The 144,179-nt window shown below is 33.7% G+C and overlaps 10 protein-coding genes and 2 long non-coding RNA genes across 15 annotated transcripts; 8 read left to right on the top strand and 4 right to left on the bottom strand.

Annotated features, from left to right (window-relative positions):
- The first annotated feature begins 4,664 nt into the window (after positions 1 to 4,664).
- Positions 4,665 to 19,491, top strand: LOC120335861 (uncharacterized). The gene is made up of 18 exons (XM_039403480.2): positions 4,665 to 4,795; positions 6,780 to 6,925; positions 7,545 to 7,690; positions 7,924 to 8,025; positions 8,821 to 8,946; positions 9,322 to 9,475; positions 9,815 to 9,978; positions 10,281 to 10,383; positions 10,658 to 10,808; positions 11,595 to 11,684; positions 11,957 to 12,064; positions 13,330 to 13,475; positions 13,864 to 13,968; positions 14,380 to 14,523; positions 14,644 to 14,756; positions 15,930 to 16,064; positions 16,483 to 16,608; positions 17,064 to 19,491. Exons 2-17 carry the CDS (start codon positions 6,829 to 6,831, stop codon positions 16,600 to 16,602), a joined length of 2,004 nt encoding a protein of 667 aa, XP_039259414.2. The 5' UTR covers positions 4,665 to 4,795; positions 6,780 to 6,828; the 3' UTR covers positions 16,603 to 16,608; positions 17,064 to 19,491.
- Positions 19,492 to 23,379: 3,888 nt separating this feature from the next.
- Positions 23,380 to 29,527, bottom strand: LOC120335873 (uncharacterized). The gene is made up of 10 exons (XM_039403493.2): positions 29,369 to 29,527; positions 29,111 to 29,233; positions 27,981 to 28,103; positions 26,998 to 27,108; positions 26,807 to 26,929; positions 25,899 to 26,021; positions 25,589 to 25,717; positions 24,692 to 24,847; positions 24,231 to 24,454; positions 23,380 to 23,773 (listed from the first exon to the last, which is right to left on the bottom strand). The coding sequence occupies exons 1-10, from the start codon at positions 29,499 to 29,501 to the stop codon at positions 23,576 to 23,578; spliced, it is 1,443 nt and encodes a 480-aa protein (XP_039259427.2). The 5' UTR covers positions 29,502 to 29,527; the 3' UTR covers positions 23,380 to 23,575.
- A 10,067-nt stretch (positions 29,528 to 39,594) lies between these two features.
- LOC120335937 (uncharacterized) lies at positions 39,595 to 40,975 on the top strand. Its single transcript, XM_039403565.2, has 4 exons — positions 39,595 to 39,761; positions 39,936 to 40,011; positions 40,348 to 40,468; positions 40,563 to 40,975. Exons 1-4 carry the CDS (start codon positions 39,646 to 39,648, stop codon positions 40,673 to 40,675), a joined length of 426 nt encoding a protein of 141 aa, XP_039259499.2. The 5' UTR covers positions 39,595 to 39,645; the 3' UTR covers positions 40,676 to 40,975.
- Positions 40,976 to 46,526: 5,551 nt separating this feature from the next.
- Positions 46,527 to 48,157, top strand: LOC120335939 (uncharacterized). The gene is made up of 4 exons (XM_039403566.2): positions 46,527 to 46,890; positions 47,074 to 47,149; positions 47,497 to 47,617; positions 47,714 to 48,157. Exons 1-4 carry the CDS (start codon positions 46,775 to 46,777, stop codon positions 47,824 to 47,826), a joined length of 426 nt encoding a protein of 141 aa, XP_039259500.2. The 5' UTR covers positions 46,527 to 46,774; the 3' UTR covers positions 47,827 to 48,157.
- A 2,272-nt stretch (positions 48,158 to 50,429) lies between these two features.
- LOC120335940 (uncharacterized) lies at positions 50,430 to 53,066 on the top strand. The gene is made up of 3 exons (XR_013474424.1): positions 50,430 to 50,478; positions 50,773 to 50,869; positions 51,646 to 53,066. It is a non-coding gene; the product is annotated as an uncharacterized LOC120335940 (long non-coding RNA).
- Positions 53,067 to 56,002: 2,936 nt separating this feature from the next.
- LOC120335950 (uncharacterized) lies at positions 56,003 to 57,521 on the top strand. The gene is made up of 4 exons (XR_005568738.2): positions 56,003 to 56,287; positions 56,569 to 56,708; positions 56,992 to 57,061; positions 57,429 to 57,521. It is a non-coding gene; the product is annotated as an uncharacterized LOC120335950 (long non-coding RNA).
- A 3,372-nt stretch (positions 57,522 to 60,893) lies between these two features.
- On the top strand, positions 60,894 to 65,167 carry LOC120335884 (intelectin-1-like). Its single transcript, XM_039403505.2, has 8 exons — positions 60,894 to 61,043; positions 61,204 to 61,307; positions 61,690 to 61,759; positions 61,973 to 62,005; positions 62,479 to 62,597; positions 63,430 to 63,734; positions 64,019 to 64,241; positions 64,705 to 65,167. The coding sequence occupies exons 1-8, from the start codon at positions 60,968 to 60,970 to the stop codon at positions 64,936 to 64,938; spliced, it is 1,164 nt and encodes a 387-aa protein (XP_039259439.2). The 5' UTR covers positions 60,894 to 60,967; the 3' UTR covers positions 64,939 to 65,167.
- Positions 65,168 to 68,130: 2,963 nt separating this feature from the next.
- On the top strand, positions 68,131 to 72,141 carry LOC120335883 (intelectin-1a-like). The gene is made up of 8 exons (XM_039403504.2): positions 68,131 to 68,279; positions 68,440 to 68,543; positions 68,888 to 68,957; positions 69,191 to 69,223; positions 70,166 to 70,284; positions 70,492 to 70,796; positions 71,149 to 71,371; positions 71,793 to 72,141. The coding sequence occupies exons 1-8, from the start codon at positions 68,204 to 68,206 to the stop codon at positions 72,021 to 72,023; spliced, it is 1,161 nt and encodes a 386-aa protein (XP_039259438.2). The 5' UTR covers positions 68,131 to 68,203; the 3' UTR covers positions 72,024 to 72,141.
- A 2,072-nt stretch (positions 72,142 to 74,213) lies between these two features.
- LOC120335885 (intelectin-1-like) lies at positions 74,214 to 78,285 on the bottom strand. The gene is made up of 8 exons (XM_078120015.1): positions 78,182 to 78,285; positions 77,216 to 77,304; positions 76,565 to 76,634; positions 76,460 to 76,492; positions 75,945 to 76,060; positions 75,476 to 75,762; positions 74,916 to 75,138; positions 74,214 to 74,768 (listed from the first exon to the last, which is right to left on the bottom strand). Exons 1-8 carry the CDS (start codon positions 78,261 to 78,263, stop codon positions 74,541 to 74,543), a joined length of 1,128 nt encoding a protein of 375 aa, XP_077976141.1. The 5' UTR covers positions 78,264 to 78,285; the 3' UTR covers positions 74,214 to 74,540.
- Positions 78,286 to 84,495: 6,210 nt separating this feature from the next.
- LOC120335919 (uncharacterized) lies at positions 84,496 to 89,839 on the bottom strand. 3 transcript variants are annotated; one of them, XM_078109787.1, is made up of 7 exons: positions 89,301 to 89,839; positions 88,361 to 88,459; positions 87,806 to 87,891; positions 87,629 to 87,731; positions 87,432 to 87,542; positions 86,475 to 86,567; positions 84,496 to 85,663 (listed from the first exon to the last, which is right to left on the bottom strand). In XM_078109787.1, exons 1-7 carry the CDS (start codon positions 89,392 to 89,394, stop codon positions 85,572 to 85,574), a joined length of 678 nt encoding a protein of 225 aa, XP_077965913.1. In that variant the 5' UTR covers positions 89,395 to 89,839; the 3' UTR covers positions 84,496 to 85,571. The 3 variants fall into 3 exon arrangements, with proteins under 3 accessions (XP_077965913.1, XP_077965912.1, XP_039259476.2); XM_078109786.1 differs by having other exon boundaries at positions 84,496 to 85,666; positions 89,301 to 89,824; XM_039403542.2 differs by lacking the exon at positions 87,629 to 87,731 and having other exon boundaries at positions 84,496 to 85,666; positions 87,802 to 87,891; positions 89,301 to 89,808.
- A 3,016-nt stretch (positions 89,840 to 92,855) lies between these two features.
- LOC120335874 (ammonium transporter Rh type B-A-like) lies at positions 92,856 to 110,085 on the bottom strand. Of its 2 annotated transcripts, none has more exons than XM_078109688.1 (10): positions 109,932 to 110,085; positions 98,762 to 98,919; positions 97,719 to 97,911; positions 95,903 to 96,053; positions 95,278 to 95,422; positions 95,010 to 95,173; positions 94,737 to 94,874; positions 94,313 to 94,446; positions 94,012 to 94,201; positions 92,856 to 93,722 (listed from the first exon to the last, which is right to left on the bottom strand). In XM_078109688.1, the coding sequence occupies exons 1-10, from the start codon at positions 109,967 to 109,969 to the stop codon at positions 93,615 to 93,617; spliced, it is 1,419 nt and encodes a 472-aa protein (XP_077965814.1). In that variant the 5' UTR covers positions 109,970 to 110,085; the 3' UTR covers positions 92,856 to 93,614. The 2 variants fall into 2 exon arrangements, with proteins under 2 accessions (XP_077965814.1, XP_077965815.1); XM_078109689.1 differs by lacking the exon at positions 109,932 to 110,085 and adding an exon at positions 101,195 to 101,452.
- A 499-nt stretch (positions 110,086 to 110,584) lies between these two features.
- Positions 110,585 to 116,819, top strand: LOC120335876 (ammonium transporter Rh type A-like). The gene is made up of 9 exons (XM_039403497.2): positions 110,585 to 110,797; positions 111,434 to 111,614; positions 112,052 to 112,202; positions 112,877 to 113,021; positions 113,097 to 113,266; positions 113,913 to 114,050; positions 115,110 to 115,246; positions 115,444 to 115,633; positions 115,820 to 116,819. The coding sequence occupies exons 1-9, from the start codon at positions 110,641 to 110,643 to the stop codon at positions 115,910 to 115,912; spliced, it is 1,362 nt and encodes a 453-aa protein (XP_039259431.2). The 5' UTR covers positions 110,585 to 110,640; the 3' UTR covers positions 115,913 to 116,819.
- The last annotated feature ends 27,360 nt before the right edge of the window (positions 116,820 to 144,179 follow it).

Raw genomic sequence — 144,179 nt, 5'->3', positions numbered from 1 at the left:
ATCCTAGTTAAAAAAAATCGTGAATTATTGTGAATTTTAAGGTTAGGTTTAGTATGTCAATTGAAACCAAAAATAGCGAAGAAAAAGGTTTTATATACCTCTAAATTCAATTCTACCATATCTATCATATTTCGACTTGTTCGCCTATTTAAATAACTCTAAATTATTTTAAGTTATGTAAATTTTTACTTACACTTCATAGTTCATAGAATGGTAAAACGACTCTTTCCGACTTTTTCGATTGTTTTTCGATATTGGGAATACTGTTTGAATTCCTGTAAATCTGCTATAATTTTGCTGGTAATAAATATACTAATTTTGTTCCATTTGTGAAATTTGTTGTAAGCATTTAAGGATTTTGTTAATAGTATATCTAAAGGGGACTTTTGAAGATGCTTTCAATTGTGTATAGACTAGGGATGAGTCAGTGTTAAGAAGAACTGTTTACTTTTATCTTTTTTGCCGATTTACTATACACTAGGCTTCTTTTCATTGCATAATAGTGCGTCAGAAAGCCAAGAAGCACGCTAAGTGTTAGGCGTTGCGCGCTTGTATACTTGACCAGTGTCTTTGTACGCGTGCGATCGAATGGTAAATTATCGAAATTTTTGGTTTGTATAATGGCGGAAAAATAGAAAATTTTCAATATTCGGTCACAATTCTCTGTCCATCGGATCACAGTTGCTTTTAATTTTTGATTTTTGACTAACTGTGTTTACGGTTAGTATGTATAATAGAGAAATTTTGCAGAGCATTAACATTAGTGTGCTAATTATCTTGCATGAGTTAGATAAGTGTTAGCTCTTTCTAATTTAAAAAACTCCAGGTATATGTTCAGTAGAGTAGAATCTATAGCTAAACTATACCAAGTGAAAAAATCGAAGTAATCTACGAAGAAACCAGATAATTCTTAATTATTTTCTTTTGCAAAATATGCTGATTAAGCACTTATTCTATTATTATCAATCATAGCGACCGCGGAATTCAACTTTTTCATGGTTCGTCGAAGTCGTTGTTCCAGTTCTCTAATTTAACAAACGATGCAAGAAGAGATCTGTTTACGAAGTTTGTTTGTTTTTTTCCACTGTTTGCAAAATAGAAAATTTAGTTTGATATAGTAAATTCATGGTGAATTGTTTAAAAATCTAAATTTTGCTTTGTTGACTTGTAGAGATCTTATCGTCTTGCACAAGTCGTTCACCTAATCAGACACAACTTGTTAAATTGTAACTGGAATATGCGACTTTCTGTTCATCCTGGTGCTTAAAAAACACTTGTAACATTGTTCAATAATCATCTGTTCGTTCCTTGTGGTATGCGACAAACCGTGGTCACAATCGGTCTATACAGTAAAAACTTTATCAAAATGCTAGAAGAAATCAGTTTAATGTTAGTGAAAAATCAACATAAACTCTTGGCAATTGGACATATTGGAACGACTATATTTTTGTGGTCGCTTAACCGCTTGCTAACGAAATTAAATGCAAGTATCACATACAGAAGTACTGGATTTGAACTAATGATGCATGCATACTGCTGGGTGTAAACAGAACTTCTTTTTTGTCACATATATGTCAGCTTTTTGACCCGTATTATTTTGACTCGTAACATTACTTTCAACTCTACATTTTTTGTTCTCGGGTAACTTTATTAAGGTCGGGTCGTTCGTTCCCTCGCAGGAAGCCTACTTAAACAGAGCTTTGTTTAAATAGAGGGCATGGGGAAGCCGTACATAAAAATAGGATTGTTTATATTAAAAAAATAATAACTATTTATTCTGCAATATTATATTATTTAAAAAAAAAATTGAGATTTTTGAGACCAATTCTCGTGAAACAGAAAGTATCCAAATTTGCATAACTGTAGGACAATTATGACGTAACGTCCGTTGATTCGGCACAAAAACGTCAATGCTCTTTTTAACGTACTATCAAATATTGAGCAACCCGAAAGGTTTGTTCGATCAAAAATAACATGTGTTCAAAAAACACAGCTTAAGGTCACATACTCAATAAGAATATGCAGTTTTTCTTATTTTGAGAATTCGAGAAAATTCATTTTTCCTGAGTAATTTCTAAACAGAAACATTTAGTTTTAATCCTAACCCTGTCTGACACATTCGGCAAAATTTCAACTTTATTTTTTGTAAATATAAGGGGATGAAATTCGAATTAATTATATAGAATAAATTATGACAGTAGACAATAAATTTGTGCGATTCTGGTAAATTTTATTACCCGACCGCTTGGCTCATCCTCACATATGCGTGGTTTCTAGACATGATATTTGGCATGCTTTTACAAAATAAAATTTAGTTGCCTTTCTCGTGGAAACCTATGATATGCAACATCTTTATAATCCGATATTAAGAATAAAACAGTAGACATACCACTGAAGTTATAATCAAGAGTCCAGATCTTACTAAATTTGGATAAATATCGGTTTTCGTGTACATGGTTGATTCGAGAATATTTTGCGTAGTTCATGTTTAAAGAGCACTACTCTAATTTTAACAGTAAATTGTGTGTTAGTTTTACAAGAATGTTCAAGCAATTTTGCTTTATCATGCTCGTATAAGTTTTAAAACCTTTTATCCTGCCGGAACAAACAAGCACAAAGGTATGTAAACAGATGGGTAGGTCAGGGATTTCCGTGATCTCAACGAACTCGTGATTTTGACAAAAAGGTGGTTTTAGGGATTTCATTACGTGCGCAAGTACTAGCAATTTAGCAGCACAACAAAAAAGATAAACTTTGTTAGTTAAAACAAATTACCGTATTTCTGATTTATTCCGATTTACATTCCCAAACGGTTGGATAACAATTGGGCAGATGACGTCCGTCATATTGTAAACTTGATTTTTGTCAACCTTGAATTTAAGAACAAACAGAACGTTTCGTAAAAACTATCAACGTTATGGTACACGAACCATGTGGTTAAAAACATGCTATACACTCATTTTTTGTCGTCGATAGCATGCTTACGCTAAAGAAATACGACAATCATTGGAACTGCAAAATGCATTTTTCTAACGAATTTGGTGAATAATCTTTTTATCGTGTATAGCCAAAGCTCGGCCGTGCATAAATAATAAAATGTTTGTTTCAATAGAATATAGCAAATAAATACCATAGCTGGTGAAGCGGCGCGCAGTCGGCTATAAAATAACAGGAAGGAGAATTAGTTTTGCGAGATGTCTAGGGTAAGGGTCGGTATGCAAACTGTATTTTATGGTAAATAGACATAGATATTTATTATGTAACTAGACAAAAAAATCAGAGTAATTATCTGTGGTGTACATAGAGTGTTGTAATGAAGTTATTCAGAAAATCGTCTGAATAAAATCAGACCTTTTCCAACTAACTGTGGCCGAAATAGAGTTTGTGCATGTGTTTAGAAATCAACCCAACGTATTCCTGGAGCAATGGACAGGTTGATATCCTTTGTATGAAATTTTATTCGAATGAATCAAAACCATTACTTGTTCTTTCAATCTAGCCATTGATGTACGGTAATATTTTATTTTTAGCTGACAACTAAATGCTTAATCAGTACTAATTAGTTAATTGGATTGAATATTTTGCAATGAAAGAGGTGGAAGATCGGGAAAAAACATTATTAGGTGGTAAGATGTAATAATAAAAAATAAGCTTGTCTCAATTCATTGAAACCCTTTTTCAAAACATTGGACATTAGGTTGACTAACTGTAGATGAATTGTTATAGTTGACGCAGATCTTCCATCTACGGGCGTCGTCGAAAATTGTGGCGAATGTTACACACTTGTTAGTCACGGCGTGCTGACTGTCATCACCCATAGGTAGATGACGATATCGACTAAAGTTTTCAACGCCAATCTCGTTTGTTTTCTCCAGTCATGCGTGACACTCGTTTCTGCTGAACAATTTATTTGTGAAAGGTATCTAGTAGAAGATTACAATTCCATACCTTATCGAATGAATCAAATATATACGAATATTAAATACTTGCCAATCGTGGAGGTGTCTCGTTGTATGATTACTCTCAGCTCCACACGAAAGCTTAACATTGAAATCTGGTTTCCAGTTCATGTCAAGGTCCATTTATATCAGAAATTCGAAGAGTACTTACTTGTGACGTGATGTATATACCACAGTTTCCCACAATAGAAGTAGTAATTTCGTTGGTGCATGATACGTATTTCAAAAAAAATTCTTCTTTACAGCGACAAAATTTCTTTACAGCGACAATTCGGAATGTTCACAAAAATTGTTTGGAAGTATTGTTTTATTTTATTTTTAAAAATACTACTTTCAAATATAATAATTTATTTGTACAAATTTTTGATATAATATTGTTGATTTATTTCTATAACGATTACGGAGTGTTTTACAAATTTGCTATTAGAAAGTCTCTGGGAAGGCAGCTATGGTAACAAGTTAAAGAGGTTTGAAAGAAACATATTCAGTCTATAGTGCCACAGCACATTTCCCAGTGGAACAATGAGCTTGTGTGTCCCGGCCCCTTTTAATCTTAGAAAAAAAAAACTGAAACTAAGTAAAAATCTGCCGTGCCGTATGCTTGAACTGGTTGCCCTTGTTGCGTGATTTGAGAAACGTCTTCCATTATTTGCATTTAAGTTATAACTAAATAATCAATCGAACGACGAGAATGCCAGGCTTGTGATGTAAGAAATACTCATCGATGTTCATCTTTGAATGTCTGTCTACAATTTGCAAACTCAATTTGAAATGGGTCTGGATTATATCAAGATGGGAATCCGATCTAGAAATACCATAATATGACGAGGCTTCATGTAAGGATGAAAAAATTGTGTATTTTTGTAATAGCAGTCAGAATTTATAAATGGGATCTCGCATTTTCAATACAGTCGATATTGTTTGAAAACGGCTCCGGGAAGTTTGCAAACCTTTCAATAGTACAAAACAATAGAACAATAAAAATAATATGCAAAATTTCCCCTCTTTTATATCGAATACCATCTGGTAACATTGGCAAATAAAGGATCATTACTCCTCACCCTACATTATTACAGCTATATTATTTGTTCGTAAAAATCTATATTGTTAAAGATTATACTTTTGGAAAACTATAAACTTCGAGATAATGTTACGTAATTGTTTAATTTGCGTATCATCTTTCTGAATTTATTTGAAAGGGGATCAAACTATTGTTGCTTTGAATTATGTATGGTGTTAAGTCAAATCTGTTGTGCTTCGGAAAGAGTTACCAGCTGATTTCCCCGACATACATCCACAACCATAAGCAGTAATTGTTTTGCAAAGGTTTTGAGCAAGTCAGGCGGTATCCAAATCTATGATATTATCTCTGTGTAGAGTCCATCTGTAACTCGAAAACACTGAATTCCGACATCGTGGCAAATTGTGTAATTTATTTTGATTCACGGCCATGAATGTATTTTGAACTAGCAGCTGGATGCATTTAACGGCACTTTTTTTGGTTTTGAACTTATATCAAATTTCATTAAAGTGCATGCCTTAGCCGTTTAGACAATGATATTGGTTCCACTAGTCAGTATGTAAAATTGGAGGCAAATTCTATATTGAAGCCTCAATATTGGGAATATACAAGCAAATATTTCCGCATTTCTGATGTATATATATTAAATTTAATTAAACAATACAAGATTTGGACATTTTTTCTCATTAGTTTCCAGAATAAATTCATACCTATCTATTTATGGATAACTCATATATTTTTGTTTATAAATGTAGAGGTTCCAACAATTTTTGTAGTATTCTAAATGATCCCTCATATCTGTAACCTGTTACATTGACACCATAGGTTTGAGCTATCGACTTGGGCCCAGACAGAAATTGTAATCCAATATTATTTTTAAAAAAATTGTGTTGTTGGGATCAAATTAACGATTTACACCGTGAATTCGACTATTTTCGGAAGAGAAATTGTAACTAGGTATAGATAGCTTCTCGGTGAAAAGTATTATATGAAGTCATTTCTTGTTTAGAGTCATGTTAGAATCGGGAGCTTATGGGGGCGCGTCTAATAATTGAATTCTTTATAAATGCAATACAAATCGTTTAAGCATCAAATGAGAAAGTACCTTTCCGTCGCGAAAATTAAATAGTGAAATTCCAAAAGGCAAACAATAGAAGGCTTTGTGTGAATCTATGCTTACAAAATCTATTTCGTTGTACTTTTTGTGATCTCGTACAGTAAACATTTGAGCGCCTATACGTTGGGATGTGAATTGAAAACAAAACAGTGGTATTTGAGTTATAGCGAGTATTGAGGTACAACGATTTATTACATTGAGTATGTGCTCGTAAGAAGTTTTAAGTGCAATAAGATTTAAAGCTAGCGGAACGAACAGGACTAGCTTAAGACAGATTAAATATACCGCGTTTCAATTTGCGTTTGCAAAATTATTTTGTTTCGAAAAAAATGTTGTAGTCATGTATGATTAGAATATATCTCTTTCAATAAAATAAGTTTTTGAAGTGTACTAACAGTTTTTAAATATTGTAGTTCAATTAATTAGACTCTAGTATAGACTCATACATCAATTCTCAATATCTTTAATTGAAACACATTCTCCTCTCATACTCATGTCTGAAATCAGTTGGTCGTGCAGGAAGATTCTCTCAATGGTAGAAAGTTTACGTCTTTGTGTTTAATTAAGCCTCACTTATACCCAAATAACTGATTGTATTACGCCGTAACTTCCAAAACTTTGCCTCAAGTATACTCTACAATCTATATCATTCAAACGTATTTTTATTTACTGTTGTTAACAGCAAATATAGCTCAAATTCACTAATAAGACCAAACGCAATACAGTGCGAGATGGAGATATATTTTATTTACATTGGAATTCTTTGCTTTTTAAATTCAGTGGAGACACAGATTATGATTGGAGACATCTCGGATAACCCTACGAGACGTAAGTCGTTCTGTGCATTGCATTTTATGAAAATTCTGGATATATATACTAATATGAAAACTGTGTATTCCCTTTACGTTTTCTTTTACCAATAGATTGCCTATTAGGCTTGAATCAACACAATACTTAAATAAGAAGCAAACGTTTTCAATTTTTAGAAGCATACAGGAACATCGCATTTTTAGTATTATTAGTCTCTATAATAGTGTTAACACTATGTTTCATGAATGTAACAAACCTAATACGTCCTCAGCGTATGCTATCATTGCATTTATTTTTTAATTATATCAAGGAACTCGAAGTTCTACTCAGCATTTAGGTGTAATTATCCCCACATGCTTAAAATAATTTTGGTTGTTTCTATGCTGAAATGACCCCAACCAAGTTTTTACAATAACAGATTATGTATCAGGCTTTTAGTTTTGATTTTGAAAACCTCTAGCTATTCACTCTTTTAACAGCGCACGCAGTTTCAGTTTGTTATGGATGTTGTTGTTTGTTTGCCAGTCTGATTTGTGTTGAAACCTACCTATAGCCTGTCTGGCTTGTTCGACGAATGTTTTTTTTTCTTTTCATATCCGCCAGATTGTAGGCTATTGTAATGTTTTCTTGTATTCAGAAAAAGTAATCTATAGCGGTTTCCCAGTTGGGATTAGCTGTGCGGAGTCGGACTATTTTGGGGATAGCGGGCTACCGGACTTTGATGGAGGGCACCCTGCACCAATAGGTATGGATGTCAGCTACATGGAGGACTCGAATGAGGAGGTAACTCTCTTGATTAACTTTTAGTTCGGGCCCGGGCATTTTAAAAACGAATTCACAAAACCTAAAAGAGGATGAAATAATCCATGTTTCACCAGTAGAATTTAGCAAAAAAGAGATTTTTGTTTAAATTCGTTGTCCGGTCGCTGTCGTTTATATTGCTCTCAAGTGACGTCTCAAATTTCTTATTCCTGAATATTGCCAACTTTTATACTTCATGTATTGCTCTGTTTCAGTTTGATGGAATGGATGATAACGTTTTTGACGAGAATGAAAATCCTGACTTTCCGCCAGATGAGAATGACGCCATTTATCCAAATGAGAATGACGACGTTCAGGTATTCATCTTTACGATAAACAATGTTACTCCTACATGAGGGATAATTGAATAGTTAGCTTCCGTATTTTCTGAAATCTACGTTTAATGAAAATTAGAAATAGTCTCAACTATTTTAATATTGTAGAATTGAGATATATGGCTTCTAAACTTTTAAGAATTTTGCATGGTAAAGATGGCCATTTTTACTCGGTGTTGATGGCCAATCATTCAACAGCCACCGGTGTTGATATTCCATAAGTAGAATTAGAAAGTAGATAGACTAAACCCTATCCACTTGTGCGACAAAATATTACCAGGAATTGCGAATTATACAAACTCCTTTGTATATAATAGGTGGTTGTTATTGACGTTTTGTGAAGCTGAAGACAAACTTTGTATGGTCTTTTCTTATTGCAAAAGAATGAGTGACTGTATATAAATTATATATTTATAAAACATCTGCTAAATGACCAGCATAATGAAATCTTTGACGACATTTTTCAATATAAACTATAACAAACAGTCGACAAAAAATACCAGTCAATTTTCATGCCAAGTGTGCAATGACTTGGACAATATGGCGCTATTGAAATAATAAATGAATGGGAATTTTAAGCGGATGCTGCCTTATTGATATCAGTTTATAGATATATGTATTCAGTGGAATAATTTCTATACCGCAAATCATGACCATCTGGCGTCTTACCAGAACCACACTTGGGTACTCTAAAATTATTTACTTATATGTTGACCAAACCGATGGATGAAGTGCCGGGCGCAATTTGTGTTAAAATTGATAACCTTTTGTTTTCAGTGCATCATAAAGAAAAACTCTATCACAATTTTTAACAAAACTATCATATGGTCAAAACGTTCTACAGAGGGTATCTTTATTGATGCTGATGAAAGTTGGGATAAATCTGAAATTCACGTATCTGCTGTAAGTGACTTCAACCTTGATTTAACGATTTTAGAATTCAATCAAGATTGAAAAAAATTTTATATTCAAAGAAATGAGAGTGAGCAAATATTTTAAATTAATATTTCGTGTATTCTTAGTGATCGGTATTACAAGGTTTTAGAAAAGAATAATTTAAAAAAAAGAACAGGCATAACAAACTGCCTGGTATGGAGAATATGCCACCATTTACATCGGACCGCATAGTAAAGTGCCATAGGAGTTTTGTCATGGCATATCGCGTAGTATACAATTATCAATAATTAAACGGTTCGAAATAAAAAAAAGTATACATCCCCTTGTGGCGCAAATATTCGATTATTTGCTCGCATTGGTCATTTAAAAAATTATTTACAGACATGGGGAACAGACGGAGGACAATTGTCGAGTGGTTTCAAAATTATTCTAAAGGAACCTGTTGGTCACAATTGTGCCACTGAATTGGAAACTGTTCCGGAAATCATTCATTTTACAGTAGGAAGTCAGGATAAGGACGATTTAGCATGTTTTGGTAAGCGTTATATATTTTATAAAGCATTTAAAAATATTAGATAGGAAGAAACTCCAAAAGTCGATTAAATTTGAAAAGACCTTCGTTACTTAAAACATTCCTTTCATTTTGCTTTATCTTGGTAGCTGTATACATGCGCCTTCTTGAATTTTGATAATTCATACCGTATTAAAGATCTGAAAGAAGAAAAACAGTTCGGACTAACGTTTTATTGAGTTTTTTTTATTCTTTTCATCCCATGACGTATGTAGTATGTCTTATTCACCAAAGTGTCCCCATCGAAATAATAAATGAATGGCTTATATTATCCCACTTCTGACACATAACATTTTTTATCAGGCGATAGCGACATGAGCATGAACAAAACACAATACCAATCCATTGAAACTGTTTGGTACCACGGGTGTGATGAAATATCTAGAGATGATCCAAACTTTCAGTACTTACCAATGAAATATGACGAGAACGAGAACGAAAACGAGTTGTTGTTTGCTTCTTTAAAGGTAAATCACATTTATTTTGTTCGTTTGGCTTCTGGAGCGATCAAAGAAATTTTACCACAGGAAAGCTTCAACCAGCCATCAAATTGCATCTTTTTCTATTCTGATTCTATATATTTAACTTTAGCCGAATTCCCCAGATACTATGAGATATTTATATCTCATATATTTTACTAGGTTATATTAATGACTAGGGATGTCATTGATGAAAATAAGACAAAATAAAGACACAGCTCAAAACTAAGTATGAATCTAAGAAAATACAATGACAAATTCATGAAAATGCAATTATTAATTTTTTTTAGTTACTCAATCTATCATTCAGTACATCACCAGGAAAATACAGATGTGCATTAAGGCGAAACGGATTTGAATTGGCAAGAAATGTGTACAAAGTTTGTTTAAAACGTAAGTCATCTTTGTCACTGTGATGATAACAGGTGTTCTGAATTTTATAATACCGCAAGACTGTTTACTGTTAGACTCATTACAGTAAAAAAAAAATTGTTAACCGGATGCAATGTTATATCGCAAAAGGTTTAGAAGATCGGTCCCGAAGATTCCGGACCATTGGACACGCACAAATTTGCTTGATGTTTTCCAATTGCACTGCACTATAATGATGATTTTTTTTGCGCCAATTTGGCTGCACCAAAAATGAAATAAATTCATGTTTTTTTAGAACCGTTTGTATATGCTAACAACCCCAGTATCACACCTACACAAGAAGTTTACAAAGTCGAACCAGGAGACAGCGTTACCTTCACATGCATCGGTCATACTGGTACTGAAGCGGGGTCTCTCAGTCAGAAAGTTACGTTCAAAAGAATAGAGTAAGCTATTAGAATGATAGTTTTAAAAAATGAGTATTCACGTTAAAGTATTAAACTTTATACCAAAGATTATTTGAAAAGCCCAAAAATTTGGCAGTAAAAACAAATTTGAATAATTTTGTATTCGGTTTATTTCTGTAGCTTGTTGTCGAGCCATGTCTACGTTTTTACGTTACGTTATTTTTACGTTACATTACGATTCACTAAGACAATATATCACCATTTCTGCTCACAACCAACCTATTTGAAAATGTATATAGACATTTTTTGAGAAGTTTGTTCAAAGAGAAACTATAAATTAGTTCATAAAAATTATATTCACAAAATCATTGACTATCAAACTATTTTGTGGCAACGTCCGCAACAATTTATGACACCATCTCAGGCGTTATTGATGTCGAAACGGTGTTATTGTTTTATAAATGCATTCTTAAAAAGATACATTTGCCTGCATCTCTCTGTCTTGTGATCAATAACTAATTTAGCATAAAAGCCAGAGTCACCATATTTATATATTCTATTAGTTACACGCTTTCAAAGTCAAACATCGCAAAATGTTTAACTCTAATTTTTTCCCCCTTTTTTGAGCCTTCCTTTTTTCAGCAATTGTGCTATTTAGCCTTGCAGATATAATTGCCAGTATTCAAAAACGTTTACCCATATACATTATACAGGCTAGCACAAAATCAACAGTAGCTTCGACTTCATTGTGTCTCAATACACCTGTAAAAAATGCTCGCGATATGCTGAAGATGCATTTGAAATTATTTCTGATTATTTTTACAGATACAATTTGGTGGGAGAATGGGAAAGGGCAATTAAGTGTTTATTATTTTTGGGCATACCAGCACCATCGTCAACAAACAAATGTAAATCGTAAGTTTGTTTATTAAAATATAGTAAAATACCAACGTCCAAACTTCTGATTTTTCAACTGTTTGAGCTAACTCATGTCTGACTTTTTAAAACAAGTAATTACTATATTAGAAAGAGATGGTTATCGACATCTTTATAACTACACCACGAATACTCTCTGGTAAGCAACGGAACGTTTTCCTAAAGATTTAGAGATGATGTAGCCAAATTTAGTCCTATTTCTTCATCTACGATTTCCCTTCTAACGCTGACTTGTATAACATTTTATTAAGGCAACTCCATGAAAACAAGAATTACTGCGAACGTCTGATTGCAGAAGAAATAGAGCAAATCTCAAATCACGGACTAGATGATAACTTTACAGCAACCTACACAATACAGTACGTAAATTTTTGTAACAAAGTAATGTTATATAGCTGAAAGTGTCACTGTTTCTCAGGTTTTCAAAGTTAAAAGTAGAATATTAATATTTTTAAACACGAATTTTTTTCCGAACGCCTTTTCTGCGACCTCTCTCATGATACGCGAGTGTAGAAAATTTTTTGGTCCACCGTACAGTAGACTAGATAAGATCTACACAGCTTTGCTTCCACCTCTGTTTTAATATATGTGAGTTTTACATTTAAATAGGACTTTTTTCAGTTTTTTTCCGTTTCTGAAATTTTGTCTCGACTATATATGTACCACAATGTTTGTCAAGATTCATGATCCACTCATTTCAATATTTATTATGAAATAAATGTTCAGGTGACTAAGCCGTAACTTTCACTTTGTTCGCGTTCGCTAGCTACTATTCATTATTAAAGCAATTTATCCTCGCATGTTGGTGAATTTAGTTTGAATAAGCTTATATCAGGGTATTCATAAATTATGTGACCATTTCTCGTCACGACACTCATGTATATAAAATAGGTGGCTTGAAAATGTGGTTTCCCACGCCTGTTATCTTTATCCCACGTATCCCACTTGCTTTACGTGTCCAACTTGCTCCACATGGCCTTACTTGTCCAAAGTTGAGAAAATTCGCGTATAGGCGAGCTATACCTGATTAAAGTATTGTAATTACTATTTATAAAAATCGTTCTTAGAATGGCGATACTTTATAGATATACCGATACCACTTTTATCGCCGATACATACGGTGTAAATGGGACACACACATAGAAAGAATGATGACAAGCAGTACAAATGCAATAATATATGCATGCGTTTAATTTGTAATACGAGTATCATCGGTGCATATTGTGCGAGTAATACAAGTGGAACAAGTGTGATACGTCGGATACGTGAGATAAGGACACGTGGGACAGTTAGGGTGGCATACGGGAAAAGCGGAACACGTGGCACAAGTGGGAAACGGAGAACAAGTGTGACACGTGGGGCAAGATAGACACAACATTTTTGAGACACCAAAAATCGGGGAGAGAGTCATTTTACCCAATTCGTCTCACCATGTGATAGACCTTGATTTGTTTCATGATCGATTTATGTTCTTCACCTGTTGTAAATATTATTATCGTATCAAGCAGAGCGAATGAGACTAAAACGAATCTCTTGTACAAACCACTATTTATCCATCGAAATGCACCGCTCTTCTAATTTACAATTTTAATTTCCTTTCATACCTATTTTTTATTAAATTCAGCAATTTAAACAAGACAGACAATGGTTCAATATATCAATGCTCTCTAAGTACAACTGCCGGCACCGTCACAAAAAACTTTACTCTGGTCGTCGAAGAGGAAATCAACACACATAACTATTTGACGGTGGCTTTAAGTGTAATGGGAGGTAATTTATCAGCTTGTTTTTCACAATATTTATGAAAGACACGTAATTCAGAAACACACATGCGGGGATTCCCGTTATTAGGACAATTTCCTATCTTCATGTAAAATGATATTCATTCATGATCAACAAATAAATATTGATATGTAAATCTAAAACAGGGTTCTCAAACTTGGCCTTCTGTTGACTTTTTTTGTTATTAGGTTGCAAATAAATTAATTGGTGAAAACGCAGTGGAAGCAAATGTTAGGTATTCTTATTCAAGACCAAGAAGTGTTGAGACTTATTGGAAGGGGACCTCAGATCATAATAATCATAAAAGAACCACTAAACTAAACAAAGAATGCCATTACCTACAACCTTGTTCACACTGTTTTTCTTCTTTTTGCAGCTCTGGTCTTGCTCGCAATTATTGTAATAGTATTCATCCATGTATACCGGATAGAAGTTCAATATCTGTTGAAGAAATACTTCAGTTCGCCTGTGGCTATTGAAGGTGATTTTCAACGTTTATATAAGTGATTTATTTGATATTAGGTTTTATAAATTTTCTATTGAAATTATAAATGTGACCAAAATGTAAAATACTTGATAAATTGCATACTTGATAAATTCTGGCCAACAAACCCGGAATGTGACATTTTCTGCAACATGCCCCCGTAAGATTGTCAAAATAATACCACCACAACAAAAGCAAAAAAGCGCTATTAGCGAATGATCCATGTTATTATCCATCCCTCCATGGTAAATTCTGCCGTATACTTGCAGATTGAATTATTTTACTGTCCATATTATTAATTCGTGTGTGTTTTTATATATACTTTACGGTCTTGGGTAAAACGAAATAGTAATGCATACTCACTTGTTTATATCCGACTTAACACCAATAATATTTTATTACGTCCAGGTGGATACTTCGTCGCTTATCTGGTCTATGAACCGAGTGCGTATATCGGAAGCGATAACATAGTCGGAGACGTGAAAACATATTTGCATACGTCTAGATATAATAATATATATGATCCGAACGTTGAACCTGAAGACGCTGGGGGTGAGTCTATATTTCGTATGTCGTATAGTGGATAAAACACCAACGACACCATCTATCACAAATAATTTGGTTGTACTGTGTACAACAGTGTACCTAATTAAACTATAAAATGTTATTCAGCACCTGTCGCCGAGCATTACAAATCTGTTCTTGAGAGATGTTTGAGATTGGTTGTTATTGTGACATCACAGATGATCGAGCAAAACGAAATCGAAATATTTAAGGTTTATGAGGTGAGTAAAATACAAACATTTTTCAGACCAGTATCGCCTATTTGAAATATATGCCAAGTGAATTATTTGCCAATTTGAAACAAGACTTGCCAAGTGAATTAAAAAGCATGCCCACCCGACTCTTCAAAGCAATGTTGAAAAAACACCTATTGTCGCAATATATATCCTAGCATAGGATTTTTTCTATATCATATCCCTTGTTCCCAACCACCATTACAAATGGACTTACAGTTCGAAAAGTAGCAATTGCATAGATCTTGTTAAACTGTTTTTCTGTGACCATTTGAAAAACCTAAGCACCTCATTCTTGATAAAGTGTCTAACATGCATGGCTCTTAGAAATGATGTGTCTTATCATTGTATTCCAGTATTTTCATTATTATTATATGTTGAATCTTCATTACCAGTGTTATACGATCAGTTATATTTTGCCCAATCGATACTATGATTGCTTATTTCATTATTTCTTTTTGCGCTAAGAAATTTGTCTTTAATATTTGTCATCTAATATTTCTGTATTTACATTTGAAATTTCAGCCATTTAGTTTTTGACATGCTAACAATGGCATCATATATCCTGATACCTGTGTGTGTCTGTACATATGTTGTAGATCTGCTTAGATGACAATTTTCTTATCCACAAATACATTTGCTGATTGCTTTTTTATACAGAATAAAAACTATACTCTCGTCGACAAAAACAGTAGTTACGAAAGTAAAACTCACCGATATTTTTAATTAGATATTAGATCCTTGGGTGTCGCGGCTCGATAACCAACTTTGGTTCCTCGCGGTTTCCTTTCCCTAGGTGAAATGTGTGATTCCTTTTTTTCTTGTATTTTGTGTAAAACTGACTTTTTAACTGGTTAGAAAAAATAAACTTGACTTGACTTTTCACATAATATCAACTTGCCCGTGTATCATTTATTCAACGTGGTACTGAAAATAGCACAGATCAATTTCTTCATTGAACTTTATGGTGATATGGTGATTCAACTATAGGCTGATTTACCAAACCGTCAAAATTTAAAATCCTTATTCGGAAGTCGATTACAGACTTCAACATACTACTGCTATTCTATTGAATGTCGTTCAAATGAAATTTAAACTAGCTTAAAGTTGACAGATCCGCCGCCCATTACTTGAACTAATATTATAAATTTTTAATTGCAGGGGTTAAATCAAAACGTGCAGAAAGATTTGAAACTTGTGTTTATCTGCAAAAAAGAAATAAAAAATGAAATAAAAAGACAAGCAAAAAATGGACATAATATTTCGATAACCCTGATGAGATTCATGAAAAAGCAGGTATTTGTGTTATAATTATTGGGTCGTCAACGTGAACACGATAACACTGACGTGTCATTAACTTCATATCATGCCTGCATATGAGGAAAAACTCGAGTTCGAAACCTTGAATTAAAGCGATTTATCTGTTATAATAAATTATGGCGCTCCAGAAGTATGTGTATCAATATGGAGGTAACTAATTTTGTTCGGCTTTATTTACATCAAGTTTTGCAAAGGGTCTGAACCCTGTGGACTTGAGGATAATTACTTGAATAACACAGACAGTCCCCGAATTTGTAACAGAACTAAAATAAGGAATATCGGAATTAAACTATGACCTAACCCTAACCTGGTACAAATACTACGGGAGTACTCAAAGTATTTAAAAACTGACACCTTAGCTAACTTGTGATTAAATTTTGTTTCTATTTTTCAGGGAAGTCGAGTAATATATTGGAAAAAGAATGAGCAACATGACTTGAACCGAGCATTATATGTTGCATTGCCAAATGTTCAACCCATTGGCAATAACAACGACGAGATCACCCAACTTTAGTAAAGGGTGAGCAAAATAAATCTAATAAAACTGATGAATATATTAAATTTGTTTTTGACTATGTAACAGTAAAAAGAAAGCTACGGTTTCCCTTCTCAATAAAATAAAAATAGGCTATATAATGTATTGGTGAAGGTAGCAGTGGTTAACGAACACTGTTCTGGTTGTATATAACATGTTGTACACCGATTAATATTTGGCAGTATATGAAAAAGAAAATAATGCTTTATAAACATTATTGGACAGAAAGTGGACCTATGGATCGTTTTGTTTTTATGTTGCTCTTGTTCTCGTTCCTCTTGTTTTTTTCTTCTTATCGTTCCGCGTTCCGCTTTAACTTCTAGACCAATTGCTTTCAAATTTTCAGTGGTTAAAGAATATATATATACTATACAGAATTTGCACCAATACCCCATTTCATCTCCAAGACCACAAATCAAAATTAACCTAATTTTTTTTAGATATTGTGAAAATACAAGATGAAACTTGCATTGTGGCTTGTCTGCCCACTAAAGAGTCCTATAGTTGGGTAATGGACGGTATAAGCTCGAGAGGGCGATAAAGATTGTATTTCTTTAGGAAAAGAACTTGGTCGGTTTAAACTCATCCCACTGCTGCATATACCAATCTTTGGATAAAAAGGTGTATCAAAAGATGTACGAATAGTAAATAACAACACATTTTCATTTGAGAGTATTTCTCGATTTCAGCTTAGCACGGTAGAGTGCTTCACATTCATTTACATCATGTTTCGCTTCATAAATTATTCATGTAATTAGCATCGTGACCGAACACTGGCCTCCTTTCTTTTTAATAACATTAACTAAAGACAATTTTAATATCTAAAGAATAAATCGAAATAATACTTACAGAAGAATCTTTTGCGATAAAGAATAAACTGTCCGATACTGTTAAACACACATAATACGATGTTAATCCACGGTACGATAACATTCTAATGATCTCCTATCGTCCATATATAACATGCCTGCCTCAAATGACAAAATAAAATTTAAACTTTAAAATTGTTTTTGTAAAATTTGATTGATATAATCGAATTTACGTAACTTAAAAATGTCACGATACATACGAGAATGATATCAAATTATTTTCCAAACGTTTTTCAACATGCGTTATTTTGAAAAACATTTTAATATAGATAAATGTGATATATTTACTTCAAGTTTTGTGAGTTGCTCATTTTTTTAATCGAATAAACGATATTTTGTTGTAAATGTTTATGCAAGATTAGTCTTACGAACTAGAATCATTTTTGAAAGTAGAATACTGCGTTATATTTTTTTTCTATATTACTTACTTTAAAATAGTACAGGCAGAGATGATGTTTGTGAATGGAAGTCGAAGAACAATTCGCAAAATCAAAATGAAATAATAAATATAAACGTTCCTTATATTTGTGATTTTGAATGTAATAAGGTGATAAATTGCCTCCATCAAACATTGGATATTTAAAATTTACATACAATTAGCAATATACCATATTCCGTAAGATTTGATTAAGTGACCGAAATTGGGATAATTGTAAAAAAAAGTTTGAACCAATGATTTTGTATAAAATTAATAAAAGTTACTTTATATTTGTCATATGCGGAATTCTTGAAACCTGAACAAGCATCTGATCTTGTGTGCCTCTTGCTTGCCAGTTTTTGACTAATGGTTTCTGTCATTTTGTGGCGTAGTAGGGTTATCTGAATCCAGATTTTAGCTTACAATAGAGATTTTATGTCTTGCTTTACTTTAGCTCATGTATAATGAAGTTTATTCAATTTTGTTGTATTTTTTGTTGTTATTGTAATTTTACCATTTTTTACTCTTTATTACAACAAAGTTCCAAGGTTACAAACAGCATATCCAGCATATTCATATTATAAATTTATTTTTCTTTCAACAATTGACAAATATTTCAGATATATTGTAATTACGAGAGTGGATTGATTTATTGAATCACTCATGAGATAATTTACTTATTCAAAAAGTCAGTTCGTTTATTAATGAGACAAAATTATGAGACTGTATATATTGTTTTTATGGCTGTAATTCTTACACGAATGCTTCTTACGTTAATTATGTTTAATACAAACACGTTCTTAGCCCATCCAAACATAATAGGGAATTCAGAGTCAAATTTTAATTACAATTAAAAAAGTGTCCTAATCAAAACGAATGGCGATTATTAATTATTAATATTTTATCGTTCACAAAGCAAAAGTTTATAGTGCCATTATTTTCATTATTTGAGATACTTCTTCTTATTATTTTTATGTTGTTTTGTTTATTTTGTTGAGCATTTGAATAAACAGAAAGACAGAGAATGATTAACACGTGCAACTACGTGAGGTACGATTTGAGCATTGGGACTCTCACGTTCGAGAACGGGTATACGGTAATTTCGTCACGTATTTTTAAGACTATGACAGAGCGTTGAGATTCGTTACTTATTTTAAAATTTAACGTAGGCTATTACAAAATGTATCTAGATGTTGTCAATAGCAATAAAAATCAGCAGCGCTATTCTGTTTGTTGGTGACAATGTGCGTCAGACCTATTTTTAAACAACAATGGCACAAGGTAATCAATTTATTGAATTTTTATTCGTATGCTGCTATCAAGTCTTTTGTTCGGCTGAGGAGATGCATAAGTATTATTAACTTGCTTTCGCAATGAATATTTAATTCTCATTTGCTTTAATTGGTGGATTATTGCAATTATTTATATAAAGAACGTTTTATGTTAGCACCTTAAAATGTCTTTACTGTGCCAATGTTTTATGCTTTTATGTTTTTTTTTCCATATGAACATTGCGGCCTGAATCAACAAGTGGTGATAAAAAGCATTCACGAATTTTCATTAATTATTTTATGCACTACATTTAATAATATAAAAGCCAGTTTTTGACTATGAGTTCTGTAATATTGGGGAGTAGTTATGTTTTGATTATGGCTATCTAATCGCAGTCAATTTACTTTAAATTGATGCCGACGCAATGAAAGTCTTTGCACATGGCCTATGGTGTCTTTGCCACGTCGACCAATATGCGGCCTGCACATCACCTGCCCAAAGTGTTCTGCCCGACAGACTGCAATGTACGGTATCCGTGATGAGTACGAAGGGATGGAAACTGGTGATATTGCTTCTTATTATAGAGGTAAATAAAATTAACCAAGCCTGCAGGCTCATCTTCCCCAAAGGTTATTGGCCAAGTCCATCGAACTAGACACAGTTCGATGTATACCGCATATGTATTCTGTGAGTAAAGAAAGACAATTTTATTATGAGCGAGATTCGACCTAATCTGTAATTTAAGATTTATGTGGGATAAGTACACGTAGGGTAATTTCTCCCACTACGACTCCGAGTTACAAGGTAACTGAAGTCTTGTCCTGTCTTCTGAGTCCCTAAATGAATGTCTTCAATCCATGCACCAACAACTGACAGCACTACAATCTGAACACTGTAGCAATCCAACTAATGCCTAAAAGGGCAGCACACTGCAATCTCAAGGAGCGTACAATTGCGTTGCAAAAAATTTCATCATATTCACAGCTCAATAGATGTAGATGCATTGAATGAAGTTATGAAATGCGGGCTTAAATACAACTAGTGTTGATGTCAGTGTTGACTTTAGTGTACAGTCTTAATGTTAGTAATGAATTGACTGTTTTTGACAATGACCCAAAGAACAGCGACAAGTATGCTACAATACAAATTAAAACAATAAGCAATATATCGAGACATTAAAACACAGACATATCATCAAAACTTATCCGGCCAATATATGAATGAACCTAACAAGAGAGCAATGCTCAAATATATGGACACGCAAAGCAATTCCACGAAAATCATATGCGGTAACTTACCAGTACCCATATCGGAGTACCGTAACGATACAGGAACTGTCATAGCTTTTTTAGGTCTTGTGACAATAATAAATTCTTCCTAATTCAGTTTCAACATCAATTGAAATATCACGTGATCCGAGTAACTTCGGTATTACCAGATCAGGTACCGCAGTCAACCATTTTCCACAAAAAAGTCTCAAACTCATATGCTTTAACTTACCAGCCCCTGAATCGGCGTACAAATAACGGTACAGAGCCTGTCATAGCCTTTCCATGTCTTGTGACAATGATCTATTCTTTTCCATTCAATTTCAACGTGAATTAAAATACTAAGTGATCCAATTTACTTCTTCATTACCAGGAATAAAAGATAAATTGCCCGATAATCATATGCGGTACTGTAACTTACCACTACTAGTATCGTCAAAAAAATTTCCAAATTTCGCGTAGAAAGAATTTGCTGGATCAAAAAGGACAGCTAGTCATCACGCGGACTAAAAACCATGTTTTCATGAATGGAAATATTACAGAAAAATTTTGGATGAAATATCATATCTCATAGAATCCATACAAAATTCAGAAATAACTAAAAGTAATAGCCTTCTAGGGAGAAATCCCATCTTTAACCACTGAAAATTTCAAAGCAATTGGTCCAGTAATCGAAGAGAAAAGCGATGTTTTAATAACGATAAAATTCTGTGTCAAAGAACAACAACAACAACAACAACAACAACAACATATATTAACAAAACGATCCATAGGTCCGCTACGTGTCCAATAATATTCTAACTATAATCTCGTAGTGTATGGCGTAGGTCTAATCCCAACATAGGAAAACCTATCAACAATAAATCTTATAGTCGCACAGCATCCTCCGTAAGCGTCTACTTCGTGGCAAGGAAAATTCTAGAAGATCGCAAAGCGCGGCGGAATAAGTCACTTGTTACGTTACAGTAAAGATGGACGATCCAAATCATAAAGCGACTAATTTGACAGTGCTTAAATTAAAAGGCTTGAATTTTCATAAAATGGGCATGCTAACATTTCGTACAAATATATTGTAGTCGATGCTACAAAATGGATTATTGTTAAATATTTTTTTGAAATGAGTCAGCTGTTGATTTAACAGACTACTGCGATAGATATGTCAGATAAAACTCCCAGAGCTTCTGCAATTCAGTGGTTTCGTACTTTTTCTACGTCAAAAACCACTACTCAACACGGACCCTCGTCATTCAATAATATTTGTCCTGGTTTGTTTCGATTAGAAGGAACAGTAGCAATATATCGATATTTTGCAATGCTGATATATTGGCAATTGATGTCAGTTTGTCATATATTGGACGTCCTCATATCTATCGTTAACTGAATATTTTGAGTTATGCCAAATTTTTTTTTTCTCAAATATTCTCGTTCGAAGGGTGTGCCCGAGTCGAACATTATCCTATATTTGTGAAATATATATAAAGTTTACCACGGCACTGCTCACACCCAACTGACCAAAATCTCGAGACATCTCAAGTACCCATTATCTGCATGGCCTTGAACCCCGAACTCGGTGAGTTTATTCTCTCTATATATATATTAGTGGATTAGCGGGATAATGTGTTGTGATATGACTAAAAATGAGTCCGTTTCGGTTTAAAAAGCATCATGCGAAGCACGCATTGATTGGCTCAAGAACTCTGAGAGGAAATCAAGGATGTTATATGTAATAACAAATAAGTGGATTAGAAATAAATTATATAAGGATTGTACAATCTTCCGATTTTTGGAAACGTAATGGACCTATGGATCGTTTTGTTATTCTGTTGTTGTTGTTCTTTGACACAGAATTTTATCGTTATGAAAGGGTCGCTTTTCCCTTTCATTATTGGACAAATTGCTTTGAAATTTTCAATGGTTAAAGATTGTATTTTTCGCTAGAAGGCTTTTACTTTTATTTATTTCAAATATGTATGTGAGCTCTATGGGATTCGTTTTTTGTGTACAATGACGTCACCAAAATTTGCCACCTTGTGGCGGTTCCGCGAACGGAAATCAGCCGATCCGGTGTCAGCGAACATCGGTGGATCAACGGTACCCTGTGTAGTCGAGTTGTCTTCCGTTGTCTGGCGTCCCGTGTCCCGGCTGGGCTACGGCTGTTCCCTATTTTACTGACAACCGAGGCATTCTATAATAGAAGGCCATGTGAGCGTGTCGGCTACGTTAAAACTGGAAACTGATGTAATCCATGCAAATATTTTTTTCTAAATGAAAGTAATTACATTTGTATGTGTCATTCAAATAATAGTGAATTGAAACTTGCGGATAATACATGTTTCGTCAACCATGACTTCCTGATGACATCACATTCAATTAAGTTAAAAAGTTGCAAATTGGATGATAACATTGTACCTAAAGCAGTCACCTTAATTTGAGAGGATCTTTCAACTTGTTATACCGATTGAAAAGACACAGGTAGTTTTAAAACGATTCTGTAGCTTTAAGTCGGTAAAGTAAGAAGATTAAAAATGAAGATAGGATCAGATTGATTAGTTTGTATTTATGCCTCAAAGATTCAACATTTCACAAGTTTCTTTGATTATGATAAAATTATTTAAAGACCTGCAGTCTGTGAAAATAACGCTGCATGATCATGACTCTAGGACACGCAGCGCGCACTGTTGCTTTTGATGTATTTCGTGTTTCACGAGCTTCTGTTACATCAATCTTCAAATTCTAGACATTAGGGTGTCCCGGAATTGTTTAACACTAAGTTGGCAACCCAAACCGCATATCATTTTGGGGAGTTGATGATAAAATATTTTTGCCTTCCGTGTCCACATATTTGAGCATAGCCCACTTGTTTTTTATCTAATTGTTTTGCTATAAAATTTATAATTTGTGGACTCTGTTGCAGAATATTACTAACAAGTTGTTAAATCTGTTCCGATTTATTTCAATTTTTTATAAGTAGCTGCGTTTCATCAATAAAATTTCTGTCAAGCATTGATTGAAAACAATAAAGTGTACATAACGTTTAAGTTAATAGAATATAAAATACAATGGTATGTGATGTGGTGCACCACGGATAGAGGTGTCGAAGAATCTGTTTTATACAACTCAAACTGTCAAATTTCACACAAAACGCCATCCCGAATACTGTGTGGGGAACTATTGACCATTCCTTCGTATTTGTCATCTGGATCTTTCTTTGCAATAACGTAGATTCCCGTCCAAGAAAAAAAAGATTCTCCGAGAGACGGGGATCCTAACTCCCATTCCAGAAATGTCGCCAATGTTCCGTTTGTGTATCTAACTTCTCCATTCTGAAAAATGAATTATAATTTAAAAAAAATCGTATCGTATTTTGAATCGTGCTGCTCCAGATTTGCCCTATTAACGATTGTCTTACCCATCTTTAATAGAAATTAATAATGAAATATTTTTTTGTATGATTTTATAGAATCTTTGATATTTCTATATTTCAAATTGATAATTTAGGCCGGCAGACATCAAATGAAAAAAAAGTAGTAATTTGAAAACCAAATTACGTACTTCTTTCACTATCACCATAAACATTGTACTTTTTACAAAATGTTGAAATTTATGACAGGCATCTAGTCTAACTAACTTGATGTCTAACTCTGCCAAATGTGTGCCACAAAATGCAGCGATGTTGCCTTCATGACTGGAATAATATTGGAATGGAATGACATGAAATCTGTTTGGCTCGAAATGAAATTGACGAAGTGAGTCATAAAATAACTGGCAGGCTAACTTTACCTCAATGTTGATCGTCATTCCAAGCCATACATCAATATACATTCTTGTTTCAGATATGAGACTTCGAAGATAAATTTTCAGCAGCTCCAGATGTTCACTACTGTATACGTTAGCTATCTCTCCCCCTTGTGCATAACATTCTTCTGTACCTTTAGCATATGGTATGGCCAATTCCGTTTCAATGACCCAATAACATTTTCCCTGATAAAACAGCTTACAAAGACCTGCACAATATAGAAGTGCAATTTAAAAAAAATTATCCATAAAAATCTAAGGCAAAAGTTCCTGAAAACGACAAATACTTATGTAATGTAGTATGGAGTAGAAATTAAAACATTCATTTAACTATTGCACTTATGTTGTTTCTTTTTCAGGGAGAGAAAGTAATTAACAATTGCTACAATATCTATTTAATCACATAATAGTCTTTCAATTCATTATTTTCCATTAGTAATTTTTACCTCTTCGAGTTATGCTAACGTTATGTGTTTTGTATTCCTCTTCGTCAAGATATATGACATCGTCATCGCTATCGCCGCCTTTTTTAATCCAATCTTTCGACGCTTCTTTGAATTTAGCATCGATCATCATCTCAACTGTATTCAATGTTATGTTTTCTAGAATATATTTTAATCATAATGTTCATTATACATAATAATCCTGCTATTTCTTAACTGGTACTTTAAGAAAGGCATTATAAATGCAACTTCTCATACCTTAGACTAGTGGTACCCAACCTTTTTTCAAGCGACGCAAATTTTGTGTGGCTTCACTTACAGCAAAATACATGCATCCAAGTGTTTACGCTTCGCACATATACAATTACTATTTGGCAACACTTCAATACCGAATATAAAATAAACATTAAAATCAACTAGAAAAGAAAAACCAGTAATTTTAGGTTTTTGCAAAAAAACAAGCGACTCAAAAAGATCTCAACCCGACCCATTTTTTTTTGTCGTGACCCATATAGGTTGGGAAGCACTGCCACAGACCAGTGGTTTTCAACCTTTTTGGTTGAGCAGTACCCCAATGAAACATTCCACAAGTCAAAGGAATTCCTGTGCAATATGTTAATTTTTGTTTATTGTCTGAATTATATAAACCACAAATATATCATATATATCAATCCTAATACCGGCAAAACAAAATAATCTTTACAGCGTTGTAATAATAAGTGAAAAATAAACTGACAAATCTAATATGTATTTGGTTATATTTTAACACTATACACACATATATAATAAAATAAACTTACTTATTTGAATGGAAACTTGCGAAACCTTTGGACCAGAGATGCAAAATCCCGATTGAAAACCACTACACTAAACTATTGACTAAGTTCGTAATTTAACCACCTGTTTGCATGTTGCTAAGACGTGTTTTTATATCTTGTCCAAGTTTTTCAATGGATAAATGACACCGATCAGACATTGATGTTAATTTCTCATCCATTTTTTGAATCTTGGTGTTCATCAGTTCAATTGCTATATCAAATATGAGTATATTGGTTAGTAATTAGTTAGTACTAATAAAGTATTTAAATGAATGATGAATTATTGATACTCCAAAAAGGCAAAGAAAATGAAGCATTCCATCTTAGCTTTATCACATTCACATTGTAAAAAAACACCAAAATTTTGAAATTTTTGTCGAGAATATTTTTACCTTCATCATTTTCTCGTTTTGATTTTAATACTGCCATGTCTACAGCATTTTTGGTTGTGTCATTTGCTTCTTTTATCTTATTTTCTATTTCCACTGAAATATGTTGTTTTAATTTTTCCATGGCTGAAAAATATCCAATAACAATGAAGGTCGCATTAAATAAATAGCATTTTAAACGTAATACGTTTTTTATTAGAATTATTGCATAATGTCACCTATATGCATGTTCGTAAGCATATACTGTTCAAGTCATACTTTCTACATATTTTCATTTGAGTCGGAAATGCCTGTTCCGTCTTCTGATAAAATATATATGTAATATTTGTCAACGATTATACGAACAAGTCTCCTATACTTTAAAACACATTATGAGTTTTATTGAACACGAAGTGAACCAGTGGAGCGTTTTGTTATTACTTATCGATTTTAATCAAGGTGTCACTATGGAGTAAGAGCGCTGTTTTGGGGGATCCCCTAACTTTCGATCGATGAGTCTTCGGTCTCTGACCGATAATCTCGTTATTATGATGTTGTTGTTACATTCTTTTCTTGTTGTTGTCGTGAAAAAAGTCGCCTACTACACCAATTGCTTTTAAAATATTCAGTAGATGAAGATTGTTGTTCCGAGTCGCTAGAAGATTATTACTTTTATATATTTTAGAAAAGATATGTGGGCTCTATGGCAATTGGTATTTGTGCGTGATAACGTCATCAAAGTTGAGAATTGCCCACCTTGGGGCGCTTCCGCGTCCATTGCGATTTGGTAGTTAGTTCAATGCGGATGACTATGGTACCGTGCCGGTACTGTGAGGGATTACATACTTTACTGCTTTGTTTTGGTGTGACAATTCAATGACAGTAAATAAAAATTAAAGAAATATTCAAAAAAAATGATAAATAGCTTTTACCGCGATCAATCTTGGAAGATAAATCATTTTTTGTTTCAGTTAGTGCATCATTCCACAATTTTGTGACTTCTGCAAACTTTTTGTTTACCATAGTGTTTGTATCGAGCTTCAAGCTTTCGATTTCTATAAAATTAAATATAATAAAATTGATCTTATAAGTACAATTCTTTATTAAAATTCATGTTTTGTACCTTTTTTGTTTGCTTCATCCATCTCACGCCTTGCTTTGCGAACAGAAACTTTCATTTCCTTAACCGTACTTTGAACTTCCTCGTCTATCTTGTTGTTAACGTCTTTAAGTTCTGAAAACATAGTTTTTAAGGAATATTGTAGTTTGACTGCTTTAGATTGCATTTTAAAAGGTACTTTCCATAATTCTTTAATACGTTAATGTTAATTGCAAAAGAAATGAAAAGGAAAAAGAAGAGGCTTCATCCAAATCCATCTTCAAGCACGTTAGGATTTTGTACAGTTTGTTTATGACGAATTGCTAGTTATAATTCCATGTTTTTTATTTTATTTTGGGCGTTTGCGTATATTTGAATGTTTGTTTAACCAAACGATTTTAATTTAATAATGATTGACAATTTAATAAAGTATCAACAATTCTGAATAGATACCACTTTTGGGTAGATCGCCTTATGATGCTGTATTATTTCATTCTATCGTCTAATACATAGTTTTACAAAAACGTTAAACCGGTTTATGATGATAAACATATGTGAAAAATAAATTCTGTATTAATAATAAAAAACGACTTTATATTTTTTTTTATATAAAATTTGGCCACAGTAGCAATAGTTTTCCCAGAACAATATAAAAGTAGAGAAATATGTGTAGCAAAGAATTGATATAAAAATGAAATCTATGTATATATCGTAACTATGGAGTATAAAAAAATAGTCACAAACACAACATTTTTAATCGAACAAAATCTTCCAGTTTGAGTTTTCATATGTTGTTTCCTCCGGTTATACGAGTATTGGTATGCTTATATCACTTTATTCAAGTTTGGTGAACCGCTCAAAGTTTTCATGAGGTCACTATACCAGCAGGAGATATACACGAACATTTAGTTTTTGCAGTATATTAGAAAAATGATGGTTAACATAAATTTGAAATATTTTTAAAAACCCTGTTCTGAAACAATTCTTTCGTCTCTTAAACATTGCACCTTTTATCGTTGTTTCTTCCATTGATTTTTTCATAACATTGAAAGAGGCATTCATTCTTGAAGTTATTCTAACTAACTTTTGTTTGAAGGTAGCATCCATTTCCTGTCGTAATTGGCGTAAACCTGAAGTGTTCAAAAGAATTATAGTAGCAATACCAAGAGCGATGAAACATCATTCAGCGTATAAAATGTTACGAAATTCATCGTCTGAAGCTAAGATGTTGATTATTTTCTCAACATTTTTGTTTCATGATGAAACATAGAATAATCGGTCTTATTGTTTACAGTTATTCATGTTTTTTAAGAAGATAATTTACATGTAAAAGCCTACAGAAAATATATTAAATTTCTCAATGATGTGATACTGATAACCACAGTGGATTAATGTGGATTGTTTAGCAACTCCTGCAACTATTAAACCAAGCAAATATAATATGTTGTTTAGTCTGTTGTCCTCGGGCTATCTACAGAACATGTTAATAATTTGAAATCGGCGCATGTTAGTTGTGTTTATATGACATATAAGAGTGAAACTAAACACGTGTGTGATCTATGTTTTATGCGTATCCAAACTACGACAAAGACTGACTGAAGATCTGACTGAACAAATTGAATCAATAAAAGCAAATATGAAGTTTGTGTTTAAAATGTGTTTGACGGCTCATTTTATTGACCTAAAACATAATTTTTATTTTAATGAAAGCCTTCGATTCTGTTCTTAACAAAATGTTGCCCGATTCTGGCATCTGATAACAATTGCAAATGAGTACATAAATAATAAAAAAATGTAACTAAAAATTCCATAAAATGTCAAATGATTTTCAGTAGTATGTGTACCAGGTTAGGGTCAGGCCATAATTTAATTCCAATTTTCCTTATTTTAGTTCTTGTACAAGTTCGGAGACTAGCCAAGTCACTCCCGTAGTATTTGTACCTGAAATTATTGCCTAACCGTAACATTATACACACACTACGTTCCGTTGTTCGCCATCTTGGTTCACATACTAAGGGAATACCGAAAAATGATATACTTTATAAAAGGAAGATAATTGACACCTCAATACGTATGGTGTATTTATTTGCAGACATCACTAACGTTGCTATTACGAAGTATGATGAGCAATACAAACCTTTAATATTGTCTTCTTTCGTTTCCTTTTTTAGGTTTTCAATATCTTTTACCCACGACTGGTTTGTTTCCTTTAGTTTTTCTTCCACTATGTCCCCGAGCTTTTCCTGAAGTGTTGACATTGCTGTAAAGCAAGTATATTCGGTTATTGGGACTGAATTAAAATAGTAGGGGGCGTCGTAGGGCGGGATACTAAATACAGATTACAACGCTTTCTGTCACATTTTTAAATAGGTAATTGTTATCACTGCATACTCACCATTTCGTGTGCAAACGTCAAATACTTCACACCCGGCATGAGTCCGACAGGTAAATTGCAAATCGTCCAAATGGGAATCGCAGCCCAATATCAATATTGAAAGCAAAATCGTCGTAAAACAATATAAATACATTTTATTGAACAATCAAATAATAATAATTAACTAGAATTGGAACAAACGAGATACAATTATTTTAATTCTGAATTGTCATTCAGCTTTGGTGAATTATATAAAAAGCCTCTGTACTCCTTTTCTCATCACAAATTATCTAAGAGGGATGATAGTTTCACGTAAAAAGTTGCAAGCTATCACAAGCACGTACTGCTTCAGTTTGTGCAAAGTTTTCGATTTTTCGTGGGATTAACTGACGCTTTTCTGCATTTGTAGATAATCCGTGTTATTGTCAGACTACAATACACATCCGCTCTTTCATAAAACCTTTTACAAGTATATCAAACTAAAATTTCTGTTGAACCATATAAAGACTATTGAAAAACACACATCCCACCAACCAACAACGTTGGTTTTCTTTCTCTTCTTTATTTGTTGCCAAATTGAGTCATGAACTATCTTGTTTATCTTGCACACGAATAAAAGATAATCATAAACAATCAACTACGTCGTTGATGTTGTCTGACAAAAAATCTACCACGCGCGCGAAATTCAATGTTTACAGAAATGTACCTCAGATTACTACTACAATGTCAGGTTGTAAAATTTATATCTAGGTACTCTAATGAACGTTCGATAAATTCAAGAATTTTACCATATATTAAAACAAATCATTTTAAAACACATACTTCTAGTGTCAAACAAGCTTTCTATACTCTAATCTTCAATACATAACATACCATGTCAAATTCATTCACACAATCATTGAAGTTGAATCATTGTTGCCACGATATGATGAATAATGATTTTATAGCAAGAATATTCAAATCTTAATTTTCTCTAAAATTTGTAGTATAGAAACGTTGAAACAAAATTATCGAGATCAAATATGATAAGGTTTCGCCTAAAACGCCTTTTATCGTTATGTTTTGAAGTGGTAGATTCGTGCTGATCACTTCATATTCAAATTGAAATACTTATATTAACTTCGCAAAACAGCACGCAAAGATTATTATATTTTGCGATTGAGCAACTTTTTTTAGTCAATGTATTCGTTTGCATTTAGTAGATAAATGTTGATAATTAGTTTTTTTTTTTGGATACTGTGGAAAAATATTTCATTTTTATATAACATAATTAATTCCAATTTTAAATATACGTCTTTGAACGTAATTTTTATGTGGTTTGATTTTTATTTTTCGAATTATTGAAAAGTGTTATCGGGAACATCTTTACCGCATTTTTAGAGATACAAAGGTATTGGCGTGTTTTAAATTTAACGGTCACTGATAAACTATATTTACGGTCACACACTTGACAAAAAATACACAGACCATGAAATTCTCACAGCTGGGCGAACTGGTGGGAATTGCACAAATCTTTGAAATTACACCTTGACGTATTTCAGGCCCTCTTTTTTTTTCGCGATTACTTTCTCATTTTTAATATTTATGTATGCCATTATTCACAAAAAACGTTAGCGGCTAGTCTGTTGTCACGGAAATACTTAAAAAAGGAAAAGCTCATATTTGTTGATTAACTTTCCCTACAAATATATTAATATTCTGTTTAGTCTTATAAGAGCAGTTTCATTGTTTTGTAATATTCATTTTATTCAAAAATGACTTTTTGATGTTTTCAGCGTTTTTGTGATTCACACGTTTAGTTTATTTAAGTCTTTGTTTGTCGCGTTATCTCGACATGAAATCACTCCTGACCTTCATGTTAACTGTTTACAGTATAACTTGCTATGTAATGAATACCAGGATGTCGAAGTAGTGGGCGATGTAAATAAACCAATAAATAAAATAACTAAATGTTGTTAAAAGAGCATTCATGATTTCTACAAAAAAATACTAGCAAACGTAATACATGACTCATTGCACATATTAAATATACAATGATGATAACATGTTCAATCGTCCTACTTCCGTTGTGATTGTGTGATGCCATTTGTGATGTCGATATTTTTTGCAAGCAGGGAACTTGTGAATAGCAAGTGTCATTAATGCTTATTCGTAACCTTGTGTATACTATATATTGTTCCTAATTTTCTCCATTCTTGAGGAATATTTAAACATCATGCAACAAGCCGATCTGAGTAAGCTTAGTGTAACTCAATCAGCCGCGATGAAAATAAAATTAAAATTTTACGACACGCTATGGTTGAAAATGTTTATAGGTGTACATCGGTGGTTCTCAACCTTTTACTTACTGCGTACCACTTCAGTGTTTCTTACTCCGGCCGCGTACCACCAACAAAGCGATATTTTTAGAGCTTCGTGCAACGTTTCAACGTATTAATTATAAGCAGTAAGAACGTAACAATTTCGAGCAAAATCGCGAGAGAATTTGCGTCGTCTACCGTCAGAAAGGCTTTAATTATCGCAAATCTCGAACGAATACATTTTTATCGGAGCTAGCCGCTGTCATAAACCGCCTAATCTAGCCTACCAATTCATTAGCCTTTAGCGCTATAAACCCGTTCAACGAATACATACGGAATGGCAGACAAAGAGTCGCAGCCATACGTCAGCCAACTAAAAAGATAATTGTTGCAAAGCTGCGAGCGCACCACTTGAAAAACTCCCGCGTTCCACTAGTGGTTCGCGTAACAAAGGTTGAGGATGATGTACATAGAAATGTGACTCGTTTGGCATCTTGTCTCATATTTTAAATCGGATTAACAAATATACCAGGCTTAACTAATCGAGTACTCTTTTAGTTTATTTGATTTGGCAAACTTTAATTGCGTGGTTCATTAAGTTTCGTTGGGCGTTTCTGACATGCATTCTACCTGAATATTAACTCAATACGTGACACTCTGCGGCTCGAAGATGTTATACAATGAACACAAATGCAATACCAAAAATGCCTATCGTTAACGAAACATGAGAGAAATTTTGACACTTGGATACAAAGCTACTGAGGTTGATGAACGTTTTTTTATCCTACATATTTCACCTAGTTCATTTCCTCCAAGTCAGATAATGAAAATTAACCTTCAAGTTCTTTTATCAGAAAATAGGCTATTAACACTGGACTCTCAAATGGGAAAATGTAAATAAAATGAAACTCATCATTTCATATAAAACATGACATATAAATGTATGAAACGCATTTTGGTAATTGAGCTAAACATTACCATAAGAAAAACAAGAGAGCAATGCTCAAATATATGGACACGCAGAACAATTCCCCAAAAATCATATGCGGTGACTTACCTGTATAAACAAAGCACCACATCACAGCAATCAAACAGACAAAAACACGGTGGTCGAAAATTGGTTGACAAAGATATTATCGACGTATTGGAAATGCGCACCCCCCTATTCCCCGTTCTTTAAATATAGAAACGCGAAACCTTCAAAGATGGTTAAAAGAAACACAACTCTACCCACCTGCCAAGTTTCATCTTTTCATCTCTCATATTTGTATGGATTTTCAAACTTTTGATAGCTACGAGTTAGTTCAGTGTCACCGCGCTGAGTTTCGGTACCAGAACTTCTCTATCTTTAAAAACATTTGGCTTCTAATTGCATTTCTGATCGTCATATATTTTAAGAACACGGTTATTTTAAACAAAACTCGTCAAATTATAAACAAAGCACCACATCACAGCAACCAAACAACAGAAACACGGTGGTCGCAAATTGATTGACAAAGATATTATCGAAGTATTGAAAATGTGCCCCCCCCCCCCCCTATTCAGTCTTATCTAAATGTAAAAACGCGAAACCTTCAAAGATGGTTAAAAGAAACACAACTCTACCCACCTGCCAAGTTTCATATTTTTATCTCCTATATTTGTATGGATTTTCGAGCTTTTGACAGCTACGAGTTAGTTCAGTGTCACCGCGCTGTGTTACGGTACCAGAACTTCTCTATCTGGGTTTCTAATTGCATTTCTGACCGTCATATATTTTAAGAACACGGTTATTTTGAACAAAACTCGTCAAATTATAAACAAAGCACCACATCACGGCAATCAAACAGACAAAAACACGGTGGTCGCAAATTGGTTGACAAAGATATTATCGATGTATTGGAAATGCGCCCCCCCACCCTATTCTCCCGCCTACCTGTAATGCCAGACGCTTCTTCTTTGCAAAACCAACTTATTCTATTTATCACGGCAATATACCAGCAGATACCACAGTCTACAAATATATTCACACCAAGAGAAGAAGTGAAGTACGGTTTACCGTACCTCTAGATCTAGACCACAGTCTACAAATATATTCACAACAAGCGAAGCAGTACAGTACGGTCTACCGTACCTTTAGCATCATCGCCATTCACCGATTTTTGAGTAGCAATAACTTTCAGAATCCGCCGTCCCGCCAATGTTCGAGGGCACGTGATCAAAAAGAGAAGTGCCTGCATATGCGTCCGCAGAACGTCCAATGACGTCATAGCAAACAAAAACAAATCTCACATTTGTAGTATTTGAATAGTATTTGAAATAAATAAAAGTAATAGCCTTTTGGAGAAAAATTTCCTCTTTAACCACTAAAAATTTCAAAGCAATTGGTCCAGTGATCAAAGAGAAAAACGGTTTTTTAATATTTCCACTAGGTGTCCAAAAAGTGTCAGAGAACAACAAGAACAACACAACAACAAAACGATCGTTATGTCCACTAAACTTGTCCAATAAACACGGGGTTACGCCATCTAGCGGAGAAAAATCTACAAGATAAAGAACAAATCTACAACGCAACGCGATTCGGTTGTCCACCGACCAGCCAGTAGAATCAAATTATGTAAATAGGCAAGTTGAATACACACAAAATCACAATTAGGATTGATGAATGTTTTAAAATCGATTCGAATGTATTTCAGTTATTTATTACTTATCGATCTTGATCGGTAAGTATGTTGCTAGGTATTTGTCTATGTCTGTTTGTCTGTGTGTTAGATGCACGCGATATCTCACGAAAGCGAGGTTCAATCTGCTCCAAATTTTGCATGTGCATTCATCTTAGCTCGGATCAGGAGCCTATTGGTTTTGGATGGATTGTGTCGTATAATTAGCGAGTTATTAATTAATTAGTGATGGGACACACGGTGTCACTATGGAGTAAGACCACTGTTTTGAGGGATCCCCTAACCTTCGATCGATAAGCCTTCGGTTTCCAACCGAATTATAGTTTATTTTTTATTCGATAATGAGTGTACATGAACGCCTTGTTCATACGCAATTTCATGAAAATGGATACACTCCTTTATCCATTTTTGTTCTGTTTAGATATATATATATTAAGTATCATTTGAACCTATTCCATTTTTAATAAACGTAATATCCTTTTAATTTTATATAACTTCATTTACTACATTACTTCATATTACTACATTTTTCGAATTCAGTAAGAACTTCGCAAATATTTTATGAATCGTAATTGATGTAAAGACAATGAACAGAGTTTTTGAGTAGTGTTGTGTGTCGAAATCGTATTTCTAAGTTTCTATTCATTTTACATGAGGAATTACTTAAAAACACAAAACAGATCTTGATTCTCTTTATCAGAATGAATTCCTCCATTTTTTGGTAATCAATGTCCCCTATGCCAAACCATTTAGCAAACTCCTTTATATTAGATGAACGTCTTGATGCGTTGCATATGTATGGAATAATCATTAAATAAATAGACAGATTTTTCTTTGACTACTTTTTGAAATTTAATAGTAAAAAGAATAATATTTACTATAGAGTCTTCAATGTGCAAAATAAAAAATTTATTTAGTTTATCATGGTGATTGTTTTTACATTCAATGCGGGGAAATATGAAGTCAGTTATGCATATGGTACGTTTTTAAGGAAATAAAAGTATATTGTTTTGCATATTCAGGGGAAATTTTTTACTGTATAAATATTTTTCACGTCATAAAATTTCGATATAAAACAATAAAAACAAGTATTGGCGATTTAGCGGGAAAGTCATGTTTTGAATTTTTTGTAATTTTTGTGAGAACTTTTATGCTTATAATAAATATATTAGTTTTGTTTGTTTTAGGTTTCATGGGGTCATAGATTTCCTACACATGTATTAGAATTCTTCTTGATATTAATATAAACAAGTAGAAATAATATATGAATATTATCTCAGAAATCATGCTTTATCACACAACAATTACCACACAACACACAACAAGTTGACATTTGAGTATCCTATAACATAAAAAAAGCAATAATTTTCACGTGTAAAAAACGCACGTTCATATTGCAGCAATTAGTGGATGAAGAAGGACTTTGAAATGTATTGAATAGAGAATTTTTTTCCAGATTTGTTTAGGAAAAATAGGCTATATTTATAGCTCTAAGTTTATTTAATTTTATCACTTTTTTCTGCGATAGTATCGTTGTATTCTCCATTTGAGCTTGGATAAAATATGATCCAATAAACATGTGGTGAAGATCATTCAGATTAGTCGTGAACTAGAAACTGTAGTACCGTTGTAGCTTGTCAAAAAAGGCAACTTATTTAATACAGCTTACAATCATGTTTTTTTACATAAAGGATTTTTGTATAACATTTTGTAGTTTGTTTTGTATCAATACAATATGCAATCATGTATTTTTAAATGATCATTATTAATAAATACTATATACAGGGGGGCCCAAAAAAGCGGAACACAAAATTCGATAACTTCTACAAAAATTTGAAAAAAATGTAATAAATATTGTTTATGCTTCAACTTCTGTTTGTACATGATATTACTCGAAAGTTTCAGAAACCTAAGAGGCTTTGCACATAAATTATGATCTCTTTAGAATATGTTACAAATCACCTCCTAGGCATTAGAGACAAACTAGCAGGAGTTACGCAAGATTGTCAATCACAACACGTATACATCCCTTGGGAATTTTTCGATTTGTTGCTGCAATTGCAGTTTTGAGTTGTTTTGAGTTCACCGATTGTTCGAGCAATCATATGATACATATTGTTAAAAAATGTTAAAATCAAATGAATGAGGTGTCCACTCGACGTCACAATTTCCCTTTTTCCCTTGATAATTGAATTTCCCTTGATCAGCCTTTTCGGAAATCGCTCTCTCAGTCAGTCAAGTGCGTGATGTGATATGCGGGACGTCGCCCCGTCTTGCTGGGTCCACTAATCGACTCAATCAATCTCTCTACGTCGTCTGAATGATGTCCAACGCTTTCTCAGCACTGCCACATAATGTTCCATATTCACCGCGTGATTTTCGTCTTCAAACCAATACGGAACGGTTATGCAATGTTGGGCAATGGTTACCAACGCTGCGCACTTTATATGATATAATATTCGCTGTAAGACTTTTCTCGGAGGTGTTGTACCCAGGTAAGCAATATTTTTGCTATTGGCATGCTCATACAGTAGAATGTGCGATTTAGCAGAAATCTGAGTGGGTGATTGACAAATTCAGGCTCTTGAGATAACATAACATTTGTGCAAAACGTCCTAGGACCTACATTCATGAAAATTTGGGTTGTAATCATGCACAAACAGTAGTCCAAGGGTTAACAAAATCAAAGTATTTGCTCCATTTTCCAAGTGATTTCCACGGAATTCTTTTTTATCTCGTATGGAATTTTTATCTTCTTTTCTGTAAACATGCAAATAATAATAATCACCACCACGCAACATATGGTCGTATCCAAACAATAGGTTTGTTATATTTGACTATGTAAATTTTATTTGTGAATTTTCATCAACACAATTCATTGTTAAGTAAATTTTATTCGCCATCAATCATGTTCTGAGTCAAACAAAATTTTACTGAACCTATTGCGGAAAGAAAAGATTTTAGTTTACGTACACACTCATTTAAATACAATCAAAATTAAACAAAAAACAAATGTGGAAATATACTGCTGTAAAATTTCTCGGTGCTATTGTGTTTTGCATTTAGTACTGGCAAAGTAGTAAAAAAATATCCCTGGAAACTCCATAAATTTATTTATTCCCCATTCTAATTTGCGTTTTATTCGATATGTACAAACATATGTACTGTTTAACCTACGTGTTTGAAAAATTTGTAAGTGTATATAAGAACTCGTAATCTTTAGGAGATATATTACACAACACAACGTTAATTTCATATTACCAAGAAATTTTCCTGTTCAAAATATTCTTTTAAATAGATGAATTAAAAAAATAAATAACTTTTGCAAAATCGTACCGGGTTTGGTGTGTCGAAAAAATGCAGACCGTCGTGATAACTGTAAATGATCTCAATATCATGATCCACTGGTTTTATTACTCTTTATTTTTTCTTATATAATAGAAGGGTAATTGCACCATTTAAAATGTTGAGTGTTGATTAATGTAATTAGCAATCTCATTATTTTGTACAAAACGATTGGAATATGCATTTTTTTTTACAAAATAATCCAGCATTAGGATTGGTTCAAAATGTGAATGTGAATAGTTACAAAAAGCATGACTTTTTCGCGAATATTTGATGCCAGTATTCACTGAATAACTTATTTAATACTCAGGATGGAAGGCATCACCGTTTTGTCAATACATTCTGAAAAGTATGCGACCAAATATATCTTATATACCTATGAAAGTTTGAACATGAATTTCATTATGCATTTGGATCTTTGCGCTAATTAATTTGTTGAATCGAGCATCTCACATGGTGTGAACGTTCATAACGAACTCACGATCATTCGATGCATAGGAATATTCCAATAAATCACATGAAGTCACAATAAGTGGACCTACAATTTAGTCGCTTATTTATTAGAACGTACAGCGTTTAAAAATACTGAAATAGATTACATATGGGAGGAATACTACGAACTATTTATTTCTAACTTGTTTGCTTAATTTTTGCGATTTTAAGAATATTATGTGTGGACCTAAATTTAAAATTTAAGCTAGTACTGAGTTACACCACAATGTAAATTCATTGAATATGTACAACATCTGGCGGAAAATGCAGTTTACATTTGAATACTATTAAATGACCTTATGGTACGTGTAAGATATTGCTTCCGTATTAAAATAGCCTAAAAGCTTGATAATTTGTAAAGATAATGTTTGTTATTTGCTTTAGTTTATTTTTCATTTTAACGTGTTTCCATCGTTATTGTCTTAAATTTGAATGCATAATGCTTCATCATAGAGTTTATGCGTCAATGATATAGCTAACTTGAATATAAATATATTTTTAACTTATACGATAATGAATCCTTCTTCACTTTCGAGACAATGCAATTTGATTGTGTTTTCGTGCATATTAGGTTTTCTGGTCCGATAAAACATCCACACATAATGCAACAATATAAAAATTTGATAAACAGTTTCAACAATTCGGTAAATTTACTTTTTTATGGTAAACGGATCAATAATAGAGCGGTTGTAAGCTTTGTGGTTAAGGTACATTTTTTGAAAATCAATTGCTGTCCGTTATATAAAAAAGAAACTTAATAAAATTATCATGATGGTTGTGATATGATGTTTTCAAATAATCATTTTTTGAACTACCCATTTATCATTTACACATTGTCATATCTGGGTTTTCATTAAATCTATCTTCATTTATACTAAATGTAACAACGTTGTCAGCAAATAATGCTTTATGTCTAACGATAGTGATTGAAGACAAGGATACACATTCGGCAATTTTTGCAATAAATGGCGCAAAATTTTTGTATCATATGTATGATCAAAATAAATTAACTAAAGGAAAATTTATGTCGTGCTTTTCCGACCTTTCCCATTATAGACTTTCCTTTGTTACAAGCTTTATAAGTAAGCATATCGTGTTCATCCATCCATTCTTCACTCAGTACAAAGTGACAGAAATGTTTTTTGTTTTATTGATGAACGCCCAAAAGTGGTAGCAAGTCATTTTAACGTACTCGCGAAGAGTTACGTTGCTGGACGTTAAACAATTTGAGACATAAATAAAAATATTTCAGCTAAAATCGGTTGTGTTCGTGTAAGATTTTGAACCATTTATAGTAAGTATTCTGTAGATAGTCGGGACAATATAAAACTAAAAAATAGAGCAGTATGACATTATCAAATTAATTCAATATATCACTAGTCCATTTGTTGTTTACAAATTCATATTAACACCAAGATGAAATATAATCTCTTCATCTGTGTTGTCATCCATCTAAAACTGTATAGATTTTTCATTTCTATATGAAGCATAAAATTGAATTATGAAACCAGTGACAGCTCTTCTTGTAATATTCATCACTGTACTAGTTGTAGAAAATACAGACGCTGGTTGGTTGGGGAAGGCATGGACTTGGACAAAAAAGGCTGTTCGTCATCCGTAAGTAAGTTTTTACTTTTAGATTGTGTATTGGTTGTCTTCCAATCTGTTTTATTTTCCATTCATTAACAAGGAATATGCTTTGATATATGATACCACAATGGACATGAAATATAAAATTTGGTCTAAAATGAGGGTTTTCATTTTACGTAAATAACCAATGTATATTTACAGAATTACAAAAGCTGTGGCTGGAATAGCGGCGAAGGCTGCAAGTTTATGGGACAATATTCACCTCTTGAGAGACAAGGTAATATTTTAAAATTCATTTGGAAAAAAATTCTGTTTTCCAGCAAATATGTTCGTTTATATTTTGATGTTTGACATTAATTATTTACAAAAGTGTATTTAGAAAAAAATACACGCACGATACCCCCAATTAATGCAGTTTAATCACGGTTCTAACTCATTCAATTTTTTAATCAAACTGAAAACTGAGCCTATTTGTGTTATTGTATTAAAATGGTTACAATGTAATGCTTGCTATACCGTGCCGAAACTGCGACCTTTTCATTCACACATTTCAGCATTACCATTTTGTCTTTTTTAAATCATGGCAGCTGCAGCTTAATTCTTTTTCGTTTAGGATGACTTTGAATTTGAACAAATTCTTCAAGACGTGAAACAAAGCTTGGAAGCAGATTTCGGAGAAATAAAGACCAAACCATTTCTAGATATGGTTGTCAGTGCACGAAATCTTAGTGACGGTTGGTTTGTTTACTTTGATTGAAAATAATAGAATAAAAAATCACCTTTAAAATGTGTTTAGTAGAAATAATGTTTTTTTTGTGGTTCAAACAGATGAATTCTTTTCGCTGACTGAGGATGACTACAGAATGGTGTCCAATGGCATGAGAAAAGAAGACGTGGAGATGATGGATTCTTTCAACCAAATGCTTGAAAAATTGCTTTAACTCATATTATAATACATTAAACGATGATTTAGAAAAAAAGAACTCTTATACTCGGTAGCAGACAACTCTCTATTACTGTATTACTGGATGTGATCTTTTTACATAAAAAATACTTCTGTACTTTTTCTTCTTCAAGTCTCCCGACTTGATAACATATTGCATTTACGATTTCTCAATACCTCTCTAACGGACAAGAAATATCAAACGTAATTATAGCATTAAGTAGTTGAATAACTAATAAAATTTACACGAAACCGTGTGGGTAATTCTGAAAATAAAATTTAATTTTTATAATTGGAATATTGAGTTTTTTCATTTACGTCGTTAAATGGGCACGTACAGGTTGGTTACTGTGGGATCTCGTTTTGGCATCGAAAAAATGAATTACCTGTGTCTCTGCACCGCTTAGCCTTAGACTGAGTAGGCCATAAATATTTAAAGTATAACATTAAGAAATTTCGTATCATATCTTGGAAAATTCGCAAAAGATTATTAGATAATGTATATTCAAAGCAGATAGATTTTTCGTACAAAATCTCCCCAAAATACTTTCTTCCAATAGAATATAATAGAATATGCTGGTTTTTATGTCGGATCTGAACAAACAAATGATATTTTGACTACATTTGAAAGTTGGGACTTTTCAGAAAATTCGAATCTAATTTATGACTTACTCGATGTCACAGCGGACAAAGCATTCGGACGTAATCGTGTTGACACTGCAAATAACACATCTCGGCTAGTGTATAAATTGAGTGTAAAAAACGCCCAATTGAGAAGATTTCGTTTTTTTTTTTAAATGTAAGTACCACATGTTATGCGTGAGATATCAGTGCCAACTGATAACAAAAGTCCTAAAAAAAATAGAACAAAATTTTATTTCGTTACTTCAGGGCCGATTTGGGAGTAAATATTAAATAAATTCGATAAAACTGAATACCACCGACTAAAGTGCGATACATTGTTTGCCTGAAACGTGCGTTCTCATAAATTCGTTTCTGGTATTTAGATTAGTCATAATGTATTTTCAAATCATATCCCGCCCATAAACCTAAACCCTAAGTATGGTGTCAGAATATAATATAGAATCGGAAATTTTATTCTTTTCAAAGAACAAAGCAGAGTGCTTTGACAAATGTCTTTCCACAAATTATCATCGGAACTTCATCCAATTTTTGTGGAAAATTCTCACTTGTATGAATACTTTTCCTCTACTGCGGGAAATATGTTGCCAACGTTCCTGCTTTTGGAAATGTAGTGAACGTTTGTATTTCATCAGAAATCGTACAAGTAGTCAGTGTATTTGTTATATTGTCCTAATCACGGGGAAATTTTGGCATCGACTATTTTATAGTAAATTTTTGTAATGTGTAGTGAATAAACTCAAAAGTGTCTTCTACAATACATGACAAAAGATGCCGGGATAGATAATATTGAGGGACAAACGTGCCTCTGTATGACCGAGGTTTTTATTCTCCTGTCCATCAAATATTTTTTCTCACGCTTTTCGTAGATCAACGACAAGTAAACACCTATCGACATTAGTTGGATCTGTTTGGCAATGCATTTCAAAACTTAAATCTTTATTTTCAAAACATCCGTCGCCGAAAATTTTGAGTTTGAGTCCGAGTCACTTTATTCCCGCGCCACAAGTCAAATGTTTTCAATTGTTGATTGAAAATAAGTATTTTATTTGTTATTTATCGAACATATCCATATTTGTAAAATGAATATGCTGACTTATGGATTGAGCACCAATAGGGATTTAATTCGAATTCAGCCGTTTAACCAGATATTCAAATATGTAGATTGGTAAATCTGAGTTGGTCAGGTAGGTTGAAGGACTCAAAGGTGAATCCTGGCCAGCAATTAGGACATAGATAGGACAAGTCAACATTTAAAAACAATATAAATACAAGGCTAAAAACATCCTTTGAAGTACTTTATCTTTCTTAACCTAAATAAGACTTTGCATGAAATGCAAACTTATTTCAAATAAAAATGCATTTTGTTCTATAAAAAGTGCGTTTCACTTTGATTCATCTATTGTTTGCAAATTTTGTCATTAGAATTTTAAGTAAATTATCGTTGTACTCGATACTGATTTTACTAAAATATTCACTTATAAGTTATTCAGATGTATGCGCACTGTAAGCTTCCGTGCTAGGGTTGCTGAATAATGATCAAAGTGCTTATTATATTCAAAACCATTCCACCACTCTATTGAATTAAAATATGAGCAATATGATATTTTGATAATATTCCTTTTACTGCTTAATGGAAATTAGTGTTTGAAATCATATGCTGTGAATATTTGATTCATTCGAGCTTGTAAGCTTCCGTGCTATGGTTGATAAATAATGATCAAAGTGCTTATTATATTCAAAACCCTTCCACCACTCTATTGAATTAAAATATGAGCAATATGATATTTTGATGATATTCCTTTTACTGCTTAATGGAAATTAGTGTTTGAAATCATATGCTGTGAATATTTGATTTATTCAATTGATTGATTCATTGATTCATTTAATGCATTCAAATAGTAAGCAAATTTATTAGCATAAATGCGGATATCCTGCGCAGACCCAAATCTATAAATTGTCGACTAGTTGTTGTCGTCAGCACTTGTAATTTTTCATTGCAGCGAAGAAGAAAGGTCGGTATTTTATATTGCACTGTAAATGTGTTGAGGAATTCGAGGAAAATTCGAGAAATTTTTATTTCGTCGGGTTAGGTGCGATTTGAGAGTACATGTTTAAAGTGGGATTGAGTCATGAGCAAATCGTAACTATTGCCACGCTGTCATGTCCTCCCAACTCTAAATAATATTGTCTTTGAGATATTTGCTGCGAAGAAATAGCATTATTCCTTATTTGGATAAGCGCATAATACAGTGGTTCTCAAACTATTTTTGCTCGCGGCGCACTGAGCAAATAAAAAAATCTTGCGGCACACTTGTCAAAAAATGTGGGACTTGAACAAATTATTCTACAAATAATGTGCGTGCCTGTTTTGAGAAACAATAGAAACGAGGTTCCGTCGCCCCTTTTTTGCTTTCAATTTCAGTCAGAGCATAAAATACGCGTTAACAGAGCCATGGAGATGCAAATGGCAGGATGGCTAGATTCTTTTGATGACCTTTGCACCGATGATTGAATATAATTTGTAAGCAGATAGCCAGAACTTGCTTTCCTGTTGCCTAACTGAACGCGCAAGTCAGCAGTTCAGCACGGTGGAAGGTGGACATCATGTTACAAAACATTATGACATCACAATACAATTACCGTATACCAAAACAATCCCCTTACTACAACGACAAGGCAAATGTTATAATATTGTCAGTCTAATTAATTATGGATACTCGGGCCTCACAAGCTTGCCCGTTGCATGGATGCCTATGTGTAATACAAATAGCATATTTTCTAAAATTCCAAAAAGCTTCGCGGCACACTTGAGAATCTATCACGGCACGCTAGTGTGTCGCGCACACAGTTTGAGAAACGCTGGCATAATATATATTCAAAACATGAATTTTTTTCCGGCCAATATCTTAAGCAACTTTGTCAACTTTGATTATTGAAAACAAATTTTACTTTTACCTAATACAAAGGTACTAAAAAATAATTTATAAAATAAGAGACAAAGTTGTCTATATCTTGCAAAAAATACTCGTCACTACTCAAAAAACATTGGTCTTCTATTCAATAAAAGCAAAAATAGCACAGTAAAATAAAAGTATATTAAGCTTTTTTTAAATGTAACGTTGCGACACATGACATATTGAAAAATAATTCATTGCATTAATGAAGTCAATGGCGATCTTCTAAATATTTTTAATATATGCAAGATATTACAGAATTAGCATAATTTTCAGTAAATGAATTGAAACGAAATACCCACGACAGAACGTACTTGTGTAATTGCACAATTCTAAAATTCAGTCAGTTTGCAAATAGACATTTGGCGTATTTCTCTTTAACTAGTGGACCAATTACTGGGAAACTTTGAGTGGTGAAAGATTGTCTTTTTCACTAGAAGGCTATGACGTTTATTTATACCAGAAATCACTATGAGCTCCATGCGATTCGTTTTGTTTTATGCAATGACGTAATAAAAATACAAATTGCGCACCTTGTGGCGGTTCCGCGTTCGCCTCAGTGGTCAGGCGACTGCGGTACCGGTCGTCTACTGGGAAAGATTGCATACCCTCACTACTTCGTTTTAGCTATGGTATACTTATAGTTGGGCATCGCTCTCTTGTCTTTTTTATAAGAATATACTTGTCCTCTTTATCACCAGAAACAATATGATTGCTATTGGTAATTTTTATTCATTTTCAGCAACAAACTTCCATTGTTGATTAAATATTTGATATTAGGAATATTCTTGGTCATATGATAATTAAGTTAAGTGAGGATACTGTGCAAATAAAAGTTTTCAGTTGAAGGACACAGTTATTCAAGTATTTTCAAAATTTAACAAATCTAACATTGATAAATTGGAGCTAACATTATCAAACAATTATGTTAGGACAACGAGATTTCGAGAACATTTAGATTTCGACCAATGACATGAGTTCATAAAAGTAGGCGTCGTCGGTGTGGCGAGAATCTTAGTTCGTGAAAATATACATTATACAGAAACACAATCTATATTACCGGGACCTCTAAGAATATCAAAATGATCAGCAATAATGGATTACATATTGACGTAAAATCAGAGAATACCCGCAACTTATGGCGGAAAATGCCGTTCACATTTGCATGTTGCTGATAGGCCATATGGCACCTGTAGGATATTACTCTCGCAAGACAATACCTATAAGCTTTATAAAAGTGAGGTTCTGTATTTGCTTCAGTTTATTGTTTCGTTAGAAAGTGTTTCCATTGTTCTATTGTCTCAGATTCGAATTCTTTATACATCATCATCGTATACATAAATATATTTCCATAATTAAAGGCGATCCTTAAGTTTTCTAACTTGATGAGGAACGAAGAATGCGTTCACCCGTAATACAGCTAATATGAAAATTTAATAAACCGTCCAAACAATCGATTAAGTGAACCCTTTGAGGTTAACAGCAGTGCGGTTTGTCGTTTAATAAAAATACTGCCACTAATATACAAAGCCAAGTTTCTTGAATAAGAATTGTAATCATGCCTGCTACAGTATGATGTTTTTAAAAATGAAAATATTTGTTCAAATTTACTATTCATTATACATTCATTGGGACATGATATTGGGATTATCACCAAATCTACTCCCGCGTTGAATGAAACGAAAGCTGCAAAATCAACAATATTTTGTAAGCAACGCTATTTATTGAAGTCACGGAAGTACCTTCGCTATCTTTTGTATTTCGTCAATGGTGCAACTTTTCGTATCATATTTAGTGTCAGTAATAAATATTTATATGCAAATTCAGGATGTTCTTCCCTGACCTTTCCGATTCCGTACTTTCCCATGTTCCAGGCTCTATAAGTAAGCATGTTCGTGTTTCTCAACCTATTCGTAACTCAATGCATAGTGACAAATGGTTTTATGCTGAATTGCTGAAAGCACAGAAGGGGTTCATTACATTTTAATGTTCGGTTGGGAACTATTTGAGAATTTTATTTAAATACATATCTAAAATAAAATAGATTTATTCAATTTATACTTTTGAAACGTTCATAATAAGTACTATGTACATGATATCGTAATAATAAAGCATGGCACGAATACAAAAACGGAAAATTCTACCTTGCGCCATGGTTTGGTTTCTGTGGGACTAACTACTACACTCTTCTATGCTTTTGTGACGGTGGTTTCATATGCATATTATGATACAAGGATGCTACAGCAAGATTGAATATATTTATCCAAGAGTCTCGCTGCACACTAATATAAACATATTTCTGTAACGTTCCGTCTGACCAAATTATGTTGGAATTATTCAGTTAATATCATATATCACAAGTTCCTTTTCTTTTACGAATGCATGTTAACACCAAGACGAAATAACATTTCTCAACAGCTATAGCATTTGTGTTCTCATACATCTAAAGTCTTCTACCGTATTTGCTTGTATCTATGTATAAAGCATATTATTGAATCATGAAAGCAGCGACAACTCTTCTCGTAATATTTATTACTGTACTGGCTGTGGAAAATACAGATGCTGGCTGGTGGGGAAGAGCATGGAATTGGACAAAGAAAGCTATTCGCCATCCGTATGTTATTTTTACTGTTTCTTACTTTTAGATTGTATATTGGTTGTCTTCCAATCTGTTTTATTTTCCATTCATTAACAAGGAATATGCTTTGATATATGATACCACAATGGACATAAAATATAAAATTTGGTCTAAAATGAGGGTTTTCATTTTACGTAAATAACCAATGTATATTTACAGAATTACAAAAGCTGTGGTTGGAATAGGGGTGAAGGCTGTAAGTTTATGGGACAATATTCGCCTCTTGAGAGACATGGTAATATTTTAAGATTCATTTAGAAAAAAATTATGTTTTCCAGCAAACATGTTCGTTTATATTTTGATATTTGACATTAATTATTTACAAAAGTGTATTTAGAAAAAAATACACGCATATTACCCCCAATTAATGCCCCAATTAATGCAGTTTAATCACGGTTCTAACTCATTCGATTTTTTAATCAAACTCAAAACTGAGCCTATTTGTGTTATTGTATTAAAATGATTAATATTTAATGCTTGCTATACCGTGCCGAAACTGCGACCTTTTCATTCACACATTTCAGCATTACCATTTTGTCTTTTTTAAATCATGGCAGATGAGCTTAATTCTTTTTCGTTTAGGATGACTTTGAATTCGAACAAATTCTTCAAGACGTGAAACAAAGCTTGGAAGCAGATTTCGGAGAAATAAAGACCAAACCATTTCTAGATATGATTGTCAGTGCACGAAATCTCAGTGACGGTTGGTTTGTTTATTCTGATTGAAAATAATAGAATAAAAAATCACCTTTAAAATGTGTTTAGTAGAAATAATGTTTTTTTTGTGTGGTTCAAACAGATGAATTCTTTTCGCTGACTGAGGATGACTACAGAATGGTGTCCAATGGCATGAGAAAAGAAGACGTGGAAATGATGGATTCTTTCAACCAAATGCTCGAAAAATTGCTTTAACTCATAATATTATAATACATTGAACGATGATTTAGAAAAAAAGAACTCTTATACTCGGTAGCAGACAACTCTCTATTACTGTATTACTGGATGTGATCTTTTTACATAAAAAATACTTCTGTACTTTTTCTTTTTCAAGTCTTCCGACTGGATAACATATTGCATTTATGACTTCTCAATACCTCTCTAACGGACATCTTTCTTAAATCATTAAGAATTCTAAAGAAATATCAAACGTAATTATAGCATTAATTAGTTGAATAATTAATAAAATTTACAACAAAATTGTGTGGATAATTCTGAAAATAAAGCTTAATTTTTATAATTGGAATATTGAGTTTTTTCATTTACGTCGTTAAATGGGCACGTACAGGTTGGTTACTGTGGGATCTCGTTTTGGCATCGAAAAAATGAATTACTTGTGTCTCTGCACCGCTTAGACTGAGTAGGCCATAAATATTTAAAGTATAATATTAAGACATTTCGTATCATATCTTGGAAAAGTCGCAAAAGATTATTAGATAATGTATATTCAAAGCAGATAGATTTTTCATACAAAATCTCCCCAAAATACTTTCCTGCAATAGAATATAATAGAAGATGCTGGTTTTTAGGTCGGATCTGAACAAACAAATGATATTTTGACTACATTTGAAAGTTTGGACAGAAAATTCGAACCTAATTTATGACTTAATCGATGTCATAGCGGACAAAGCATTCGGACGTAATCGTGTTGGCACTGCAAATAACACATCTCGGCTAGTGTATAAATTGAGTGTAAAAAACGCCCAACTGGGAAGATTCCGTTTTTTTTTCAAATGTAAGTATCACATGTTATGCGTGAGATATCAGTGCCAACTGATAACAAAAGTCCTAAAAAAAAAAATAGAACAAAATTTTATTTCGTTACTTCCGGGCCGATTTGGGAGTGAATGTTAAATAAATTCGGTAAAACCGAATAACACCAACTAAGGTGCGATACATTATTTGCATGAAACGTGCGTTCCCATGAATTCGTTTCTGGTATTTAGATTAGTCATATTGTATTTTCAAATCATATCCCGTCCATAAACCTAAACTCTAAGTATAGTGTCAGAATATAATATAGAACCGGAAATTTTATTCTTTTCAAAGCACAAACAAAGCAGAGTGCTTTGACAAATGTCTTTCCACAAATTATCGTCGGTTTTTCAGAGTCACCGACAGTAAAATAAATTAAATGATTATGCTTTCCTCACTCGTGGGTTTTGTAACGGCGTAGCTTAAATGGCTTGGTGGCTGGACAATAATAACGAAAATAAAATATTGAAAATGGGGAATTCCATAATATCTCCAACTTCATCTAAATTTTGTGGAAAATTCTCACTTGAATGAATACTTTTCCTCTACTGCGGGAAATATGTTGCCAACGTTCCTGCATTTGGAAATGTAGTGAACGTTTGTATTTCATCATCAATCGTACAAGTAGTCAGTGTATTTGTTATATTGTCCTAATCACGGGGAAATTTTGGCATCGGCTATTTTATAGTAAATTTTTGTAATGTGTAGTAAATATACTCAAAAGTGTCTTCTACAATACATGACCAAAGATGTCGTGATAGATAATAATGAGGGACAAACGTGCCTCTGTAGGACCGAGGTTTTTATTCTCCTGCCCATAAAATATTTTTTCCTACGCTTTTTGTAGATCAACGACAAGTAAACACCTATCAACATTAGTTGAATCTGTTTGGCAATACATTTCAAAACTTAAATCTTCATTTTCAAAACATCCGTCGCCGAAAATTTTGAGTTCGAGTCCAAGGTTAATTAGAGTCACTTTATTCCCGCGTCACAAGTCAAATGTTTTCAATTGTTGATTGAAAATAAGTAATTTATTTGTTATTTATCGAATATATCCATATTTGTAAAATGAATACGCTGACTTATGGATTGAGCACCAATAGGGATTTAATTCGAATTCAGCAGTTTAACCAGATATTCAAATATGTAGATGGGTAAATATGAGTTGGTCAGGTAGGTTTAAAGACTCCTGGCCAGCAATTAGGACATAGATAGGACAAGTCAACATTTAAAAACAATATAAATATAAGGCTAAAAACATCCTTTGAAGTTCTTTATCTTTCTTAACATAAATAAGACTTTGCATGAAATGCAAACTTATTTCAAATAAAAATGCATTTTGTTCTATAAAAAGTGCGTTTCACTTTGATTCATCTATTGTTTGCAGATTTTGTCATTAGAATTTCAAGTAAATTATCGTTATACTTGATACTGATTATACTAAAATATTCATTTATCAGTTATTCAGATATATGCGCACAGTAAGCTTCCGTGCTATGGTTGATAAATAATGATCAAAGTGCTTATTATATTCAAAACCATTCCACCACTCTATTGAATTAAAATATGAGCAATATGATATTTTGATAATATTCCTTTTACTGCTTAACGGAAATTAGTGTATGGTGGTATAAAACCATATGCTGTGAATATTTGATTCAAGCCAACATAATTCATTTTTAATGCATTAAAATAGTAAACAAATTTATTAGCATAAGTGAGGATATCCTGTACAGACCCAAATCTATAAATTGTCGACTAGTTGTTGTCATTAGCACTTGTAATTTTTCATTGCAGCAAAGAAGAAAGGTCGGTATTTTATATTGTTGCTGTAAATGTGTGCGATAAGTTCAGACGATTGAAAGTCTGTCTCTTTTTATCATGTTGCCATATAAACGATTTAATCGCATGTGAGAACGAATAAATATTTATTTTTTGCTTACAACACTAGCAATAGTTTGTTATTTTTGTTTGAAGTCCGCGGTTCACATTCTTCAAGTTTTATACTACTTGTTTATTGTAAAAAATATCCAAAATTTATCAGATTAAGAATGCTGTCACTGTTGATTGCTGTAATTTTTTTAAATATTATTTTTATTATAGTTGTGATTCTTGAAAGCGAGATGAAGGCAACAATTACTGTTTTAGTGGTGCTGATTGCGATGATGGCCGTTCACGAAACACACGGTTGGTTGACAAAGTAAGATATTTGCTTTATTTCAATCTCTCAATAATACACATACCAAATTTATCTCATACCCGCAATATTAGTGATTTTGGAAATATTTCATGGTAGGCAATGAGAATATATACAAACTGATGCGAAGACTTGGTTTTATTGGAAGCAATGGGAATCTACACTGCCTGTCATTATGATCGTCTAATGATATTATACCAGGCCATTCTAAAAGCACTAAAAAAAAAAAAACGGCTAAATAATAGCCACATACCGCAGAGTCATTATCTTCTCTATCTTCATCTTACTATCTTAAAGCCTAATCTTCTAATCTTTTTTTGTCTTTTTTAAACATTTTTTGAAAATAGGGATACTTTCATGAGAAATCCCATTTCACCTCTAGATATTACCAATCGGGAAACTTTCAGGGTGCTTTGCCGAAATTGTTTTGTTGTTTTGCTTTATTCAATCGCTCATGGTTGATTGTTTGACACGGGTATAGTATCCAAAGTTAATCAAAGTATCAAAGTTAATTGGAATTTGCTGGTGTAAATTAAGAAAACGATGGTTCGAAATTAGACGTGTTAATTAAATTTTGATATGTTTTGAAAAAGTTGTTTGAAGTTTCTTGCTATAGCACTATAGTACTATTTATCATGAATCGTGATTTCGTCAACTGGAATATGGAACAATGGGTCGAATATTCACTATAGGCAATTATTTTTGATGCCATCTATTCCGAAAATGCATATGTAGATGTAATAGCACAAAAAATGTTTTAAAAATTTGTGAATGTTCAGAGTCGTACATGGCGCAGCCAAACTTGTTAATTGGTGGTTTGGAGACAACATCCGTTTACTGAGAAAAATGGTAACCATTGAAATTTTTTCAGCATGATTTCATATACGTTAGTTGTTTAAAAACATACTTTTCATTTTGTTGGCAGTATTGATCACTTACATATAACAAAAAAACATTTTACACCTTGCCATGATAAGCTTGTACCATGTAAAATCAAAATTTATAAATATTTGTAAACGTTTGTAACGTTCTAGATTATGAGGCATTCAACTAACTGACCCTAACGCCGCATGCCTTACTTTAAAATCACCTTCCAGCGTAAATAGAATTTAGTTTTGAAAGAGGAAGAATACTGAATCGTAACAAATTTTGTGAAGTACAGTGAAATTAATAAATACTTCCAATCCAATCACACATAATTTTATTTTTCAATTTGCGCAAAAACATAATAACGTAACTTTACCAAGACTTTTTGTTGAAAATATACGAAGTTTTACCCATTATAAGAAATATTTACCTACATATTCAACTTCAGAGTGATATGGAGTTCGACAGACTCGAGGAGATAATTTGAAAAAAATTTATACTCGCTCAAATTTAAAGTTTAATATTTAAAGGTTACGCAAATCTCCAAATTTGACCCGAAAGTCTATGGTATTGTCGCTGATACTATGAGAAAATTTTTCAGCAAGAATACGCAAAAGAATAATTTAATTTTTATGTGGGACACACCTAAATTCGAACGATTTGTCAATGACAGACAAAGTTTTAAGAGGAAATACTAGCATTTAGAATGTTGATGCATGTTTATTCATTTGCTTTAATGTTAAAGAAGCAAGTTGTTTACAACCTACTGAGTTCATTTATAATAAATTTTAATCCAGTAGAATTTTCAAATGCTTCAATTATTACAGAGGAATTCAATTCCATGACTGATGATGACTACGTAAAGGTTTCCAGGGATGATGGAAAGATTGAAAAAGCAATGGCACGTGCGCTGCACGGCCTTCTTAAATCCAAAGAATAAAATGTGCTGATTAGATTTGAAGACGATACCTCGTGTTTTTTAATTTGTTGAAAGAGCTACTTCAAAAAAAAAAAAAAAAAACGTACTTATACAGAGCATATGAACATGTGATATTATTACTCAAACGCGGGGCGTTAAAGATAGCCCTTTGCTTAATATAAAATTACCAAATCTATCAATATTCCAAGTAATTATAGAACAATTATAGTTATAGTTAGTAGTCATTCCATACCTTTTGGCTGTGTCGGAGTATGATATTCAGTTTAAAAATAGAATAGCGTACAATTTCCTCTCACAAATATTTTCACAGTTAAAAATAATTTTATCATTTGTGAAATTTTATTTAAAAAAGATGCAAAAGAAATGAATACATAGCAACAGTGTCTGTCAAAAGTGTGTCATGTTTACCTGAAGAACCGACTGAACGTCTCAGCGTTCTATAGTACAGTGGTTCCCAAACTGTGGGTCGCGACCCCGAGTGGGGTCGCGTGAAGATTTTCCGGGGTCGCCCAATTTCTGTCAAATATGCGCACACAAATGACTTGAATTTGAAAGTTGGAAAGTGAAATTGGTGATAGTCGGCAGGTACCGGAAAAGTGCCTAACTTCGGATAAAATGACCTTGTTTTCATCAATAACTCGACCTTTTATAGTCCAAAGGGCGTCAAAATCGCTCGGTAAAACATTCATGTGGTAGGTATCAGTAAATGTAATTTTGTAAGAGTTTTACGAGCGCCAATAATATTTCCGTTTTATAGCTTTTTTGATCATGTTACATCCGAATGAGTGAGTGACGTTCGGTATCTTCTTTTCATTCACGAGCAACTGCAGGCTAAGCCAGTGTCCCGCCCGCAGGTACGCGTACCGGATTTTGTGCCAGGCTGCGAGAAATTATGTTGGTTTGTAATTTTGTACCAGTGTAGCCGCTTGGTTATCGAATATACAAAGCAGCTTCGCTTGATTTGGCGATTGGCCCTTAATTAGGTGTTTGGCAAGTATGGCATTGATTGCCAGGCGGTGTCACACTTCAGGCTTCGATCATTTGCGAAAGTGCTTTGTTAAATCGCGCGCGTGTCTAAAATCTCCGAGTATGCTTCGTGTTTTCGTCCACATCGTTTCATTGCAATATTATATATTTAGACGTTTCATAAATAATTTTTAAACGTTTCGAGCTAGCATTATAAAAGGCCATTAAATGATGTGATCCCGTACACGTTTTTTTCCTATTTTACTCTCATGTTCTGTTTTACTTTCGAATTAATAATGGAGCAATCTGTAATATGTTGATATTGAATTAAAAATAAAAAAGACACTGTTGGAATATAGGTACTAAATAGGATTTCAAATTTATGTTCAGAAACAATCTTACTATTGTTCCTTACAATCTACAACCTTTTATCAAGTTCGTGTATATTTTGCCAAAGTACCGTTTTAATTATAATCTAACAGATATTTACACCGTGGTTTTCATGCGCTGCCATGTGTTATCAAATATTCTGAGGTTTCCCCAATTACCCGGGGCATTGTCGGACTCGTTCGTATGTTTTTTGGGAAAATGTTTACCGTCAACGTCCACATGCAGTTGTTATCTTGTTCCCATTGAGATAATTAAACTGATATACTAAATTTTGAAGTTGCTGAACGTTTCTACTTGTGGGGTCGCGAGTGTTTGTAGGCTTTGATTTCATGAAAATTGGGGTCGCGAAATAAAAAGGTTGGGAACCACTGCTGTAGTAGATAAATCAATTATTGATATACCGAGCCAATTTGTTTTTCACGAAAGAGTCATGTTTAAATATATGGGCAGAATGAAAGAATGGTCAAAATTTGAAGAAAATAAAATTAATATCATTCTAGACTTAGAGGCTTGAAACATCTCTAAGTATTAAAATTTTGGAATTTATAATTCATTCCTTTTATTGCAGAGAAAAGCAGTAAAAAAACTGTAATCCCAAGTAAAACGAAAATATATTATTAAAACAATTCATAAATACACTTTCGAAGTGCTCAACTTTAAAAATACCTAAATGCAACAACTCTCATGACCTCAATAAGTTTTGAAATCCTTTCCTGTACGTGGTGAACTCGCGTGGCCGTTCTCTCAAAATAATTCGTATAAGCAAGTACGATTACATCGAAAAATCAAAGTATGTCCCAATAGCGTGATGACCACCTAAATAGCAACATATTGCTTCAACACGAAAACAACTTCAAAGGGCTAAATTTACAAATGCTGAAATAAAATTGATGAACGTTTTACATCAAGCTGTATATATTTTCACATATTGATCTTATTTAAGACATAATTATTCACTTCACGTTTTTCAACTTGCGTGAACTGGAATGACATTACCTAAACACGATTTAAAATGATTCACTGAACGAATGAATGATCACCCATTATTTAGTTAACTATGTATAAACTTGCAAAACTTAAAGTAATGAAAAACGACAGCATAAGTAATTTAATTCAAGTTTTTTTTTTGTTTGTGCATTTCGAACAATACATATTTTTATTTTATAGTCATATCCTTCATTTGCAACAAAAATTAGACGTGTTAGAAAAATATATTTTTCTTCTCTAGCTTACGTCTTATTTAGTTTAATCTTATTTGTAAACTTTTATTATTTCAAATTCAATTTTTACATTTATTTAATCGAATTGAACTACTACAAAATTGAGTATTAAAATGAAAAACTTTTAGCCGACAGTAACTCCGTGCACAATTGATTTTTATAATCAAGAGTATACAAATATATTAATTTGCATAATATAAATACTGAATCATACTGCTTATTAAAGAATCATATCCAACGTCATAATTTTTTTTTACAAAATTTTATTCCTATCCCGCTCTTTCATATTTCGAATTTTGAGAAAAAAAATCTGTTTTGGCTGTGATCCGTATTCAATGCCATTCGGCAGGGTGCTTTATGTAAAAATTATCAGTTTTGATAAATTAGTGAAGAATCTTATTTTACCATTATTATTAAAATAATTTGTTTTGAATTTTGAGAGATAGTTTTCACATTTTGGTTGAATAATATTCAGTTATTTTGGGAATCATACTGAACCATTTAGTGGAAGATTAATTAATACAACACTGAAGTCCCATCAAAATAATACTTTGCATAAATCACGAAGCAGATGCAATGAAACAAAAATATTAGTAACCTACTAAAGTAATTAGTAAAGCCTACTATTAGTAAAGTCCATATGTTTTTTCTCGTGACGTAATCACTTCAGCAACTCCGCATCGTTTGTGCATGCGACGCACGATGTTCCGGTAATGTACAATCCGGGATTCAGTATTGCCAATGGGTTATTTCTGTGCTTCTGTGGGGATAATGGCTTATTTGATATTCACGAGTAAATATCAGGTAACATATGTCGTTTATAGTTTATTCAAATCTAACCGCATACGTAACTATATTCAAAAATACCCACATTCCTGTTGTTTAATCTAACATCTGGAAACTAAGGTTTTGAAGATATATAAGACGTAATGTCGAAGTACTAAACTATTGTTCCTAATCTTGTTACAACGCAATTATATAAAGCAAAAGGTGACCTTCAATAAACTTCAAGGAACTTCAAAGCAAAGTTAGTACCAGGTATGTTGCTGGGGAAGACGTTCACAAACGTGGTGGAATATTAGTAGCTATGCGGCAAAAACTATTTGGGCATCAGCGATTTCAATTTTAGTCAAAGCGTAAATCATACAATGTATTGTATTGGATAGAATATGCAGAACTGAAAATATTATAGTGTTTCGAACATAATAAAAAAGTTACGACACATTACGCTGGTGCGAATTCTTTATCGTAATAAATGTGTTAATTATTTCTAAAAATATTATACCTAATTTTTTTTCAAATGTAACATTTCGTTTTAGATACTCGAAGCATGGATACAAGAGGAGCGCTCGTATTTTTTATAATCGCATTGACGATGACGAACTGTGCTGATGCGTGGTGGTATAAGCCATTTACCGGAAAGCATACACCAGCTCTTACTGCAAAAAGCAGTGTCTCTGTGAGTGAAAGAAAAAATTGAAAATGTTATCATCAGGACAAATAAGTATTTAAAATAAATATTTGCATGAAATTTCGAAAATTTATAAATTTAAGTGAAGAGTAAAAAAGGTAAAATTTCTTGATGCTGGTTTCTACTGTTAATTGATCTAGAGATTCTAGATATTATTTGCTTCGAATTTTACACTATATAATAGTTGTTAATAATAATTAATAATTATTAATCAATATACTGAGTACAATTACATACAAAATCTTAATTATATCCATATTAAATTTTCTAGCATGACATCAGCATGGATGATGCAATTGAAAGATTCGCAGATTTTCTTGAAGCAAGTGATATGGAAGAAAGTAAGTGATTTGAAAAGTGGCCATGCTTGTATTTATTTTTTAATAAATCTTTCAGCTAATTCAAGTTGAAATCAATCGACAAACTTTCTCATACGCGAAAGACATTCCATTCTATCCACCTAAGCCTTGCAATACTGTGAAATGGAATAGCAAACCGGTACACTTTTCAACATCGTTACTGGTTTTATTACTAATGAGTGGTTAATACCTAAATTATTGTACATGCCCATTTACTCGCTTAAATAAAAACAAACAAAAAAGTTATATAAACGTATCCACATGTTAGAAGGTTGATTTTGTTTAGTTCAAGCAGACTTTGGGACAGTAGTACTAACTAAAACAAATATTTATTTTACATTTTTAATAGACGAATAAGATGCAATCAGCTTATCATGATGAAGACAAAATACATCTTCGTGCTAATATATAAATGTGTAATAAAAAAATAATAAAAATATGACAAATATGTTTTTTCTCATTTTGTGGCTCTTCACTGAGTAGCAGAAAAGTTACATTACTTTCTCTAGGCACAATATTTATACAGTACGTTATAACGATGTATTGCGCCGTCAAGGTAGATCATTAAAAATACTGTGTTAAACAAAAGTAAATATTAACGTTGCCAGATCTACTAAATTAATGATTTGTAATCTGATCATACTAATGGTTCAGCTTTGTCGACAAAACTGTAGCGGCAATATTGATACAGTACCTTATAACAATGTATTGCGCCATCAAGATATCGTGCATCCGAAGTATTGTAGCTTATCTGACCTTGAATTGTATGTAATTGAGCTATTTTGTTGGTATGCGTGCAAGCTGTTCAGAATGGATCATTAGAAAATACTGTGTTAAACAAAAATAAAATATTAGCGTTTCGAGATCCACTGAATTGGAGATTTGTATTCTAATCATACTAATGGTTCAGATTTGTCAACAAAACTATATGACAGGAGGTAATCTAGCCTTCGCTACTAACAATCCATCAAAGTATGTACAAGCACTCCAAGTTTTAAGCTAACATTTCTAATGGCACCTGAGTAGCGGAAGTGGATAGGAATATGGTTTTTCGAAACTTTAAAAAACTTAATGTAGGGTACATATAGATTCTCTGTATAGTATATCTAGGGATGGCGGAATCGAGTCCGGTTTCGATTACAGAATCGATTATTCATGGAATCGACTAGAATGGATTCCGATGGATGGAATCGATTCTCAAGGTTAAAACTTGAATTGCAAGCAATGTGTAATGTTTTGTGGCAATACCTTCACATATAGGTACAAAATGCTTTACGGCTATGTCGAGTTGCTACGACGACGCAGGCTTCAATGCATATATATCAAACAATTCGCTAGATAGCTTTTACGTTTATTTATTTCTAAAATCTCTGTGGGTTCTGGTGGATCCTTTTTTTGTGCGATTTTTTTTTTGTGCGATTCGGAAATTTAGGAATCGGATAAGAATCGAATACTTGTAAGTAATCATACTTAGCATCCTTAAGTATATCTTATATCCGTATTAGTATTGATACAGGTGTGGAAGCAACGAACAAAATATTGACAGTAAAATTCGTGCCAGTATTTGCATATTCCCATTATAAAGAAAACGCTCTTTTATTACATAATACAACATATATGTCAATTCATCATTTTTTGTTGAATCAGGTTAGTATTTTTCGAGAATGCAAGAACCTAATTTGTACTTCGAATAGTACATTGATGTGTTGCATTGTGGTTTGCAGTGAACCAAATTTTTCATTATTTATATTTAATCAATAAGCTGGGTTCAACTATGAATTTTGCCGAAAGCTGATTAAATATAAGGCAAACACAATCTTCAGCCATTAAGAGTCATTAGAAGACTTTCATACTGGTTTATATTTTGCTGCGATCACTGCCATACGATTTAATGAATTCATACTAATAATTATCACAAGCTATTAATTTTTGAATCATGTGACTAAATTAGCGAATATGCATCAAAGCCAAATCCTGGGAAGAATCGCAAAATTGACGTAGTAATAAATTAAAAATCACGAAATGGACATTTGTATAATATTCTCTCAATATTTTGTGTTATTAACAAGTTTTTATTCTTCAATAAATGGGAGTACCAAGTGATCTTATTGTGTTCGATACATTGGTGCTGTTATGTAAATATATATATATAGAAAACTAATAGATTACCGAAATGTTTGAGTAGATATTACGCGTTTTTCTACGAGTGTTTGAAGATTACTAAAGAAGTCATGATGAAATTGATTAATCGTCATTTGTCTGGCCGGAAATAAAAAAATTGTTAAGAATTATCCATTTTATAAAATAAAGAAACTGACTCAGAACAAAAGAGCAGGATATAGTACAGGAGCAGTAAACTTAAAACATAGCTGTTTCAAAAAATGTATCGAATAAACTAAAGATTTATATCTTAGAAACAAACAACTAGAACTTTTCAGCAGCAGTTTTCAGCCTAATATAGGCATTAAAGAATCAAATCATTCAATTAAGTAAGATTCTGTATATCAACATGTCTGTTCAAAAATTGAACAAATGTTGTTCCACTCAGAATAAGATTACGTTTTGCCGAATTTGACGTTTTGTTAGATTTGACGTCCTGATGCAAAACTCTCGAAACATGTTTCAAGGTTTTGAAAAAAAGATTCTATTCATATTTGACATTAAAAATGACAGACAAGTAATAATTGTAGCAAGGATCTTGTGTTAAGGAGACAAACGTTATGTGATTTAGAGAAGAATTATCAAATGCCATCAAGAGAGCAGCTTTAAATGTGTTTGGTTTATGTTTCATTCTTTTCATTAATTTATTTTGTAAAATAAGTTTAGTGTAGTGTATAGTGCAGACAAATGAACAAATATTCTCATTCGGTTAGTGTAACCCAAACATTTACTGCCAGGACATCGAGTGCAATAATATTCCCAATATTCTGTTGCCGACAAATATTTATTTTAATCTGACGATTATGCATCTTTGATTTGGTATTAAAGATATGCAGCGCGCAAAAAATAAAGCATATTGTATGATATGTACGTGGTATCATCCAATTACAAAAAAAAATTGACAATAATTTAATTTTTGGTATTGTTGATATAATACTGCAAAAACACAGTATTTAGCCTACAAGTGCTTTCTGTTGCATTATTACTTATCGATCTCGATAAGTATGTTGAAAGGTATTTATTTGTCTGTCTGTTTGTTTGACTGTTAGATGGACGCTATATTTCACGAAAGCGAGGTTAAATCTGCTCCAAATTTTGCATATGCATTCATCATATCTCGGACCAGAATTTTATGATTTTGGACAAATTATGTCGTATAATTAGCGAGTCATTAATCAATTAGTGATGGGACACACGGTGTCGCTATGGAGTAAGAGGGGATGAATCGGAACCACATTTTTGGGATCCCCTAACTTCCGATCGATAAGTCTTCGGTCTCCGACCGATATTCTAGGTTCAAATATTGTCTTGAAAACTATGGAACGGGGTAGTGATGCTTCAACATGCCTCCTATTTCGATCAATTTATTACAAAGAAGTCGATTGAAATTTAATCCAATAGTATCGAGATATTTATTTAACGATAACAAAAGCATGGTATTGATAGGAGAGTAGTATTAACAAGCTAATTAGTATATGAAATAGAAAGGTTATAAAAAATATTCGATTCCAAAAGATTGAAACTATAAAATTTTCCAATGACAAAAAATGCCAAACTAAATCAGTTTTATAATTTTCTCATATTTTGTAAGATTTCGTAACAAAACAAAGTATAATAACAGTTCACAATAAGTAATGTCTCACATGATTTCAGGTGCAAACGTATTTAAAACAATAAAATCAATAATATTTTGAAGAAGTTCTGGGCACAAAGCTCGCTGTTACAAGAATGAAGTTGTGTTCAATAATTTTACTCTTTTTTCTTTTGGGAAATGCATCGTCATCAATGTTCAAAATGGAGAGAGGTATGGGATTGTATGAAAATTTTCTCCAAGCTATGAAGAAATATTGATTATGAGCTATTGGTGATTGAAGTCACATCTACCCTAAACATGCAAATAACGTTACTATTGCTAATATTTTTGTTTTTGACATGTCCAACACCTGATCCAATTTTATATTTAGGATCTGCTTTGAAATTGGTCTGTCCCGGCGACGAACAAGATGATTTAGAATACGAGTCAAATATATCGCATGTAAACATATCTAGAGGAAAACCGGGGAAAAGAGTATGAATTTTAGAAACTTGTGTTAAACATATTTCAAATATAAAACTCGGAAACTGGAAACTGTATTGACAGCAACCGTTTTTGGAATCGTTAATAGTATCAAAGATTTCTGTTACTAAAAGTACTGTTGTTAATAATAACTTTTACGTTAAATACTCAACATGGTGCGTTTTACAAGGCACGACAATTTGCACACCTTATGTTCTTTCCAATCTATTGTCATTAGTATTGTCATATTGATTGGAAATTTTGACAAGGTGAAGACTGCCTACTACACCCTACAGCATTGCTTCGTGACACATAATCATATTCACACGGCCAAACAAGTTAGCTTCAATCACTTTGCCTTATTCTGAGTTTAGCTTTATTACTTGACGTCTAGGGTCCACAAGGTCCACCAGGACCGCCTGGTGCAAAAGAACCAGATTCAGAAATACGGAGAAGATATGAAGGTGAACTATATTAAATCTGTATATATATAAAATTCCAAAAAGTAAATTTTAACTAGAAGCGTAATATAGCTGACAGGTTCGGACAACACCAAAATAGGCAAATTTTAAAAAAGAAAGTTGCCAGAAACGCGCAGCAGCTAAAAACATACAACCAAGAATCGTGCCAAGTTTCTTAATGCAGAAATGTGGTAACAAATATCTATTCAAATTTAGATCGAATTTTGGCGTTGGAAACTCAATTGAAAGGTATGTGATATGTTTATTGGTAATTTCTGACTCTGACTATAAACATCTTCATATATGTAATAAATTCGAGAGAACGAAATAAGAGAACGGAATCGGGAGAAGTAAAAACGATATTAAAATGATTCAATAATCATCATTTATATCCGAAAAAAAAATTGCTGAAACTTTTTCAAAACAAACAGTTCAAACTTATCATTTATATGTATGATCGCGTATGTAATATTGTTGTGTTTTGTGTTGACTGTGAATGATGCGAATTGATCACACAATTCAGTTTTGATTTCTGGGAACTGATTCTATTTGCCAACAATCAAAATGACTAAAACAGAATCTTGGAACGATTTTTTTTTACACAGCAGCATTATTTTTTATGAAAAGTTTCTTTCAGTTTCTATTTGGCAAATATTTATCAGTTGAAAGTTATAAAACTTAACGAAACAGTTTAACTGATATACTGTACGTTGTATATGCAGCACAAAATGATCAAATTGGTGGATTAGGACAAATTGGAAATCCTGCGGAAAGTTGCAAAGCCATAAAGCTAGCAAATGATAACGCCGAAAATGGTCTCTATTATATCAGGGATAATGAGGTAAAATATTCATTTTGTACTTATTAACTAAAATTCCTTGTGACCATCAAGTAGAAATTGATGGCTAAACAATTTTTTTTTTACTTTGAAGTGTTTACTATATATTTATTTATTTATGTTTGCAACATTGACCTCTACTGCATATTGTTGCCATTTAGCATAGAATAGACCAGGGGTGGGCAACCCCTGGCACTCGTGCCGAACTTGGCACGCGAGCCCATTCATTCAGCACGCGAGCGAGCCCTCGGAAACGAGATCATTGTCCTTCAGATAAAAAGTTTCAAGACTCTGATGAATTATCTGAAGAAACTCGGTGTTTGTTTATTTATTATCGTTTAACCATCCGTTATTTATTTAAACCCTTTTTGTTTTTTCATGACATATGGCTACAAAGAAATATATTACATATGTTTGTGAATCTCTGTTCTCAGTTATGAACTTTATTAAGTCTCGTAATAGGAGTAGCCTGACTGATGAAACCAGTAGTCCGTGTATTACTCTGAAAGTTACAAAATATGAACCCAACGTAAAATCTCTATCAGCGGTAATGAATCAGCAGAAGTCTTACTGATATCGAATAAGAAAAGTAATCAAATATATTTGTCGGACTGATATTTTCCCGAATAGTGAATCTATCTGTACATGTTGAAGTGGTTTATTATTGTGCATCATTGCTTTGAAGATAGCATAGAATTGTTTTTAATTTTGGTCGGCACGCGGAAGAATTTTGTCGTTAATTTCAGCATATTTTGGCACGCGATCCGAAAAAGGTTGCCCACCCACGAAATAGACCTTCAGATGAGATGCATACTGGGACTAATAAAATTTTCAGGGAAATGTATTTCAAACATATTGCGACATGGATATTAATGGTGGAGGATGGACTCTCGTTGCTTCTGTTGACGAAAACAATATGAAGGGTAGATGCACATCAGGCGATAGATGGTCGAGTGAACAAGGAAACAGTGCACAACATCCACACGGTGACGGCTTTTGGGAGAATAGAGCTGTTCATGGAAGTGCTTCTTCATCCGCCAGTGACGATTATAAAAATTCTGGATACTTTGCAATGAATGCACGCGACATTATGTTATGGCATACACCAAATGACACGCCAGTTGGAAGCTTTGATTCTGAGTAACTACTATTAAATTAAAATATTATTAAAAAAAATGAAAATTTCAATTCTTTAAAAAATGATCAGAACTCGTGTTCAGAAGTAAAGATCAAAAGTAACGTTCAGAAAACTTCACTGTCAGGTTATTGTAAATATTTAACTACCCCAACATATTCCATTTATTTAAGTTTTTTTCCAGTGAGCAATTCTTTTAAAATCCATGCCTTTTAAAAGTATGTTTGTAATAATTTGCATCCAAATTATATCAATAAACTTCATACTAAAACGTGGATTTAAATTTCAGGGCATTTATCAAGTATCATACGAGTAATGGTTTCTTACAAAGATACGGCGGAAATCTTCAAACTCTTTATTCAAAACACTACCCGATGCGCAGTAAACAATATACCGCTAATAAAGACAATGGACCATCAATACCTATAACTTGGGACAAGGGTAGTAATGCCAAAATGGTGGAACTTACTCCAATTAATTCAAGAGGTGAAACCGAGTCTGGATATGTACAGGTTATTTACTTATCCTCATTTATTTTCACTAAATAACAAAATTACTAACGCAGCTTTTCCCAATTTAATTGAAGCTAGACATGCGGGTTAGGCGAAAATAGTTTGTTTATGTATTGATATATTGTCTATTGCTGCTATGGTTGTAGTAATAAATTGTCGGTGTCAAGTTATATTTAATGCAACAAATATGCTCTATTATAGTAAATATTAGACGCAGGAATAAGACGCATAACTCATATTTCTGTATTTAATTATATAACACATAACAATAAAATTTGTCTCCAGAGATTCCGTACCACTAATTTGAAATATTTCAATTAATAAATTCCTGATTCAGTCATTCATAAGAAGAAGAAATACTTTTACTTAAAGTAAATTTTCTTTATAATAATTTTGGTTTTCTTGATTAATCTTCTAAGTCCGAATATATATTTCCGAAACAAAAATAAAATTGTATTTGCAGTTTCGAGCAGTCAACAACGAGCGAAATGCGTTTGCACTTTGCCCGGGTGTTCGTATCAAACCAAACAAGCGAAACGTAGAACATGTATGCATCGGAAGTACAAGCTATAACATCGGCCATACACGCGAAGAAGAATACTGCGGTGATTTTGCAGCAAAGGATTGGAGTCATTCATCAGGGTGGTCCGCACCAGAAAAAATAATCACATCAGTTGTCATGATATTCTATCGTTAGGATGAGAAAATTTACCTGTGTTGTGATTTCAACAACAACTACCAGTGAATCAGTTTTAAAATACAAAAACTGAAATAAAGTGTATATATTACAAGAAAAATTTGTTCCTGTTAGCAAGATTGGAAAGTATATGAGATTCATTTAATTAAAGACATTTATACTGTTTTATATTTTGTTGCGATTACTGCAATACCATTAATAAATTTAAACTAGTACTTGATGTGAAAAGCCGTGCCAACGGGAGGAGGATTAGTTGTACAGTTACAAAGTATTTGGGCATGATTTCTATACGTGTGCAGAATACAGTAAATGAAAGTACATTGGTCGAAATGATCATGTGATAATCCTATTTATGAAACTGACGATGGCGCAGTGAACCAACAGGACGTCGTTCATGAATAATGACTTCCTCATTCATTGTACCAAGAAATAATTAATGCCCATAAAGTAGTTTCAAAATGTATCAGAGAACTGAAGTAGACTGAAACAATTTGAGTAGAGGTCGAATTTGGATATCAGGCCAAATCACAAGAAAATCCTCGTTAAATTGGAATAGTTCATAAATTGAAAACCAAGAAATAAACACTTGCATAATATTTCCTTATCAAGTATCAACAGTAATAGTATCAACATTTTTTGGTAATACCATGTGTGTTTTTTTCTTCATTTCAATCATTACCATAAATTGCAGTATCCAGTAATCTTATTGTGTTTGATACATTAGTGCAGTTGTGTACATCTAGAACACTAAAGGATTACCGAAATGTGTGAGTAGATTTTATTCACTTTGCTCCGAGTGTCCAAAGATCACTAAAGGAGTCATAATGAAATTGACTAATCGTCATTCGTTTGAACAGAAATCTATTTTATAAAATAAAGAAAACTGACATAGAACAAAAGAGCAGGATATAGTACAGGAGCCGTAAAGTTGAAAATAGCTGTTTCAAAAATTGTATTGAATAAACTAAAAATTTATGTCTTAGAGACAAACAACTAGAAGTTTTTAGTTTTCAACCTATTATATATAGGTAGGCTTACCATACGTCCCGCTTTAGGCGGGACAGTCCCGCTTTTCATCGTTTTGTCCCGCCGTCCTGATAAGTCAGCCAAAAGTCCCGCTTTTCCAGCATAATACACAAACATGTTCTTGTTACTGTTGTTTCTGTGTAGCGCAACGCTAGTCTTCTTACTGAAGGTGAATGCGTTCGTTTCCCGCTGATTCCCATTGATGGCAGACGTATCGCATGTGAAACCAATACTAATTAGTCTAAATTCGAATTATTTGTACCGGTATCGTTACCGTCAATTCCTTCCTATTTTTCGAACTAAACCCGATATTTAGACAGAGAATAAGCGCATGAAATTTCGATAACAATATGGTCAATAAAGACAGCCCAGACAGCTTTAAATGTAGGAATATGGGCCTATGTAGTAAAATTGGAAAATGTGAAGTGACAAAATCACAGCTAATGGGTCGTTGTCTTTCGAGGCGACCCGATTTGAAGTCACAAAAATATGGTAACCCTATATATAGGTAATAAAAAATAAGAAACCATTCAATTAGGTGGGTAAGATATGAAAATGTCTGTTCAATAATCAAACAAATGTTCTTTCACTTAAGATAAGATTACGTTTTGCCGAATTTGACGTTTTGTTAGATGCGAAGTCCTAATGCAAAACGCTCGTCTCGTGTTCCAAGGTTTCGAATAAGTTATTCTATTCAATATTGACATAGAAAATGTCAAGTATGTAATTATTGTAGCGAGGATCTTGTGTTAAGGAGGGCAACGTTATATGATTTAGAGACGAATCATGAAATGTCATCAGAAGAGCAGTTTTACATGTTCGGTTTATGGTTTTTTTTTCATTAAAAAAGTTACAATAATAAGTTTAGTGTAGTGTTGAGTGTAGAGTGTAGACAGATGGAAAAATATACTCATTCGCTTATTGTAATCCAAAAATGTATCACCATAAAATCAAGTGCATCAATATTCCCAAATGAGTTCAATGAATTCAAGTTTCATCTATTGTTGGCAATCATTTATTTTAATCTGACGTTTTTGCATCTTTGATTTGACATCATCATTTAACCTTGTAATAAAAAACACATTGTATGATTTGTCCGTGGTATCCTTACATTACAAAAAATCATCAATAACCTAATAACTTGACTTAATAACCTAATTGTTGATATAATACTGAAAAAATATGTTATACGCAGTGCCTTATGTTCCATTAGTTGAGGGGTCACCAAACTACGTCCCGCGGGCCAGATCCAGCCCGTGGCCTCATTTCATCTGGCCCGCAATAACACAGAAAGATATCGGATTTTTTTTCCAAGGTTTGTTTCCCTGAGCATCGACTTTCTTGTTTATTTCATAACATTGGCCAATCAGCAAGATGCAAAGAGTGACGTAACAATGGGTCTTTTCATATCCGCTCAGACAAATTTTCAGTCGTGGTTGTGAACAATACCTCATTTTCTCGATTTTGAATGCTATTCGTTAGTTTTGGGTTGTGTTTCGGAAATTTAAGTATGAATCAAATAAGTCAATCATCATTTTACTTTTCAGGAGTTGTAGTTTAATTGCAGTAATCAAATTCATTTTGCACTCGTGGCGAAACTGTTGCTGTGTACGTACGATATAGAATTTAATATTCAAGGCTTCGGAAATGTAGAATTTATATTGTTGAATAAATTGAATGGATTTCCCAACTTTTGTGAATTTATTGTATTGCATTGACAAAAATATTTGTCCGGCCCGTTTCAACACAGTTTGTGTCATACCTGATCTGGGGTCAAAAAAGTTTGGTGACCACTGCATCAGTTAAAATGTTTTCCTGAAAACTATGGAAAGGGGTAATGGTGCTGCAAAATGTCTCCTATTCCGATGAATTTATTACAAAGAAGTGGATTGCAATTCAATATAATATTGAAATATATATTTAACAATAACAGCGGCCTGGTAGAAATGGGACAGTATAGTCTTAACTTATAAAACTAATTAGTTTATATGAAATGAAAAGGTTATACGCGATATTCGATTCAATTTAAAATAAAATTGAAAGAATAAAGTTTAAAAATAACAGAAAATTATATCCAATGCCAATACAATACAATTTTGTATGCTTTCGTAACAAAACAAAGTATAATAACTGTTCACAATAAGTATTGTCTCACATGATTTCAGGTGCAAACATATTTAAAACAATAAAATTAATAGTTTTCGAAGAAATTCTGAGCTCAAAGCTCGCTATTGCGAAAATGAAGTTGTGTTTCATAATTTTACTCTTTTTACTTTTGGGAAATGCAACGTCATCGATGTTCAAAATGGAGAGAGGTATGGGATTGTATAAAAAAATTCTTCAAGCTATGAATGATTATTAATTATGAGCTATTGATGATTAAAGTCACACTTGACCTAAATAAGCAAATAACGTTACTATTGCTAATATTTTTGTTTCTGGCATATCCAGGACCTGGTCCAATTTTATCTTTAGGATCTGCTTTGAAATTGGTCTGTCCCGGAGACGAACAAGATGATTTAGAATACGAGTCAAATATATCGCATGTAAACATATCTACAGGAAAACCGGGAAAAAGAGTGAGAATTTTAAAACTTTTAAAACGGAAAGCGTGAAAACTTTATTGACAGCAAACTTAATTTTTGAATTGTTGTAGTACTAAAGAGTTCTGTTAATAAAAGTGCTGTTAGTAATAATCATTTTCAAGTTATATACTCTGAATGGTGTATTTTACATGCCACGACAGTTCGAACATACCTTATGTCCTCCCCGTCTGTTGCCGTTGGTATGTTTTATATTGTTTCACAAGGGTAAAAAATCTTGACAAAATTAAGATTGCCTACATCAGTGCTTCATGACACATTCACAAGCCCAAACAAGTTAATTTGAACCTCTGAGTTTAGCTTTATTACTTGACGTTTAGGGTCCACAAGGTCCACCAGGACCGCCTGGTGCAAAAGAACCAGATTCAGAAATACGGAGAAGATATGAAGGTGAACTATAAAGAATCTTATATATATAAAATTCCAAAAGGATATCCTAACTAAGAGCGTAATATAGCTTACAAGTTGTTCGGACAACACCAAAATAAGCAAAATATTAAAAAAGAAAGTTGGCAAAAACGCGCAGTTGCTAAAACTCCTGTTCCGTGTCAAACAAAAAACCAAGAATCCTGCCAAGTTTCGAAATTAAAAAATGTAACAAAATCATATTTATTCAAATCTAGATCGAATTTTGGGGTTGGAAACTCAATTATCAGGTATGTGATGAGTTTATTTCTAATTTTTGACTTTGACCATAAACAAGATCATTTATATATATATATATATATATATTAAGTTCGAGAGAACTGAAAAAAAGAACGGAATCGTTATAAGTAAAAACGATATCAAAATAATTTAACAATCTTCATTATATCCGATAAAAAATTTGCTGAAACATTTTTAAAACAAACAGTCCAAACTTATCATTCATACGTATGATCGCGTATTTAACATTCTTGTTGTATTGTGTGATTTGCAGGCTTGTCCATGAGAAACGTCCCATGGGATGGGATGGGACAGCACACATTTGTATATCCCATGGGACGCGAAAACCGTATGATTTTCGGGGAAATGATGGTAAAACATTTCGTTATGGACTTCGTTTTCATATATTTGAACATAACTCTCTTGTTAGTTATAAAGAGCAAAATATATTCAGCATTAACAATATACTTCGTGAAGGGGCTGATGGACACATGTATAGTAGTTCTAAGTTTAAAGCTAACAAAGTCCGTGAATTTTGCTGTTTTGCATGTCTATTCGTACATGTAGTCCTGTTTAATGGACGCTAAACCCAAATTTAACAATTTTTATTGAATTTTATTCCAATGGAAATCCCATGGGATGAGATGGGACAGGCATAATTGCTATGGGATGGGATGAGAATGGGACAAAAAATATGTCCCATGGACAAGCCTGGTGATTTTACTGTAAATAATGTGAATTGATAACAGAATTTTAATTTTTGGGCGCTGATTCATTTTGCAAACAATCAAAATGACTAAAATATAATCTTGGAACAATTTTGTTGACCAGAGCAGCAACACTTTTCATAAAAAGCTTTCAGTTTCTGTTGGAAAACATTTATCTATCAATAATTATAAAATTAGTGAAACACTGTAACTCATAAACGTAACTCATGTAAGTTGTATATTCAGCACAAAGCGAGCAATTAGGTGGACTAGGACAAGTTGGAAATCCTGCGGAAAATTGCAAAGCCATAAAACAAGCGAATGATAACGCCGAAAATGGTCTCTATTATATCAAGGATATGGAGGTAAAATATTCATTTCGTACTTGTTTTCTTAAATTTCTTGTGACCATCAAGTAGAGATTAATAGCTAAACAAGATATTTTACCCTTGAAATGTTTACTATATTTATTTATTTATGTTTGCATCATTGACCTCAACTGCATATTGTTGTCATTTAGCATAGAATAGACCTTTAGATGGGATGCATACTGGGACTATAAAAAATTTCAGGGAAATGTATTTCAAACATATTGCGACATGAATATTAGTGGTGGAGGGTGGACTCTCGTTGCTTCTGTTTACGAAAACAATATGAAGGGAAGATGCACATCAGGCGATAGATGGTCGAGTGAACAAGGAAATAGTGCACAACATCCTCACGGTGACGGCTTCTGGGAGAACAGAGCTGTTCATGGAAGTGCGTCTTCATCCACCAGTGACGATTATAAAAATTCTGGATACTTTGCAATGAATGCACGTGACGTTATGATATGGCATACACCAAATGACACACCCGTTGGAAACTTTGATTCTGAGTAACTATTAAAATATATAATTCAGATTTTTTCAATGCATGATCTCACGCGTCAACACAGAAATACTCAAAAACTCAAGTTACCTGGAAAGAGAGTAACAAGTAACCATTGAAAAAGCAAAAGTTATGGCATATATACAAACATGTAGTTCTACAATAGGCGCCTTGAATACCAGTAGCACAAGGCATGGAACTGCGTTACCAATTTACTGCCTTGTCATTTTTTCCTACTCCCAGATATTGATTTTTCATTCTCCTCTTGGCAACTTTTTTTAAATTTCATGCCTTTGTCAATAAATTTTTTATTTAAATAACATTACCAAATTATTCAAAAATATAGGCTTGAATTTCAGAGCATTTTTCAAGTATCATACGAGTAATGGTTTCTTACAAGGATATGACGGAAATCTTCAAACTCTCTATTCAAAACACTTCCCGATGCGCAGCGAGCAATATGCCTTTGATACAGATAATGGACCAGCAATACCCATAACTTGGGACAAAGGTAGTAATGCAGAAATGCTAGAAGTCACTCCTGTCAATTCAAGACTGGAAATCGAACCTGGATATGTACAGGTTATTCTATTTTTTTGTGTTTGTTTTATGCAAGTGAAAATATTAAACTAAAAAAATCGATCAGTGAAGAGGTCAGTAAAATTCGGTAACTGGTAAGTAATTAGACCGCGTTTTCAAATGTGTTGTAAATTATAGACAGATAGTTTATTATACTCTTATTATTATGTTTACATTCAATACAAAAATTGGTTACATATATATACAGTTCTCCATGTACATAACAAAAAACTTGTTACAAATAAATATATCTGAGTAGAAAATGGTAATTTCGAAGTATTCTTCAACAATTCCATTGCAACATGTCAAACATTTTGCCTGCTATTGTCTGATCATATAACTAGTAAAAAGAAGAAATACATTTATTTATTTATCATTGGTTCTCATTTCTGTATCTGATGGAAACCTTTAATTCTATCTACAGTTTCGTGCAGTCAACGTCGAACAAAGTTCATTCGCACTTTGTCCTGGTGTTCGTATCAAACCAAAAAAGTTCAACGTAGAACATGTATGCATCGGAAGTACAAGCAAAAATATCGGTCATGATCGTGAAGAAGAATATTGTGGTGATTTTGCAGCAAAAGATTGGTTCAGCACTAGATGGTCATCACCAGAAAAAATGATCAAATCTGTTGTCATGATATTCTATCGTTAAGTTAAAATGGTTTAAACTGTTGCAATTCAAAACTGACCCACTTAGCTGTGATTCATTTTTTTGAAGTGCAAACGTTTAAATAAAATGTAGTGGCAAAAATTTGGAATTCAAATTTGTTCTCGTTTGCAAGATTGGAAAGTACATAGGGGGAAAATCAATGTGTAGGATAAGGTAAGAAAGAAAGTAAGAAAGAAAGCTCGTTAATTAACAACACCAGCAACACATAAATTTCATCATACTTAGGCTGAACAGTGTTTAATTTGGCCTGGATGTATGCACTTTAATGGCCCGTTCCTTTCTTTGGGAAATAGTTAATTGAATCTCCGATATACAAAATGAAAACTAAATAATATATGATATTAGGGAGGTCACTATTTTGTAATTTCGCTTGATAGGAATGATATTAATAACGCGAATTATAGGCAGTATATGTTTACAAATTTTGCGCAAGTTTAGCATAGCTTCATATAGTGAAACATTTATTATGGAATGAATGTTATTTGAAAACGTATTAAAATAATAGAATATTTTATTTATTTCTATTTTTTAAACGAGTAGTTTTGACAAAGATATATAAGCTTTGACACAAAAAGAGAATAAAAAAAAAATTAATTTGAACTGAGTGTTCATCAGGCATAGTCAGCACATTAGGTTACATAATATTTTTCATCTGTTTAGGTTCATTGCGGTAAAAGTATTTTAACAAAAAACATGTCTTTAAACACGTCTTTCACGTCTTGTTTTCATAAATAGTGCATTACGCTGGATGGAAATCAATTGTTCAATTTAGTATTCTCAAATACATTTCTGATTTAAATATTTTCGAATATTTTAAAACCTTCTAATAACACGGGAATGATATACTAATGTAAGATGGACTAGCTAGGCATTGAATTTACTGAACATAGACGTTTGTTCATGACTACTTGAATCATCATTAATTTAAGAAGCGAAAGTAACAATTTTCTGCCGAAGTAGCCGAATTCGGAGTGAAACATAAATGCGTATTGCAATATAATTTTATACCATGATTAAATACGAGTTTTTGACATTTCATGTTAATATTTACAAAATATTAGTTAGAATTTACGTTAAAAAGAAAATTTATATTACTGTAGTACAATAAAAAGGCACAAATATGTTCACGATGTATCGGTGCTAATCGGTCATATCTTGAATAAATGGCTGCTAAACTATTTTCTTCAACGTTCAACATTTTTAATAAGCATTTCAGCATGCAACACTAATATCTATTTGAAATCCCAATCAGAGTCTTGAATCGTTTAATACGTTTATATGTTATTATATGCATGAACGATAACTTTATATGCTTACAGTTTTTACCTCTAAGGTGCAATCAATATAACTCAATTAAAAATATATTTAATTTATTATAGAAAATTGTAAAGCTTGTATCGCAATTAAAATGTATTACCGATATAGATGCGCCTAGACCTAGATGCAACTTATTCCCCATAGTTCATTTGTTGCTTGTTTCAGATTTTTAAAATAAATAAATAATGAGAAGATTAAAGCTTTTGTCATTTTTGAATATGTTGCTTCTGTATATTGCAGATGCAAAATGTGTCGATAAAGCAATTGATAACTAACTACACGCTTACAGCAGAATAATATTGTTTGTTTAGTATGGACATTAACTGTGAATATTGGTTATTTGTAGAGATGTTTTGGGATCATTTTCTTTTCTAATTGGTTTTGGTGATATGCTGCACTGGAAAGTTTTACCCTTCAATAGATCCCAAAACCAAGAAGTGCAAGAGGCAGTTGCAAATTCGTAGTCTTTTATATACCCAAACAGTGTAAAGTGTAGCTGTAATTCTTCGATCCATCAGACTGTAATCTATCAGTGATTGTTTGAGAGAATAAGTTCAAAAAGTGACAGAATTAGTGTATGCACATTATGCGATTGCTTCATCATTTCAAAAACAGTTAATACTGTCTTTCATCATTTTACAATTGTATGCAATGATGCGACTAAAAGAAGATTATCGTTGTTATTTCAACTTTAAGCATGCGAAATATTTTAAAATATGAGCGTATACCTGCTACTGACATTGTTTTATTTTAATTTTTTGGACTCTGATTTTCTCCTATTTATTTTCCCTACAGCACTAGCTGAGGTTGACCGGTTAATTTCACAAGTGTTTCAAAAGTGTTTTCCCTGAAATTCCCAGCCCTAATAATGACTAATTTAACGCTATTATAGATTTATAATATGTATAATGTTTTTTGGACAATACGTGTACGTTGTGTAAACAAATGATCAATTCTTCACAACTTAATTACATGATGGAATAGGCCAATTTGTAATTAATATCTCGATATATTACATAATATATATAGTTCCCACATACACAATATTTTTGTACATATTGTAAATAATATAAACGACGCGAAACATTTTAAAACAATGTTTTTCACTTAAGACGACATTAGAAATGTGCTATTTAAACTTCATATGGTTTTCATTCAGTTTTGTCAGGATGTTACTTTATTCTAACGGTAGAATATCATAACGACAGATTTTATGAGTTTGTCGCTTGATGTCCACTTTGGCCAATCTTTTGCTGCATAATCACCGCAATATCTTTCTTCTCCACCATGCCCCCCCATGTTGTAGCTTGTGCTACCAATGCACACGTGTTCAACGTTAAACTTTCCCCTTTTAATTCGCACCCCTGGACACAGTGCAAATGCGTTTCTTTCTTTGTTTATGGCTCGAAACTGTAAACAAACAGAATTAGGAAACATTATTATAACAATCAAGTCTCAATCAGCTTTGTTAGGATTTAATATTTTCTTGTGATCATTTTTGCATGTTTGTGGTCAAAGGAATTTGTAGAGCCATAGCAACGTCTATTTTGGACCCACCTGAATATAACCTGAATCTGTCTCGGCCTGAGCGTTGGAAGGTAAAAAAGCCGCCAATTTGTCACCACTTCCTCTAGCCCAGTAAACTGGAATCGCAGGTCCATTGTCCGTGTTTGTTCTGTATGTTTTGCTCCTCATTGGGAAATACCCAGTGTATAAAGTCTGCAGATTTCCACCATATGTCGTTAAGAACTTTGATCGGGTGAAGTATTTCAGAAATGCACTGCAATTAGAAAGTGCTATTAAAGAAACGCAACCAAACCATATCTTCCAGTATTTTTTTATGAGAAAGAATGATGAATGAACGCGAAGGGCATTAGCCTGAATGTAGGGTATAACGCCGTAACGGAATGTGACTGAAATGCTTTCTAATTGGTTTAAGATATTCTATATACCTCGTCATTGGATCCTAAAACTTATAGAAATATATGTGAAATATCTAATGAATGTGCAAAATGGATTACTTCAATGAAGAGTATTAAGTAGGAGATAATAAGGCATTTTAGTTTAATTAAGTCAAACGGGTAATTCAGTAAGGTTTTCCCAACATTTTTACCTAGATTGGTGTGTCATTTGGAACATGCCATATCATGATATCTTCTGCTTTCATAGTGAAATAGCCAACACTTTTATAATCATCACTGCTAGACGATGAGGCACTTCCATGAATGGCTCGGTTTTCCCAAAATCCGTCTCCGTGCGGATGTTCAGCGCTATTTCCTTGCTCACTTGACCACCGATCCCCAGCTGTGCACCTTCCATTCATGTTGTTTTCATGGATAGATGCAATGAGAGTCCACCCACCACTATCTGTTGTCATATCACAGTATGTCGAGAACACGTTTTGCTACAATATATTAAAGTTTTGGTCAACAACTAAAATCTAACATTAAAATTACGAGAAGACTTAAATCTGTTTGGGTACCATAGTTCAAATCTATTATGGAAAGCTGAAATAAAGTTTAGGTATTTCAACCCTATTGTATAAGTTTTTATTATTTGTTTTTATGTTCTATAATATTGACGCACCTCACTATCGACAAGGTAGTATATTCCATTGCTTGAAGCTGAATTCGTTTGTCTGATTTGCAAACAACTTGTTGCTGGATTGGAGTGAGATCCTAATTTTCCAATTGCATTCAGATCTGTTAAAACAGTCATACTGGTTAACAAATCTATGAAGGAGAATATGCTCTGAGGAGTTCTAAACTCGAACTAACTTCTGATTCATCAAGTATGGCGCGTGCGTACAAACATTTGTCATAGTCCAAAAAAATAAAGTACACATTGCAACTATATAAATGAGAAAAGGTTTTTAAATGATTCCAATCTTGTTGAAAACAACAAACAAAAATCAAACCAATACATACACTGCTAGCACAAAACTTTTCATTTAAAATAAATTCTCTTTGACTGCGCTGAATTGATATTGTTGTGTACGCGAGCGTTGACTATAAAATGTGGTACTAAGTACTTAATTTATCCAATAACGCGAGAAACGATGCACTTCTATTAATGTGCTCAAATTATAACATTACGCGTACTCGATAACTTTGTCTCCAATTCTGATATTCTTCCTGAAATTAAAAAAAAACGATGAAAGGTAAATCTTAGCATAAATTAGTAGATTATCACGACTGGCATCTAACCTTCGTATTTCCTTCTTAGAACAGAGTCGGGTTCTTTTATGCCAGGTGGGCCTGGTGGACCTTGTGGACCCTAAACAAAGTTGATTTACTGAGATAAAACATAGATATAATCAGTGGTGGGATTCAATTTTTTGTCAGCCGGTTCCATCACAGAAGTCATATTCTGTTTGAAAATTGACAGTAACCAGTAATGCTAACCGGTTCGCTGATCTCATAAAATTCCGTGAGACGGTTTTATAGAACCGGTACGAACCGGTTAGCATTAATCCCACCACTGGATATAATCATATTTATATTCATTTTATTTTGATTATACAACCATAATTATAACTAATCAAATTCACAGTAATCGAAATAGATAATATTATACATTTTAGCAACATTTTCATTGAAACATATATACATCGTTATTCAAATTGTTGTTGTAGTGACATGAATTTGATTGTTGTAGAATAATATATCATTTCAACTATCAGATAATTCGTGTTCAGTGGTAAACATTTGCACGGCGTAGCCTGCGGCTGGGAAATACATAGGTCATCTCGTACTCGGGAATAACAAGCTGGTGGATTTAATAGGAAACAAGTTAGTGAATTAATATAAATATATATGGAAAATCACTTTAAACATTTTTCGACGACAATATCTCACCATTTTGCCGGGTCTTCCAATAATCATATTCATCCCAGGGTTCGCAACATCATCGTTCGTATTAGGACATTGCAACTTTATAGTTGAACCTTGAAATGAAGACTAACTAGTATTTTTGGGCTATCAGAACGTTCTTATGTTCTACCTAATCGTGGTTATATGACGTGAAGCATGTAAATTATTTTACCTCTTGTATCCGTTGATTTTAGTACTCGAAAGTAAAATTCGACAGAAATATTATATCGATATTTCATAAGTCCGTTATTAAAGTAAAAAGCAATTGAAAAGGATGTTATTAAACTGCTTTTTTGCTCAGAAAATTGTGAATAAAATCCTTTAAGTGGAAATGGTATTATCTGTTTCTGTGCCTTGAATCAGCCCAGTGCTGTAGGTAAAGGCGACGAAAATTGAATAGCAGTGTGTCAAAGTACAGTTAATCAAAGCAAAGGGATTAGCAGATACATCCTCATCTTTCAAAAAATTTCGCACGCTTCGAGTTGGAATAACCACAAAAATCAACCTTATCTAGCCTCATCATTGCATACAATCGTGGCAGGGAGAGACCGGTTCAGCTGATTTTGAAATGATGAACCAAGAACATAATGTGCATACACAAATACTTATACGTTCAAAAAATTACTTATCGATAACAGTCTGACTGATCGGAAAATTATTGTTGGATTTTATATAGTCTGTGTTTATAAAAGACCACCAAATTCGCAACTGTCTTTTTCACTCTTTGGTTTGGGCATCTATTGCACAGAAATATTTTTCAATACAGCATAATTTCTACCAAAACTAATGAGAAGAAAAATGATCAAAAAACATCTCTACAATCAACCGATTTTCACATTCAACGTCTATGCTAAACAACAATTGTTATCTGCTGTAAGCGTGTGGTTATCAATTGCTTTGTCAACATATTTGCTAGTAGACTACATAAAAATTTCAATTTGATATGCTCACCCCTTTCCATTTGGTATAAATTTGCATCTGTGGTATACAGTAGCAGCATATTCAGAAAGGACAAAAACAATAACTTACTCATTATTTATTTATTTTCGAAATCTGAAACAAGCAATAAATGAATTATGGGCCAATATGCATCAAGGCGGAATAATACCAGTAGGCCTAGTACATTTTGTTACTACACTAGCTTTGCAAACTATCTCTCATTATAATAATATACCTTCACCAAGTTGTTCAAATGTCGGATGTACGCTTATGCCTGGAGGCTTTACAGAGATGCCTATTGCCTATTCAGAAGACAAATGTTCAATCACCAGCTCGTATGTGAGCTCGAGTTTAACCGGGGTATAACCATACTGCTTTCAATTCATTTTCAATTGAGTCGCACCTCAAGGACAAAAATGTAAGCCTTTAAAGTTATTGCTGATTCAAATAATAACAGCTAAACGTATTTAATTAAACGATTAAAGAATCTGGTTGAGATTTTAAATTAATATTACTGCTGCGTGCTAAAATGCTTTAAAAAATGAGGAGTTGAATGAAATAATACAGTTACATTTGATTCAAGATATGGCGCTCTAAATTATATATATCGCGTTTCATGAAAGGAATAGATTTTGTTCTAAAAGCAGTATATATTTTCATAGTTGAAGATATAAATTATTTTGGCTTTAAAACTTATACAGCTATCAAAAATCCCAAAGCCTAAATATTGAGACAAATATTAATGAAGTAATATTGATTGCGCAACATCAGTAATAGTTTTAGGTATTTTACCATATTGCCGACGATCAATGAATTTCAAAATAAAATAAGCTGGCCGTATTAAATTTGAAATTTGTTATTATTTTTTTAATTATTCAACACCGTGGTACCGATACATCGTGAACATATTTGTGCGTTCCGTTTTTGTTATTGTATATATAGTGACTGTCTAATATTCTCGAAGTTTATGTAAGTATTAACATGAATTGTCAAAGGCTCGATTATAATCTTGGTACTATAGAAGTATAGACTGATATTGCAATACACATTTATATTTCAATCCAATCTAGGCCGCTTCGACAGAAAATGGGTATTATCGCGTCTGAAATTAAAGATGATTCAAGTAGTTATAAGACAAGTAGTTATTATTAACAAACCCTGATCTTCAGTGAATGTAATTCTCACATTATTATATCATTTCCGTGTCATTAGTAAATTTAAAAATATCCAGAAATATTTAAAGCATGAATGTACTAAAGCATATGTTCTCAAAGTGCTACATACGAACTCCGCGAGCTATTTGTTTCTCTATTAAATCTGAATACGGAATATTTTTAAATACATAGCTGCAAATACATTCGTTTCCCTAAATATAGTAATTTTAATTTACTCTGGAGCATTAATTGATAAGTAACAATGTTTTTGTTTTTTTCTGTATTTATTGTGGGGCTTCGTGAATACTGGTCAACCTTTTCCCGGGCCCCATAACAACAAAAGTTTGAGAACCTATGTATTGAAGAATACGAAATTGAACAATTGATTTACATCCAGTGCAACGCACTAGTTTTGAAAACAAGACGTGAAGGACGTGTTTAAAGACAGAATTTTTTGTAAAATACTTTTTCCGCAATAAACCTAAATTTGATAAAAATTTCATGTGACTTAATGTGCTCACTGTGAGTGGTGAACACACGCTTCAAATCAATTTTTTACTCTTATTCTCTTTTCGTGTCAAAGCATAATTCTTCATCAAAACTACTCGTTTATAAAACAGAAATGAATAAAATGTTATTTCTGTCTGTTATTTTTAATACGTTTTCAAATAACATTCATTCCATAATGAATGTTTTACTATATGAAGCGAATGCTTAATTTGCACAAATTTAGTGCAGAAATATATATTGCTATAACTCCTATTACTAATATCATTCCCACCCAGCGAAATTGCAAAAATAATGTTTTCTCCAATCTCATATATTAAGTTTTCTTCTTTTGTATACAAGGAAAAAATTTAAAAATTTTCTATAGAAACTAAAGTACATACATCAACGCTGAGCCTAATTTAAAAATTGTTCTGCATTAGTAAATTTTATGTGTTGCCTATATTTATTAACGAACTTTATTGCGTGAATCTCAAGAACATTGCCTACCATATCTCACAATTTGATTTCTCTTTATATATACTTTCTAATCTTGCAAATAAGAACAAATTTGAATGCCTGATCTATGATGAATTTAAAATTTATTCAATCATATTTGCACTTCAAAATATTGAATCACATCTAAGTCAATTTTGAAATTGCAGCAGTTCAAATAATTTCAACCTAAAGATAGAATATCATGACAACAGATGTGAGCACTTTTTCTGGTGGTAAAAGTCCAGTTGGAACAAATCTCTCGCAGCAAAATCACCGCAGTATTCTTCTTCACGATTATGACCGATGTTTTTGCTTTTACTTCCGATGCATACATGTTCTACGTTAAACTTTTTTGGTCGGATATGAACACCAGGACAAAGTGCGAATGAACTTTGTCCAACGTTGACTGCACGAACTCTATATGGAATTCAAAGCTTTCCATATGAAATAGAACAATTCATGATAAATAATTAAATGCGTTTTTTCTTTTTACTAGTGATTAGGCTTTCGAGTTACGGAAGGGAAGTTACGAATTACGTAAAGTCGTAAATATTTGTCGAGCTCTTTCACGATTGAAACGAGCTCTCTTCAAAGCAGTCAATTCCGTCGATTGTAAAAAATTAAAGTTTAATAAGTAGAGTTGCGTCAATCTCAGCCGTTTTTCTCTCTTTTGTTACGGAGGTGGGGTAAGGCATGACGCGTTGCCACCACCGTTTGAAAGAAAATTTTAATGTGCAATTTCATCTACAAAAAAGCAGCAGCGTCGTTTTACGATTGCGCATCTTGGTTTCCCGGTCAAAACGATATTATTCTCTGCATTATCACGCAATTAACACCGCCAGACTTTTTTGTCTTCACGATATGGTATCTTTTCGGCGCTGATAATGAATGATAAATAAGAATGTGTGATTGTTGATTGCAATTCCGGAAGTCGTATTTTTCTTTCTCTTCATGAAACAGACATGAAACGAATTTTACCGCCGTTATGGGCGCACAAAAGGAGAGAATGTGATCAACTGTCTTTACCAAATGCGGCAACTTATTTTTATTTATCGCGGACTCGAATGCCACCGCCACTCGACCAAACTTGTGTCAATTTTGGGCGATAGCATCGTCGATTTGAGTTAGAAAAACGAGTTAATTTTTTCGTTAGTGCAAAATAAATGTCACAAAATGCATTGTTTTGCGATATAACTTTGTATTTTCGGTAAAGGCATGTCATATAGGTACGGCATTTAAATTATGCGCAAATAATTAATATTTGATACAAATTTATCGCAAATAATGTTATAACATTTAGGACGCGGAAAGATTTTATGTAAAATGAGGCATGGTAATCGGAATATCGTCAATAAGTCGGCATCAATAATTATTATAAAATGTTAACTAGGTGGTGAAGTGGGATAATGTAAAAAACGGTGCAATGAGAAGTCTTTGTCGCGAGGCAAGCGCAAGTATAATCAAACGAGAGAATACGCTCGTCGTAGATTTAATAAATTGGAATCCCGAAATTTTTATTTAATACGAAACTCGATTTAAAAAAAAAGTCAACCATCGTTTCATAAATATCCGTATACCAGTGTCGGTAATGACAAAATTGATCGCATAAAATTGGGACGGTTAATTTGCGAAGGTGATAAAGGAAAATCAAAGCTAACACAAAAGTTAAAAATCAAAATAAAATTAATTTGAATATACTCTTTGATATTTGTCTTTAACATATTTCGTCGACGAGTAGTACTGCCAGGAATATGAAAATCGAGCTTCGATGTCCCATTCGGAAAAGAAGTGGATTCAAATGGTTGTTATGATAGGTTTTTAAATGCGTGAAAAAATATCGCAATTACGGGGTCATTACGTAATCGATTTTGACGTAATTACGGAATTGATTTTTGTCAATTACGTGCAAGCCTACTAGTGATATGCTCAGACAATCGCAGGCAAAATTTTGACATATTGGATTGAAATTGTTAAAAAATACTTCGAAATCCTCATCTTGTTCTCAAGTGCATTTATTTGTACCAGGGCTCCTGGTATATGTATTGTAGAATTGTAAATATATGTAACCAATGGCCGTATTGGGTTTAAATATCATAATAAGAATATCAATGCATTTAGAAACAACCTGACTATAATTTACATAACATTTGAAAACGCGGCCTGGTCGCTTATCAATTACCAAATATTACTGACCTCATGACTGATTGAATTTATTAGTTTAACCTTGTCACTTGCATAAAACACACACAAAAAAAAATAGAATAACCTGTACATATCCAGGTTCGACTTCAGGTATTGAATTGACAGGAGTGACTTCCAGCATTTCTGCATTACTACATTTGTCCCAAGTTATGGGTATTGCTGGTCCATTATCTGTATCAAAGGCATATTGCACGCTGCGCATCGGGAAGTGTTTTGAACAGAGTTTGAATATTTTCGTCATATCCTTAAGAAACCGTTACTTGTATGATACTTGAGAAATGCTCTGAAATTCAAGCCTATCTTTTAGAAAAAAATTGTTATTGTTATTCAAACACTAAATATATTGACAAAGGTATGGAGTTTGAAAACAAAATTGGGAAGAGGGTAATAAAAAACAATGTAACTTGAGTTTTTATTTCTGAGTTAGCGCGTGAGTTCATGCATTAAACAAATTCTCATATAAATTAATATATATATTATAAATGTTACTCAGAATCAAAGTTTCCAACGGGTGTGTCATTCGGTGTATGTTTGTATTTGTACTGTGAATAACACCAGACGGTACTCCTGAAGTATGCACAACAATATGTCGCACAACCTGAACCCTAACCTGGTACACAACCTGAGTTCAGTTTGTGCGCTATCTTGGTGCTCTTACTTCAGGAAGTCCAACCAGACAGCTATGGGCTCTACCACGACTATTTCGTAGAAAAAAAAATCAAAAATAGGATTTGCAGTATACTGTTAACGTTACCACAGAGATTTGGTATCTTCCGCGACTATTTCGTATATATATAATAAAAATTCGTGGGAACATAATAGAAAACAAGTTTGCAGTTGTACTGTTAGCGCCATTACAACGCTTCTGGGCTCTTGTGCGATTATTTCATGAAAAAAAATTTAAAAATAGGTTTGCATGTCGTCAGGCTTGTAACCGAATTGCATAAGTCATTTTGGCGGTTTTGAGTTTTTTTTTATAAAATAGTTATTTATGTAATGCTGCGCACCTGTCTGTTACCTGAGATTTCATCCCAAGAATTCCGAAAATGGAGATTTTGCTATGACAATAGAATTCCGTAAGCCACATACCTACAAAAATGTATCCCAAGAAAATAGTCAATTGCAGCAACATCTGACTGAGACTTGAATGTTTAAAAAGCCTCCTAATTCTGATTGTTTACAGTTTCGGCCATTAACAAAGAAAGAAACGCATTTGTCCAAATAAAAAAGAGAAAATTTAACGTAGAACAAGTGTGCATTATCAGCACGAGCTACAACACATGTTCATAGGGCGGAAAGAAAAGCTATTGCGGTGATTAAATCTGTCGTTATGATATTCTACGTTAGAATAAATGAACATCCTGACCAAAGTGAATGTAAACCAGGTCAAGATATATAGCACATTTCTTATGGCGTTCCAATGGCTTATTAGTGAAAAACTTGTGTTTGTACTAAAATACTGAGTATGCGGGGATTACATTACTTCCTATACTGAAATATTAATCCCGAATTGTTCTTTTTATCATTTGGTATGAAACATATTTTTGGCTTAATTGCGTAAATTGTAAGGGGCTACATACTAGAGTTTTCCAATGCAAAATGTACTTATCTTATACTAATTATGGGCATTTACGAAGCATGCATTCATTCAAACCAAAGTAATGAAGAAAGTCCGTGTCACTAAGTTGTGCAATCCGAAAGAGCAAAAATAAAACACTCGAGCTGTGACAACTATTTGTTTAGAAATTGACTGACTGAGTGGCCATATGCAACACCCTTCCACTTTTCTTCTAATGGAGAAGTAAAATCATTCATTCCAGCTAGACGTGAAACCGGAGATATATATATCCTGTGCCAGCCCAGATACCCAATTAAGAGACACCAAATTTTTTTTGTTTTCATGATTCAAAACTGAAGCATAAAATTATTGAAGTAAAAATAAAGAAAATTATCAACAAGTTTGCATATACCAACTAAATGAATAAATGCATTATTGTCAATCGCCAATTACCAGAGAGGCGTGTTCCAAATAAAGCAGTGCGATTAAAAAAAAATTTAATGCACCCAGATACGCTGTATATAATAAAATTGATAACTCGTTGATGTTAGCTTAACAGCTGGCTGGATAAGCTGAAACACTTTGCCAGGTATTTCTATCGATTGAAAACCAACTTTTGCATTTATTGGTATAATGACACCGACCGAAGGTTCGTGGACCTCCAGTGGTTCACGGAAAGAGTTTAGTCATTTCATGAATAATGTGAGATCAAAAATTTCCCACAATTGTGGGCAAGCTTGAAAAAGACAAATTAAAGCAACTCCATAAAGCAAGAATAAAGGGTAAAAAAGATTAAAGTTTATAAAGGAACATATTGTTAGTAACTGTTTTAAAGCAATTTCCCATGCAGTTTAGATGAAAAGCATTGTTTCTAGTAAAGAAAACTCCGTTTTTATCGAAATAATCAAAAAAGCCCATGGCTCTGAAAGATTAAAAACGACAGTATTAATGTATTTTTAGCAGTGGTTAGTTAGAACTAGCACCGCAATGATTCAAAAGAATGATAGTGAGACAACAAGTAAAGGATACAAGACATAGCAATGGTTACTATACAAACGAAGTGCCAAATTCGTTAGGAAGGAGAAATTTTGCTACTGATATATGTGCACCATTGAAGATAAAACACAAGTGATACATATTCATGAGAGCGACTTAATCTAGTGGGTCCATTTTTTTAAGCTATATACCATTTGCATATTTTGGATCTCTTATTTATTTCAAGCTGCTCCCGTTATTTGTTCTTAAAAAGGCTTGTTAGTTTTAAGTGTAACTGTCACTCTGAGAAAAATAGGTCTTATAACGGTATACTTCTTTCAGTTTTGTCTAATGATGAGGGACAGTTCATGCTCATGAACTTTTTAGAATATTAAAGACGATAAAAAATATTGACTGATTGAAATTGATAAAAAGTTTAACAAAATAATTTAAAATATATGTTATATTGAATCGACTAAAAACTAGAATAAAAGTTTAAATTGAAGGTTACTCATTTACAATATTAAATCTAATCAAATATAATTGTGGTGTTGGTGCCATTATTCTGGTGAATGGTAACATCTGAATTTCCACTGATGACAGTGTGAGCGGTGATTCTTCCTTCTGAAAAAATATGACCGTGATACATGTGGAACGTCGCTTTGATATTCTAGTGCATTTTGGCATGAACATCATAACATGCAGGGACGGACACGTTCCATAATTTTAGGGGGAGGGGGCAACTTGGATCCTTAGCCAAAAACACGGAACCGTGTTCACACATTGTTACTTAACATATGAAATCCTGAATCCACTACTTATAGTTGTTATCGACATATATATCGCCGACGTCGGACAGCGGTGGTCGGTGATTAGTGTTCTTAGCGATAATATTTATTTGTTGTAATAAAGTTTGTTTGTCTTTATGATTTCTCTGACAAATAAACACAATAAAACTATTGAATGACTTTTGCAACGGGAGCAACCTTTAAGTTGTAACGAGAATGAATTAGGTTTTGTAAAAGTTAGAACACATATGATAATAATAATAAGGGGTGAAGTGGGGGAGGGCGAGCAAAACCGAAGCGCAGCATTGGCGGTTGTCGACGACCACGTCACACAAAGACGTGATGTGCTCTGACAGCGTTCTCGTGCACATTAGTGTACGAAAACAGTTACAATATCGGTAATTAATAATGATTTGTTCGTGCCAGACTATCGTACCTTTCGAACAGTAATAATTTTATAAGCCACGCACAAACAACATGTGTTTCGCTCCCGTCAATCCCCAGATAAGTTTTTATGATAAAAATGGCTTGATCTCAACGGATCCGATCCAATCCAATTGAAGACAGCTGCAAAGTGGATCTCAAAACCAACCAATTCATTGAAATATAATAATAAAAATCATTATAGAATCATAAAGCCATACTTTTGTGACTTCTGGTATGCGAGTTGCCTGTTATAGTGATACCGTGGCATTGATCGAAGTGATTTACTGACGTTATACTTGGCTTCGATGATCCTGTAAAAAAGACGATCACATAAATATCTTTATCAATAATAAAAGTGCCATGACAATGGATAATGATTAGGAAATAGTAAGCATAGGCAACATATACTGGATATTGTCAATCACTCTTAACATTCATCATTCATAACAGTATTATTAATAGTCATAATTTTCAAAACATAGTTGTGGACCTGTAACAAATATTCAACTTCCGGAATATTTGCAAATTCGACTGCAACATGTAACTGCTAATTCCAAGCATTCAAAACTTTGGAATAAAATGAGATGAAACGAAAAAAAATGAAATGCAAACCTGATATAAAAAGGGGAAAGAAGACTAAGACTCACTCCATGGCAAGGGATAGAAACATAAGTAAAATTTTAAGATTTTTGAGTTCGTAACTAATAAAATCATTAGAAGTCATCATTTGCGAAATAGAATAACCAAACAGAAGAGCGGAAGCAAAAAATCTGGAACATTTGCTAGGACTGCAGGAGATCACTATTGAACAGAAACCCTAAAAATGACTTCAAAATATACGATTACCTTCACCAGTAACCTACCGATTGGAAAAATCTTTAAACGACTTTCTAGTTTCAATTAATGTTTTCTGTGCAGACTACATGTAAATGAAAAAACATCCTTTTGAAAGAAAAAGTAAAATAACCTAGAGCAGACCCCATTTATAGTTGAGATTTGTTAAATTTTCATGGTAACACCAAAAAACTTACTGACATCCTTTTTTTAAATTCCATTCTGAGTCTCATTGAGTTTAATATTGACATCTATTTACTAGTATTTAAAATAAAAAATCTACACATTTGTATCAGTATTCACAGTATAAATTGAGTATTGAATTCAGTAAAATTACATACTGTTGGGCTTCTTGCTGCCACCAACAACCAACTTTGAATTATTCATTGTTTGTGTGATATTTTGTGAATTGGTTATAAGATTCACTGCTGTAATCCCAGGTCCATTCGATTCTAAAGAAAATCAAATTATATCAATAGACTTCAGCAAAAATAATTATAGGTGGCTACTCGACTTTGAAAAGAGGGTAAAATGTTACCTGATTGAGGTGGCGAGGAGTCCAGCAATTTACTCTCAGTTGTCACATGATTACCTTCCACAGGATTCAAACTCACGCAGGGATGGAAAACGTATTCCTCACGCTTAATAAGATGCACCATACTGCCGAGCCATTATATTATTAAATTATTTCTCAAATATGGATATACTTGCCTACTTTAGCACTCATATTATCTTGGTCCAAATGAAGACTGTGAGCACCATCAATTCTGTTCATTGCTGTGGTCTTTCCTTCGCCACCACCTGAATTGACAATAAATTTTTTTCACATTTCCACATATATATTTATGAATCAAATGATTTCTATTGATTGCTATATTTTTCAAGTTTGTGTCATTTTTTAATTTTGTGTCACAAATCGTTCTAATATTATTGAATTTGATGTTAGGAGCAGGAGGTATTTCTAATTAATATTGTGATGAATAGAAAATAAGTTTTCATAACGGTGAGTGAGTGACCAATGATACCAGCTCGGTCTTTCTCTTTCTATTCCAATTTGTCCAAGACTAAGCTAGTCAAAGCTAAGCTAAGTTGAATAAATGCTAATACAGGTCACCATATACGGAGAGTACAGGTACAGGTCAACATATATGGACAGTAGAAAAACCCAATTTATGTAAAACATGATTAGATGTAGACCTAATTATAATATAAGAAAGAAAAGCATAATTTTTTAGCAATAACAATCAAGTGATACAACCAAAATACAGACCAATAACTTTTAGCTTTGAATGAGATTGATCAATCTTGACATTGCTAACATCGACGACTCCGAGGGCAACATGTGTATCAAGATCACTTTTAGTTGAATCTAAAGTAGATGGAGGGATTACTACAGAATATATTTTTTTGAAAAGCAAAAACAGTGAGTAGCCTACAGAAGAAAAATAAATTGAAAATAGTTCTGTTTTCTCAAAGTAGTTAAATAAAAGATTTGCAAAACTATGAGTACTGAGAAAAATATTTAAAAATATGTATGACTTTTAGTAGCTTGTAATAACATGAACAAATTCTGCCTGTCTTATTCAACCCAGTATAGTTTCAGTATAGTAAGTAGCTTCTTACCTAGCAGTGCTTGTAAAAAGTATTGTGGATAGCATATAAAAACGCCATAAAAAACTTTTGTAAATTTATTTATTTCAAGACTACCCTATTACCAAGTACATTAGATAGATATTCAAAACAAGGAAAACATTCCATGAAAATTAGAATTTCCCTGCTATATACATTGAATTAAACTATGACAACCCAAATGACTGGATTTTGTATATGAGGAACCACATTACAAAATATGCAATATGCTGATATGTATAATTGTGAAGGATATTTAATTCAACTACTGAACTATGACTATCCGAATGATCTAACTTTGTATATTTGGAATTACATTACAAGTTTTTACTTTCTCTTAAATGCAGTCTCTACGATATAAAAGTTTCAGCAATTTTATGAAAATCAGGTTTTGATCAAATAATCAGGATAGATGTTTGAATTTATCACAACTTACCAGAACTTTTATCTACAGACCTAACCAAATATAAAGTCTTTATTGCAACTTCATTGGAATTAATTATAAAGAGTCTGCACTAGGTCATACACATTTCCTTTTGTCATCCTAAATGAATTTGGTTTTAATATAACAATTAGGCTACCTATTTCTTTTTCTTCTCCTCTTCCATCATACTCTAGGCTTTGTGCCCCTATGACCAAATGTTCATAACTAGCGTTTGATAATTCTTCTTCCATGATTCAGCTAATGCTGCAATGAGTGAACCGAGTTGCAAAAAAGTTAAATTTACATGAAGATCATCACACACAATCCTGCAATCAAATAAGATTCTAATATCCGAATATTAGTATTTTATATATCAGTAAATAAAGATATACTGGATATAAGTAACGTTAGAAATGAATAACATATGAATTTGAATACCGGTACGATTAATTCTATTAAATCAGTACGGTACCGTAAATCTGCAAATTTTAAAACTAAATTGAATTGAAGAAACCAAAATTAAAGAAGTTCTAGCCTACCGTATATCTTTCTATAGTCTATACCTATACACTGAACACTGGTATGCTAAAAATGCTGAAGTGTCAAAGCTAAAAATAGGATAGGATTTACATATTTAACCCGGTACCGGTATCCGGTACAATGCGAAATATATCCAGGAGTTCCGCTTTCTTACCAAACTTAAGACCTCTTGTTATGGATGTTTTCACGACCCTTGACCCCAGAAAAATTCTTCAGCATAGACCTTTCACCCCCGAAAAATTCTTCCTATACTTTACCATTGCAAAATTTTCGGGGCTATTTTAAGAGTGCTTTTGCGAGTTGGCGCCTGTAAAATGGGGTATGTGTTTCAAACCATCATTATGATTCATCGCATATAACAATCTGTTTTTTAAAAGTACCGGTAAAGAATTTTAGCCTGGTCTATCACTGCTATTTCTACAATAATTTTGTATTACTGCAATTAAGTTAAAACTCCTAGGGAGGCAGACTGATCATTGATTTATCTGATTTATATTTAGGTCTCCAAAACACAACAGAAAACTAACGAATAGAGGTAAAAAGCGCGAAAACGAGATATTGTGGCGATAATCGGCGGCGTGGCGCATCGTGCTAAGCGTTAGGAAAACGCTCGCCACCGCATCTCTGATTACCCTTCGTGGGATCGCAGGTTCGAATCTCGTGCGAGAGGATTGCTGGACTCCTCTCCGCCGTAGGGCGGTTCACGTAACCGCTGGTCGGTTACGGAATGCGTCCAAAGCTGTCTGAGCGACTTCCAGCGGAGAATGTTTGTTTCTGCTCGCTTGTGATTAGTTACGAATACGAATGTTTTGATGCCGGGGAAATCTCCATATCGCCAACGCAGCAACAACACAGAGATATATTTCAGTGAGCAGTTTGAGTATTCAATCCTGATTGAAGGCCAAATTAGGATTAATTATTAGGGAAATCAAGCAAAATTAATTTCAACCGGTTCAATATTGATGTCAGAATCGTCTGACATATCATTTTATTAAACACCGAGGCACTATTGAAAACTCGTATGTGAAAGTTTTTGTAGGGACCCATTTTCTTGGTGCCTTAAGCGCGTGCTTATTTTGCCTACTGGATAATTCAGTCATGGCTACAACATCCTTGCTGTATAATACGCCCACAAATCCGTCGGCATAACGGAGCGAGGCTAAATAGTTGGTCTTACGTTGTAACCCGAACTAATAAATACCTTCAGTGAAGTCAAGTATCGACACTATTGAAGGAAGTTACGATGAAATTATATTCAGACGTTCAACGACTGACACTTTTTAACAGTATTGAAATTACGGCGAAATGCTATTTAAACATTCAACCACTGACGCTTAATGATATTCGATCACGGAACCAAGGTACAGTGAGCAATTTTTAATCTTGATGATTTCATCACACAATAATTAAAGTGAAAAACGAATCCCGTAGACAACAATAACAGCACAACAACAAAAGAATCCATTGGTACATTTCGTGTCCTGAAAGTCTCGGGTCGGAGGTCGTAGAAAAATCAATCGATTTTTAATGGTACAGGCATGCGCATAAAAAGAAATAGTCATAGTCATAGTCAAGTTTATTTTTTCCGTCCAGTAAAAAAAGTTAACAAGCAAAATTAAGACGAATAAATAATATTGAATACACATTCGCGGGGAACCGCGGGGAACCAAAGCTGGTTATCAAGCAGCGACACCCGAGGTTCAAATATCTGTTACTAAAGTCGAGTATCGACTAAATGAACCTTTTTTCGTCTTCTAGCCAAGATATGCCAAATTGTGTCCGAAGCTAATTCAATCGATGGTACCGGAAAGAAATGGAATCAGACATTTGATATTCTCGGCACATCTACACCTGGTGGTATTATAACTAGATTCTTTTATCGAATATTGAAATAGATTGTCTCGTGACAACGCTCTCTGTTATGACTGACATCACCTATATACAGAACAAGAATATCTTATCGAATCCTCGGATGGATTAACACATAACAGAGCAGAGCTTGCTATAATGATTTAGATTACCAATGTACTGGAAATTGCGCAAATCGATGGCACTATTATCGAATAGGTTTACACATATAATGAATGACATTATCGGTATAGCCCACTGGGAATTTTAGTCAACTTATGCCAGTTTGAAATATTTGTTCGAAGTTGGTTCTTGTGGCAACGTAAATTGAAATGTTGAATGACTCGACTGAGACGACTCACAACTGTAGTATTAATTAATTTAAAATACTTCACCTTTAACGGTAACTTACCGTACCGTATTTATTTACAGTGGGTCGCCGGTATCGAAGAATTTGGCGAAGCAAGATTTTCAAAATCAAAGCGCAAGACGGCTGTCATGATTGGTGAATCAAAAACCGATAATTTATACGCGGTCACTTGGAAGTAGACATATTTGAGTGAAATACTTTCACAAAAATAGCAGATATGTAAAGTTAGATCTCTGCCTCATACAAACTCTGCAAAAAGTCATTTTGTTGATATTTTATTTCGTAAAATATATACCGGGATAACACAATATCTCATTTGTAGGAACACTCGAATGAAAGCCACTGCCGTTTTGATGATAGCACAAATTCTTTTCGTCGTATTGTTTGGGTTGTTCGTTGACTATGCTCCGACGGCTTAACCAAGTCGACTTAAATAAAACGATTGTTATCTACAATCCTAAAACTATGACCTTGTGAGGCAAATGACCTTGTTTTGCTGACAACCTTTCGTCTTATAGATTTTTGCTTTCATGTTGACGATTCTTGTAAATCATTAGAATTATTGTAATCTGCGTGATATGAAACGCACAAAAACCTGCCTGTTGTTCAAAAATTCAATATTCTGTCTTTTTAAACCAAATCTTTGCCTTAAAAGTCATAAATAAGCTCTCTACAATAAATCATTACTGGGAATGAAAGTGCTATCTTGTCAATCTTAGTTTAGTTTAAATTCTTCCTTGAATATTTTCAAAGCAAATCTTTGACCTTAAGGTCAAAAATAGGCTCACCACAGTAAACCATTTCCGAGAATGCAAGTGTTACCTAGGCAGTCCTACCTGAGTTTAAATTATTTGTTGAATATTTGTTTCGTATCACCTAGCTTAGAGCTACATAAATAAATGTGCTACCTTCTCGCCCATTGCTATATCTAAATTAATGAGCTCGAAATCCGTAGACGTTTTTTCAGGAGTTTGATATTTCAAAGTATAGGTAGCAGCGAATGATGAAATGGGATATGAAAAATGATCTACTTGTCGATAATTTTATAAAAAAAAATTCGAGATACTTCGACCTACTAACTGGCCCAACCTGCAAATGCTTCTTATAACTGTACTGCGATATTATCGGCTGTTGCCGCCAATCCTATATAAACACAATTTTAGGTGTGCCATAAACAAATTCATCGAGTATAACTTCCAAAATAGATTGTAATACAATCACCGCAATTGATGATTGATTGAAATCGGATGATGGTGTCATAAAACGCTAATTGTCCGTGCGCACAACCTCTATAATAAAAAAGTGCATCCAAGCGATGCCACCACACGGAACTTGAAACTTGAATCTTCCAGACAAAATATTAATATATCAAAAAATATTGTAAAAAGAATATGATAATTTAGTTGATATTAATATACTCAAAAACGCCGCGTGGACTTATTGTTAATTACATTGATGTCGAAAGTGTTTACTAATGAAGTTTATTTTAGTAGTTAGGAATTGTCGTTTTTCTTATTACAACAATGAATATTTGTGACAGGCTAATAAGGTCATCCATCTTGCGATTCCTGCATTCATAAGCCCGGCGCGAACCTAACAAGTCATGTTACATTATCAGATCACCAATGAAGTAAAGTATAAGACAATTAATTCATCATACACATTTAACGTTAGTGTCATAAAAACGAATGTTTTTTTATATCATCTGTTTGTTTAAATTTGTTGTTCCTGTGCCATTGCTTCGTCTTCTTTACTTGTCCTGGCTTGTAAAGATTCAGGTTTTGTCTCCTCGTTCAAGATCGAAGGCTGATCGTCCACAGCCTGAATGTTGTCAAACATGAATATGAAATATATTAACAATTTGATAAGTTGTTATTCGATGCTTGTCGAGTGAGACAAACTTACATATTCACTATCGCAAGGCATTGGAATCAATCAGAACACATTTATGACTTAAGTTTTTTTTAGGCGCAATCATTTTCGTGTTATAGAATTTCAATTTTATCACATCACTGTTAAGTTTTTATGTTTCAACTAAACGACTTTTGTGGGGATTTTAGATACGCATGTGCCCATTTCGCAGTCTAACCATATATATAATTTGACTTACATCCCAAAATACTGCGTCATCGTAGTAATCATTCTCATCGAGGGCGTCGAAAAGTCCAGGCAACATTTTCAATAAAAATCCGGTGAGTGTTCCGCCAACTAACGCTATCGCTAAAGCAACGACCAAAGCTGCAATCTGATAACCGCCTTGTGTCGTTCCGCTTCGGGAGTCCGGAAATAGTTCGTCGTAACTGCAATCATTAATTTCAATAAGGATTGTTGTTCTTACAATGTCATCGCCAGTTACTTGCTTTTGTACGTTATCTATTACAGGCTGTCATTGAATATATATATATGTTTACCTTTTCTCATATGTCTCTCTTGTAGCAGCAGCACAGACAATTGCACTCAAAACAGCTCCCAAAATACCGGGCATACCGTGAAGATTGTTGACGCCGCACGTGTCGTGAATTTTGGCTTTTTCCGTGAGAATCGGCTGAAGAAAATATAAATCTTAATTTTCCCATTTAGTCAAACAGTAACATTTATTTGAGCACACATGCTTACTACACATAAATGCATTTGCATATTTACATTACAAGTTCAGACTCAGCTAGGTTCTAGTATTTGCTCTATGATATATTTATTTAAATACATTCAAACAGAATTCATTTTGCCGCTAAAAAATTCATAAGAAACTAAACAAAATCTTCCGAATATCAACAAATTATACTAAAAAATTGAAAATTATTTATAGTCGATAGTCCACTTAAGTATAAAGCTCACCTGCAGGTACTTATATCCCAAAGTTGAAACAGTTGCAGCTACCATACCAGCAATTAAAGAACCAAATGGCTGAATCATCAAATCGGCAGATGCTCCCATTATAACGCCACCAGCCAATGTAGCGTTTTGAACATGAACCTTTGAATATTTCAATTAATAATAAAAAAAAGCAAATGGCCATGATTTTAATGGTATTTCAACATATTTACAGTGTAAACAATTATTATTCTGAAATATATAGTTTTTATTTAAATATAATATTATTAAGATTACCATGTCAAGTTTATTGTCTTTGTTGACGATAGAAGATAGAGCAAATGTCATCACTGTACAAGAAGAGAGACTGAGTATTGTGTTGATGACTGCACGGTGGCGCTCGTTGTCAGCAGCAGGACCCGCATTGAAGCTGGGCCAGTACAGCCAAAGAAAAATCGTACCTGAAAATAATGAGTTCAGGGAGTTCGCATGCTGCAATATTGATAATGCGCTTATTTGAAACATTCTTATCAAATATTTTACGCAAATAAAAAGTTTTACCTACCGATCATAGCAAAAATGTCAGAGTGGTAAATGGATGTCTCCTTACTGCTCTGAGTTTGAGCCTTCTTGTAAAGAACTCGAGATACGGCCAAACCGAAGTAAGCACCAAATGCGTGAAGAAAAATTGATCCTCCAACGTCGATAGCCTGTTCATGGTTGAAAGACTCAATATGATATCAGCGGTAGTTTTATTGTAGCATATCAATAAATATCTCATAAAAGTTTTATTTACACTTATTAAATTGACTCCTAGTGACGATGATTATAGGTTTCATGTATATAAAAGCTAAGGCATTTGTTCTTATTGGTTTGACTCAATACTCAACGACAAGGATACAATATATACAGTATATATATATTATATATGTGTATCACCCAAAAAGTGGAGATATTCAACATTTTAGCACACACAGATAAATGAAAATTCCCCACAACATCGCTCTATTTGTGTTCATAATCTCAACATTTCTGAGTTACAAACATGTTCTCACTCATTTATTTCAAGAAGGTGCTGTACAAACAACAACTGAAACGCACAGACAGGTTAGAAAACCTGTATTCATTTGATTTCTCCATATTCTATCCTAACTTTGCATACCCGTGAAACAATATTGCAATATACAAACCTTGAAAATACCGACGCCAACGTAAATGCTGATATTGTAGAAAATGACCTCAAGTGTTGCCATAACAAGAAGTTGGACAGGACTTGTCTTACCCAGCAAAGCGCCAAATGATATGAGAACGGTGGCCACGGCGAAGTCGGCTTCCATGAAACTAATATGCACAAAAAATATTATTGGTTCGTTTGCAATCTGTTATATTTCATAAATAAATTTTACTGAATTACTTACTTTCCTATAGGTCAAATAATTTTAGTTGAAAGTTAACACATACTGTGACGGGGACGAACATGGTATACCAAGTACAACCTTTTATTAGTTCGCATTTTTCGTAAGATGTTGTTTACCAAAAAAGCGCCGTCTTCTACCATCATATTTGCGGTTTTGTAAACCGAAACGATGGCGAATAACCCGGAAGTGTTGTGCAATCCAAGAAAAAATATATACGGTACCACATTTGAGGCTATTTATGAACTATGAAGCGTGAGCGATGAAGCGATACGCATGTATATGGAGCACATAATTTGTATTTCTATTGGAGGATATGAAATAACACCCCAAAAGCTAGTCAACCACGTTCACCAATTATAGTAAAGTATGGTCGAATAGATTCTTTACAATAAAAAAGATAAATTTCAACGAAATTTTTTTATCGGAACAACGTTACCCTTTTTTATGGTTGGATGCTGGTATGTTGATAGGATTACGTTAAAAGCACATTTTTAAGTATATTTCTCGATTACCTGAAACTCAACCTTGAAGATAATTGCAATTTTGGAGTACTATATTGCATTTATTGTCATTTGACGTATTGCAATATAACAGAGTCCTGGCTATAAAAATATCTCCTGCTTTTGGTTATTTTTCAGTTTCCGATTATTTTTTACTTCCTACTCAAATATTTTATCGATTTTTTTGTTACACAAGGTGCTATTGAACAATTTACCGCTAAGGTTTGCCAAATATTGAACTTGAGATTCCTTCAAGGTAAAAATTTAGTCTCTATTCTGTATTATTATGTTAATAAACTTCAATGTTTACAAATTCAATAGTTCAACCTTCAAGTATGAATTTGCTGATGAGTATGGGTGAAGAACAATATCAATTGATTATGCAAATGATAAAGATAATATCATATTCACCCCCCGCATATTAATACTAACTCGCAACAGCCAATTTATTGTATTTTTCCAGTTGGTTAGGATTGCATATACAATGGTAAAATTTATGCACCACTCCATCAACATTGGGGCTTTAGGTATCTCCTTTCACTTTATTCAGGCAATCCCGACTCGATTTGCACGCGATGCCTTGACCCGAACACAATAATTAAACATACAGATATTTTAGTTTAAAACAGTGAGGGATTATCTGCAACAGAGATACCGGCACTCAACGCTAAATTCCAATCTTCGATGGGGAATGTAGTATGAACCCTATACAGGTTCATCAACAAAGGACTGCTGTTAAAATTTTACAGGCAAGGCTACAACAATGAATGACTACTCGAGCTATTCTGAACGTATGGAAGTTTTTTTCTTTATAAAAACGATACAACATTATGATATAGCTTCAAATGATAATCTTCCAGTCAGCATACATATTTGGAGCGAGATACAAACGTATATTAAATAAAACAATTATTTTTTGATTGTAAAAAATTGATAGAAAGTTTTGAACGTGTCAGCGACTTATTTGATATAACATATATATATATATATACATTATTAAAAATACATTCTGTGAACATCTGAAGCTTCCATTTTAAAAATAGTATTATTTGAAAGCGAAGTAAGAAAACATTGGTGAATAAACAAACCTGGTAATATCTAGCAAAATTCTGTCATTTCCAGTTCCAATCATTTTAAAATACCCATTGATGAGTGTCGCCCATTCGATGACAAAACATGTCAGCATAAAATTGAACCCGACTGACCCGAATCCATGGTGAGCAAGAAACGTCATCAGAAATCCAAAACCGATCAATATCATAACGTGAATGTCCTGAAACACTTTATGAAGAAAATTTATTTAATTAGAAATTATTTCAAAAACACTAATCTAGTGTCTAAATTAAATGACCGATATAAAATTCGAAGCTGCTAATGCTTATTGAAAAATTATCGAAATCGTCATTTGAGTCAAAACTATAATTTCTTAATTTCGTATTCAAGTGATTTTTTATAAATTTCTCTCTTTTACATAAATTATAAAAACAAAAATATATGGAGAAAGCTTGGTGATTGCGTGCGAATTACACTTAGAAATCTGATGGAAATCCAAGATTGTGTGAATACTTTTTGAAGTATGAATTCCACGCACAGCTATGATTGTCTCTATAACCTTATAGTATACCTTAAATATTCATATATTATATTTAGAGGTTATTTTGATACCGTGGTTTTTATTCAGCGAGTAAGTAGTGTTCATACTTGACTGAGCACGATCGATTTTAATTCACAGTAATTACATTATACGAAACAAATATTCAAGGAAGAATTTTAATTATTTACTGTGGAGAGCTTATTTTTGACTCTTAAGGTCAAAGATCAGCTTTGAAAATATTCCAGGAAGAATAAACTCAAGTACGATTGACCAGATAGGCCTTGCATTTCCAGAAATTATTTATTCTGGAGAGCTTATTTATGACTCTTAAGGTCAAAGATTTGGTTTGGAACAACAGGTTTTTGTGCGTTTCATATCAGGCGGATTACAATAATCCAAATGATTTACAAGAATCGCCAATACGAAAGCAAAAAACTAAAGACGTAAAGTTGTCAGCAAAACAAGGTCATTGCTTCATGATCATTTTAGGATTATAGAATAATAATCGTTGTAGTTAAGTCGATTTGGTTCACTTACTTGGGTAGAGTGACTCTAATTTAACGTGTTCGGGATCATGATGAGTGTTGTTTGTTTGCTGTGAAGCCGTTGGAGCATAGTCAACGAACAACCCAAACAATACGACGAAAAGAATTTGTGCTATTATCAAGACGGCAGTGGCTTTCCCTCGAGTGTTCCTAAAATTGAGATATTGTGTTATCCCGGTATATATTTTACGAATGAAAATATCAACAAAATAACTTTTTGCAGAGTTTGTATGAGACAGAGGTCTCACTATAGCTTTTTGCTATTTATGTACGAATATTTTACCAAAAAACGTCTACTTCAAGTGATCGCGTATAAATTATCAGCAACATTTGAGACAGTAATCTTTAATAATGGTTACTTTAGGCTTTAGCAATATCAGATTTTTTGAGATTGCATCAGAATCAAATTTTTTGGCTTATTTATGCAAACAACAGTATATTATTTTGCATCGCATGGTAGAAATGTTAAAATTGTCTGTGCCGTGCAAAAACAACCTCATCGAAATGATTTTGTCGTAAGAAGATGAACATTGATAGTATATTGTTTCAATTATTTGCATACATATAAAATGAGTCAAATATATCAGTGGTATGTGAACTTTATGCGAAAATAAAAAACAGTTTGAAAAAAGATGCTGTGCTTTATATTGCTTGGCACACCCTTGGATAGATACTCTTTGGATTGGATAACTCGAATGTCAATGAAAATACCGTCGTAAACAATAATAATCTAGTAATTAACTCATCAGAAAAGATTGTTTTTCAATGAGTTTTCAATGTGCGACAGTGTTGTTTATAAAAATAAATAACATCATCACGTGAATCGAAAAAATCGAACGATCGATTTGATGACGTTTTCCTGGCCCGAGGTCAAAGCAACAACTAATAAATTAGGAACCTTATCCAAACATCCAATAACATAATTATATTATTCATTTTTATCATAGTTCGTTCAACTGATCGGGGTGCATAGAAGTATTTATCAATATTAACAAGGAATGTGTTACAAAGGGTTGTAACACAAATTTTATGGCGGTCAATACTCAGAAGAAAACCTCTGTCGAACACAATGCATACATAGCAAATCAAAAACAGCAATACAAACCACTACATTGTTGGAACTATTTTATTAAAAAAGACTTCCTTCTATGGCGGCGCTGCAGAGCGACCACACCCACACTGGCCAAGCGCTTCATAATAATCTATACAGTCCTTTTTAGCAAGGGCTACGAGAAGCGAGGACACCATAGAAGTTACTGATCCGTAAAACGGTTTTGGTAAAAGTAATAAAAAAGATGATACGGCGCAAAGCGCTCACACGCTCTTATTGAAAATAAGAAATAAATACGAATTTCTTATTTTTTTTAAAATGGAAAAAAAAAATTGAATTTATAATTAATAATAAGTGGCGAATGTTTGAAGCAGTATTTCAGGAATATTGTTATTTAAATCATTGTAATTTGCATACACAAAATTCTGATATATTTATTTATGATGATCATTTAGAGTTCAAGGAAATAATTTTGTTTCTAAATATTAAATGTTATCACTAGGTTTGTTTTGTGAAAACTCAGTGAAAGCTTATTCGTTTCCAAACGCAAGTTACTTCTAAAATGTTATGTCGTTATGTATTTCCAATGTGTCGAATAACATAATATAAACACAACTCAATACAATTTAAAAAATATTTCTGCAATCTGCGAAATCATTTCTGAAACATGAGAACAAAAATACTTGTCTGTAAGTCATGAGCTTATATATATAGAACGATACCTAATATTTTATCAGATAACAATTTATCAATATTGCAGACCATATTGACACTGAGAAATGGATTTCACTAAACAGCATATTAATTTCAAATTAATGCATAATGCACGCTTTAGGCTTGAAGTTACACGTTTGAAGTTTTGCCTAATTCAAGCATTTTAGTTTGGCATATTTAGCGTCACTAGAAGCAAAAACGAAAATATGCACATTCTGAAATATTTTGCATTCCTGAGATTTACAATCGTGGCAACTTCTAAATTTTTGATGTACCAGACTGTAAACCATACTAAAAAATTGCGTCTAAAATTGACTTTTTCCAGATATTTGCTATCAATTGGGTTTCTACGGGAGTAACTTTTTTTATGATTTTGTGACGACCGGTCTGTATGCATACATATAATGCTGTAGCAAGACTCTTTAATCACTTAGGTTTGGATAAATAACTAGAAAATAACTGGTCATTATCATTTTACACTCTTGAAAGGTTGACAAAATTTTTTAAAACTTTTCTCAAAACATGTCATTTTTATTAATTTTTTGTACAATTTGGCACAAAACCTGGAGTTTTGAATGTTTTTATAAAAAAAATTTAAGAATTTCTTCATCTAACTCAACAAATTTTAATTAATAAGAAAGCAAAAATAGAAATACTCACGCAGCCATGTTTTTTTCCCAAAGTTGACTTTAATCAGATTCAAAAATTTAATGTGATCTTGCAAGTTGCCAACCCAAACTAATATAGTTCCAGCCACACACTTCAATATCAACCAATCATGCAGTCACGAAAGAAAAAGAAGAGAGTATCGCTCGAGTAAATTTTTTCTCGCTTTAGGCGTTGGTTCATGGCCCATACAGACATGTATCGCACAATTGTTTCCTCGGAAGCATTAAAGTTCCTTTGTCCAATAACAATTGAATACCTCGCACCAAATTTAGCCGAATTATCAAATAAATAAAGGACGTTGACAATTGCTTTGTAATCTCCCCCTAACCATTGGTAATTATTTAAGCAATCTAATTATCGCAAGGCCTGGTGAAAATTCGAAATTGTCTTTTTAGTTCCAGTACTTCAGCTATAAATTATACTGCTGAATTCAAATTTTTACTGTATCGTTTCCATATTCTATTAATTAAATTTATCATATTGAATACTTATATACGTGATTCGACAATACAGCCCTTTCAGGTTATTAAACAAAACAAACGAGTAGTTTAGTTCACATATTTTCCAGTGCTTCTAGTCGATTCACACAACCCCGTCGTGGTGTGATACAATGTAGGGTTATGCAAAATCAGCAATATCTCGTCCTTCTGATTTCTGATTTTGAGTACGAGTTTGCATTGTCATAAGGGGTTACTATTCTGAATGAAACTATTTTTAAGAATGTTTTCATCGCTCCATATAAAAGAAGGCGATACTCAATGAGTTACGGACTTTGAAAATACTGCTTTCTTTCATCGTGCAATTATGGCATGCGAGACATTTTCATGTGCAATCTACAACATTTCCAGTAACACTGAGATGTCAGTACACTTGCGAAAAGTTTCGTGAAATATTCGCTGAAAACAATGCTCATTACCCGTTGCAATTACCAGTTGAAAAATACATTGATTTGTGATTTTCAACATTGTGTAAAAAACAATGGGAAGTTGATAAACAGAATGGATAAATAACGTCTTCGCATAACTCTTGGAAAAATAAAACGGAAAATCAAGCAGTTATTTATCTTAACCTCTATATATTTCAATTTCAATTTTTTATCAAATGAGTTATATATATATATATATCGTCACGCTAATAACCGAATTGCGTAAGTCATTTTTAGCAGTTTTGAGAAAAACGTAAAAAACTTCCTAATGATATTGTTATGCCATTGAGAGTCAATAATTTGCCATGGTTCAATTTTTTCATCGTAGCCGGATTTAAGTTAATTTGTATGACGCAGTTAAGTGACGTCATAATGGCGCACTGTGACTTAGGCAGAAATGTGTGTATGACTTGGGGACATACGCAATTTTGCAACTTTACTATATGCACCAGTCCTGAAAACTAAACATTCCGAAAACAAATGTAATTCTCAGTATCTACAATGTCTAATCCCCAAAATAGCTAATCAGTTCTAATTACATTAATTTTTTATGTTTAAAAATATATATTTCATCAATGTAACACGTTCTGCACACCCACCGAAATAAGACTAAGATTAAATATAAAGAATAAAACAACAATGCACCCAATATAAAAGTCAACCAAGGTGAATTGGACTCGGACAGTGAATATCACAAGTGCACGCCTTCCTATACTGTAGCATAAATTCAAATTAATACGTGCTAAGCTAGAATCCGAGATGCAAAAACTCGAAAATACTTAGCCGAGGTTATTTTGCCAGTGTGACGTCACAATATTCCTGCGGTAACAATGATAATTCATTATGACGAAACTATTGCACAAATGTGCATGTCAAACTAAATCTCCATTTTTATTGGTTTCGGAATTCTTGAAATAAAATCTGAGTTAACAGACAGGTGCACAGCATTACATAAATACCTATTTTATAAAAAAAACTCAAAATCGCCAAAAATGACTTACGCAATTCGGTTACTAGCGTGACGAATTATGTTGGTGATTATTCCAAAGGGAAGAATAATTTTAATATTTCAATTAGAAAAAAAAAAGTTAGTGGCTAATCTAATAAGTATTTGGTTATATAGACAATATACATAAACAATCGGATTTGAATAAAAATTTGCGGAACCCCCGGACTGTACTGGTGGGTTCCATGAAATTCTGATTGAAAGCCACTGCCATAAAGTCTACTTACAAATTAAAAGTTTTATGCAAACAAAGTATACTGTCCATTTGTTGATGTAGACTAGAAAGAGTAAATAGAATAAAGTTTGGAAAATCACACACAGACCTATTTGATCCTATTCTACTATCCCAGGGCTGGGCAATTATTTTTGCTATGGGTCCCGATGCAATTTCAAAATGAAGTTGCATACCGGGCTAGGTAACGTCAATCTACATTGCGCGTTTTATTAGTATTTTGTCCCAAATTTAAATAAAACAAAGCATAATACCAGACGTATTTACAATATATATTCAAAATATTGTGTATCGAAGAGCTGTCCAGCCTAACAATATCCCGATGTGTTAGCACACGACTCTAAGTGCGACTTATCAAAAGTCTATGGGCAAAATTCACGCTTCGATGACATTGTTCAGCGATCACGTGCAAAAACAAGGGCTAATCATTTCCCCTAAGTTGACTACAGATATCATAATACCAAAGTGATTTTAATGAGATGTGTGTCTTCTTTGCTGCCCCTTTCACAAGTCCTTGAATGTCAGACGTATTTACAATATATATTTAAAATACTGGGTATTGTAGAGCTGACTAGCCTAATGATATCCCGATGTGTTCGCACACGACTCTAAGAGCGACTTATCAAAATTATACGAGCAAAATTCACACTTCGATTATATTGTTCAGTGATCACGTGCAAAAACAAGCGCTAATCATATTTCCTAAGTTGACTCGTTTATATATATATAAATAATATCAGATAATATATACAGTTTTATCATTCTTCTTATACGAAAAAATTATTCCATTAACCTCATTTTCGTCAATGCATGGAGAGTGATTTGAATTATTGAATTATTTTTTATTCAGTAACTAACCGTATACGACGTATATACAATTTCATTCAAATCCGAAATACTTATATCATTCAATTAAAATCAAAATGCGTTTGGGCGCATCATTTTCTCTAATTTCTTTTAAAAAGAAATTATAATATATGATATAAAATTATGTTTAGCACGATGTTATCCTGTTCATGATTTTGTACGTCGACGAAATACCTTTGACATCGGGAGTAGTTCCTTCTTCCTTGTCGAATTTTGCCGACTGACGCGTGATAACTTGAGATTAAGATCTCTCATTATTGGGGAAAGACGTAATTGATGCTACTGTACTGACGATGGATTCTTTTGGTATTCGTGTTGGACGTGAGTTAGCGTCATAATTCAATAATATCAAGAGCTTCCAATAAGCCATCATCACCGCGTCGGTTTGGGTGTAATCAATTCGTTAGGCAACGATAAACAAAAATATATCAGTTTAAAAAAATACGTAGTTTATTAGAAGAAGGATGAGGGCCTTTGTTTCAAAGCAAAAGTTTGAAGGAAAAGTTAAAAGCGTTGAAATATACTTACATTATCGACTTAGCGTGCCACCGAGCACTTTATTTTGGATTTAAATTTTAAAAAATTGACAAGATATTTTTCGATTCAAATCGAAATATAATTCTTAATAAGTGATAGCATCAATTTCGTGACGAGTAAATGTAATATTTGTTTGTACTACCTCAGGTAGTACCAGGTACCACCAGGCAGTACTACCTGCCTGCATAGAAAACTGAGAAAGACCTGTAACGCTATTCTCATTTCGTTTCGTGATATGTCTTAATTGGTGACCGTAAATTTTGAACCCACGCTCATTTGAACCCCTACATTTGCATCCGTATATCCGCGGGTTCAATCTATATGAGGCTGCTAAAACCCATAGGTTAGGGTTAGTATGCGTTCAAATATCGGTAAAAAAATGCAGGTGCAATTGTCGTTGGTTCAAGTTACGGGTTCAAATGTACATGGGTTCAAATGTAATGGAACCAAAATATTCTTTGGCCGAAATAGTCGTGTAATCACAGATATACAAAGCGGAAACCCAATTTAACGACAGAAAACAGTTCGGAAACATGTATAATTTTTAGTTAACCAGGCGATAACGCTGTAAGCAAAATAACATAATCATTTGTGGATCGGACACCGGAAACCCCTAAAATTAAACCTTAGGACTGCCGCGATAAAGTCATTTAATACAAATACGTAAATAAATAGATCATTTGTTACTTATAGACAGTCCGGATGATTATATGGTTCACTAGTGTTTTGTGAGATTTTGTTAGCTCAATATCAGATTAATATCACTGCTTGCAGGCAATGTATAATTTTTTTATGTACTCGGGGTGATATCAGAGGATCTACGAAAATATCTGAATTGACACATGTTATTTACATAACTCCTGTAAACGAGCCTATGTTGCAATTTGTTCATTGGAATATTTCATGTTATAACTACATATTTATAAAATCAACCTGTAATCACTCCGTACGGTATATAATAGCAAATGACGTTTTGTATACCCATTTTGAAACAAAATTGAAGTTAAAACAATAGTTATAAAGCAATACATACATATTCATGATATGACATTATATATATAAGTAAACGACAAAAGTTTCAAGTTACTTATGTTGATATATTTTCTGCTGGCTATAAAAATAATTGTTTTTATTTTTCAAATTCCTAAAATATTTATATGTTTGTAATTTTCGTGAAAATATTCGAGGAACATTCACGAACATTCGCACCGCGAGAAAATGAACCAATAGGTGCAATGTACTTGGGTGCAGGGAGGAGTTGGCAGGTGCGTCATTCCTGGTTGACGTTTACAGGTGAAAATGTAAGGATGACAGTTAGATACCAATATAAGGAAGAGGGGGGAAGCGAAATAATACTTAACCCACGCCTTTTAAAAACAAATCAAATCAACCAACGATTTCGTGTTGCACTATTTTTTCCACTCACAAAAAAAAAACATATATATATTGCAGTACTTGTGCCATCGAATCCATTGCTTATTTCCCCCATAGATATCAAAGAATAAAATTACTATATCATCAAAACGATACGGTATGCAGATTTCAGACACTCAACCTCAGGAGGTGCGTTAAAAGCCTTATTTCCCTATAGCTGTCAAAGGATAAAATTGCTATATCATCAAAACGATACGGTATGCAGATTTCAGACACACAACCTCAGAAGGTGCGTTGAAAGCCTTCTATTCTAAACATTGGCGGTGGCGTTAAAAGACCTATAGGCATCATCAAATTGAAATATGCTTGAATGAATTAACAGTACCGCATGACATGAATTTGCTTGAGACAACTTGTACTGTAGAATATATTTTGAAGCGCTCTCGCGGGCTGACTTCGCTGAAGGGATTTGTGGATTGTTTTGATATTAAAAACGCTACTGCTAGCGCATCGACACGAGTAAATGACGGAAGCACAGAGAACATTTTAATTGTTAAAGTTTGTTTATTATCAAAATTTATTTACTAGTCAGTGATTTAAATATTTTATGCTTTCAGAAAATGCCTCGATGACGCACCATCGCCTCAACATACATACAAGTTGGCAGCTGATATCTCTATTCCCTGGGTCCTGTCAGAGTCTGTGTCATGTTTTCCTGAAGATTTAATTAAAAAATGTTGTTTGTTCGTTTCCTTACTTAGATCATAAACATCACCCATTGTCATCAAGTTGTCGAGCAACAATCAACGTGTGGTGCAATGATCTCTTTGGCATGTAAGATAAGATCCTAATATATTAAACAGAGTTCTCGTCAAATTATCAAATTTGTTGTATTTCGGTGCCGCATTCCTAACCGCACATAATAAACACGATACAAAGTGTATTGCTCAGTGATTTTCAACCGGTTTAAACAGCAGGAGATGTTTTATAACATGAATTACATGAACACAAAAAGTTTGAATCCAATTACCTAATAGTTATCTCGATTGGTTTCGACATCGAAGAGAAATAGCGAAAAGACCTAGCAGCTAAGCGAATTCCAATTTAGGTCCACAAAAAACTAAAGTACAAATATATTTTTTTGAACTCGCTGAACGCTGAAATAACGAAGAGAATCATCCAAGATACCTGAAGGTAGGTGGAAAAAGCAATAACATTTAATGTGACAATAGCGCTTTCTATACTCAACGTTTTCAGTTTTACTCTTCAAATACATATCTACCTTCCTGACAGAAATATCACATATAAAGTCCAGTAAGTATTATGAATAACGTTGGCAAATTGCCTGTTATATACTGACAAATCTTAACGACTAACTAAATTTCTTTTGTGATGTCATCAAACATCAACGAAAGATTTCGAGATGTCAAATATTGAGCTGTTACTTCTTATTATAATGCAATCGACTTAATTTAAAACCAAATACCTGCTTATTGTTTCGTAATTAGTTCTATTTGTTATCATAGGATGTGCTGATTAACAAAAAAAATGAGACAAAAGACGCGAAAATTACAATTGTTTTTATATATGACACTAAATTGTACTAATATTTTTAACGATTCCGTTAAACAGAATTTATTTTTTACTGTGAGATTAATTTTAGAGGAAACCGTATAGCATTAATAATATGTTGCATTTTGTAAGATAATGTCCAATCATGCGGGACATTTTTATCGCGCGATTGGCCGAGAGGAATTCTTTAAAAATGCCTGAGATTATCGCTTCGGGCTAAACTTTGTTTTACTTTCAGTGTGTCTGTTGATACGCCCTCATAACAATCGTAGCTCAGAAATTTTGGTGTTGCACTGATATTCTTCTCCAATATTTACTGGCAGGTTATTGTTGGTAGAAGGCAGTACAACTAAGCTGAATTATCGTTAAGTTTGCACAACATTTCGAGACAGCCATCAGATGAATAAAACATGACAGAAATAAAATAAAAAAAACTATATATAATTAGATTAAATTTGCTAATTTAAGCTCTAATTTAATATATTTTGCAATTCGATTTTCAACCCAGTGTATTAAAGTACGCCCACTGAAAAATTGATTCGAGAGTTTGTATATCCGCTATACATTACAAGCAATAGCTGTAAAAATGGAGGATCATAAGAATTATGGATGCCACTTTCGTATCGGCGATCTCGCGCCATTAAACCCATTCTCATAGAATTCAGTTCCTAACCCTGTCATCGATGGGTTAGGGTTAGGTTAATACTAAAATCACTTCGATCACACAACCGTTGAGATTGCATACCAAAGTGGCACGGAATTATGTTACCTTTAACTGAATTAATGGTTATATATGGAGTAATTTATTTCTAAATTAGGAGATGTTACGCCATGAATATTTGTATCTGGGATAGTAAGTATGTTATGCTAGCACGGCTCAAATGCACTTGTAGTTGCACAATAAAGATAATGTGTGATACTCATATAAATCGTGTGCATTGAATTTAACACAAATTAAGCAAGAAATCAGTTTTTAAATCACTGGAAGCGGTGTTGTTATACTAACACTTGGTAACCAACTCGAGAATACTGTACCCATATTAGTGTGTACGCTTTATCATAACGATATAAACGGTGGCGGAACTCTGCCATCTGACATCTGTATGGGGTGATAATCCATAAAGTATCGTACTGTGTTTCTACTCAAGGATTCCATAGAGTGCCAAGTGTGAACATATATTAAATTAGTATAGGGTATGATTGTAGGTCAGCGGTAAAGGCGCTGGATTAGCAGAAACTTAGTCCAAGTCGTGCAGAAACGTTTTGCAATGCTTGCAACAGTATCAAAAGTAGATAAATTTCCTATTTTATTTTGAACGACTCCCGATAAGTGTTTACCCATTATTAATCTTATCTAATCCTTCGCCACACGTGCAAAAACGCAGTAACGCGTATCGAATATGATTCACGATTGGCTGCATATGAGTACAATTATCTTCGAATAGACGTAGAACTTCGTGCGGTAAATGAGATATTATTACACATGGTTTTCAAAGAATTTCAAAATCTTAAAGATAAACCACAAATGTCAAGCTAAGCATCTGCCATAAACTAGTACGATAAGAAAAACAGGAAAGATCTGATAAAAGCTCGTACTGTGGAACATATGGGAAGATTCACGTTCTAATCTTTGGAAAAAGTTGTCAAAGCTACCGCAAATAGGTCTGTAAATTATTGTTCATACTCCCCACTTGTCTACAACCCTTAGTTTGTAAATTTATATACATTTGTAATGCAATGAATGCTGCCGGGAAATATAGCGTATTATGACGGTTCATATGCCATTAGCTCATGCTTCAGAAAGTGAAATATATCAGCGATATATGTCATAAGATGTAATATGATTCAATCTATCAACTTATTTGTTTAAAAATCGCCTCCATTGCTCTACATATATGTTAATGCACCAGCAATACAATAGGTAGCACCAGATGCTATATTATTTTTAACATATTGCGCCCATTGCGGTAAGTACTCTGCGTGTGGGCACATGATCCCGAATATTAAGAATATCTACGATACTACTCGTCAATGCCCAAATAAATATAAAATTATCGGATTCGCCTCTTTACCTCAGTTGAAAACATTTGTTTAAGTTGAGGTTCAAGTTTCTTGTTAACAGAAAATGATAAAACAAAAGCAAAAAATGTTTCAAATCCCATCTATGTTATACAGTATCAAATAAAGTACCATACAATTATTTTAATTTACTCACGTATTGTAAGCTTCTCTTTGCCTTTGCTTGAGACCCATTTTCTGCAATATGCTACTTGGTTATTGCATCGTTTAAACTTAAAACTAATAAAATCAAAAGCATTAATATTATATCGTATTTTAGGCGTTTTGAAGCGAGAAATAGCGGCCAATACTACTGTCAAAGTAGATGCGTAAATGAGTAACTTTTATTCAGTCGTATCTCGGATCATTCGCATCGTATTTGAGTGCTCAGCAACATACCAATCATGATATTGCACGCTTTATACTATATAGCGGAGGTTTGATCTGATTGGCCCAAATGAAGGGTTCGTATACCCGCCCATAAAAAGTAACAAAAGCATTGAGTTTGTATAGAATAATGTTAATTAAATGATAAAAAGTGACTCACTTTGAACTAAACTAGGAATATGTAGAAATCATAACGCTGAAAGACTAGCAATAGAATAACCGCACCTTATTTACTACTCGCATTTGAGAATCGCTATCCATAAGTAATGCCGAACAGCTTCGCTCTATCTTTGCATTTCTAGTTAATTTGGCACATTTTTTTGCTGACCCGGCATCTTTTGTTGGTTTATCAATTGTTGAATGGGCTATCAGCTGCGCCGTTGAGCAAATATTTGTTTCCAATCATATCTGTCACGTTCTACGATTCAAAGTGAGAATTTTGTTGCATTTTATAGTTGGTTATACACAAGCTTGTCAGTATGATTAAGGATATGAAGTTCAGTATTTTTCTGCTACTGTTGCAAGTTATTTTCATCTTCATGTACGGTTTTTTCGTTGAGTACGATGAAGTAGCTGGACCGAAAACCAACCAAAGTTCTGCAGAAGACAACAGACAATTTGAAATTTTATATCCAAGTACGATTACTTTCTTTTTGTAACAGTTTTCATAGGCTAAAAAAATCAATTGATTTATATTTAACAGCTTAAAACAATTCTTTAACCCGAACAATTCAATAACAGCGGTCATGGAATCTTGTTAGTGTAACGTTTTTGGAAAACAACATGTCCAGCTTCTCAATTTAATTTTTAATTCAGCTTTGCATGCATATCCAGCAATTTCCCCCAAAATTTTATACATATCTATTTGCCACGCGTAGATTTTTTTTAGACGAATTGCTACCTGTGAAGTTAGTGTATGTTAGACTCAATGGGCTCTCACAGGCTTTTCTTGAATTTTGAATACAACAAGGTCAATGATGTCTTTGACGAGTTGACGTGAAACGTAAATACGTAAATTTGAGTGAAATTAGGCCAACAGGACAATTTCACGTACAACAACTAACAACGCTTGTATAGTGTAGAGATATTGATTATACGACAGGAAATCGTTCTCATTCATTGAACTTTTATTATTTGGTCAGTCCCCATCTGACATGACATATCTTCAAACAATTTAAACAATATTAATATTGTTTTGCAATAATAAAATTTGATATTTATTTTTAGTTCATACGACATTTTGGCATTTATCCGATAATTTCTATATTTCAGTGTTCCAAGATGTACATGTGATGATCTTCGTCGGTTTTGGATTTTTGATGACATTTCTTAAAAGATATGGATACGGAGCGGTCGGGTTCAATCTTTTGCTGGCAGCTTTTGTCATTCAATGGGCAATATTGATGAGGGGATCACTTACCGCAGAAAGCAAAATTCACCTATCCGTGGAAACGTAATAAATTTTTCAAGAGATATATAGATTTATTATCTCTACTACATTGTTTTACTTAGTATTCACTTTCAGCTCTGCTTCTAATTGAAACCCCTGTGAAGTGTCTTTCTTCATATTTTGCATAACGACCCTAGTAGAAATTGGAAACTTTTCAGAGTCAAAGGACAAAAACTAAGAAATAATCGCATTGAACAAATATTTTAACTCGTATTCTGGATGTAGCGGATAAGTGGGTTGTGGAAAACCTGCATTTTCAAGAGTTCTGAGGGCGAGACTTAGTATTTAGCATTTCATTTTATTCAATTTCGAGTCATGATCGCGTCACTGCTCGCTTATTAAAACTAAGTTTGTTGCAATAGATTATAACGGCATTGAACGAATCTGAAATTTTGAAGCTATAGTTAGTATAGTGTTAAAACTACAATTTTGAACTTCAGGATAATGAACGCAGATTTTGCTGCCGGTGCGGTTTTGATTTCATTTGGAGCAGTTCTCGGTGTTTTGAGTCCGATCCAATTATTGGTTATGGCTCTGCTTGAAGTAGCCGTCTATGCAGTGAATGAATATATCATCGTTGAACATCTGCATGTGAGTTGAAATTATTGGTGTTGTAGGATTAGATGGATATTGAGTTTAAATAAACACGTACATTAGGTTCTTTAATACTACGCCAGATAGTCATGCTACTTTTACACAGTTACGGGCACCCTTTTGGGATTAAAAATGAAAAAAAAAATGGGGAAAATATTTTATGCAAACGAAAGAATCTCTTCGACTTGCTATGTATAACCGTATCAAAGAAAAATAAACAATTCAAAAATGATCATTTAAAACAATAAGTCATCATTACGGTATAGACTTGAATGATCATGATTTATAGTATTATAGTACACGCTTATATATAACGCGTATGATTTTACCAGACATGTCACTCAACTTACAGACTTGCAATTAAAATTTATTCAATTCAGTTCTACTTTTATGATTGATGTTATAATTACGTGCGATCAATAAAAAAAAACGAATGCTTTGTCGTAAAGGACAAAATTATTTCAAATTCTAGTCCAACATCAGGCTTCCAAAGAAATAATTTTTCGGGTTAACCTTTGCATTTTTGGGTTCATCCATAGCACGTTATTAAATGATGAATGTCCTCACAATTGTGTTTTGAATGCATAACGACTGATTTAATCAATTTATCCGAATGATAAATGTTAGGTACTCACAACAAAAGCCATCTCCATTTACTTTTTTTATTCAAGATTAATGACATTGGTGGGTCTTTAATCATTCACTCATTTGGTGCCTACTTTGGCCTCGCAGTCTCTGTCATGCATTGGAAGAAACGATTAGTGGACAATCAAAAAGAAGAGTCAGTATATCATTCAGATATGTTTGCAATGATAGGTGAGACAATATTTCAACTTGCAACTGAATTTATTCAATCGATGTAACATTATTTTCCTTATTTCATCACTATAGGAACGCTGTTTCTCTGGCTTTTTTGGCCGAGTTTCAACGGTGCTTTGGCGGCATCCCATTCTGTGGTAGCCCAACGATGTGTTACGAACACTCTGTATTCCATCGTTGCTTCAACGATCGCTTCTTTCGCCATATCTTCAATTATAGATAAAAAGGGAAAACTGTCTATGGTAAGTTGTAACATAAATTAAGTGGTCAGGTGGATGAGTCCATATAGCGAACTCGGGCCAATTAAAATAATTTGTCAGATTTACTGCTTTAAATATTTTAATAGAGCAGATTGCTGGCTTATAAATTGGTCAAATTAAATTTTTAACTTAACTTCATATTGACTTGAACAAGGCGAATGTATGTATAAATTTAACCGTTATCTCTTATTCCAAGACTGCAAACTGTAAGAAGCTGAAATCTTATCCGTATAACCAACTAAAATTAAATCGAACATGTCATGGGTTTTTGAAATACATCAATGCTTCAATAAATGATCCAGTTAGACAGAATGCCATAAACTCGATTTCACAACTATACAGCTTGTAGGGGGATTTGACGTTTATATACTTTTATATATGGTCAATCAGATATAATATGTAGCCGACCAAGTGTGTCATACATCAAACAAGGGGTTGCATATACAACCAATGGATTTTTATGTATAGTCTGCGACGCACTACTTCACGGACATTGGTTATTTTATAAACAATGGGCAATGTGTTTTAAAAAAAAGTTTACCTGACGTTGGAATGGCATACAAAAGTACAGTTTAATTGTTTTAATTTTAATCTACAATATTGAATCGATTTTATTTTTTATTTTTAGGTTCATGTGCAAAATTCAAGTTTGGCAGGAGGTGTTGCGGCCGGAGCGGTTGCAAACTTGGCCACAGGACCGATGGGCGCATTGCTGATTGGTACATGCGCTGGTATAATCTCCGTCGCTGGATACAAATACGTCACGGTAACGCAAGCTATTGCAAAACAGGGAAAATTACTGAAAACTACCTTGAAATATTTGTACCAATTTCTGGTCACGTCAACAACAAAATATTAAAATCTCACTTTAAAAATAACTCTTCAGAAGAAAGGTTACGCATGCGTTGAGTTCCCAATATGCAAGTTAATAAAATAACTAAATCGCTTGGATTTACTAAATTAATTTACAACATAATAGTATAACTGTGAGTTGGTTTATGAGACACTAAACAAGATTAAACTTTCCTGACGGAAGAACTTTTTTAATTGTATTGCCGCAACACATAATCGCATTCCAAAAACTGCTCACCAAAAGCTAAGCAACGGCAATGTATTTGCAGCCATTGCTTTTTCATCTTTAATCCACATAATTGCAAATGAAGCTAGAGGTTTATGTAAAACTGATTTATGAACCCAAATTCTTAGCCTAATACCTAAACTAACCTAAGGCTTATACTTATCTCTAGTATATACTCTGTGGTTCTGCGGATGAGAAATCCGTCAGCACCCTTATTTTGTAAACTACAGTAAGAGCATGTTGTTTTGCAAAGATTGCAAACAAAGGAAATGAGAAGATGATTTTTTTGATATTTTAACACATCAACAATTTATTATTATATTAATACTCGCAGCATTCACGATCTTTGCTCATTCTGATGGATTTATTAAAATTTATGGTATATTGAAAGGATTTTTATAGCACAAGCTTGTTTTTTTTCATCATTAGAACTCGTGGTGTCATCTTACGTTTTGATGGTTTCTATGTTCAATAAACAAGTCCTGTTGTTTTTGTGTGAACTCAAATTCAAAATACGTAGTCTTGACAACGAACATGTCTGGCTAGAAAAAACGTTATCTCGTGACCCAGTAAAGTTGACAGAGCGTGGCAATACTGACTCAGTATTTTCAACCGTAATAACTCTGTGCTGTTGGCGTCTTTTTATTAAATTGCGTAATCTTGAAAAAAAAAGTGTGGAATAACACTTGAAAAATATCTTTTCACTGAATAATGCAATTCTAATGTTTTTACTTTCATACTTTACAGCCCACGTTTGCCAGAGCGTTCCATATTCATGACACATGCGGTGTTCATAATCTTCATGGAATGCCAGGAGTAATGTCTGCGTTCATTGCCGTTGTTATGGCGAGATTTATGTCCCCAACGACCTTTTCGCCTGAAGAGTAAGTACTATATTGTCTTATCCAACAATTATTTTCATTATTCTGAAATGATAGGATAGTTTAACGGAGAGCGATATGTTATCAGTTAATCGCTCGAAGGTCAACTTTGTTTTAATATATCAATGTCTAACATATTTTCCCTAAAGAAATGGTTTTATTGCAACTGACTCAAAACATTGAAACTATTATTTTTGCAGGCTTGCAATCGTCTATCCCAATGTCAAGGACGGAAATTTCCAGCACCAAGCAAACATGCAGATGGCCGGATTGGCAGTGACTTTAGGAACTTCCATTGTCGGAGGTGTTCTTACTGGTCTAGTATTAAGGGCACCTTTCATTGATTCAGCAGACGAAAACAACCTGTTTGAAGATTCCAAATACTGGATCGTAAGATAGTTTTCTCCATGCTATAGATGTTTAGATCTCCACGCTATAGAATATAGATGTTTATCAGTTAGCCAGTAAGCCGAATATTTTTATCGGGATCGGAATACAGATCGAGTTGCTTTTGTGACGAACGAACAACACATGCTTACTAGTATGCAATTATGCAAATATTTTGTATTTTTCTAGACTGATGAAAGCGATCGTGACTCTCCAGAACCAATGAATGAAACTGCCATACCTTTGGCTCCCTCCAACGGAGAAACAGTTGCTGAAGAATAAAATTCACCAGTTATACATTTCATCAACTAACACGAGCCCATCTGTGGTTATGAGGAATGATGTTGTCAAGATTATCGGACAATAACAGAGGAAAACTTAATTGACTTCACAACTGTAATAACAACAGATATAATACCAGATACCTAAACATTGAATCGCGTCCTTGAGAATTTCAGTGCGTAACTGATTACTCATAATCTTGTATAATCCCATGTTTTTCATTGATCATTTTCATTTTAAAGGCCTATGAACTTTCACGATAATTGTTTTCACTTATACAACAAATTTAACTCGGATGACATTTTACTCCTTGCTAATGCTAATAAATGTAACAAAAGCAAAATTACAACTCCACCGCTCAAGTTTTTTTCTGTTGTGAATATGAATAAGAAATGCACATCTTTTTGAATCATTATCGCACGATTCATTACGACTTTGACAGATTGGGAAGTTCTGAATATGACGTGACATTTAAAAATGTATAATATTATATTATAAACAAATCTTCTGAAATTCATTCAAAAATATTTTCATATCAATTTCTGGAGACAGAGAAATAGAGTGTAAGAGTGAGGGAGAGAGATAGAGGAACAAAATGTTTGCTATTTCAATTCTATACTCATTCCAGGTCCAGAATATTTGCGCTAAAATTGAATTGAATTACGGAGTCTTTATTACAAAATAAATTAAAAAATGATTAATAAAAAGAAATAGCTATATCCGTGAGTCTTGTAATTGTAATTTATTCTCTAGTATAATTTTAAGTAAGCAGTTTTTATAGAACCTTTAAATTAAACGACGCTCCAAGGTGTGTTATTGATCAATTAGCTTAATCAAGTATGTGCGTGATTTATTCTGAATTTACTTTAAATTATAAATTTGAAATAAAAAAAATTTATTAGTGGAATTACATAGATTCAGAATTATGGGCGTTCGAGTGCATCAAAAATTGCACGCTATCCTTGTTCCTATTAAACTTGTACAGTGGTTCCGACCAACTATACCTGCAAAGTGTATGCCTCTGGCACGATTGAATTCTTCTTTTTTTTAAAGAAATTCAAACAATATGCTTATGAAGTAATAACAAAACTACGTATTTGCGAATGTTCAGTTCGAACACTCCGAGTTTTGCGTGTCAATGATTAAATCCCAGTGTACATCATTGTCCACTGTCGAGTCACGTTATTTACGCGAGCGTTTCGATACTGGACAAATTACGTAAAAGGTGTTGAATCATAATCCGCATAATCCCGTGTTGCCCAATTTTGGGGCATTTGCAGTGAAACATATATTGTTATGCCTTTTTCATCACCATTTAACTTTATGTTTGGACGATTTCCTGAAAACTGACTTTTCCTGGATTGCTATGAATAATTCTTTCACCAAACCGAGATAAATGAAAATGCGCGCTTCAAAGTTCCTGTATTGCACAAAAGAAAGATCCATTTCCAGCCTTGATTTCTTGACTTGTATTCCATGGTATTTTTCACAACTTGAACGACGAGCAGACCAGGAAGGACGGAATGGGTTATGAATAAAAGAATGTACAGGTTAGGATACAAAAATCCGATATTGTCTTTAATTACCACACAATCTTATGATATCGGCTCTCGGTGATCAAATATAATAAAAAAATTTATGAAGAATTAAACGTGAAGAAAGCATCGCAAATATTCCCCAACTTGAAAAAATTGATAAATTTTCCTGTAGTCAGTCTTTGATTATAAAATAATTTTTGTCTCACCCATAAGATAAACAAGATATATTATAATCAAGTCATAACTCTTTCCCACATTATCTACTACATTACATAGAAATGGAGAGTTTGCACCTCGAGGTGCCCAGATGTATGCTTGCGTTATCATAAATTTTTGAATGAGGAATACTGGAACTATCGTATAAAGAATGCGCAAAACTCTTCCATTGAAAAAGCTTGTCGTTTTGCCTGCTTTCCCATTTCACCCTGCAAATTTTAATATTAGAATTTCAATCTTGTGGAAGGAGTGATAACTAGGGATGTAAGTTTCAGAATATCAAAGTTATCCGAATCAATATCCATTAGAAGCAATTTGAGAAAAAAACGCTTGATTGTATTTAAAAAAATAATAATAAATTAGATAACACGAGGCGATACGATGCAGCGGCGTTGTCTCATCATCGACCAAAAGCGTTTATTTTCCCCACGTTTACGGCATTCCCAAGTCGTAACACAGTAATATTTCATGCGGGTCACAGCTTTGGAAGAACCGATGGTTTCGTTAATTTTTTTAGACTATTTAAAATGTTAAGAAGTTTTACAAATATGTCACTATATAACCTTTTTTTTTAATTACATACATATCGTCATGCTAATAACCGAATTGCGCAAGTCATTTTTGGCGGTTTTGAGTGTTTTTTTTTATGTCATAGTTATTTATACAATGCTGCGCACCTGTCTGTTAAATCAGATTTTATCCCAAGAATTCCAAAACCAATAAAAATGAAGATTTATGTCACATGCAAATTCTTGCAATTGTTCCGTAATAATGAATTATCATTGTTTATCACAAGATTATTGTGATGTCACAAAGGCAAAACAACGTCAGCGAAGTAGATTCGAGATTCTAGCTTAGCGCTTATAAATTTGAATTTACACTACAGCATAGGCAAGTCGGCACTTGTGATATCCGCTATCTGAGACCCATTCGCATTTTTTTTTAAGGATGCATTATTTAAAGAATTCTTTATATTTATATGTAAAGTCTCATTTTCGATGGGTGTGCAGAGCGCGCTATATTGATGAAATATATATTTCAAACATAAAAAATAATGTTATTGAAACAGAAAAACTATTTTGGGGATTAGACATCGTAGATACAGTAAATTGCCTACGTTTTTCAAATGTTTGGTTACCAGGAATGATGAATAGAGTCAAGTTGCAAAATTGCGCATGTGTCCCCCAGTCATAGGCTAGTAGACTAGTAGAATTCAAAATAACATTCACGATTCACGCAATGACTTTGCAGTGTTTTCAATAACTATTAAATACAAAAATAAAACAGGCACGATAGAAAAGTAAATTCTTAGGAAGGTCAACATTTTGAAATACAGTTTATTTGCCTCTTTCATTGCTCTCGCCGACAATAACAATATTGAATGATTTGGCAATGGGAGAAACATATTAAATTATAACTAAAAAGAATTAAGTTGTGTAAAAGTGAGAATACTTGTGATAATAACAAGGGCGTAACGTGATCGGGGAAGGGCGAGCGAACAATGAGTATTAGCGTCACGTATTACCAATGTGTGTATGTACCCATATACCTTTTACTAAATACAGGGTATGTTGTATTTACACGGGTAAAATTCCTCTCATTTGAGCTTCTTAATTTTTCATTATTTTTTAGCAAAATGGCATTATGAGTAGGAATTTTTCATGTTTTGTGATCGGTTTGCCGCGAATATTTATGGAGCACATTACCAAAAAAAGACCAAAAAAAGGTTGGGAACCACTGCGCTAATTAATAATGCGTAATTTGTTAGCGCCATATCGCAGAATAGACACCTTAAATATGGGGATTTTGTCCCTAAATATTCGAAGATCTTTTCAATCTATTATTGATGATTGTTTCTCACATGTGTTGTGGATTACTAATTATTTATTTAGAATAAAACCTCGTTATTTTCTAACTAGCAATATTGCTCAATCGCATTACCATTCAGCCACTTAGAGATTTCGTTTGCAAATTCCTTCTTAAAACCCAATATATTTCAGCTCAAACAGATTACGTGATGGAAACGGTTGAACATTTATGGCATAAACGAACTCACAGGTGTCGCAGAAAATTTTGTGATGTGAGAATATAATGTAACTTCAGACCAGTGGTTCCCAACTTTCTATATCACGTGGTCCCCTCTCGACGGCGTTTAGCACTCATGGACCACTGTTTATCATTTCAGCGGTATTTGTAAGGTTATTGTGATTGATAAATGCTTACCCTCATTATGTTCACACATTTCATGCGCGACAAGGTGAAAACACCCTGTGAAATAACCTCATCAACTGGAGAGAACGGGGAGTTTTCTTCGAAGAGAAAAGTCCAATCAGTTTTGCGCCTAGCATTGTGGTCCCTGTTCTGCGGTTGGCAATGTTCAATACTGTCCATTGTACAAGAATTGGGTCATTAACAAATTTGAGTGCATAAAAATATCTAACAAGCGAGAGAAAATTCACATCAAGGAAAATCGTTGATGAAAGTGTATTTCGGAATACGTGTATATGAATGGCTACCAAATAAATCAACACCTCTGATTATATGATAATAACCCTATACTAAGAGTGTAGCCAGCCTAATTTTATACGACGCTAACCTGGTCTTTTGTTCCAAACAAGGCTAGATAAAAGCAGCCACTGATATATAACAATATCTTAAATAATCTCTCTACAGACTTACTTTGCTGTGGAAGGTGTACACGCGCGCATTTTCATATATGGGTTGGTTCATTTAATGAAAGGATTATTGATAGAAAACCAAGAATAGTCAGCTTTCAGTAAATCTTTCAAAAATAAAGTAAAATATTGTTGACAAATGCGTAAAAATTTATGTATCATTGCGTTATTTATGCTCACAGAATTTATCATGATATGAATGAGATATGCTTTTTATCCGGGATCTTCAACATGCAACGCCAGCCTACGCTGAATACCAAGCTATCGCTTCCAGTTTAATGAATTTTTCAATGGAAATCAATAAGGAGTTCTAGCAATCAAGAAGTCAAGTCAAGTTAATTTTCTCCAACCAAAAAAAAATTGAACACAAACTACGAGACAATGAAAAATTAAACAAATTTACTGGGCTGGGGAAGGGAAGTCGCGGGCAACCAAAGCTGGTTATCGAGCAGCGACACTCAAGGTTCAAATATGTAATTTGAAATTTTAGAGTTCGGAATCTACTGTCTTTTACGCTGGCTTTCAACATTATCAGTAAACGGCAACGATGACCTTACCGGTTACTCTTGTACAGGTACCGGTACGGATCCGTTACCAATACAGAGTACCTTATACATGTATTTACTCAGTCAAGATTGCTTTTCGACCAATAAAAAAAAATCAGAAAAGCTAAATGAAATATCTTACTAATTATGTAAGCTTAAAATATAGTATAACATCAGGTTCACACACAAAAAAACACTGAAGAAAATAAAGCTCTGATGTAAATAAACACCTGTTACAAGGTCAGAAAATATTAACACTTCGCCTTTATATCTTTACATGGAGACACTAAAGTTCTTTAAACGATTCCCGACCCTTGATCCCATAAAACTTCTCTTTGTGCCTTAGTATCGCAACAAGTTTTTCAGCTGGTTTTGAGAGTTGACGTTTGTAATGCCGTGTACATGTTTTAGTATTCATTTAAAATGTTTGTACCTTTTGTACGAAGTTCCCGCCATATAAATAATTCCCGCCAACTCTCAAAATAATTAGTAATTATCCAGTTAGGGTTAGTAATGCAGATTTCGTTAGAAATTCATATCGTTCCTCGCCCTAACCCTAACTGGATATTTAAAAATATTTTTATTTTGAAAAGTAGCGAGGGTGGGTTTTCCTAAATCTTGCATTTTTGCATTAGTGCCAGGGGTTTTGTAAAATAGATCCGGATGTTACATCCACGTGTTGCTCAAATTTACTGATAGCTTATTTTAGCCTAGTCCAGGGGTGGGCAACCTTTTCCGGCTCGCGTGCTAAAATCGGTTAAGTTTAACGACAAAATTCTTCCGCGTGCCGACCACAATTAAATATAATTCAAAGCAATGATACACAACAATTGACCTTTTAAACATGTACAGACAAATTCACTATTTGGGTAAATATCAGTCCAACGAATAGATTTGATTACTTTTTTCATTCTATATCAGTGAGACTGCTGCTGCATTGCCGCTGATAGAGATTTTACATTGGGTTGATGGTTTGTAATTTTCAGAGAAGTACACGAACTATCGGTTTCATTTATCAGGCTACAGACTTGATATAGTTCATAACTGAGAACATAGATTCACAAGCATATGTAGATGAAAACATGGAGTGTAATGCAGTTGCAAATTTTTTAGGACATAGAAAATTTTCGCCCCTGGCCTAGTCTTTTGCAGCAAGACTAATTTTTGAATATTTCAAATAAACTAAAGCTATTCTGAAGACATGATAACGATTTTTAGGAAAGTAATTTACTATACAAATATTTTTCGGAAACACAACTGAAACTGACAAATACCACGCAAAACTATGAAAACGAGGCAATGTTAATAGTCATGTTTGTCTGAGCAGCAGAAGCGGCTACACAAATTATAATTGGTACGTCATTTTTGAGTTGATATTGATTGGTTATGGTTACAGGAACAGGAGAGCTATACTCAATTATATGAACACAAAAATGTAATACCCTTGCAACTTTTTGTTCATGCGTCGCCAAATTATCAAGGAAAAAACTCACGGCGCCCTGACACGAAAAAAACGCTGCTTTTGAATAAAACTCACTTTTGTGATCATTAATGTATATTATCATGCCTTTAAAAGTTTGTAAACATGTAGGCCTGAAAATAAAATGCAGAAGGTCAACTTTTCTTTCTTATCTCTGCCTGATTTCCTTTTGGAATGCCTAAAAAACACTCATGTTCGCCATATTCGGTTCATCAGGTTAATAAACTGCAGCTCACGAAAATGCAGCAAGTCTTGTCTATGTAACGTAAGAATAGAGGCGGTACTACTTAACAGAAGGTAAACGACATGGAAAGACAAAATGAATTTATTGATTCATATACACAACATTTAAAATAACAACAATAAAAATTTATAATATATACAATATGTGACATATTCATTCATGTTTTAGCTAGGATTAACATAATTCTGATAATTTTCGAAACCAATCCGCTGCTTTATGCCGCTTCCTCACACCATGAACCAACGTGTTTGTCTGTTTCCGCCACAAAGCGCCTTGTCTGTGGTAGAGAAGTTAACTTGGTAGGGACGTCAGTAACATTGTTTTGTTTCCGCTGGAAGAAACCTCTCAATATTTGCCATCTATCTTTGAAAGTCATGAGTATACAAATGACATCGACAAAAAGCATCGTATCTGCTGTTGATGCGCGAATTGAAGAAGGAAAGTGTTCTGGAATTAGGAGGGAATTTACCACAAGAAATATGATGTCCGTGAAAACAGCAACACATGCCCAGGTGAGTATACGCCGAATTGTTTTTTGTATTTCACCAGGCTTCGAAGTTCCTGTATTGCATAAAATCATGATCCATTTTGAACCTTGGTTTTTTGATTTGTATTCCATGGCATTCTTTACAACGGGATAGACGAACAAGCCAAGAAGGCTGAGCTGAGCTAAGAAAAACGGAAAGAACATGATAGGATACAAGTGTATCATTTTGCTTTCACCTATCACACATCCTTGTGATATCGGCTCTTGATTATCAAATATAATTAAAATATTCATAAGTAGAAGCAAATGAGAAGAAAGCGTCGCAAATATTCCCCAACTCAAAAAATTGATACATTTTCCTGTGGTCGGGCTTTGATCATAAATTACCCTTTGTCTCACCCATAAGAAGCAATAAACAAGATATATTATAATCAAGTCATAACTCTTTGCCACATTATCTACTACATTACATAGAAATGGAGAGTTTGCACCTCGAGGTGCCCAGATGTATACTTGCGTTATCATAAATTTTTGAATGAGGAATACTGGAATCATCGTATAAATAATGTGCAAAAGACTTCCATTGAAAAAGCTTGTCGTTTGCCTGCTTTTCCATTTCCCATTCTGGATACAGTAGAAAATAAAACTCGCTAACAGCCAGCAGCATAGTAAACAGAGAATTGCTTCAACTGCTTGTGATAACGCCAGTAATACATTGATCAAGTAATCGTTCGAATCTCCATCGCTAATGTTGAATGTTTGATTTGATGCCGCTGTCGAATTATCTTCCATAAACGTTTTGTTTGTTGCGGATTCGCTGGAATTCCAACTGCCATTGTTCAGCATCTGATTTGTAGCGACCGTTTTGTTCCCAAAATTCATTCTATTTTACTTTCCTATCAAACGAGGAAAGAAACCGGATTCAAATACGAAGTATCATATAAAATTGGCTACTAGCAATTCGGTCTTGTACAAGTACTGACAGTGCCAGAAAATACCAGGCAAGGCGATATATATCATGAAACACATGCGCTAATTAATAATACATTCGTAAAAGCTTATTTCAATAGGTAATTTGTTCGCGTCATTGAAACCTTAAATAAGTTGACTTTGTTAATAAAGTCCCAAAGATCTTTTCAATCTATTATTGATGATTGTTTCTCACATGTGTTATGGATTACTTTTTAACATTTTTTGTAATGCAATTTTGCGGCATTTGCAGTAAGACGTAAATTCATACGCCTTTTCCAACACCATGTTGCTATATTGTTCAACGATTCACTGAAAACCGGACTTTTCCTGGCTTCCTATCTATAGTCCCTTCACCACATGAATCAAACGAAATAGATTAAAATGCGCGCTTGTCTTGGATATCTTCGACAGCGAAGTACGCCTATAAAGCGATTTCTTTAAGTTAAATATCAGTGGCTACTTATATCTGGATTTGTTCGAGGCAAAAAGCACGAGTGAGCGGAGTATTGCGTCATCATACAAAAAATATTGCGTTCAAAACTTCTCTGATTGTCAAGTTAGACCATATCAGCTATTCTAGTGGGTCCAGCCGATGGCCGGAAAACGTGGGTTCTCAAGAGTCTTGAGGTTCTAAAAAGCGCTTCAAGCTACTAATCTTCGTTATGTATGATACACAATGAGGTCTAGGTCAGTGGTTTACAACCAGGGACCGCATAATTCCAAGAAGGCAACTGAGCAGTTGGACGGGGGTCACAAAGCTAGGCGCAAACCCGATATTACATTTCCCTTCACAAGAAAACTCCTAGTTCTTTCTAGTTTCATTGCTTGATGAGATTATTTCACAGGATGTTTTCATGTATTTGTGAATGAATTGTTTGAACATAATAAGGTTAGAAATCAAGCAATCAAAGTAACACTATAAATACCACTGGAATGGTAAGGGAGGCCATGAGCGAAAACCCCCCGGAAGTGGCCACGGGCCCTAATAGGTTGGGGACCACTGGTATAGAATTACATTACATTCCCATATCACAAAAGTTTCTACGACATCTGTGTGCTTGTTAATGCCATAATCATTTAACCATTGCCATCGCCTAATTTGTTTGAGCTGAAATATATTGGGTTTCAAGAAGGAATTCGCAAATGGTAATGCTATTAAGCAATACTGCACGTTAGCACATTACGAGGTTTTATTCTAACTAAATAATTAGTTATCGTAGAACACAGGAAAAACAATCATCAATGATAGATTGAAAACATCTTCGAATATTTGAGAACAAAATCACTATCCTTAAGGTATCTATTCTGCGCTATGACGCTAACAAATTACGTATTGAAATAAGATTTTACGAATGCATTATTAGTTAGTATTAGTGCATGTGTTTCATAATATCTGTATTGCATTGCCGTTTATTCCCTAGCAATATCAATCCTTCCAGAATATTAAAATTCTAGTAGCAAATTTTGCATGGTACCCTATGTTTGAAATTAGGATTTTTAATGTTTTTCAAAGTAAATGAATTTCGGAAACAAAACAGTTGCTATAAATCAGGTGCTGAACAATGGCAGTCGGAATCCCAGTTTCCCGACTTGCTATCAATAATCCTTTCACCAAATGAACCAAACGAGATGGATGAAAATGAGATCTTTATATTCTTTGGATAACTGCGACAGTGAAGTACGCCTACAGAGTGATTCTTTAAGATATTGTTGAATATCAGTGGCTACTTATATCTGGATTTGTTCGGGGCAAAAAGCACGAGTCAGCGGAGAATTGCGTCATTATACAAAAAAATTTGTGTCATCACGCCCTCGAATTGAAGAATAAAATTAGCCATTATGACCGCCCCAGTACTTTTCTTAATCAACTACTATATTATTATATTAGGAATTAGCTTAACAAATATTAAGTGAATTTTTTAGCTAAAACAAACCGGTTTTTATATTGATAATGCGAATTAATTATAGTCAAGACAAACCGAAAATAGTACCCTCGCGAATACCCTTTTTTCTCAGAACAAATGACGACATCGGTAAAATGGCTGTTGAAGAAGATACTGAACAGGTGGTATTCATACAAAGGGCGTAGCCAGAAAATTTCAGCTGGTAGGAGGAATTCTGAAAATTGTAATTGCCAAGTTAGACCGTGTCAGCTAGCGGGTCCGGAAAACGTGGATTTTCAAGGGTCTCGGGGATCTAAAAAGATCTAGCATCTATGTACGATTTAGATTTGCATGTACGATATAGATTTGCATTTCAGAAGGATGGGGGCTTCGGCCCTCAACTCCCCTGACTGCGTTCAATTCATATAAATATATATCACAGACACGAACACCATTGGTGATGAATGAAGGTCTAGGTCAGCGGTTTCCAACCGGGGATCGCAGAATTCCATGAGGGCAACTGAGCAGTTGGACGGGGGTCACAATGCTAAGCGCAAAACCGATTTTACTTTTCCCGTTACAAGAAAACTCCAAGTTCTTCCTAGTTTCATATTTTGATAACGATATTTCACATGATGTTTTCATGTATTTGTGAATGAATTGTTTGAACATAATGAGGTTAAGAATCAAGCAATCAAAATAACACTATAAATACCACTGGAATGATAAACAGGAAGGCCATGAGTGCTAAAATACCCCGGAAGTGGGCCACGAGCCCTAATAGATTGGAAGCCTGGTCTAGAGTTACATTACATTCCCATATCACAAAATTTACTACGACACCTGTGAACTCGTTAATGCCATAATTATTTAACCGTTTCGATCACGTAATCTGTTTGAGCTGAAATATATTGGGTTTTAAGAAGGAATTCGTAAACGAAATCTCGGCGGCTAAATGGCAATGCTATTAAGCAATACTGCTCGTTGGCACATTACGAGGTTTTATTCTAAATAAATAATTAGTAATCGTAAGACATGTGAGAAACAATCATCAATATTACATTGAAATAATCTTCGAATATTTAAACACAAAATCAACAATTTCAAGATGTCTATTCCGCGTTATGACGCTAACAAATTACGTATTAAAATAAGATTTTACGAATGTATTAATAATGATGTTCATGTTTTGTGATAGGTGTGCCGCGAATATTTAAAGAGCTCAATAGCGGGCCGCGACCAAAAAAGATTGGGAACCACTGCGCTAATTAATAATGCATTCGTAAAATCTTATTTCAATAATTTGTTAGCGTAATGTCGCAGAATAGAAACCTTAAGGATAGTGATTTTGTTCCTAAATATTACGAAGATCATTTTAATTTATTATTGATGATTGTTTCTCACATGTGTTATGGATTACTAATTATTCATTTAGACTAAAAACCTCCTAATATGCTAACGAGAATATCAGTCGGAGACCGAAGACTTATCGATCGAAACTGCGATTTCAATTCCTCTCCTCCGTGAGATATCGCGTTCATCGAACAGACAAACAAACAAACAGACAAATACCTATTAACATACTTACCGATCTTAAGATCGATAAGTAACTAGCAATATTGCTCAATAGCATTACCATTTAGCCGCCGAGATTTCGTTTAAGAATTCCTACTTAAAACCCAGTATATTTCAGCTCAAACACATTACGTGATCGAAACGGTTAAATAATTATGGCATTAACGAGCCCACAGGTGTCGCAGAAAATTTTGTGATATGGGAATGTACTGTAACTTTAGACCAGTGGAATTATTAGACCAGTATTCTGTTCTAAAGAATACTAGTTTCAGCTTTTTCATTCATTCAAACCGCGTGTTGAAAGTAAGTTTTGTAATATTGCGTGTTGGTTTTCAACATCCTTAAATCGGCTTCCAGTAAATCTTTAATACGAAAAGATCAGTACCATCTGCAATAAAAACAGCAGTACCCACTCAAATGACAGCTAGGGGATGGATACTCCTAGTATCTGCTCCATCGCGTGCCTCTTACAGTCTTACCAGTTTACATGAAACTCTAATGTAAATAAACACCTGTTAAAAGGTCAGAAAATATTAACACTTCGCCTTTATATCTTTACTTGGAGACACTAAAGTTCTTTAAACGATTCCCGACCCTTGGTTCCATAAAACTTCTCTTTGTGCCTTAGTATCGCAACAAGTTTTTTAGCTGGTTTTGAGAGTTGACCTTTGTAATGTCGTGTACATGTTTGAAGCATTCATTTAAAATGTTTGTATCCTTTGTACAAAGTCCCCGCCATAAAAATAATTACCGCCAACTCTCAAAATAATTAGTAATGATACAGTTAGGGTTAGTAATGCAGATTTCGTTAGAAATTCAAATCGTTCTTCGCCCTAACCCTAACTGGATATTTAATAATATATATTTTTATTTTGAAAAGTGGCGAGGGTGGGTTTTCCTCAATCTTGCATTTTTGCATTAGTGCCAGGGGCTTTCTAAAATAGATCCGGATGTTACAACCACGTGTTGCTCAAATTTACTGATAGCTCATTTTAGCCTAGTCCAGGGGTGGGCAACCTTTTCCGGCTCGCGTGCTAAAATCGGTTAAATTTAACGACAAAATTCTTCCGCGTGCCGACCACAATTAAATATAATTCTTTGCTAATTTCAAAGCAATGATACACAACAATTGACCTTTTAAACATGTACAGACAGATTCACTATTTGGGAAAATATCAGTCCAAAAAATAGATTTGATTACTTTTTTCATTCTATATTAGTGAGACTGCTGCTGCATTGCCGCTGATAGAGATTTTACATTGGGTTGATGGTTTGTAATTTTCAGAGAAGTACACGAACTATCGGTTTCATTTATCAGGCTACAGACTTGATATAGTGCATATTAAAGAACATAGATTCACAAGCATATGTGGATGAAAACATGGAGAGTAATGCAGTTGCAAAGTTTTTAAGACATAGAAAATTTTCGCCCCTGGCCTAGTCTATTGCAGCAAGACTAATTTTTGAATATTTCAAATAAACTAAAGCTAATCTGAAGACATGATATCGATTAAGTAATTTGATATACAAATATTTTTCGGAAACACAACTGAAACTGACAAATAACACGCAAAACTTTGAAAACGAGGCAATGTTAATAGTCATGTTTGAATGTTTGTCTGAGCAACAGAAGCGGCTACACAAATTATAATTGTTACGTCTTTTTTGAGTTAATATTGATTGGTTATGGTTACAGAAACAAGAGAGCTATACTCAAATATATGAACACAAAAATGTAATAGCCTTGCAACTTTTTGTTCACGCGGCGCCAAATTATCAAGGAAAAAACTCACGGCGCCCTGACACGAAAAAAACGCTGCTTTTGAATAAAACTCAATTTTGTGATCGTTAATTTATACTTCATGCCTTTAAAAGTTTGTGAACATGTAGGCCTGAAAATAAAATGCAGAAGGTCAACTCTTCTTCCTTATCTCTGCCTGATTTCCCTTTGAAATGCCTAAAAAACACTCATGTTCGCCATACTCGGTTCAGCAGGTAAATAAACTGCTGCTGACGAAAATGCAGAAAGTCTTTTCTATGTTACGTAAGAATAGAGGCGGAACTACTTAACAGAAGGTAAACTACATGGAAAGACAAAAAGAATTTATTGATTCATATACACAACATTTAAAATAAGAACAATGAAAATTTATAATAAATACAATATGTAAAATATTCATTCATATTTTAGCTAGGATTAACATAATTCTGATAATGTTCGAAACCAATCCGCTGCATTATGCCGCTTCCTCACACCACGAACCAACGTGTTTGTCTGTTTCCGCCACAAAGCGCCTTGTCTGTGGTAGAGAAGTTAACTTGTTTTGTTTCCGCAGGAAGAAACCCTTCAATATTTGCCATCTATCTTTGAAAGTCATGAGTATACAAACGACATCGATAAAAAGCATCATATCTGCTGTTGCCGCGCGAATTGAAGAAGGAAAGTGTTCTGGAATTAAGAGGGAATTTACCACAAGAAATATGATGTCCGTGAAAACAGCAACACATGCCCAGGTGAGTATACGCCGAATTGTTTTTTGTATTTCACCAGGCTTCGAAGTTCCTGTATTGCATAAAATCATGATCCATTTTGAGCCTTGGTTTTTTGATTTGTATTCCATGGCATTCTTTACAACGGGATAGACGAACAAGCCAAGAAGGCTGAGCTGAGCTAAGAAAAACGGAAAGAACATGATAGGATACAAGTGTATTATTTTGCTTTCACCTATCACACATCCTTGTGATATCGGCTCTTGATTATCAAATATAATTAAAATATTCATAAGTAGAAGCAAATGAGAAGAAAGCGTCGCAAATATTCCCCAACTCAAAAAATTGATACATTTTCCTGTGGTCGGGCTTTGATCATAAATTACCCTTTGTCTCACCCATAAGAAGCAATAAACAAGATATATTATAATCAAGTCATAACTCTTTGCCACATTATCTACTACATTACATAGAAATGGAGAGTTTGCACCTCGAGGTGCCCAGATGTATACTTGCGTTATCATAAATTTTTGAATGAGGAATACTGGAATCATCGTATAAATAATGTGCAAAAGGCTTCCATTGAAAAAGCTTGTCGTTTGCCTGCTTTTCCATTTCCCATTCTGGATACAGTAAAAAACAAAACTCGCTAACAGCCAGCAGCATAGTAAACAGAGAATTGCTTCAACTGCTTGTGATAACGCCAGTAATACATTGATCAAGTAATCGTTCGAATCTCCATCGCTAATGTTGAATGTTTGATTTGATGCCGCTGTCGAATTATCTTCCATAAACGTTTTGTTTGTTGCGGATTCGCTGGAATTCCAACTGCCATTGTTCAGCATCTGATTTGTAGCGACCGTTTTGTTCCCAAAATTCATTCTATTTTACTTTCTTATCAAACGAGGAAAGAAACCGGATTCAAATACAAAGTATCATATAAAATTTGCTACTAGCAATTCGGTCTTGTACAAGTACTGACAGTGCCAGAAAATACCAGGCAAGGCGATATATATCATGAAACACATGCGCTAATTAATAATACATTCGTAAAAGCTTATTTCAATAGGTAATTTGTTAGCGCCATAGAAACCTTAAATATGTTGACTTGTTAATAAAGTCCCAAAGATCTTTTCTATCTATTATTGATGATTGTTTCTCACATGTGTTATGGATTACTTTTTAACATTTTTTGTAATGCAATTTTGCGGCATTTGAAGTAAGACGTAAATTCAGACGCCTTTTCCAACACCATGTTGCTATATTGTTCAACGATTCACTGAAAACCGGACTTTTCCTGGCTTCCTATCTATAGTCCCTTCACCACATGAATCAAACGAAATAGATTAAAATGCGCGCTTGTCTTGGATATCTTCGACAGCGAAGTACGCCTATAGAGCGATTTCTTTAAGTTAAATATCAGTGGCTACTTATATCTGGATTTGTTCGGGGCAAAGAGCACGAGTGAGCGGAGTATTGCGTTATCATACAAAAAATTTGTGTCATCACGCCCTCGAAATTCAGAATAAAATTATCCATTATGATCGCCCAGGGAATTTTTTTAATCAACTACTATATTATTATATTAGGAATTAGCTTAACAAATATTAGTCAAATTTTTCAGCTTAAACAAACCAGTTTTTATATTTATATTGTAAATAATTATAGTTAAACAAACCGAAAATAGTACCTTCACGAATATCTTTTCTTCTCAGAACAAGAGATGACATCGTTAAAATTCCCTTAGCTGTTGGCAAAGATAATGTGCAGGTTGTATTCATCACCTCCGACTCGGCCGGGAATTTTAAAAATAGGGGGGTGGCCAAAACTTCTCTGATTGTCAAGTTAGACCATATCAGCTATTCTAGTGGGTCCAGCCGATGGCCGGAAAACGTGGGTTCTCAAGAGTCTTGAGGTTCTAAAAAGCGTTTCAAGCTACTAATCATCGTTATGTATGATACACAATGAAGGTCTAGGTCAGTGGTTTACAACCAGGGACCGCATAATTCCAAGAAGGTAACTGAGCAGTTGGACGGGGGTCACAAAGCAAACCCGATATTACTTTTCCCTTCACAAGAAAACTCCTAGTTCTTCATAGTTTCATTGCTTGATGAGATTATTTCACAGGATGTTTTCATGTATTTGTGAATGAATTGTTTGAACATAATAAGGTTAGGAATCAAGCAATCAAAGTAACTCTATAAATACCACTGGAATGGTAAGGGAGGCCATGAGTGCGAAAACCCCCCGAAAGTGGCCACGGGCCCTAATAGGTTGGGGACCACTGGTATAGAATTACATTACATTCCCATATCACAAAAGTTTTTACGACACCTGTGTGCTCGTTAATGCCATAATCATTTAACCATTGCCATCGCCTAATTTGTTTGAGCTGAAATATATTGGGTTTCAAGAAGGAATTCGCAAATGGTAATGCTATTAAGCAATAGCTTTAGTTAGCACATTACGAGGTTTTATTCTAAATAAATAATTAGTTATCGTAGGACACAAGAGAAACAATCATCGATGATAGATTGAAAAAATCTTCGAATATTTGAGAACAAAATCACTATCCTTAAGGTATCTATTCTGCGCTGTGACGCTAACAAATTACGTATTGAAATAAGATTTTACGAATGCATTAATAGTTAGTATTAGTGCATGTGTTTCATAATATCTGTATTGCATTGCCGTTCATTCTCTAGCAATATCAATCCTTCCAGAATATTAAAATTCTAGTTTTGCATGGTACCCTATGTTTGAATTTAGCATTTTTAATGTTTTTCAAAGTAAATGAATTTCGGAAACAAAACAGTTGCTATAAATCAGGTGCTGAACAATGGCAGTCGGAATCCCAGTTTCCCGACTTGCTATCAATAATCCTTTCACCAAATGAACCAAACGAGATGGATGAGAATGAGATCTTTATATTCCTTGGATAACTGCGACAGTGAAGTACGCCTACAGTGCGATTCTTTAAGATATTGTTGAATATCAGTGGCTACTTATATCTGGATTTGTTCGGGGCAAAAAGCACGAGTCAGCGGAGAATTGCGTCATTATACAAAAAAATTTGTGTCATCACGCCCTCGAAATGAAGAATAAAATTAGCCATTATGACCGCTCCAGTACTTTTCTTAATCAACTACTATATTATTATATATATTAGGAGTTAGCTTAACAAATATTAAGTGAATTTTTTAGCTAAAACAAACCGGTTTTTATATTGATAATTGGAATTAATTATAGTCAAGACAAACCGAAAATAGTACCTTCGCGAATACCATTTTTTCTCAGAACAAATGACAACATCGGTGAAATGGCTGTTGAAGAAGATACTGTGCAGGTGGTATTCATACAAAGGGCGTAGCCAGAAAATTTCAGCGGGTAGGAGGGATTCTGAAAATTGTAATTGCCAAGTTAGACCGTGTCAGCTAGCGGGTCCGGATTTTCAAGGGTCTCGGGGATCTAAAAAGATCTAGCATCTATGTACGATTTAGATTTGCATGTACGATATAGATTTGCATTTCAGAAGGATGGGAGCTTCGGCCCTCAACTCCCCTGACTGCGTTCAATTCATATAAATATATATCACAGACACGAACACCATTGGTGATGAATGAAGGTCTAGGTCAGCGGTTTCCAACCGGGGATCGCAGAATTCCATGAGGGCAACTGAGCAGTTGGACGGGGGTCACAATGCTAAGCGCAAAACCGATTTTACTTTTCCCGTTACAAGAAAAGTTCTTCCTAGTTCCATTTTTTGATAACGATATTTGACATGATGTTTCCATGTATTTGTGAATGAATTGTTTGAACATAATGAGGTTAAGAATCAAGCAATCAAAATAACACTATAAATACCACTGGAATGATAAACAGGAAGGCCATGAGGGCTAAAACACCCCGGAAGGGGGCCACGAGCCCTAATAGATTGGAAGCCACTGGTCTAGAGTTACATTACATTCCCATATCACAAAATTTACTACGACACCTGTGAGCTCGTGCCATAATTATTTAACCGTTTCGATCACGTAATCTGTTTAAGCTGAAATATATTGGGTTTTAAGAAAGAATTCGTAAACGAAATCTCGGCGGCTAAATGGCAATGCTATTGAGCAATACTGCTCGTTAGCACATTACGAGATTTCATTCTAAATAAATAATAAGTAATCGTAGAACATGTGAGAAACAATCATCAATATTACATTGAAATAATCTTCGAATATTTAAACACAAAATCAACATTTTCAAGGTGTCTATTCCGCGTTATGACGCTAACAAATTACGTATTAAAATAAGATTTTACGAATGTATTAATAATGATGTTCATGTTTTGTGATAGGTGTGCCGCGAATATTTAAAGAGCTCAATAGTGGGCCGCGACCAAAAAAGATTGGGAACCACTGCGCTAATTAATTATGCATGAAATCTTATTCCAATAATTTGTTAGTGTAATGTCGCAGAATAGAAACCTTAAGGATAGTGATTTTGTTCCTAAATATTGCGAAGATGATTTCAATCTATTATTGATGATTGTTTCTCATATGTGTTATGGATTACTAATTATTTATTTAGACTAAAAACCTCCTAATATGCTAACGAGAATCTCAGTCGGAGACCGAAGACTTATCAATCGAAACTGCGATTTCGATTCTTCTCTTTCGTGAGATATTGCGTTCATCTAACACAGGGGTGTCAAACTCGTGGGTTTTCAAAGGCCGCATTGCATTTTGGGAATTATGCAAAGGGCCGCAAACAGATTTTGATATATTTTGATAATGTATACTTAATAGCATATTTTTAGACGTGTGTAGTTTGTAACAAGACATATATTGTGATGCAATTAAAGAGCCGAATAAAGTTTCGTTATTTTCTGAAATTTCAAATGGCATTCACATATTAATTTCTTGGTATTTCACTACTATTGCAAATTTATTTTTTTACAATTATCCAAAACATTTTTGAACAAAGATTTGATAAAAGAATAATACATAATAAAAATGACCAAATCTAAACTAAATATATACTCCTAAAATACTAACAAATGTTTTTTTTATTGCATATGTCCTGACGTTTGGCATCTCTTTTGTGCCACCAGCTTACAAATATCGGGCTGAAATGATTTTACAGTACCAACTCTTATTAACGAGGTCACATGATCATCGGTCATACTGGATCGTTGAGAATGTTTGATTAGTTTCAGTAATGCAAAATATTACATTCATCATTTCATGTATAGATCAGTTAACAAAAGTAATGACTGACTTTTCGGACCATACCTAGCCAGACACATTGTCTACCATTGGCATATGACCGCTTTGGTTATGATTTATATATATTGATTTTTAGTAACTAGGTAGTTGTATAATTATAATAATATACAAACGCATAAAAATATTCTATTCGAAGTTAATCTTCAAATTTGTCATATTTACTGCTGAGCTTATTCTGATATTGTTTACTTATATTCTTTCATGGTGCTGATAGAAATGTGTCAAATTAAACAATGTGATTTAGAATTTTTAAAAATACAGAAATATTGCAACCATCTTTTTTTCGAAAATGCCACTTTCTTCGTGTACTTTGCGTTACATTTAGTTCCTTAAGTGCTTTTTATTTCAATTATTATTTTTTTGCTAGCTTGAAGTGTATCAATAATTGGATCAAATTAAAAACAAATAAAAAAATTAATTTTTCAAAACTACTTTCTGTAAATTGTCCTTTTTTTGTGTGAATAATCAATTAGATGAAAATAAAGCTTAAAAAATATTACAAATATTGTTAAGCGTTTGAGGGCCGCATTGGGAGTTCTCTGGGGCCGCATGCGGCCCGCGGGCCGCATGTTTGACACCCCTGACTAACAGACAAACAAACAAACAGACAAATACCTATTAACATACTTACCGATCTTAAGATCGATAAGTAACTAGCAATATTGCTTGATAGCATTGACATTTAGCCGCCGAGGTTTCGTTTAAGAATTCCTACTTAAAACCCAATATATTTCAGCTCAAACAGATTACGTGATGGAAACGGTTAAATAATTATGGCATTAACGAGCCCACAGGTGTCGCAGAAAATTTTGTGATATGGGAATGTACTGTACCTTTAGACCAGTGGTTCCCAACCTTTTATATCAAGTGGTCCCCTTCCGACAGCGTTTAGCACTCATGGCTCCCTGTTTATCATTTCAGCGGTATTCTGATTGATAAATTCTTATTCTCATTATGTTCAAACATTTCATGCTCGACAAGACGAAAATACCCTGTGAAATAACCTTATCAACTGGGAAGAACGGAGAGTTTTCTTATGAAGGGAAAAGTCAAATCAGTTTTGCGCCTAGCATTGTGGTTCCTCTTCAACTGTTCTGCGGTTCCCGGCACCCGATCGGGAACCTTCATTCAATAGTACGAGGTGCGGCTAAAATGAAGCGGGACGGACGTCACAGATTGCGCAACACGAATAACCATCGGTAATCAACACTTTTGCAGTGCGGCGTAATATGTGTTCTTTGTTTAACAGCTGTTTTGACACAATATCGCAATTATTTTTGCTTTTCAGGATCCATTAGTGAATGTGATAAATTTCTTGTTGAAAAAAAATGCTGTGCGAGGTCTGATTGAGTTTTTTGGCGATAGGGGGTTCAATTGCAGAATGACGATTGAACAAAGAATTAACATTAAATTTTGTGTCAAACTTGGAAAAATGCATGTCAACTCGGCATGCATTCAATCGTTGAACTTTCTGCTCCTCAGTCAACTCAAGAGCCTTTGGCATCATTTTGGCACACACCTTTCGCATTCCCAAAGTGTCAACCAAATTGGTGCGGACCGTTTCTTTGTCCATCCCTATTTCGTTGGCAATGACGCGAATTGAAGCGACAGTCACTGCAAACCAACTGCCAAACCTTTTCGATGTTGGTATCAGTAGTGGAAGTGCAAGGCCTCCCTGACCTCGGATCATCCTCCACATCCTCCCTGCCTTGCACAAATCGCTTGTGCCATCCAAAAACTCTTGTTCTGGACATGGAAGAATCTCCAAAAACATCACGCAACATCTGCAAAGTCTCAGTCGCCGTTTTTCCAAGTTCGACACAAAATTTAATGTTAATTCTTTGCTCAGTCGTCATTCTATAATTGAACCCCCATCGCCAAAAAACTCAATCAGACCTCGCACAGCATAGGCTAAAACAAAGTTTTTTTTTATTTCGTCAAAAAACATAACATTTCGCTATAAAAAGGCTATGGGAACCTAAAATTTGCGCTTTCGTGTTAGCAAACTCAGCCACCATCTTCGTCATATCAATTTTTTCAATTTGCTTTAAAAATCAGTAGCTTACCTGTGATCATTGTCGTGTAAGTTTTGGAAGGAAATTCATTTGCGCCGGCTCCATCACTTTTGGAGATTGAACACGCATCTGGTTTTCTACCGATACGCTAGACTTAATTCCTCCTCAGTTACGTTCGGTATTCCCAAGTCTAATTGTTTCAATTTTGGTTTAAATATTTCGTTTATCTTGGTTGCTTTAATTTTTTTTCATACGTCCTTCCTCTTCTGCCCTTTATTCTTCGTTTTTGTGCGCCACTAAGAGGTTTTGCTTTCGACATCATGACAGCCTTCGTAATTGTGCCGGTGGCCGGTGCGATCAAACCACACGACGCCGAAAATCGACGACTCCGGCATTGTTACGTAACAAAACGATTTGAGCAGAACTAACATCAACTTTATAAGATGTGCATTACTGGTTTTGCAATGCAGCTTTTGGTTTTGCGGTTAAATTTCTAAATTTTAACCGCTTGGGGCCCCTTTTCGCTGTGGGACCCCCGCGACCGCGGGGGTTGCGGGGGTGGATGCTACGCCACTGATAGGAAGCCAGGAAAAATCCGGTTTTCAGTAAATAATTGAAGAATAGAGCAACACGGTGTTGAAAAAGGCGTATGAATTTATGTCTTACTGCAAATGCCGCAAAATTGCATTACAAAAAATGTTAAAAAGTAATCCATAACACATGTGAGAAACAATCATCAATAAAAGATTGAAAAGATCTTTGGGATTTTAAGAACAAAATCAACATACTTAAGGTATCTATTCCGCGCTATGACGCTAACAAATTACTTATTGAAATAAGATTTTACGAATGTATTATTAATTAACGCATGTGTTTCATAATATATATTGCCTTGCCTGGTATTTTCTGTCACTGTCAGTACTTGTACAAGACTGAATTGCTAGTAGCAAATTTTATATGATACTATGTGTTTGAATCCGGTTTCTTTCCTCGTTTGATACGAAAGTAAAATAGAATGAATTTTGGAAACAAAACGGTCGCTACAAATCAGATGCTGAACAATGGCAGTTGGAATTCCAGCGAATCCGCAACAAACAAAACGTTTATGGAAGATAATTCGACAGCGGCATCAAATCAAACATTCAACATTAGCGATGGAGATTCGAACGATTACTTGATCAATGTATTACTGGCGTTATCACAAGCAGTTGAAGCAATTCTCTGTTTACTATGCTGCTGGCTGTTAGCGAGTTTTGTTTTCTACTGTATCCAGAATGGGAAATGGAAAAGCAGGCAAACGACAAGCTTTTTCAATGGAAGACTTTTGCACACTATTTATACGATAGTTCCAGTATTACTCATTCAAAAATTCATGATAACGCAAGTATACATCTGGGCACCTCGAGGTGCAAACTCTTTATTTCTATGTAATGTAGTAGGTACTGTGGCAAAGTTTTATTACTTGATTATAATATATCTTGTTTATTGCTTCTTATGGGTGAGACAAAAAATAGTTTATAATCAAAGCCTGACTACAGGAAAATTCATCAATTTTTTGAGTTGGGGAATATTTGCGACGCTTTCTACGCATTTGATTCTACTTATAAATATATTTATTATATTTGATCGTCAAGAGCCGATATCACAAGGATGTGTGGTAATTGAAAGCAAAATGATACACTTGTTTCCTATCATGTACCTTCCGGGGGTCTTAGCTCAATTCGGCCTTCTTGGCTTGTTCGTTTACCCAGTCGTGAAGGATGCCATGGATTACAAATCAAGAAACCAAGGCTCTAAATGGATCACGCTTTTATGCAATACAGGAACTTCGAAGCCTGGTAAAATACAAAAGGCTATTCGGCGTTTACTGACTTGGACATGTGTTGCTGTTTTCACGGACATCATATTTATTGTGATTAATTCCTTCTTAATTCCAAAACACTTTCCTTTTTCAATCCGCGCGGCAACATTAGATATTATGCTTTTTGTCGATGTCATTTGCATATTCATGACATTCAAAGATAGATGGCAAATATTGACAGCTTTCTCCCTGAGGAAACAAAACAAGGTTACTGACACCCCTAACAAGTTAACTCCTCTGCCGCAGACAGGGGGCTTTGTGACGGAAACAAACAAACACGTTGGTTCGCGGTGTGAGGAAACCGCATAAAGCAGCGGACCAAAGACCAATTTGTGTTAAACTTAGCTAAAATATGAATGAATATTTTACATATGGTATTTATTGTAAATGTTTTATTGTTTCTTATCTTAAATGTTGTGAATATGAATCAATAAATTCGTTTTGTCTTTCTATGGCGTTTACGTTCTGTTAAGCAGTGTCCGTATCTATTGTTACGTAACATAGTAGACAATACTTGCTACAATTTTGTGAGCTGCCCTTTTTTTACTTGCTGAACCGAGTATGGCGAACATGAGTGATTGTTTAGGCATTTCGAAGGAAAATTAGGCAGAGATAAGGGAGAAGAGTTGACCTTTTGCCTTTAATTCTTAGGCCTACATCTTTACAAACTTTTAAAGGAATGAAGTACACATTAACGATCCCAAAATTGAGATTTATTTAGGAGCAGCGTTTTTTCGTGTATTTCACTGATAATTTGGCGGCGCATGAACAAAAAGTTTCGAAAAAGCTGGCATAAAGACTTTTGTTATTGGACACGAAACGGTCCATCTATCATCTAACGTTTTGTTACTATGCCGTTGGACACGAAATTTAGAAATTAATCGTTTTGATATCATTATTAGTCCGGCAGAATCGGGTCTTAACATTGTTTTGGGACATAAAGTTTTTTTATTGTTTAGATATAATGTAGATGACATATATAATGATACCCAGGTGGGTGTGCAGTATATATTGTTGAGCAATTTTTTTAGGTGGATTTAAAGTATTCGTATCAAAATGACGTACATCCTGAACCCTGATCTGGTAAACATACAATGTTCAGGTTGTGCGTCATCTTGGTTCGAATACTTCAGGAGCGCTTGGGAGCAATATATCCTTGTGGATATAGAAGGTATGCGTAGGCGAAACCGAGATGTGCACCTGTTATGCCAACATAGTTTAGTCAAACATTGTGAATACTAATACATCACACACATTTTCCTGCGTGCTTCGGTTGTACGTAGCAACGCGCTTGCGCACATGCATCAAATTCCACTTGATTATTGAGCTATAGGTCTCTGACAGGCTTTTCTGTATGATTTCATTCCATAGAATTGTATGCCGTTCTAAAGAATACTAGTTTCAGCTTTTTCATTTATTCAAACCGCGTGTTGAAAGTAAGTTTTGTAATATTGCGTGTTGGTTTTCAACATCCTTAAATCGGTGATGCCAGTAAATCTTTAATACGAAAAGATCAGTAACATCTGCAATAAAAACAGCAGTACCCACTCAAATGACGGCTGGGGGATGGATACTTCTACTATCTGCTCCATCGCGTGCCTCTTACAGTCTTACCAGTTTACATGAGTGCCAATCGGTATCTAAGCTCAGCCAGAGACAAAAAGTTTTGGACTGCAGTTGGCGTGACGAAATGTTTTTAAATATATATTCGACAATATAATTATTTGATTGCATACTACTGAAAGTTCCGTCTTATATGTCTTTTCCCATTGCAGTACTCCTATACTGATATTCGATAATATGACGCTCATCTGACATAGTTCTTAAAGTGTGTAGATAGGTATAATCTTTTTCACGCTGTTCAGATGGGAATGCGTGAATATATATAAGAATTGCTAATATTGGTTTGCAATGCGTTGAAATCCCATCTTGGCATTTCTGCCTCTAGCAATTGCTCGCAATACTTATCGGAGAAGTTCTGTGGCGTGGTTATCAAACGAAAAAAACATGGGAGTATTTTTTCCACTTCTCTACTACTATCAAACCTTGACATTTTGTGAAACTTTTTTCAATGCAACCTTTTTTTAAAACATTCCCAACAACCACAATTAATTCTGTTATTAAACTTCCGAAACAAACACATAAAAGCATCAACAGATGCATATCACCAAGTAGATATTGCTGAATTGATCTTTATTTTACCTTTTTTCATGTAATTCTTTTTGGTAAACCTGTTATCTATCGTGAATACAGCACATTTGACAATGTTGTAGTGTGACTTTTTGGCCTCACATTTTTGATATTTGTAGTTAGAGCTCTTGGGGCTCTGTCAAACAAGGTTACATACATAATATTGGTTGTAAATTGCAAAACATGATCATGTTGTTGGAATAACTTGGCATTTTACCACCCGTATATCATTCATTGTTGAGAATATTAATGAAATCATAAAATTTAAAAAACCGTTTTCGTGAATTTTTTGTTGTAACTGAATTCCAGGGACAGTATGACAACAGGCAAGAGAAGCACGGTCGCCTCTTTTAGTTTATGACAGGGTTTCTTAAAAGGGGACCCCGTCCTCCTTGGAGGCCGCTGATCGGTTATCTGGGAGCACAAACAAACTGATGGAAATGCGAATATATAATAACAATGTATTTTTATAGAAGAGAAGAAGCAAAAGTGTCGAGAGTTGGCATGGAACATAAGAATGAACTACATTCTTTCCCAGGGAAATACTATAAAATGTAGCAATTTTCTCATTCTTGTTCTCGTGATATTATCATCTTTCAATGCGTCGTCGTGATCATCCCGCTGCATAACAATTCTCGCTAACAAATAATTGACTGTTCTCCACCGGATGTATATCCACTTGAACCACTAGCGACTGCATTAGCAGGCTCGTATTGTTAATTGCAACAATAGAGGGTATTTTGAAATAGTACTCTTTATTTTACGCGTACGTTTCAACAGTATTTTTCTCTATATGGGTCGCGACCCAAAGCTGGGTTCAACAAATACATAAAAGTTACTGATTTTATTGCCTAGTAAATTTGGTGCTTTCGTAGTTTGTGCACCAAGATTGCGCACAACTTGAACAAAGTATTGTAACAGGTTAGGGTTCAGGTTGTACGTCATTATGATGCACAAGTTTGAAGAAAAACACTAATACCAATATCTCAACAAATACCTAAAAGTTATGGATTTTATTTCCTAGTAAATTTGGTGCTCGCGTAGTTTGTGCACAAAGATTGCGCACAACTTGAACAAAGTATTGTAACAGGTTATGGTTCAGGTTGTACGTCATTATGATGCACAAGTTTGAAGAAAAACACTAATACCAATATCTCAACAAATACCTAAAAGTTATGGATTTTATTTCCTAGTAAATTTGGTGCTCGCGTAGTTTGTGCACCAAGATTGCGCACAACTTGAACAAAGTATTGTAACAGGTTATGGTTCAGGTTGTACGTCATTATGATGCACAAGTTTGAAGAAAAACACTAATACCAATATCTCAACAAATACCTAAAAGTTATGGATTTTATTTCCTAGTAAATTTGGTGCTCGCGTAGTTTGTGCACCAAGATTTCGCACAACCTGAACATAGTATTGTAACAGGTTATGGTTCAGGTTGTGCGTCATTATGATGCACAGGTTTGACGAAAAACACTAATACAAACAAATACAAATATCGAGCCGTAAAAAAAATTGCTCAAGGCTGCAAACTCCACACCCATGTAGAAATGATTGGCAATGACCCCAAGATGAATAATCACAAATAAAAAAAACTTTATGTCTGAAATCAAACTTGGGCCAAAAAGGTCCCCTTACCTGCCGGACTATATTGGACACGTAGTGGACATAGTGATCGTTTTGTTGTTATGTTGTTCTTGTTATTTGACACGTTTTTACAAAATCGCTTTTCCCTTCGATTACAGAACCAATTGCTTGACCAATTTTCAGCGGTTGAAAATAAAATTTTTCTCCAGAAGGTTATTACTTTTTTTCGCTATGACGTCATCAAAATTATTCCCACTAGGTGGCGCTACGTGTCCATATATTTGAGCATAGCTCTCTTGTTAATATTGTGATGTTGTTTTGGTATTTTTCTTCTTATCGTTATGAAAAAAATCGCTTTTCTCGTTAACTTTTCAGTGGTTAGAGATTGTATTTTCGCTGGAAGGCTATCACTTTTTCGTGTTCATATTTTCGAGTATAGCTTCCTTGTTTTTTTACCAATCATTATCAACGCAAAAGTGACCGAACAACTATAATTTGTGTAGCTGCTTCTGTGGCTCAGACAAACAATCAAACATGGCTATAAACATTGTAATGCATCTGCTGTGGCCGATCTAGTGTGCAAAACTTGTACCCGAAATTTGAAGCAAAAGTTTTTAAGGGAGTCACTTCCCTTATTAGAAAACCTTGGTCACCATTCCCGAAACCCGGCAATTACCGAAAAATAGTATTTTATATTTTGCGTAACCGCCCATACATTTCCATCAAAAAATCAGGAGTGGAGAAATTTGAATGTCCTATAAGTTCGTCTTTTATCTTTCTAACATTTCGTGTCCAATAAGGAAATTATTCTTGAATCTTTAAAAATTTCGTGAACTAAAACTTTGATAAGTCTATTATTCGAATGATTCCAATTCCAATGATTACTAACAGGCACTGGAATTCGCATATACTATAGGTACAAACGTTGCACACGAAGACCAACACGAAATAAATCATATACTGGTAGTACCCGTACTATCCTAGCTTTACCATCGTCGTGCGACGATGATGATTTACGCGTATTGTGCAAATTTGTATTAAAATACCAAATTATTCGCCTCACAACTGTAGTATCAGATATGTTACAGTACTTTAACTTAACGTACCTAGTCTACTGCGCGTTTCCGGTATAGAAAAACTTCGATTGTCGCGTAGCACGAGTTCGAAAGTCAGAGCCAAGGTGACTATTGTCACTTTGGTCAGAGCGGAAGGCAGTCGTCACGCTTGGTG

This window comes from Styela clava, chromosome 2 (genome assembly GCF_964204865.1).
Source record: "Styela clava chromosome 2, kaStyClav1.hap1.2, whole genome shotgun sequence".
NCBI classification, from domain to species: Eukaryota; Metazoa; Chordata; class Ascidiacea; order Stolidobranchia; family Styelidae; genus Styela; species Styela clava.
This window is presented reverse-complemented; position numbering and strand designations above follow the sequence as displayed.

Coding starts and splice junctions, on each gene's coding strand:
- LOC120335861 (XM_039403480.2), top strand. CDS start 6,829: ATGGAGATATATTTTATTTACATTGGAATTCTTTGCTTTTTAAATTCA. Junction 8,947..9,321: donor CTGAAATTCACGTATCTGCT/GTAAGTGACTTC, acceptor AATTATTTACAG/ACATGGGGAACAGACGGAGG. Junction 12,065..13,329: donor ACAGCAACCTACACAATACA/GTACGTAAATTT, acceptor TATTAAATTCAG/CAATTTAAACAAGACAGACA.
- LOC120335873 (XM_039403493.2), bottom strand. CDS start 29,501: ATGTATTTATATTGTTTTACGACGATTTTGCTTTCAATATTGATATTG. Junction 24,848..25,588: donor TCTTAGCAACATGCAAACAG/GTGGTTAAATTA, acceptor AATATATTCTAG/AAAACATAACATTGAATACA. Junction 23,774..24,230: donor GAATGACGATCAACATTGAG/GTAAAGTTAGCC, acceptor TTCATTTTTCAG/AATGGAGAAGTTAGATACAC.
- LOC120335937 (XM_039403565.2), top strand. CDS start 39,646: ATGAAACCAGTGACAGCTCTTCTTGTAATATTCATCACTGTACTAGTT. Junction 39,762..39,935: donor AAAAAGGCTGTTCGTCATCC/GTAAGTAAGTTT, acceptor GTATATTTACAG/AATTACAAAAGCTGTGGCTG. Junction 40,469..40,562: donor TGCACGAAATCTTAGTGACG/GTTGGTTTGTTT, acceptor TGGTTCAAACAG/ATGAATTCTTTTCGCTGACT.
- LOC120335939 (XM_039403566.2), top strand. CDS start 46,775: ATGAAAGCAGCGACAACTCTTCTCGTAATATTTATTACTGTACTGGCT. Junction 47,150..47,496: donor TTCGCCTCTTGAGAGACATG/GTAATATTTTAA, acceptor TTTTTCGTTTAG/GATGACTTTGAATTCGAACA. Junction 47,618..47,713: donor TGCACGAAATCTCAGTGACG/GTTGGTTTGTTT, acceptor TGGTTCAAACAG/ATGAATTCTTTTCGCTGACT.
- LOC120335884 (XM_039403505.2), top strand. CDS start 60,968: ATGAAGTTGTGTTCAATAATTTTACTCTTTTTTCTTTTGGGAAATGCA. Junction 62,006..62,478: donor GTTGGAAACTCAATTGAAAG/GTATGTGATATG, acceptor TTGTATATGCAG/CACAAAATGATCAAATTGGT. Junction 63,735..64,018: donor GTTGGAAGCTTTGATTCTGA/GTAACTACTATT, acceptor TTTAAATTTCAG/GGCATTTATCAAGTATCATA.
- LOC120335883 (XM_039403504.2), top strand. CDS start 68,204: ATGAAGTTGTGTTTCATAATTTTACTCTTTTTACTTTTGGGAAATGCA. Junction 68,544..68,887: donor CAGGAAAACCGGGAAAAAGA/GTGAGAATTTTA, acceptor CTTGACGTTTAG/GGTCCACAAGGTCCACCAGG. Junction 68,958..69,190: donor AATACGGAGAAGATATGAAG/GTGAACTATAAA, acceptor ATTCAAATCTAG/ATCGAATTTTGGGGTTGGAA.
- LOC120335885 (XM_078120015.1), bottom strand. CDS start 78,263: ATGAGTAAGTTATTGTTTTTGTCCTTTCTGAATATGCTGCTACTGTAT. Junction 76,635..77,215: donor TTGGAAGACCCGGCAAAATG/GTGAGATATTGT, acceptor AACTTTGTTTAG/GGTCCACAAGGTCCACCAGG. Junction 75,139..75,475: donor GTTCCAAATGACACACCAAT/CTAGGTAAAAAT, acceptor TTCTAATTGCAG/TGCATTTCTGAAATACTTCA.
- LOC120335919 (XM_078109786.1), bottom strand. CDS start 89,394: ATGGAAGAAGAATTATCAAACGCTAGTTATGAACATTTGGTCATAGGG. Junction 87,732..87,805: donor AAGATAATATGAGTGCTAAA/GTAGGCAAGTAT, acceptor CATCTTATTAAG/CGTGAGGAATACGTTTTCCA. Junction 87,543..87,628: donor CTCCTCGCCACCTCAATCAG/GTAACATTTTAC, acceptor GATTTTCTTTAG/AATCGAATGGACCTGGGATT.
- LOC120335874 (XM_078109688.1), bottom strand. CDS start 109,969: ATGGGTCTCAAGCAAAGGCAAAGAGAAGCTTACAATAC. Junction 98,920..109,931: donor CAAAGAGAAGCTTACAATAC/GTGAGTAAATTA, acceptor TCTCAATTTTAG/GAACACTCGAGGGAAAGCCA. Junction 95,423..95,902: donor TTGGCGTCGGTATTTTCAAG/GTTTGTATATTG, acceptor AACCATGAACAG/GCTATCGACGTTGGAGGATC.
- LOC120335876 (XM_039403497.2), top strand. CDS start 110,641: ATGATTAAGGATATGAAGTTCAGTATTTTTCTGCTACTGTTGCAAGTT. Junction 113,022..113,096: donor AGATATGTTTGCAATGATAG/GTGAGACAATAT, acceptor TCATCACTATAG/GAACGCTGTTTCTCTGGCTT. Junction 115,247..115,443: donor ACGACCTTTTCGCCTGAAGA/GTAAGTACTATA, acceptor TTATTTTTGCAG/GCTTGCAATCGTCTATCCCA.